This window comes from Panicum virgatum, chromosome 1K, assembly GCF_016808335.1.
Source record: "Panicum virgatum strain AP13 chromosome 1K, P.virgatum_v5, whole genome shotgun sequence".
In the NCBI taxonomy this organism is placed as follows: Eukaryota; Viridiplantae; Streptophyta; class Magnoliopsida; order Poales; family Poaceae; genus Panicum; species Panicum virgatum.
In genome coordinates this window covers 51,906,957-52,019,985 of record NC_053136.1, presented here as the reverse complement: position 1 = coordinate 52,019,985, position 113,029 = coordinate 51,906,957, and the positions used below count along the sequence as shown (strand labels likewise).

Sequence of the window (113,029 nt, the reverse complement as noted above, 5' to 3'; positions counted from 1 at the left end):
CCACCACTTTCGACAAAAGTACCCTGAAGCAAGTCGAACCCCCTTTGGTAGTTCCGCCATGAACCTCTAGCCACCATGACTACAAGATCATGCTAAGTGATCTATCTCAATAATAGATCTAGGATGAAGCAAACCCAAAGAGAAGAACGAAATCGAAAGAGAGAACATGGTCGCTAATAGATTCGGAAGACATGATTATCATTACTTACATAATAGATTTCTTTGGATCATCACCGCCATGTGCACACCATCGATGAATCCAACTAGCTCATGAACTCCGCCACGGCACAACCACGCAGGGAGGCCACGGTGGCTAGGGTCGGCCTAAGCCATCTCCTAGACAACTTCGAAGACTTGCGGCGGCCGTCGTCTCTCTCCGGTCTTGGCCCTAGGTTTTCGTCGAGTTCTGGGTGGATGGATGCCCCGAGTTGAATAAGGTGCGAGCTATTTATAAGCCGAGGAAGCCACCGGTTGAAGGGGAGGCCAAACCGCCTCGAAAACGGGCTGGGCCGGCCGGCCCCATGGGCCTAGGCCGGCCGGCCTACCCCCTTTCGGGCTCGCCTCGGTCTCATCTTTTGCGTGTAGACTCTTCGCGTCTTCTAGAGTTTATGTCCTTCATGATTGCACCCCTTTGGACGTCGTTATCTTGGAGATATCTTCGAGGAAAGGATGGGATAGAGAATCCTTCCTTAAATCTTCATTTGTTTTGCTTAATCCCGAAGTATCTTGATCTCATCTTCGTGGGCTCGGTCCTTTGGGCTCTTCTTGGAGGATGGATGTGCGTGAATGGGATTCGAATCAACATGAGCTTTGGTCCTTCCTTTGGGATTTGGCCTTCATCTTTTCCCGTGTCAGCGCTCGATCACGGGCCTCGTCATTTCATGCTCCAAAATAGGCCAAAAACCTGCAAAAATGAAGTTTCTCCAAAATATATGTGCAAGTGTGAAAATGACCAATAATTAGGCCGGGGTTAGGACGGTTAGTGATTTTGATATTAAATTCATGCCATTATCAAAGATAAACAAGGGATAAAAGGGGTACTTAAGGAGCGCCAACAGTACGTAGCTGCGACGACCAAAGTGGTTAGCGCGGTGGTCGTTGTCGAAAGACAAGAGGAGGGCCATGCTCTGCCTATCCAACGGCCGGTGTACTATATCAGCGAGGTGTTGTCTGAAACCAATACACGCTATTCGCAGATTCAGAAGCTGCTATTCGCAGTTGTTTTGGCCCGACGCAAGCTGCACCACTACTTCGAGGCTCATCCCGTCACCATGGTCTCGTCTTTCCCTCTGGGAGAGATAGTACGCAACAGGGAAGCCGAGGGTAGAATTGCCAAATGGTCCGTGGAGCTGATGGGAGAAACTCTCACCAACGCCCCCGCAAAGCGATCAAGTCCCAAGTCTTGGCTGACTTCGTGGCTGAGTGGACGGACACTCAGCTAGCCCCACCACAAATCGAGGCTGAATGCTAGACCGTGTACTTCAACGGGTCGGTGATGAAAACAGGCGCCGACGCTGGCCTCCTCTTCCTCTCACCCCTCGGAGATCACATGCGATACGTAATACGCTTGCACTTCCCTGCGTCTAACAATATGGCGGAGTACGAGGCCCTCCCCAGTGGCCTCCGCATCGCCATCGAGCTTGGCATCAAACGCCTCGACGTACGCGTTGACTCTCGACTCGTCATCGACCAAGCGATGAAGGAGTCTAGCTGCCACGACCCGAAGATGGAGGCATACTGCAAAGCAGTACGCCGCCTCGAAGACAAGTTCGACGTCCTAGAACTCAATCATGTCCTGCGCAAGTACAACGAGGATGCCGACGAACTAGCCAAGATCGCGTTAGGGCGAACCACCGCCCCCCCGAACATCTTCGCTCGCGACATCACCAAGCCCTCCATCGAATTTGAGGATCCGGTGGAGCCAGGCCCCTCGAACGCCGGGCCATACAGCGGGAACTCCCCGGTGGACGAGGCCGAGCCCATGGGCATTGACTTCGAGACCTCCTCCACGGACGAGGCCGAAGCAATGGATATCGATGAGGCCCCCACTTCGCAAGATTGGCGCACCCAGTACCTTGACTAGATGATTCGAGGGATCCTAACCTCGGGCGGCGCTCAGGCGCGGCGCCTCACTAGGCGGGCCAAGTCCCTCACCCTAATCGACGATGAGCTGTACAAGCGCAGTCCCTCGGGCGTCTTGCAGCGATGCATCCCCATCCCCGAGGGCAAGGAGCTGATCCGTGACATCCACGCTGGCACCTGCGGTCATCACGCCGCGCCACGAACCCTCGCAGGTAACGCGTTTCGACAAGGTTTTTACTGGCCCACCGCGGTCGCCGACGCCACCGACGTCGTGCAGACCTGCGAGGGTTGCCAGTTCTACGCTCGAAAGATGCACCTCTCGGCCCACGCTCTGTAGACCATCCCCATCATGTGGCCGTTTGCCGTGTGGGGGATGGACCTCGTCGGCCCGCTGTAGAAGGCGCCCGGGGGCTTCACCCACTTGTTGGTGGCAGTTGACAAATTCTCCAAGTGGGTCGAGGCTCGACCCATCGGCAAGATTAGATCCTAGCAAGCCGTTCTGTTCTTTACTGACATTGTCCTCAGGTTCGGGGTCCCAAACTCGATCATCACCGACAACGGCACCCAGTTCACAGGCAAGAAGTTCTTGGCGTTCTGCGACAACTACCACATACGTGTGGACTGGTCGGTTGTGGCGCACCCACAGACGAACGGGCAAGTGGAGCGTGCTAATGGCATGATCCTCCAAGGACTGAAACCAAGGATCTTCAACAAGCTGAACAAGTTTGGCCGGAGGTAGCTCACAGAGCTACCCTCGGTTATGTGGAGCTTGAGGACGACCCCAAGTAGAGCCACGGGCTTTACCCTGTTCTTCCTTGTCTATGGCGCCGAGGCCATACTCCCCACGGACCTGGAATACGGGTCACCAAGGCTCAAGGCCTATCAAGAGCAGCAGAACCAGCGAGCCCGCGAAGACTCGCTGGATCAAGTGGACGAGGCTCGAGACGTGGCGCTCCTACACTCTGCGCACTACCAGCAGTCTTTGCGAAGATATCAAGTAAGAGAGTTCGGCGCCGAGACCTGAACAAAGGGGACTTGGTGCTGAGGCTTCGACAGGACAACAGGGGCCGCCACAAGCTCTCACCACCGTGGGAAGGCCCATACATCATCGCCGAAGTGCTCAAGCTCGGCACGTACAAACTGGCGAACGAAAACGGCGAAGTCTTCACCAATGCTTGGAACATACAACAGCTACGTCGCTTCTATCCTTAGAGTTCCGAGCTATTTGTACATTGTTTGTACTCGCATTTTCGATTTCCCGAAACAATAAAGGAGTATGCTTTACTTATTTATTTTTTGGGAACCTTCCGGACCCTCGGGGGCTCGGATGCATACGAACACTGAGGTACGCCTGGCTTTACCCTCGGCAAAGCCAAGCCTCCCTCGGGGGCTACTACGGGGAGAACCCCCGAACGTCCCAAAAAACCGCCAATGTTTTCTCAAAAAATTTCCGTCTCTAAGTTTCTCGTACACTTGGAAAAAACGGACGCGAGACATAAGCAACTACGGTACAGGGCCAGCCGAGTCGTGGGGCCGCCTACGCCTCCGGGATACGGCACCCCCCTCACCACCCCACGCCTAAGTCGCCTATGAACGCGAAATTCCTCGCAGAAGTTTACCAAAGTCGCACACGAGAACACGAAAGTAGAGTAAAGAAAACGAGGGCTCGAATGCACAAGGCCTCGATGGGCCACACTGTCGATTTACGATAACGAATTTCTTAATTCACAAGTACAATCACGACAAGTACTAATTCATTACATGGGCTCCGAGGCCCAGTCTCCCTACAGGTTATCATCCCCCCTTTGCGGGTCTGCAACAACGTCGAATTCGGCTATCGAGGGATGTCAGCTTCGAGCTTCTCGGCCAGGACTGTGGCAAACTCCTCGGCGGCTGCGTCGGCGTCGTCCATGATGGCCAATGCGGCGTCTGCATTGGCATCGTTGGGAACGACGTACCCCGACGACACTCTCTCAAGGTCCATGATATAGTGCGTCGAGGCCACGGCGAGGGCTCGCAGGACGCCAAGGCGGAAGGTGCTATTGGCGTGCTCGGCGATCTGGCCACCTAGCACTCGCAGGCGGCTGATCACCGAGCTACCAGACATGGCGCCCTCCCCTTCGAGCTCCTGGCACACGCTCACAGCGGTCCGCTCCAGGTCAGCGTACTCTGCCTGCGCCGCCACGAGCGTGGTGTTGACCGCCTCCTTCACCGCAGTCTTGTCTGCCACTCTCTGCCTCAGCTCTAATCAAAGGAACCAAGATAAGCTGCGAAAAATTAGAACCCAAAAACAACGAAATTTCAAGCACACACCTGCGATATTTTTCTGCGCCTCCTCCTGCTGGACTCGGGCGGCCTCCTCGAGTGAAGATAAGGAGTTCTCCTTCTCCTTGAGGGCGGCCTCCGCATTCCAGATGGCCACCTCCTTTCCCTCAAGGGCTTTGCCCTTCTCCTCGAGGGTCCCGGTGAGCGTGGCGACGGTCGCCTTCTCGCGCTGGAGCTCAGCCTCCTTGCCTTGGAGCTCGGCCTCCTTGCGCTGGAGCTCGGCTTCCTTCTGCTCAAGCACCGTCCTAGTGCGCTGCAGCTCGGCGGTTTGCGCCTCGGCTTCCTGAGCCTTCTGCTCCGCTGCGGCCCTCTAGACGTCACGCTCACTGGTGGTCCGCGCCAGCTCCTCCTCTAGCGTCTGCTGACGCGCCCCCAGATCCGTCATCTTGGTGTTGGCATCGATGTTCTGGAGCACCAAGCCGGCGTTGTGCTGCCCAAGCCAGCACACCTGAGAGTACAGCCGGGTCATCTCGGCGCTCTTTTTGCGCGAGATGTCCCTCAGCCGCTGCAAGTGGAAAGGCGTGGGTAAAACACACGAAATCAAGGCCAAATACGAACAATTTTCGGGAGGGAGCCGCTTACCTGACTGATCTGGTAATCCGTCGTCCTATGGAGCTCCAGGACGCGATTGAGGTGGTTCAGAATCTGAGAGCCTGCCTCGATCTGCGCATACCAGACGGCCTCCTCCTCCTGCTCGTTGTGGAGAAACTCCGGGGGGACCCCGGTCTGGATGATTGTCCCGTGACGGGGGCCCTCGGACGTCCCCGCGTCGAGCACCTCCTCGTAGGCCGACGTAAACTCGGCGATCTTGTCGGCGGTGCTTGCCGCAGCAGCGGGGTCGATGTCCCTAGAGGCCCCGAACTCCTCGCTGCTATCTGGCAGCTGCACCACCGGCACTACATTTTCCGGCGCCGCCTGCGCCGTCGTCGCCGCAATGACACCCTCGTCCCGGGCCTCCGCAGGCACCGAGACGCGGGTTTCCTCCACCACCGGTGCCCTCGGCGCCGACTCCTCCTCCGCGACGCCCTCGACCCCAGCCCTCGGGGCTCGGGGACGAGGGTTTCCATCTCTGTTTGGCTAGCGGGGTGCTCCTGCATGTCCCCACCAGCTCCTTCCTCGGCGACCGGCCGGGCGGCGTTATCCGCGTCGCTCCTACCGGCTTCGACTCCGACGTCCGGCCGAGTGGCGTCATCTGCGCCACCCAGGCCGGCCTCCCTCACGGCGTCAGCCTGAGCGGCTGCTTCAATGCCACTCCGACCGGCATCGCACCCATTCCCCGGCGCTCGAGCCTGTTGGGCCGCTTGGGCCCCTCGAGTCATCGCCTCCCGCAGCTTCGCGGCCTCCGCCACAATACCTACGATGGGTGGGGGCTGCGGCGCTGAGTGCGGCATGGCGCGCGCCCCGGTCTTGAAGGCTTTGGCCGGCGCGAGCGGGGCTGCATCCTTAGCGACGGCCTCGGAACTAGAAATCGGGGAAGAAAGGCTGAGGTCAGCAGGATTGGGGGATCGATTAAATTAACGCAAAGAACAAAACCAAAACCAATTACCCGGACCGGGCGCTCATACTGCGTTTGCCCGTGCCACTCCTTTGGGCCCGCGGCACACTGACGCCCTTCGACGACTGATCCGAGGGTGTCGTCCTCGGATCAGTCTGATGCCTCGAGGCCGTCTGCGCGTGCGTCTCCGCGCTCGCCGCGGACCCGTCGCCACCCATCGACATCGCGGGCGTGGGGATCCCCTCACCCGTCTCCGGCTGGGGCGAACTCCGCTCTGTCGCGGGCGTAGACGATCTTCCGCCCGCCGCCGGCGTGGGCGACCTTCGTCCCGCCACTGGCGTGGGCGATCTCCGCTTCGCCCCCGCGAGGGGCGGGTCCACCAACAACCCCGGCGTGGGCCTCGCCTCACGTAGCGTCACTGGCGCGTCCTCGTCGCCAGCCTCTTGATAGACCGGCGGAGAATTCGCGCCTGTCGGCGCCTCGTCGTCACCCGGGAGGTTGGCCTCGGCGTCCGAGGTTTCCTCCTCCTCATCCGTGGACTCGAGCGTAGCTGCCACGGCTTCCCCTCCACGCGTGTGATTTTGCACGCCTTGTCGTGCTTTTCTTTCCTCCTCCTCTTCCTATCGGCAGCCGTCTCCGCTGCTTCTTTCCGCTTCTTCACCGCCTTTGCGTGTAGGCGGTTGACCTCGCATTCCTCCGGGATCAGAGGCCTCGAGGGGTGGCACCTACGGCTCACCCCTTGCAAAACGCAATCAAATCAGAGTCAGGAAGCGGGGAAAGGAATAGCACAAGTCGACAATGGATCGAAATCGAGACTCACCACTGAAAGGTACCCCGGCTCGGGGCGCATCTTGATCTCCCAGAGATCGTTTGCGTCATTGGGGAACTCCGCCACCGCGTTCCTCGCCCTTCGGGCAGCGATGCCTCAGGGGAGCAGCACCATCGACGTCCTCGAGCCCGAGGCCGGGACCCCGGGGGTGAGGCCGAAGATCGGCAGGCTCCTCTCCGTGAGAGGAATCACCCTCTGCCGGTGAAAGTTCGCGATGACGGCAGCCGCCATCAACCTCTTCCTTGCCAGGTGCACCAGCGCGTCGGTGAGCACTTCGAGCCTGGCTTGATGCGCCGGGGGCGATACACCCCAGTCCCACTTCGCTGGTCTCTCCCGAAGCACCTTATTGGTGAACGCCGGGAGCATGTTGCTGAAGTTGCGCAGGTAGAACCACCCTCGAGTCCACGCGGCGTTGTTCGTCGTCATCTTGTTGGGGATGTACAGGTTCTTCCAGCTCGGGCGCAGATGGAGCATCAGGCCGCCGGCGCGCGCGAACCACTTCGGCTGGCCCCGCACGTTCTCGACGAAGAGCTCGCCGCGGAACAAGTGGACCCACAGATCCCAGTGTGCTTCAATCCCTAGGTATCCCTCGCAGACAGTGACGAAGACCGCCGCCTGCGAGATGGAATTGGGGCCGAAGTTGTGCAGCTCCGCCCCGTAGTACTCGCACAACGCCCGCATGAATCTACTGATGGGGACGCCGAATCCCCGCTCGTGGAGACGCACGAGGCTCATGACGTAGCCCTCAGGGAGATTCGGCTCGGTCTCCTCCAGCCGCGGGGAAATCCACGCCGGCCGCTCCAAGCTGATGTTCATCGGCTGTAGCGAAAATGGCCTCTCATGCCATATTTCAATATAATGTTTTGGCGATTGATGACACACGCAACACTTGAACTAATGTGTTTGCTTAGATGATATACTCAGGCTTTTAGGTTCAAGTGATGACAAAGAGAAGAGAGGCGAAGCTAGGCCCGAAGGGCCGCCCCTACGCGGGTCTCAGGGCAGCGCCCTGAAACCTAAAAGAAATCAAGTCACCGGTTGAACCGACGCCAAGCAAATTACACACGTCGGTGCATTGACTTGAGCACGTCTGGGAGTTTTAGTATCACCGGATGAACCGACGTAAGGCAAAATGTACTCATCGGTGCAATGACAGAGATGGCCTGCGGGCTAGGGTTTGGCACCGGATGAACCGACGATAGGAAGTTTGAATACGTCGGTGCAATGGCAGAAGCAGACCAAGGAAAATGCATACATCGGATGAACCGATGATGCACCGGTTAATGGCGTCGGTGCAGTTGTCCAGAGAGTTTGTTTTTCAAGGATCAGAGGACAGTTGCACTCACCGGTTAAACCGATGCTAACATTACATACACCGGTCGATTGCGTCGGTTGATTGCCCGTACACGTAACGGCTAGTTTTCAGTGGGCAGTTTAGTATCACCGGTTAAACCGACGATGGCGATTTGGGGAGCATCGGATTAACCGGTGTTAAGCACATTTCTGGCAGCTTTTCTCCAACGGCTGTATTTGCTTGTGCTGCCTATATATACCCCCAAGACCGCACCATTTGAGTGTGCTGGAGTTCAAGGAAGTATACAAGAGCTAAAGATCATCTCCAACCACCATAGAGCTTCATTCTACATCATATAGGCTTAAGCACACTTGTTAGAGTGCTTAGTGCTTGATTAGGGATTAGTTCTTGCGAGAGCTCCCTTGAGAGAAGTCTTGCTGCGGCAAGCAAACACTTGTACTCGTCGTGTGACCCTCCGACTTGGTGTGGAGTGGCAACGACACTTTGTGCGGGGAAGGAGGCCCCTACTTGGTGTTAAAGCTCCAAGATAGTGAAGACGGTGCCGTGGTGACGCTTCGAGATAGACGGTGGCGGTGACCTCGTCTTTGTGACTTGGTGTCACTTAGCCTTTGCTTGTCGGGAGCCTTGGAGGCGTGGCAAGACGGTGATCAAGCGAGGAGACTCGGTATCACACTTGTTCTTTGTGAGCAAGTGGCCGTGGACGTAGGGAGGGACTTTGGTGTCCTAACCGAACCACGTAAAATCGTGTGTCTTGGTGTCTTCACGGGAGTTTGCATATCCTCTCCCTTACCGCTTTACTTACCGCATTACGTTTCCGCATTTACTCTTTCTTGCTTACCTTTACTTTCCTAGTTAGTTTGATTAGGATTGGCTATAGGTGGCAAGTCTTTTGGGGTAAGTAGAGGGTAGCATAGATAAACCTTAGTCATAACTAGCATGTGTAGGACGTGTTAGGTTTATCTTAAGCAATTAGATTGAGCCCTAGGATAGAAAAGCGATTAGCGACCCTATTCACCCCCTCCCCCTCTAGGGTCGGACACCCCGGTGATCCTTACATCGGCAGTAGTCGGTCGGCGACCAGCTGCTCCAGAACCGCCTCTGTGGCGGTGGATTTCCCCTACGGCAACGGCTCCCGGATGTCCGACATTGCTTCGAATTACGGGGGGATGTGGGAAGGAAAGCTCTGCGGTGCCTAAGGTGCGCTCTCGCTCTCTCCTTCTTCCTCCTCTCGCACTCGACTGTGGGTTCAGGATGCATGGGAGGTGGAGAAGGCAAGAGAGGTGAAGGAAGATGGCCAGGTGAGCCCAAACAATCCCCTCTTTTCTCGCTTTTATTCACCGCGACGGGCGGATTCGCCGCCACGGCGCGAATCCCCCGCATTGAATGCGGTATATTTTGTGTTGCTGACGGATGGGCCCCATGACCGCGGAGTCTCCCACGCATGCACTCAGCAATAACTACGACGCGGTAACCGATGGGCGCGGCGTGACTGTTGCACTGTTCCATCCGTTAGCCGCCGCCCACGCCGCTTCGTCTACCCGAGGTAGTCGCCTGAAAGGGCGCGCCCGCACTGCACCACACGAACAGGGCCACGTCGCCCACAACCAGCGGAAGACCCGCGCACACGACCAGCGATTCCGCACCGCTCACGAACCATGACGGAATATTCCTTTCGGGGGATCTTCACTTTCGAGGGAACCTTGTTCCGAGGCCTTACTGATCAGGGGTTCGAAGCCTGGCCCGTCGAGGGTTCGACAGGCGCCCCAGATCGCCAGAGTCAGGGACTGCGTGGACGTGCCGTACAAGCTACCCTCGAATGCGGAATTCGAGACGCCTTACGCAGTGTTCAAGGACTGTCGAGGGTGCCTAGCAGGGGGATCCCATCGAGGGACAGCATCGAGCCCTCGGACCCTATCAAATGGGTCCGAGCCCCGCCTAGTGAACCTTCACGAGCGCTTTATGTGACGTGTCCACGGACCGCGAGCCGACCCTTATCGAACGGGGCACGGACGTCCACTTGAACTACCCGATAACAGCTCGCTGAAGCAGCCATAGCTCGCGGCCCGGGTATGGGTAGCATGGTGCACTTCACCCTCCTCCCTGCGGAAGGGCGGCGAGGGCCGTAACAAAAGTCGAGGGTTCCCCGAATGCCTTTACGCAGGCCAGGGCTCGGGGGCTCCTCGCACACCGCGGCTCAGGCCGCTCCCTCGAATGGATCGACGACCATCGATTACGAAGTTCCAAGTGTTTGACCAAAACCCCCACTCTTGACGCGCGCCTACCAGATGGTTCAGCTGGACACTGGGTCGCTGTGCCAGCACGAAAAACGCCGAGGCCAGCTGAAAGGAGTGTTGATGCCAGCTGAAAAAGACGCTGGACGGCCACCTCAGTGAAGCAACCAGGCAGGACGACGTTTATAGCCCTTAGACGAGTGCAAACACTCCTCCACGGCCTCGGGGGCTACACCCGCGGGTGCGCTGACGCGCCCCCGCGGAGGAAACTTCACACATTCGGGGACCAAAATTCCCTGCAGGGGTGGTACCCACCAATACACTTTCGGTCGTCCTATCCCCGAAGGAGAAGGAGACTACATTGATCTTTGTGAACAAAGATTACAAAGGTTTACCGGTTTAAGCTGTCGAAAAGTACAAACGAATTGCCACCTGCGTGGCAATTTTCCCTGTCTTGGGGAGGAGCGAGCGCCGATGAAGAGCACCGAGTCCTTGGCGGGCGCGACGGCCAGGCTGCTCGGGATTGCGAGGAGCAGCCCCCAGACCGCACGTTTCCAGCGGGATGCCGTCCTCGCAAGCTTTCTTCTAGCGTCTCCTCCACCGAAGACCCTGCGGGGGGTCAAGCCGACAGACAGCACCCTCCACACCATCCCCCTGAGAGCGACATTGTCGCCAGGAGGGACAATGCGAAGAACGGCCACCAAACCTAACACCAACGCCATGGTCAGGCGCCTCAACCCCCTCTGCAGGCTAAGGGACATCGCAGAAGCAATACCCCACAGGCCCAATGCTCTTCTGCTAATCCCCCTGAAGCTAAGGGATGGTGCGTACGCCCTTTCCAGCTTTCCCCCGCCGCTCGCAAGCATTCTTCTAGCATCAAAGCCTAAAAAAGCCAGGCCACCCCATCTGGGGGCCGGTCGTGAAAGGCAAAGGAAAACATTACGAGACTTAGGCGATGCTAGAAGTAAGAGCAGGGATGTTGGAGAGGAAAGGAAGTCCCACGACCCCTATTTATAGCTGCGTCGGGCGCCAAGCTTCAAGCCTGTCGAAGGGCAAAGGCTTGGACCGCCCGTGATGGCGCGGCTCCCCATGAGCGAAGGATACCCTCGGTTACCGTGCTAAGACATGACGGGACAAAGCAAAGCTGAGCCCTTGGACGCTGGGCGGTGCAGCATCGGCGTTGGCCGACTGCCCTCGAACGGCACGTCGCAAGGCGACCAGGGAAAGCAGGGCCGGGACCCTGAGCGCGGGGCAGCGCGTCAAAAGCACCGGCTGCAGAGCAGCAGGCGCCATCGTGGCCCTGGCCCGCTCAGCACGCTGACGCATCTCGTCCCCGGAACAAAACAAAAAAGGGCGCGTGCCTCGGAGTACACTCTCCACAGGCGCACTGCCCTGACCGACGAGTTGTCACATCCACCGGGCCAGCACCCGGGTGCGCCTGGTGAAAATGCAGCACCGATCAATCATGTCAAGGGGTAAATTCGCCGAAATACCCTTTGGCCGAATCCCCTGACTCAACCAAAGCCTCGGGGGCTACTGTCGGGGACCACGATTAGGGGCACCCTAATCAGGGTACTAAAATCACCCTAAAAACGCAAATACATATTAGGCAACTGAGCCCACGAAGGCCTACGGCCTCCTTCCAATCTGGAAGAAAGGAAAGGACTCAAAGAAGCCCAGCATGCAGCCCATCCGCACCCCCCTTGGACTCGCGAGGTGATCTCCGTCTCGCTCGAGGGCTCCCATCGAGACCCTCGACCGTGCCACGCGTCTCCACCTCGCTCGAGGGTAGCGAACCTACCCCCGAGCGGGGCGAATCATCTCCGTCGCGCTCGAGGCCACCCCTCGACGAAAAGGACAAACGGCCCTTCCACTCATCCGCCCGTCGTACGGAGGCATTAAATGCCAACCACTCCTCCACAGCGCCCAGGACAGACGGCGTCAGGCCGCCATTCCCCACAGTGGCTGTGACCGGAGTCCCGTCCGCCAACTCCGGTCACTGCTCCGCCATCCCGGACGCTGTGGTAACGCTGTAGGGATCTGCGACGCGGTATGAGACGTGCTCGGCACAGCTCCCGCTACTATTCTGCCAACTCCTGCTGTCCGGACTCCACCTCACCACACCAACGGCCCCGGACCCATCCCCTGGGGGTCCGGCGTCGCCACGTGTCCCCCAAGGAGGGATGCTCAGCACTAGCAACCGGAGGCCCAGACCTACCCTCTCGAGGGGGTCCGGGACCTCCACGTGACTCCCGAACCCCCTTAACGCACGCACTCGCACTCCACCCAGGGGGGGCCGGGACCGCCACGTGCCCCACTACCGATGGCGCACATATATATATATATATATATATATATATATATATATATATATATATATATATATATATATATATATATATATATATATATATATATAGTATTGCTATATGGTACCTGGGGTCCAAATAGCTATTCAGTCCCCGAGCCCACCCAACGCACCGACGGTACCTGGAGCCCAACCCATGTGCACGCGCTGCACCCGTCCGTCCGTTTTTCCTCCAGTATCCACGACTCTTGTATATTATTTTTTTCGTTTTAAATATTCACAAAAAAAAATAGATCGTGGGGGAGTCTGGGAGGTGACAGTTTATTACTTATTCTCTTCGTTTCCGTCGCACGAGCCCAGATTGCCGCCGACCCCGCCCCCTGCACGGCCTCAGCTCGCCACCGCACGACCTCAGGTCGCCACTGCCCTTGCTCCCTGGCGATGGCGGCAGCTCCGAGCACCTCGCTTGGCCGCGCTGCAGGCTCCCAGCCGGTCGAGCTAGCGGCAGCGCCGGCGGTTCTCCCATCGTCGGAGATCGGGTCGGCGTTATGGAGCGCCGGCGGCATCTCATCCACGACGCGCTGTTGTGGCCTCAAGCGGCAAACTAAGTAGGTTGTGTAGATCCGGTTAGCAGCAGGCAAGGTGGCCAGCCCGGCAGCAGGCAGGAGGCCGAACCCCCTCAGATCCCGTCGGCAGCTGGCACCACGCCCCCTTGCGAGCTTCGAGCAGATCGACAAGGTGCGCCCTTTCCTCCTTCCTAGATCGAATCCCTTCCTACCTCCGTCCAGATCCAACAGAGTTAACCTCGCCTCTGGCTGGGCCACGGACGTCGTTGGCCACTGCGGCACTGGGCGTGGTCGCCATGTCGCTCGGTGGCATGGCAGTTTCGCCTCATGGGCACCGCTTTTCTGCCGCATGCGGCATGCTTGGCTCCCTGGCAGCCTGGTAGGGTACGGCGCTTGGCTCCCTGGTAGGGTATGGCGAGCCCCTGGTGTCCGAATTCTCCCCTGACTTCGTCACTGCGAGTAGTATCCCACCGTGAATTATTGCTTGTTTCCAGTACGTGTGTTCTTCTTTTAAAATCCCAAATTCAAATCAATTTCCATTCCTTTTTATTCACATCAATGCATGACCAGCCGCGCCACACCCAGCATCAGGTGAAATGTCGATTAATTTGCATAAAAAATTGTGTCCCAATATTGATCTTTTGCGAGCTCCAGCAGTATAGTTTGTTTGTTCATTAATTTGGACTTTGAGGGAACTTTTGTTTTAGTGTTTCATCCATGCAAGTCCTAGTCCTTATAACCAAATTTACCCTAAGCAACGAAAACATCTTCTTTACAATCATAGTTAATTTTCTTTGTTTTGATCCATAATTTCTTGTGTACAAAGTTATATATGTAACCATAAATATTCATTTTAGAATTACAGCTATTGTTTCCTCTATAAGATCAACAAATCCGTATGGCTTACTATGTTATTATTAATATTAATCATGAAATTTCTGCCTCTTTTGACAGGTCAAGCAATTGGAGGCCATTAGAGGGGCGACAGAAGGGAGAGGAATGCATTAGATTTTGTTTTTCTCACAGATTGTATTATTTCTGATAAAAGAAAAGTAATATTATCTCATGAAGGTTGTTTTAGCTGCTTTAACTTGCATGTGATTTTGTGGAATAACTCAGACGGAGCCACAAAACTATATATATTAAAACTACAAAGTGTATTGCAATCTTCTCCCATGATTCATTTATGTCAAAAATGTCTTTGGTGAAAAAAAGGTTGATGATTAGAAATATGTGCTTTGACTGATTCATTTTAAATGAAAATCCGTCACAAATACAAGTCACATCTTTAAGGTTCAGTCTGAGAATTTTTCCCCTCACTAGTCACAATATAAAATCTGGGTTTCGAAGCATAAAAAAGCTACATGTTCAAACCATGGTTCCTGGGACGTCGTCTCGTCAAAAAACACTAGGCTAAAACAAACTAAAAGAACGTGACAAAAAACACACCTAAAAAAGGGAAGAAAAAGGAACTGACCACGTGAATTGGAATGGAAAAAGAAAAAAAAGAAAAAACCTGCTCGGGGAAGACCGTCTCATGCGCGTGCCTAGCTGCTGGGCTGGGCTGCTGTCGGATAGGTCTGGGTACCAAATAACCATTTGGAACCCGGGGTCTAAATAGTGGTGATATATATATATATATATATATATATATATATATATATATATATATATATATATATATATATATGCAAGATACTGGCCTGCAGGGCCCATGGAACGCCGCCACGCCACACCTAGAAGACGGTACACCCTACAGCGACGACCACGCCGCCTGCTGGGGCTGACAGGACGCCAGCGCGATCTCCGCATGGCCAAGGACGATGTCCAGGACAACTGCCACGCCCGACGTCATGCCCCACAGTATACTTCCCACAGTGCTCGACCACTGCACCCCCGCGATTCGGGGAAAAGACGGCGACTTCCACAATCCCCTGTGCATGTACACCGTCCCTCCTTGTGTCTATAAAAGGAGGAGACGGGCTTACTTTAAGGGGGTCGCGGTCAGAACCATTCGATAGTACGCAACACTCAGCACCACTAATCCTCCGATATTGGCACACGCCTTAATCAACTCATTCTCTAGCAGAGACTTGGGAGCTTCCCTCCCTCTCTCGCCTCGCCTGTACCCCCTACTACAGGCACCTCCGGTGCAAGATAATACAGTGCCCTCACACACCCCTTGCTGGACGTACGGCCCCGAGGCCGGAACCAGGATAAACCCGTGTGTTACTGTGTTGCCTCTTGCATCAACATCTGGGACGAGGAAACACGCAGCATTACTAGTTGGGTCCGGACCGCCGGGTCAGGACACCGACACCAGCACATCGACCAATGCTGCTGGGCCTCAAGCCTTAACTAACCAGTGCCCTTTTACCAGACAGTAAACCTGCTAATCAAAAGCCTCAACTAATAATCAGCCTCCCATATACCAGACTATTTACCGCGGGCACAGCTGATCCGTGGTTACCGCAGTGCCGACATAAAGTCTCTGTAATACTAGTATCACTTTTCCTCACTATTTTGTCCATCATTCCAACACACAGAGAATATTGCAGACTGCCTCTGATTGCTCTGATGCCAAAGAGCAACCTGAGGGCGTCCGCAGTGGTGGTGGAGAAATAGCTAGCTGAGCAGACGCTGAGAGAAGAAAATTTGCAACGACACGATTTACAAAGCAGGTGCTCAGACTTTCTCCAGACCATTGGTCTCACTGCTCCTCTCTATGTTTTCTCGGGTCACGTAAATCGCCTAGCGATTTCTTCGTCACTAGCTATCATTCTCTTTCCTCCTTTTATACTTCCACGTCAGATCACTGTCCTCGTCAGCAGTCAAATAGCTAGCTGAAATCGCATTTGTTGCGGACGCCCTGATAAGGCTTAGCCGGCAGCCCTACTTCTCCATGCTATTGTCAACCACAAGTTCCAACAGGGAATCTTGCAAAGTTAATAAAGCTAGGGGACAAAGGCGTGGCAGGTGAGGTGAGGGCGCATGGAAAACATAAAAACCAAAGTGAAAAGGGCGAGGCTTGGGTTAGCAAAGAGTACAGACATCCTATTCAGAAAACTCCCATTAACAATCCTGATGCCGGTGTCAATTGCGGATTTCCAAAAAGTTTAATCCTTTCCCTATCCTTTTGAGACCGCAGCGCGTTGGTAAGGCAGCCCGCTGGGGCGCCTACCGCCCGCGTTGGAGCGCAGCTCAACGCTGGGTTAGCACTGGGAACAGTGTTCCCGCGGATGCTGAGGTGTGAGTCGGGGTGTGTGTGGTGGTGTGATTACCTCAGTATGACGTATTTTGAAACTATTTGGGCAGCCTCGTCTGCATTGAGTCTGGTCAGTGTGGGCGTCTAAAATTTTATGACTCCTCAGTGCTCCTGGGTAATTTCAAAAAAGAAATGTGAGCCACTAGCATGCAGCAAAGTGTATTACGAGTATTTGCCATGTGTATGCTGGAGTAGGACAGCACAGTACAGTAGGCCCATAGCCATCTGTCCTTTTTTATCTCAGCCCTGAGTCCTTTGTTTTTCTGTTTTCCTTGCTCAAGCACTAAAAAGAAAGAAAGTCTGCAGGTCAAGTTTATTATAGATAACTCCTTTTCACCATTTGTTTCTCTGAATATTAGAGTAACAATAATATCATGGGCAAGAAAAAAACACAGCGCACTATAACAAAAATTCAGAAGAATCATTGCTGATACACTTGTTCCTCGGCACAGGACACATGCATAGCAGCAGCGGCGTGATGTCAAGTAGGCAAATCCTGATCCAGTGATCTCTCCCAAGATTAGTACAGATCATGCCCACAACGCGTCAAAACAACTTTGCCGCAGGCATCCATCCGTTCATACCTGACCATACCTCAAGCCTCAAGGTCTGTGTTCCGTAAAATGGTGGTAAAAAAAGTCACATAGGATATTGTAGCATTTTTTTCGTTTGTTTATGGTAATTATTGTTCTACCATGACCTAACTAGGCTCAAAAGATTCGTCTCGTCGTGTACATTAAAACTATGTAATTAGTTTTTTATTTAACTACATTTAATACTCTATGTATGAGACAAAAAATTTGATGTCATAGATGAATAGTGAAGTTTGGACATAGAAATTTTGCAACGGTTAGAAAATAAGCCGCACCTGCCTCCTGCTCGCATGGGAATTGGGAAAACCCCGTCAGACTCTAGCGCGCAGCGCCGAGAGGATCGCAGGCGGCGGCAGGGGCAGCGAGAGGCACAGGCCAGGGCTAAGGCTGTGTTTAGTTCCCCTGAAAAACAATGAAGTGCTAGTGAAAAAACACTATAGTATATTGTAACATTTTTCGTTTGTTCGTGATAGATATTGTCCTACCATGACCTAACTAGGCTCAAAAGATTCGTCTCGCAACGTATATCAAAACTATGCAATTAGTTTTTTTATTTACCTACATTTAGTACTTCATACATAGGTCATTTGCTACATTTAATATTTTGATGTGATGGAGATGTGATTGAAAATTTGTTTTTTATGGGGTTTTTTTTATCTAAACGGGGCCTAACTTGCCTTGCAAGAGACAATCGGCTTGGCAGGGCGCCCACCCCCACCGATCAAAAGATCCCGCTTCCTCGCATGGTTTCGGGGCAAAATCTTTGGGATCAATCAGGCGGCCAGGCGCCGTGGTCCGGCTCCGCCCCGGCCTAAAAGCGGAGTAGCTTTTAGCTGCTGGCGTGTGCCCGGCGGCCTGGCCTGGCCTTGGCCTTGGCCTGCCACTGCCACTGCATTGGCATGGCATGTGCTGCGGCATCTCTGTCAACTCTTCCTCCGCTGCTGCCGTGCTGCGTCGCTTGCGCGGCGGGCCATCGATCCGGACCGGTTGCAGAGGCCACGCAATCTTTATATCTTTGCAATCGTGATGTATTGGCTGGCTCACATGGATGACCCAGGAGGAGATACATCCAATACAAGGATCATCATGAGACAGACAGAGTTGAGTTTTTTTTCTCTCTAGAATGGCAGGGTGAAATCTCACCGACGCATGTTGATTTGCTTCATGTAAACACCAGAGTTTACATCTAGATTGTACTACTATTAGCAGTCCACTTAACATATCTGCAAGCTAGATGGAGAGGGAGGAGGAGATGAAGTAGCGATGTCGCAGACTCGGTGGTGCAGCGACATATCTGCAAGCTCAGCTCAGGAACGAACAACACACGCGCACGCGCACAGAGTAGAAAGAAAGAAAGCAAGCAGGAACAACTAATTAACTGCTGCGGTGATCTCACGATCACGGCGACGGCGGCCAGTCGAAGCCGGCGAAGCTCTCGCTGAAGCCGCCGCCGTAGAACCTGACCTCGAGGTTCTCGAGGCCCTGGCCGTCGTCCCAGATGGCCTCGTCGTCGCTGCCGACGCCGGCGTAGTAGCCGTCGCCGTCGTCCATGAACTCCCACGAGTAGATGGAGTCGTCGTCGTCGTCCGAGTAGTCGGAGCACTCCTCCCAGAAGCTGTTCTCGTAGCAGTCCTCGACGCGCGGGCCCAGCACGCGCAGCCCCGGGTGGCGCTCCCGCAGGAGCTTGTCGTCCACGGCCCAGCAGCCGCGCAGGTCCAGGAACTTGAGCTCGCGGCACTGCCCCAGGATCTCCGCCACCGCCTCCGTCGTGATCAGCATGTACCCCATCTCCAGGTGCCGGAGCTTGGGCATGCTGCACGCGATGGCGTGGGCCTCGTCGTGCTGGCACTCCTTGTCCGCCAGGTCGATCGGGTGCATCACCCGCCGGAGCCCCACCAGGGACTTGCAGTGCTTGCCGAAAGCGTCCAGGGCGCGAGCCCCGATCTTGGTGCAGCTGCTGATGTCCAGGAAGGTGACGTTGGATAGCCGGGGAGCCACAGTTTCCACGATGGAGTCGCTGATCTCGCTCCGTGGAATCTCCAGGGCGCGAAGAGCTCGAGCGCTAGTGAACCAAAAGATTGAGGAAAAATGCAAGCAGGGTCAGTGTAACTCTGATGACAATATGACACTTACAGTATGTGGACCAACTGATGAACCAGCCACTAGGCAGGCAAATAGGACTTTTAATTGTGAGAGCCTCAGTGTATTACTGTAAGCATGTGCATGCCAGTACTTGTGTTTGTACTTGAGAATCCAATAATTTGTGTTTCCCATGAACATTTTAGCTCAATTCAGAACAACAGATCTGATCCTAGTTCGCCGTGCAGGCATTTCAGAACAACACAATGAGATCAGGTGCTGCAAGTTCTGTATCTACATTTTCATGCACAAAACCCATCCATGCAGGGAACTGAAAACAGTGGTTTGAATTAGATGCTGCAATGTTACATACTCTCTCTGACTGAGAGCCGAGTTTATTTGCTCCTATATTTCAAAGGGACGGCAAAGTTTGACAAGGCGCACTACTAGCGAGCCCTATGGTAGTAATCAGCTACATTGATCAAGCCAGCCTGACTTGAATTGCAGACCAGAAATTTAAATTTGACACAGTGGTCTGCCTGTTCTCTGCAATCAATCGTCCCATCGCAGCTCACACGGCTGAGATAACTGAATGGAGATACGGATACTTACTGAACTGAATCCATCTCAAGTGTACAGTTGGTTGCATTATGAAGAGTATGGATTTGTAATCTAAATGGCAGCTTTAAAAAAAAAACTAAATGGTCCTTTGGGGAAAACAGTAATTTCACAATAATTTTGCAGAAATGTTCACTACCCACGGGAATCGCGATAGAACCAATATGAGAAGAAAACGGAAACGGAAAGGAGCAGAGAGCATCGGCAGAATTCACACTTACTGGTCTCCTATGAACGAGAGGAGCGGGTCGCAGGGCAGCCCGGAGACGCTGATGCGGCGGCACGAGCCGCCGCTGCGGCCGACGAGCAGCTCGACCATGCGGCCGATCTGCTCCGGCTTGCTCTGCTGCTGGCTCCACTCCTCGATGTCGATCTCCTGCCAGCAGTAGGGGCCGGCGACCACCCGGCCCCAGGACTTGCACACCCGCGGCAGGACGGTGAGCACCTCCTGGAGCGGCAGGTTGCGGAAGATGAGGCCCAGCGCGTCCGGCAGAAGCTCCTCCCAGCACCTGTACTCCTCCGAGTCCTCGCACTCCCCCATCACTCCCCTCCCCCTCCCTCCCCTGCAGCAAGTGAAAGGACCGGCTTTACAAGCTATCCCATCCCATTATGATTGACGAATGAATGCTTCAACTACCAAGATGAACTGCCGCAGCTAAGAATAAAAATGGAAGTGGGAGAACAGAGCTGGCAGTACTAATTCGGCCCTGTTTAGTTGAATTACTAAATGAACTTTTTACATGGTTGAGCCGTAAATCGCGAGACGATTCTAATGAGTCTACTTAATTCATGATTTGCAACAGTAATACTACAATAATCATCCGCTAATTATTAATTAATCATAGATTAATTTGTATCATTAGATTCGTCTCGCGATTTACAACCCATCTATACAAAAAGTTATACAAATAGATTTCATTTAGTACTTTAAATGACCAAGATGCCTTTGCAAAATTATTTTGCAAAATGAACTAAACAGGCCGTTCATTTCGCACGCCGTCTCCCATCAAATAAGAAACTGAGAAGAACCAGGTCAACTGAATATAGATCTTGCAAGCAGACTGAACCAACCAGAGAGAACCAAACAATTTGAAAGATCAGATAGAAGGAAGGACGATTTTCTTTGGTCCAGCAGTCTCATATATTTTCTAATCAGAACTTGGGAAACCATGGAGGAGTGCAGAGGCCTTAATTCCTTGCTCCAACCAAGAACCAAAACTTCTTCTTTTTTATTTCCATTTCTTCCTAGGGAGTGGGGGGCTGCTTACCTTGGAGATCACTCAAGAGCCAGAGCTACTAAAAGTGGCAGCCTCCAAGCAGTAAAATGGCTTGTGTTTGCTGCGAGCAAACCCAAAGAAGGCAGCCTATCCAAGAAGCAAGCGAGGGGTGATAAGATGTAAGCGTCATCCAAAAGTTGGCAAGAAAAAGAGCTTCATTAAACACTAAACCTGACTCCAATCACAGCGTACCAGGAAGAGGAAGGCACAGATCTAAAAAGAAGGCCTCTTGCAGTCGCAGGGATGAAAAAAAGGGCCGCATGCCAATTGTTGGCCATCCCACATACTATTTCACCCCATGGCCAAACAAAACAAAAGGCATGGCTCCAGATATTTGTGGGGAAGAACGCAAAAGCTTCAGCCTTTTGGGCTCAACAAAGCAAAAAGGGAAGAAGAATATAATCTTTCGCTTCCCATAATAATTTGCGAGAGAAAAAGCAAGAAACTGCGTCAGGATCCGGGGGGGGAGCTGTTTATTGCCCGTATTTACCAGATTGGTGATGTGGAGACGAAGGCCCAAATTCCAATTTGGATCTGCAGGAGGCAACACCTGAATACCTGATGGAAGGGGGACTGCCCCGGCTGGACTGGAGAGAGAATCGAGAGAGGGCGACACTGCAAGGGAGAATGGTCGGTACAAGGACCCCGACTGAAGAAGGCTGGGAGCTAGCTTCCGTGTGTGCGTGTGTTCTCGAGGAGGAGAAAAAACGAGGCACGCGCGGCGCACTGTGGATGCAGCTGCCCCCCTGCCGATAGCGCACGGCATGTGGAATTTCTTTATCTAGCCCGTGTTGTCCCTTTTTTTTTGTTTCCACAGAAATTCAGAAAGAGAATTAACGAGCCGACAGTAATGACAAGCCGATAGTAATGACAGTAGGAAACTAATGGCGAGAGTGGAATTAATCGGAGATAAAAACGACCTGTTCGGCTGGGCAACCAGCCCTGGCTGGCGAAACTGTTATGTACCGTAGTTACAGTATTTATGTGTCATAACTTTCACCAGCCTCAACCGAATCAGTCGAACCAGCCAGCAAACCGAACGGGACGGAGAAGAATCAAAAGGTTGTAACAATGTAACATGTTGACTTCATCAGAGATGAAAGGGTTAGATGCTAGCTGAAGTCGTTTTCTGTCTATCCATCATCTGATTTTATCCCTGATTTGACGGTTCAGCATGGCCAAGTTGAAGAAATTATTGGTGTAGTCGATATCGTTAGGTAGATTATTGATACCAGTAAAAACCGGCAAATGGACCCTGCTGGAAGTGCCGGTCATTAGGAGGATCTGCGAGTACATGAGAGTTAGGCCATTTTTACCCGTAAAATCTCGTAAACGTAAAAAAAACATCACATTGAATATTTTGACACATACATGAAGTACTAAATGAAGTCTATTTATAAAAAATTTTATATAGATGGGCTGTAAATCGCGAGACGGATCTAATGAGCCTACTTAATCCATGATTTGCAACCGTGATGCTACAGTAACTATCTGCTAATTATGAACATCATTAGATTCGTCTCGTGATTTACAACCCATCTGTGTAAAAAGTTTTGTAAATAAATTTTATTTAGTACTTCAAATTAGCAAGATTCTTTTGTAAAATTTTTACATATAAACAACTAAACAAGCCCTTAACAATAACAAAACAAAACGATCCTACGACTCTGAAAGACACCGGGCGAGGTCACGTCAGTGAGCAATGGGCCAACCAATGCCTTGGCATCCGCCGGATTGCCATTTCAGCCGTTTCGTTGCGTGGCGAGCACTGTGCCCCAACAGTCGATGCCTCTGTCCGTGGAGAGTTGGCACCTCCGGCGACGCGACGCCGGCGACGCGACGTGCGGCCAATGCGCAGGGTTTCCTCTTCCTCCCGTAAATAAATTAGCAACCCTTGCTTGCTTTCTTAGACTCACCCCAACAGCGCGGGGCAAAATCTTTTTTCCTCGCGCTCGACACGCATGGCGAGATGCATTCTACCTTAGAAGGAGAGAGGGGATACAAAATACATCCCCTCTCTCCTCGAATGCATCCGGCCGGAAGAGGAGGAGGCGGCGGCGGACCAGAGGAGGGCTGGGGAGTAGAGCGGTCGAAGCTTCTCCTGTGCGCCGCAGAAGCCTCCCGGCGCCCGCCGCCTCCTTCCCGATTCCCTCAAAATCCAAGCAATGGAGCGAGCGGTCGCCAAGGATTCCGCGCCGCCGGCGCTGGTTCCACCCTCCCGTACAGCCCCGCGCCGCAGCGCGGCGCCATTCACCACCTCTACCTCCCTTTGCCGCTGCTACGGGGGTCCTCCTGCTCGTCCTCCCTCGTCGAGGATCCAAACCGGGTCCGATCGATTGGGGTGAGGAGGCGGCGTCTTCACCGACGGACGCCGTCGCTGCGTGGTCGTCGAGGACGCGGGGTCGGGTGGGGCCAGGTGGAGCTTGCTCAGCAGGTCCCGCGCGGCGGCGATGGAGCGGCGGGCGGCGAGGCGGTGGAGGAGGAGCGCGAGGGAGTGGGTCGAGAGCGGGACGGCGGGGGGCGCCCCGAGGGCTAGCGACACCACCTCGTCGATGTCGGCGTCCACCGCGGCGCGGATGGCGGCGGCGAGGTCGGCGGGGGTGGAGGAGCAGGGGCGGAGCGGGGCCGTCTCCAACAAGCGCCACCGTCTCCTCCCGCACCCGCCGCTCCGCCACCGCCTCTAAGCAGGGGAAGGGAGGGCTGGCGCTCCGGCCAGATCCGAGCCCGAGCCTGGCGCGGCGGAGCAAGGGAGGCGGCAGGGCTGCGGCGGCGCGGCTCGGTGGGGGAAAGGGAGGGAGGAGGGCCGCCGGGATTCGGCCGCCGCCGGCGCCATGGACCGTCGTGGCCGGAGCTCGAGCGGGCGGGGAGGGGGTGGCGCCGGTGCCTCCACGTCAGCCGCGTGGCCGCGGTCACCGGCGGGAGGAGGGGAGGGGGCAGCGGTACCGCCACCGCGTCAGCTGCAGGGGAGGGATGGGGTGGCGACGGGAGGAGAGTGGGTGTTGCGTCCGTGCTATTGGAGACGTGATTTTTTGTGTGCGTGATGCAAACACTGTGAGCGAGGCAAACTCTGGAATGCCTATCTCGTTTTGCTTCACGTTGTTGAAGTCAGACTTACTCTACTTGCAGAGCATGGAGTCTGAACACCTGAATAACAAATTGCACGGCTTCATTCAGGACATCTTAGCACTATTGTTTAACATTTCCTGTAGCTACTAGTACCAGCTAGAGATTTGTATCTTCTTTTTTTCCTCTCGTTTTTGTTCAGAGCAAGTATTATAAGGATGACTCGGCTGGCTGAATCCAGGCCACGTAGGAAAAAGCGATGACGTGCCAGTGAGAGAAACGGAGAGAGAGAATAAGCCGCCGCTGAACTCTTCGCCCGGCTGAATCTGACACACAGCCCGTTCCCAGCCAGCTGCAGGCGATAAGCCCCGGCGCTTGGCTCCCCCAGCCTTCCACGCTCTTGATAAGCATTAAATACTAGCATGCTATAAAGCCAGCCTCTCAGCCAGCTTAATATACGCACAGACTATATCGCTTACTGTATGTGACATGGCATAAGAATTCAGCCGGTAGTCGGCTGAGTTATAATCCTTGCTCTCAGACTTGAGACCTTGTTCAATCACCACCTACCAACCTAGTCACTAGTCACGCCTAGCGCGCATGTGAAAGTGTCCGCAAGGGACGGGGACGGGCAGCGCGGCGCGGGTCGTTGATTTGCACGGGCGCGGGTGCCGGGCAGTAGGACAAGTGTGGATTCCTCTCGCTCTCGACCTCTCCTGTCGCGTGGAATCACAAGGCCCGTGGCGCCGTGCCCCTGTCGGCCGGGTGCACGCGCCTGTGGCCACCACTGCTCGCTCGCTCGTGCACCGCCCAGGCGTGCTCCTCCTTGCCGGACAAATTTAAGGTTCCCATGCACGAGCAACCTGCGAAGGGAGAGCATTCCTCGCAAGTGCGCTGTCCTCGAGTCCTAATGTCCTATACTCCTATGCGAGCAGAAATTCTTCACTCGGCTTCCATTATTGAGTTGAGCCTATATTTGTTTATCTAGAAAATTCAGACAGTGTTCAAAGTAGTAATGTGATGACTGCCATGCACGCGGCAAGAAAGACGGAAGATGCAGCTTGTTTTATGGAGACAGTGGCAGTTTGCATTGATACGCAGAGGGACTGAACAGTAGTCCATGTACGTCTACGGCAGCTATCAAGTTTCTTCGCCTAATTAGCTTGGTAGAAATGGGCTGGACATGGTGTAACGACCCGTCGGGAAAACGGATAAGATTACTCTACACGTTGAGTACACCATACCTGGAAATTAATTCTCTTGCGTTTTCGTTCTCGCTTCGCGCAAAAAAATCGATCCAGAATTAACTAGCTTCCCAGGACTCGGTATTTAAATTGGTCTGGCTCTCAATCAACTTCCAGCATGTTACAATTCCCGCGGATGAACAGTATCCGCGACGCTACAGTAACCCAAAATCGGTGCTGCAGTAACTCACAAATTTGGCCCGGCCCATCTAGCCCATGGGCTGTTACAATCCGACGTCCCCGTCGAGTACCAGACCAATCTAAATACCTGGTCACGTCCCATACGTCTAGTGCTAACAGTCTCATATACCACGCCCGTGCGTCCAGTGCCAACGGTTCCTGTGCGATGTTCGTGCCTCGCACGCGCCCGTCCACATGCCTTGGCATCTGCGCCCCCACGCGCCCGTGCTAATGCACGCGCACTTCTGCCCGCATGTGGCGTGAAACCGCGAGAGTCGGCTCTGATACCACTGTAACGACCCGGCCCGAGAGAACGGCTAATATCAACTCTACACGTTGAGTAAATCACACCTGCTAATTAATTTTCTTGCGCTTTCGTCCTCTCTTCGCGCAAAAAAATCGATCCGAAATTAACTAGCTTCCCAGGACTCGGTATTTAAATTGGTCTGGCTCTCAATCAACTTCCATGGGACAGTCCCCGCGGATGAACAGTGTCCGCGGCGCTACAGTAAACCGAACCTGTTGCTACAGTAACTCACATATTTGGCACGACCCATCTGGGCCATGGGTTGTTACACATGGAAACGAAGAAAAGAGTTTGAATTTTGTCTTTTCAAGAAAAAAGGCAGCTATGAATTTTTCGACCAGCGTCTGGTCGAATCAAGCGAGGGGAAAAAGGGAACGTCTGCTCCCGTCGTCTTTATGAACCTTGTGATGGGGATGCGCCCACGATCGTGTATTCAATGGTGGATGGATTCTACCCGCTCCGCTCCGCCCAGCCATGCCTCCCACTCCCAGGCTGCCCTCCAATCCACAGCTAGGCTGAGTGGTTCTAGAGAACCATGAGATTTCCTTACTGATGAAAACGAAATTTCTTCGACTTTTGCAGAAGTTTTTAGTTCGTTATCTTATCCAAAAAGTAATTGCTAGAAAATCTTAGAAAAAAGAAGAGTCGGATATGGTTATCATGGTCGTTCTTGAAACTATCACGCTAAATGGTAAAAGAAAAGTATCTGCTAAGTTAATTGTTATGGTTTGTAAAAAATGTTAATTGTTGTGCTAATCAAATGGTCTAAAGTAAACCAAAGAGAAATTATAGATTAAAATTGCAAAGAGAAGCAACATACCAAATTAAAACGCTCTATGTAAAGGTAGAAGATAATCAGGACAAAATATAGGAGTTGGACTTCAAATAATTTTTTGAAACTAGGATTAAAATAGAAAAGAGGAAGGTACGTATCACATATGAAAAATTGAGGGGAAAACTGGGATTGAAAAATAAATTGAGTTATTCACGTGCAGCTTCGTGTTAAGTGGGCAGCAAGGTTGTTGAGGCGGTTTCAGCCTGATGAGAACCATATATATCAACTCCAGCATACACGATTTCAGAAGGCCAACTTGTTATTACTTACTAACTGATGATTGAAAGATTTGGTCTTGCCTTTCTCTTAAAAGTTGGGCATTTCTTTATATGAACAACAGAGCCACCATGGTTAAAATTTGCTAGAATGTTAGAAGCATGTCGATACTCTCATATTGCAAAGTTACCGGAGTTCCTGTCACACTCTCACAATGCAGTAGTTTTCCCTTGATGCCACCCTTCAGGAAAAGGGTAAAGAACAATTCTAAAATGTATACGAGCGACAAAAGAGACGAATAATTCCGTGGACAGTAGTTAGTATTCAGTTCAGGGAAAAATACAAACGAAAAGGGAGAATAATGCCTCAATCTTGGCTCGTAGTATGCTGGTACGGTGCTGCTAATCATTGTGCTTCCCGTTCCCAGCCAAAGCAACAACTGCCAGTATAATAATACTGTAACAAAGCAGCTCGTTGCTCATGCCAGCCGACTCTCTCGGCTTCTTTTTCACTATTTAACTACTACTTCCATCTAATTTCGCTCAAAAATGACCAAATAAAGGTGCACATGCCATGAATGAAGAAGGGTTCATTACGTGCCTCCTCGTCCACCTTGAAATGCAGTCAGCTTTTTGGCCCATAACGCCCTTCTTGTGTCACGACCCCAAATGTAAAAACATGCTTAACATGTTAACCACATCATCATGAGCATCATTAGTGCATAATAAAGCATCTTGTGCACGTGTGTTTGGTTTTAAAATTTAATTTTGGGTACGTTTGATTTTGTGCTTGTTAAGAAAGTTCAAATTTTACTATGCAACTTGGCCTCCAAAAATTTTATTTAAATACTAGATTTCAAATGTTGATTTAAAAATATTTTTGAAAGATTTTATGACTTTTCAACCGAGGCACAAAATCCAAGGAAAATTAAAAAATAGACTCTTTGTTCTTTTTGTTGTGACCAAATTATAAAAGATTTTTGAGTGATTCTTGTTCCATTTTGTTATTGGTGATTTTATCTATCTCCAGTAAAACTTTGGTGAATTTTTGAGCTCGGAAACATTGCCGTTTTGAACTTCAAACTTGTCTCCTTTCTTTTCCTCGCCCGGGCCCACCTGTCAGCCTCCTTCCCTTCCTCTCTGTTTTGCTCCGCGCGCCGCGCGCGCACGCGTCGCTCGCCGCCGCCGGTCAACCTCGACTTCCGTGCCACGTGCCGGCCATCCTCGCGAGCGGTGCCAAACCCTCCCTCCTCTCAGCGCCTCAAGACCCCGCCCCGGCCCCGTTCCCCTCAACCCTAACCCTATCCGCTCCCCACCCGCCATGGACACCGCGGTCCGAGCTCCATCGCCGCCGCGGTTTGTCGCCGTCAGTGAGTCTCCCATCGATTCTTCATGGGGGAAGCATCTCCTACCCCTCCTCCTCCGATTCCGACGCTAACCCGACCTTCTCCCTCACCGCACAGCGCCGCCGCCGCTCGCCTTGGCCCGCCGCCGCTCGCCTCGGCCCGCCGCCGCTCGTCGCCGTTGCGCTGCCGCCTCGCCGCCGCTCCTCGCCTGCATCACCGCCGGTGAGGCTCGCCGCCACCACCTCCATCCCGTGCGCGCCTCCCCTGGCCGCTCCGGGCCCGCCTCCGACGTGCCGCCTTGCGCCGCCGCCGCGCGCGACGTGCGCGCGCGCGTGGCCGCGTCCACGCCGCGCCGCGCTCGTCGTGGGCGTGCTCACGCCCGGGTCATGGCCACCCGGCTGCCTTGACTTGGCCCGGGGGAGCCGCTGACCCGTGGGGCCCGCCTGTCAGCACCTGGGCTGGCCCTGCGGGGTGCATCTAGCAATTTCTAGCGTATTTCTTTGTGCAGCAATCTTGAAAAATTTGTAGAAATTCATGTATAGCTCCAAAAATTATGAAACTTGTTTTGTTGGATTCCTCTAATTTAGATATACTCAGGAAAAATATTTTTTTGTATGTTACTTTTATGTAGATTTATCTATAGATTTATCTTGCAAAAGTGAGTTTATTGCTTAGTTATTTGTATACTGCTCTAAAAATGTCAAACCAAATTTTGTTAGACTCCTTGTGAGATGTAGTTTTCAGTGGTATGACTCGTTCACATGTTTGCTTGCTGGTTGTTAGGGTTTATTTCGATTTCGTGCTTACTGTCCAAAAGGTGATTTAATATAGAACTTTTTGCTAGAAAGTGAGAAAATAGTGAAACCAGTTTTTTTAGCTTTGTTTTCAAGCTTAGTTTCTTTGGTAATTGTCTTGGATTTGTTTAGTTTAGTTTGCATTCATTTTCTGATTTACTTTGTTTAGAGTGGCTGAAAATTCATATATTCATGGTTATTTATAGGAAAATGCTTTTGCTGCAAAACCAATTTTCATGAGTTCTTTATAATGTTCTATGCTTGCTCAATTTAATTTGTGATTTATTCTTTCTTTATAAAGTTTATTTGCTAATTCTTGATCTAGCTTTTCTGTTCGCGTGTACGATGGTGATTGTTTGTCGTCGCGTGTGTTATGTTTGTGCATCATCGCATATGTGCCATTCATTATGCATGTCTTATCACCCTTCCATAATCTAGGGTATCACACTAATGCATGCATCTCATTTCGTGCATAGCATTTCTTGCACAATTATGGCATCATGCTAATTCAGGCATCACATTCATGCATTATAGTGACTGAACCGTCAGAGAACGAACCCGTTGAGCCTGCCGAGTCCGTCGATCCTGAACCCGGAGTCCAGTTCATGGTCGACCCCGAAGTTAACCAAGGCAAGCAGCTAAGCATATTCCTTGCACCTATTTAATCTGGTTTAGTTTAGCTATCTCACCGGGTAATGTTGGGTTATATATTATGTATGTATTGCATTCTTGTACCTATTTTTATGCATTCTCCTTCCTTGATTCGTTTATTCATATACTTGGCACTAGTTAGACAGTTAATAACTTAATCTGACTAGATGCTTAGCCCTGCTTAGAATACTCATTTTGCTTGCTAAAAAGGAATGGTTGGGAGTATCACACTTACCTGATTATCCTTGATCGCACTTGGGTATCCGGGGCAAGTGGAGTGCAGTATCGAGATTCGAGCGGAATGTTAGGGCCTAGAGAATGAAGTCACATGGGCATAGTCCGCTTGGATCGATTAAAGACCGAGTGGACGACGTCGGTTTTGAGCATCTTTCCGTGCTACCACATATCCAATATAATGGTACGGATAAGCCAATTACCTTCTTTGACTTGATCATTGATGTACAGTCCTAGATACGTGGCCAAGGGCTATGCAGAGAGGCTTAGAGGTGTCCCCGGGTGGACCTGCGAGTAGGAAAGTTTAGAGATGTCCCCGGTGGAAACTAAGTCTCTATGCGTAAGCTAGGTGTGAAGATTTCAATGATCGAGCCATGTTGGGAACGGTTGACGCGAGTACCCTCTTATCCAACTTTAGCGGGTTGGGTGAGTCGCATGGTCCTTGCGTCGTGTGGGTAAATTAGTACACCCTTGGAAGGTTATAATCAATTCGAATTGCCGCGCTCTCGGTTATGAGCAAGCTCATTATCCCATGAACTCCTCATAGAATTTCGATTGTGGTGGGAATGATTCATGTTGTAGTTATGATCAGTTATAGATTATATTACTCCCTTAATCAACTAAAAGTGTTTGGGGTTGGGCAAGATTAATTAATTTTGATAGGTGATAGTGTAGAGAGCTAATGCTTATGTATTAATTACTTAACCTTAAAGCCTTTACTTGAGCCATTGCATGATCCTTATATATCTAATCGCGTAAGTCTTGCGAGTACCCTTTGTACTCAGGTTGCTTTCTAAACCTAGTTGCAGGTGAGCCCGAAGTGGTGTTCGGCCACTTCTACCCCGCCGATCTAAATGCGGGGGAGGAGTAGGTTGTTGTGGCTGTGATGATGTCTTTGAGCAAGACATCATTATCTTAGTTATGTTTTATCGTAATCGAACTCCGTGAGAGCATGTAAATATAATAATCTTTAAGTTTTTTTATTTAGTAGATGGTTTCTGTGAGCCCAAGGTTTGTAGTGGAAATTAGCTGAACCCTCCTATATCAAACTGGTAATTTTAAGTGTGTAAAACTGCTCTTTATGGATCATCGGTAATGTACGCGCTTGTATAACGGTACGTGTGCTTAATCCTGGGCATGTGGCAAACACGTACCGGGACTACCGGGTTTGCTCTCGTTCTAGGTGATTTGTGTTGATTAAGAGCCTCTAAAGTGTGAATTAGCGCGTGGCGTGTCGAGAGACGGACACGTGCTAGCCCTCAACTTAAAGGATTAATCAATAATTTCACCTAAACCGAGTGTAAATTAGGCGGTTCTCACATCTTGAATCTTGATGCGTCCTTTGGGTCCCAACGCAACCAACCAAAGAACTTTGACACCCCCTCACACAATTATTGCGAGTTTAGCGTGCACGTACCAAAGGGTGCGTGCGTACTACGTGCCAGTACACGTTGCTACGTATGCAAGCATCGCCACTGCTGCCCCAGCGGCCCAGCAGCACTCCAGTGTCGCGCATGCGGCTGTAGCCCTGTAGCATTCCATGTCCTCGCCGGGCTGTTCCGTTGGCTCCGGTAATCATTCCCAGCTTACCATATGTAGTTTCACGATTCACTGTGGGCGCGAGTACAAACCCTTCGTCTTTACCCCCCGTCACTGCATCAGGGGGTGATCTCATCACCCGCATGTGAACAGAGGACGGGGAAGAGAACAACAGTAAGGACGCCAAGGCATGCAGCAGTTTTACTGCAGCTAGGTAATTTCCAGGAGACGCTGGGTGCCATCACTGGTTGGCATTCCCTAATCATTGAGTTCAATCTGCATGCTCGTGCTAATTACCATCGATTGATTTACTGTTTTACTGCCTCCTCGAACCCGATCCGCAGGCAGCCGTGGAGAACGTACGGGGGGCGTGTTTGGTAAACGTTTACAAAAAATGACAAACGTCCACATGGAGTACTAAACGAAGTCTATTTGTAAAAAATTTTTAGGGACGGATGTAACTTTTTGAGATGAATCTAATGACGATAATTAATCGACGATTTACTACAGTAATGCTACAGTAACCACCCTCTAATCACGCAGTCAAAGGTCTCATTAGATTCGTCTCGCGATTTACACGGGGGGTTGTGGAGGTGGTTTTGCAATTAGACTTTGTTTAATACTCTAAATTAGTGGTCAAAGGGCAAAAAAAAGTTTTTGCGAAATTTTTTACACGGGGGAACCAAACACGGCCTAGGGTTGAAAATGGGACGGGAAAATCCCGTCCCGACCGGCTCCGTTTACCGTTTAAACCGACCGTAAACCGTTTCCGCGAAAAAAATAGGAAAATGGAAAAACAAAACGGGAAAACAGGCGGGAACGGGAACGGTTGGGGTGTTTTCCCGACCGTTTTCACGGTTCCCGTTTTCAGCCGGGAAAATTCTCGCGGGAATTCCCGTATTTGTCGTAGTCGGCTGTGTTACCTGTGTTGGAAATGTGAATTGTTGTTTGCATGTGTTCCAACATGAATTGTGAATTCGTGATTCACTTTACCTATGTTTCTTAGTTATACGAGTCTTGTTTTCATATTATTTATGCGTAGTTGTAATTATTTTATCGAGTTAAATGTTTGAAGTGGTTGTATGTATTTTCCCGTTTTGAGTTATCGATTTCCGATCGTAATCGGCATGCTCCCGACCGATTGATTCCGTTCCCGATATCCCGTAATACCGATTTCGTTTTCCCATCCGATTTTTCCATTTTCGACCAAAAAATACAGTTGCGGGAACGGTTAAAGGATTTTCCCGACCGTTCTCGACCGTTTTCATCCCTAACACGGCCAATGATTCAGTGCATGAGATGCCTGTTAGCCTGTGGCCTCTCTCATTAGTCATTTATGGTTTTGTTGCGTCGCCAGGCACTGTGGTCGTCTCTCTCTCCGTGCTGCAGCGCAGCGAGAGGTTCAGCGCAGGGCGGTGCAGGCCCCTCTCCGTCTCCCATCCTCTGTGCTAGTAGTCTCTAGCCAGCCATCAACCGTCATCTTCCTCAGGGCGCGTTTAGTTCCCAAAAATTTTCACCTCCCCTTTAAACACATGTATGAAGCACTAAATATAATTAAATAACAAAACTAATTACACAGTTTGGATGTACATGATGAGACGAATCTTTTAAGCCTAATTAGTGCATGATTAGCTATAAGTGCTACAGTAACCCACATGTGCTAATGACGCGGTCAAAGGCCTCAAAAGATTGTCTCGTGGTTTCCAAGTGAGTTCTGAAATTAGTTTTTTAATTAGTGTCCGAAAAGTCCTCCTGATATCCGGTCAAAGTGCTGATTTGACCTCCAAAAATTTTTGCCGGGGGAACTAAACGCGCCCTTAGAGCTAGAGTAATAGGGCCGTGTTTTCGAGCCCAAAATTTCCTCAGAGCTAGAGTAATAGGGCCGTGTTTTCGAGCCCAAATTTTTTTTACATTGGAATTTTATTAATTTGAAGTACTAAATGAAATCTATTTATAAAACTTTTTACACAGATAGGTTGTAAATCTCGAGACGAATCTAATGATGCTAATTAATTCATGATTAATTAATAATTAGCGGATAATTACTATAATATCACTATTGCAAATCATGGATTAAGTAGGCTTATTAGATTCGTCTCGCGATTTATAGCCCATATATAAAAAAGTTTTGTAAATAGACTTCATTTAGTACTGTATGTATGTGTCAAAACATTAGATGTGATAATTTTTTTTACGTTTACGAGATTTACGGATACAAATCTAAACGGGGCCTAGAAACGCCCGCTGCTGGCTGAGAGGACGCCAGGTCACATGCAAGCACGGAGTGGTGGTAGCGGACCTCACGCAGCAATCAATGTTCTGCAGAATTTTGTAGCAACGTGGAGGTGGAGGAGAGGCTTGAGCGGCTGAACAGTGCATACACCCGCTTCAAGCCGGCGACGAGCGAGTCGCCCGCTGTCTTCTCTCTCCAACTTTCTCACTCTTCCATATAGGATGAAGCTGAGGTATTTCTACAATTTCACCCGCCAACACCGGCCTCGTTGGCTCTATTATACGAGTACTTGCTCTCATGAAGCGCAGCGCTGCGGCTTGCATCCAAGATTGGGACACTCGCTGAATGCTCGTGCAGTGGCCGGGGGGGGGGGGTAAATAAATGTGCATTCAACTGCTCTCGCCAACCCCGCAGGGCCACAGGCCGCGTGCGAGGCGAGCGATCACCACATGCACTGGCATTGCCATGGCGTCTCTGATGTGCGGCTCTAGACGCTCTCACCGTTCACTTCTCGATCGGTTCCTCCACTAGGGTTCCAGTTTCCAAGAGCCCCATCAGACTGAAGAAAGGAGAGGTCATCGCGCTCCTTTGACAAACTTGGGGGCCTTGAACAGAGCTATAGGCTCTTTTTTCTTTAGGGTGTGTTTAGTTCGCGAAAAAGTTGCCGTAGCACGTTTCGATTTTATTTGGCAACTATTGTTCAACTATAGAGTAATTAATCTCAAAAAATTCGTCTCGTCATTTACAATCAAACTATGCAATTAGTTATATTTTTTAACTATATTTAATACTCCATGCATATATCATAAGATTTGATGTGATTTGTGTAAGTGAAAAATTTTGGAAATTTGTCGCGGAACTAAACACAGGCTGAATGTGTAGCTCGGAAAGGCTGGCGTCTCTGCACTTGTAGCTAGCTACTGCATGCCCCCACAGCAACAGTGAGGAAACAAAGCACAAACCTAATAACTGCTGCCACCGCTACAACAACTGAAACCTGTGTGGAACGCGTGATGTTGCTTCTCTGACAGGTTTCACTTCCTACTACGGCTGGATTTAGTTGTGAAAACGATGTAAAAAGTATTTGCGAAAATCACAATAGTATTTTTTGTTTATATATAATAAATATTTTTTTATCATAGGCTAACTAGGCTCAAAAGATTCGTTTCGCAACGTACATCAAAACTATGCAATTAGTTTTTTTATTTAACTACATTCAGTACTCCATGCATAAATCATTTGCTATATTTAATGTTTCGATGTGATGGAAAATTTGAAAAAATTGGAGGAGTTGAGGGAACTAAACACACCCTACAATGAACTCGCTGCAGGGTTTTTGGTCTGCACTATTCTGCAAAGAATGAGCATGGACAGGAAGGTGGGGAGGAGATGGACTAATGGAGCTTGGAACATTGAGCATTAAGCAACGATTAGACGTCATACAAATTATATTAGCTGTTAAATTTTTTAAAAAAAATGCTATATATAGCTGTCGCGTTTTAGAGGCTTGCGGTGGCCCAATCCCCTGGGCAGCGGCGACATCAGCTCAGCTCACATGCACAAGGGAATCCGGCTGGAGCGGCCACTTTGTGTTTGCAGAAGAGACAAGCGGCCGCCCTGTTTAGCAATGACGCTTTACACTGTGCAATCACGCGGCAAAGACGGGCAGGCAGATCGGCACGGGAAGTCATCAGCCGGGGGAGTAAAAAAATGGTGCATGGCGACCATGAGGAGCGTTCATGGAAGCAACAGGCGGCGGTCCCAAGACTTTCCAGACGACAAACCTCTGTAGCTGGTGCACGCAAAGCATCAGTAAACTATTCAAAAGTTGCTGCAAGTAGGACCTTTTAGCCATGAAGCAAGGGCCATAAGTTTAAAGTTTCGGTACATTGTGCTGATAGAATATACGAGTAAAACAACTGAGTTATAGAGTTAGCATGATTGATTATTTTGGCCGTCTTGTCATGCTTTCTTTACTTTTCACCATGATCTCCAGCATCTCCTAAGTTACGTCCCAAGTGACGTTATTCAGTGTGTTTGTCTGGGGGCCAAGCGTTCAGAGTCTCAGACAGACTGCAAGCCACTGAGGCTCCGCTGTAGAAGCACAGATACTGCAAGTCCTCTGGTGTGTTTTAACTGCAGAATCGCATCACGTTGCCGGTTTGTAAACGCAGTTGCCGCCTTCAGATTAGCCTTTTGCAGCACGTTTGACCTTAACATCAACAGTTGCCTCCACACCATAACTGAATACATGAACTGGGCCAAGTGCACCGTTGGTTCGTGGCTTCACTTTACTGTCCAATTGTACAGTGGAGGTCCAAGGATGGCCTCCCCAGCCACCTCTCCCTCGCCCTTTGGCTGGTGATGCCGAACAGTAAGATGGAGCTTTTGTCTATGTGGGATATATTACGACACGTATAGGGGAAACATGCCCCGAAAATTCAGAGAGAGAAGCACTTCGAATTTAGCGGCGACACCAACCAGGACGATGGGGGTCAAGGCAGGTCAGGCATTGACGGGGGCAGATCGGCAAGATGCGCTCCAACTCCTCGAAACCTAGGCCCTCCAAGGACCTCTTCTCTCCGTCCCCCTCCATCAGACGGGCACGGACAGGTAGTGGCGAACGCCGGGTGAGCAGGGCGGAGATTCTCGAAGGCGGGCTGGACGGAGGATTCGCCGGGGAAGAACGCAACGCCGTGGATGATCGAGCGGCAGCCGCAGGGGACTAGCACGCGGTTGCTGCTTACAAGGGAGAGAGATGGGTGGATTGGGCTTCGTACGGGCGGCACCGTGTGTGTGTTTCGAGTTGCAGATCAAATTGGGCCTGCCATGAGTCCAAGCTGGGCTACGCAAAAACGTTGGCGTAGAACCTCCACCCTTTGATGCTACCGGCCCGTCTTGCCGAATTCTTGAAGAAATCCCTTGTTTTATCGTTCTCGTCTTCTCGGCAACGAATGGAAATCAAAATCCGATGCGATTATAGGGATGAAAATGAAGCCCTGAACCTTGATCAAGGGAATTATCCTTCAAAAACTCCAAAAAAAAGATTCCGCGTTTGGAAAACCAAAAATTAATTCCGACCTGCCGGATTCGAACCAGCGACCTAAGGATTTATCTGCGCACACTACAGTCCTCCGCTCTACCAACTGAGCTAAGGTCGGTTTGTGTCATTTGGATGAATTAAATATTTTTAATTCTCTATCAACTTACATGTCCTGAACTGAAGAGAGCCTTCCTAATTCCCTATATCTGAATAGTGATAGCGGCAGCGAAGACCTTCGGTGAACCGGAAACAGGTTCGTTTTTTCTTTTTTGAAGAAATAGAGGTTCGTTTTTTCTCACGTGGAGGCAGAGTTCTTCGTATGGCATGATGCATGACAAGGGTATTACTACGCCGAACTGCTGTTACAGTCTTACAGAGTACAGATACACCACAAGCCTTTTGTGAACCCCGATTCCGGATCCGACGGATTTGGGGAAGATAAACCGAGCATTAGATGTACAGTAATTCCATGAAGAACCGAAGAGCACTGCCATTTTTTCTTTTTCCAGTGTATGTAGTGTAGCCTTTCTGAAGCGAGCTCATGTTTTGGGCCGACGCAACTCCGGCGCACGCCGCATGCGTTTTCCCTGTCTGCCGCCCTTGTTCTTAGTTGTTCTTGCCTTCGTCCCTCTACTTGGTTATGTTTCTGATTTTATACGTGTTTTTTTGTTCTTAAACCCTGCGTGTTGTATTGTGGTTTTACTGCACAACTCGAGGCACATCGAAGAAGGTATCAACAATTTGGTCGCACATGACATGAGGGAACATGCTCGCGGATTTCCCACTTTCCTTTGCCCCGGAAACTTTATTTTTCTGAACAAGTCTTATGTTTATTCTTTCTTCTCTTGGTACAATGAACACTTACCATCTGCACGTCTTATTGTTTATGCTTGTATCTTTTTTCTCCCCTCGGTACAATGAACACTTACCATCTGCACGAACAGGTGCAGAACATGAGAACAGCACATGATTTCCACTCGTATGCTCTGACAAATTTATAAAATCGAGCAAGCATGCGGACAGGATATGCGCGAAAATATTTTCTTTTTTTTCATTGAACAAATGAAAGAATCCACCGTCATCACTACTACAAACTACAGACACGGCCGTGTGGAACACTCTCCACCGTAACACCACCCTTCAGGCCTTCACAAAAACACTAGTCACGCCACCAAAACCTACCCCAAGGTGGCACACGACGACGTGTCCGGGTCCACGAGCGCGGGGACCAGGTACCTCCTCCCGTGGGCCCCGTTGGCATTGAAGCTGGCCCCGCTGGCCTGGTCCACCAGCAGCGACCCCGTGTACCCGGGGTACGCGCCCTTGCCGTACACGCCGGCGCACGCCGTGGCGGCCTCCAGCGGAGCGTCGGCGGAGCCCTCCTGGTAGAAGCCGTTCCCGAACGGGTTGGTCACCGTGCCGACGATCATGGACGCCAGCGAGATCACCATCCCGTCGGCCCCGACGTCGCCGTTGGGGGGCGTGAGCGGCGCCGCCTGCGGGCCGTACACGGGCTGGTGGAACGGCCACGCGCACTGGCCGGGGCACTGCGTCGCCGGGTTGCCCACCCACACGTACGCGAACCGGCCGGAGCGCGACCGCGGGGACGCGCCGTGCGTGCCGCACCGGGACATGCAGAACCCGTCCACGGCGACGTCGTCGGCGGTGAGCACCACGTTGATGGCGCGGCTCGGGGCACCCCTGGCGGCGAGCTTGAGGAGGTCGCCGTCCGTGAGCCGCTTGCCGAGGGAGTAGGACGCGTCGAGGACGTGGGAGCCGACGCGCAGCGCCGGGAACCGCGCCTTGGAGCTGGCGTAGTACTTGCGCGCCGTCCCGAACCAGGTGGCGACGGACGGCTCCGGCTGCCCCGCCGCCGGGGCCGCGGACAGCGACGAGACGAAGTCGGTGATGACCGCGCGCTGCGGCGCGGAGAAGTTGCCGTACCAGATGAAGTTGACGGCGATGCGGCCCGACAGGAGCGCGCCCTTGTGGTACTTCATGGTGATGGCCGGCTCCTGCACGAGCGCGGTGAGCCGCCTCCCGGCGAGGCAGGCCTGGAACAGCAGCGCGAACGCCAGCAGCGTCGCCGCTAGAGATGCGGTGGAACAAGCCATTGGTGGTGGTGGTGGTGGCTCCAATCCAATACTAAAATTTCTAATGGAGATTGGTGTGGGTGTGTTCTTAACCGAGTGATTTCTGCTGGCTCTTCTTGCTTGGAGCTTGAGCGATGGGTTTGGTGTGGAGCGAGCGGGGGGTTTATAGAGGCCACGCGCTGGCGAAGGGCGAGACAGTGGAGCGTGGAGGTGGAGGGGCTCGGCTGGCACTGCGCGTGCCGTATGAGGAGGGGGAGAGCACTTTCTGGGCCAAAGACCCAAAGTAAAGAGGGGGGGCGTCCTTGGCTTGGCGGGGCTGCTCCGAACGGTCACTGACAGCTGGCTTTGCGTGGCGCTGCTGGATCCCAGCTGTAGCGGGGCGGCCGCTTTACCGTTTTGCCCAGGCAGTCGCCGCCTCGGATGCCCGCGCGCGCCGGCTTGAAAGCAGTGGCAAGTTGGGCATTGCGGGGGGGACTGGCAAAGTGGGGACTCCGGGAGTGGGTAAAAGCAGGTGGGCTTCTCGATGCGCTTGAAATTTTAGGCAGCGGGGGATATGAACGTTGGGGAGGGGTGGTCAGTGCTGGGCCGGGCCCGGCGGGTTCCGAACGTTGGAGGTCACTGGTTCATGGGCCCCGCTCCCCGGCTTCAAGAGCTGTGGGGGGCAGCAGTCAGCAGAGTATCCCCCGGTACTCGAACAGTTGGTGCGCACTGCTCGCGCTCAGTCCGATCCATCGCCTCGCCGCGTAACTTGCCAGCCAGGCTGCTGCTGGCCTCGGCCTGCATGGGTGGCGAGAGGACGGAAGAAGAAGCTGACCACGGAGATGGCAAGGGAGTGGGTGTGAGAAGCTGATCGATCCTACCATTCCATGTTCCCATCGACACGGCAAACGGTGGGACGGGACCCGGTCGATCCGAGATCTCCATGGCCAATGCTGGAGCGAGGTGGTCCGTCGGGTTGGGATCGTCCTTGCCATTACAGCCGTGATCCCAGCAGCCCCGGCTCTAAGGCGAGCACCAACTGCATCGTTCTCCGAACCGTACGTAACTGACCATGGATCCACACATGCACAATGCTGCGACCGGGCAGATGGTCACTGTGGGGTTAGTGGAGCTCGGCAGCTGATTTGCCAATCGGGGGAGGAGACGACGGCACGACGCGACGGCACTCGCGCGATCGGATCGGATGGGTCGATGTCGATGGGATCTCCGACGAGGCCCATCGGCGTACGGCGGCGAAGCGAGCCCGAGGTACAGCAGCCCCCACATGTCATCAGCGGGCCACCAGCGGGCCCGCGCCCGGCGCTTTCCTGCTCCGCGGACCCGCCGGTGTGGGCTCGCCTGAAGATCCGCGTACGGCCGGCGGCCAGCTGGTGGTGAAGCGGCCAGGCGCTGGCGCGCTGCGGCCCCGGGGGCGCCTAGCGCCCTCACGACGCGCTCGTGAACGGGGCTCGTTCGCTCATTGCTCGCGTGCCCACCAGCTGCTAGCTAGCGGCCGCGGCCGCCAGCCGGCCGGTCGGGCGTGGACACGCGTACACCCACACGGTACGCGGCGGACGCCGACGGGGCGATGAGTCCACACTCCACACAGAGGCCGGCGGCTGGCGGCTGGCCTTATCCGCGACGGCGTGGCTGGCGACCGTTGGATGGTGATGCGACGATGTCGAAGGGCCGAAGAGGGTCGCCGCGTTCTTGAATGTGGCGACCGGCGAGCTAGCTCCGGCCATCCATTCATGCATGAGCTTTTGATGCGTGCATAAATGTGAAGTGAAGCCATCACGCCAGTACCGATCCCCTCGTCTCTTTTTTGGCGTGTCCTGCTGCGACACTTTCTTGGCCCGTTTCTTGCGAGAGCCAGCTAGCAGACGACTTGTTCCAAGCCGAATACGGAATGTGAATGCAGTTCGGAAAATGGTGCTTCACCTTGGAAAGCCTTTTGGATTAGCCGTCGATCGTCGGTTCGTTGCGTGTTCTGGCACGAGTAACTTTTGCTGAATTGATGTGCGGCAGCTGTTAGTTCAACGGTTAAAAACTTTTAAAAAAAAGTTCAACGGTTAAGCAGGCGTTTATGGCGAATTGGCGATTCATTTGTTTGTGATCCGGGCTGAGGACGGTCTACCTGCTCCCTGTAAAATCTTCAGATGTCTAACCAGGGGAGCCCGCGGCCCACGTAGAAGCATCCGAACACACCGCAGGCCTGCTAGGGCTAGATTACTAGTAGTAGATCCGTAAATTTAGCCCAATTAATACTGTAAGGCCGCACGGCCCGTACAGGTAAGGTAATTCCGCAGCCGGCAAGCTCGTCTGTCTCTGAATAAAGTTGAAAAAAAAAACTTATGTAGTGCAGGGAATGCAGCTAATCCTGAGCAGGGAGCAGAGCTAATAGTATCAAAGAGGTTACGGGGAGTACTTATTGATTCGTGATGATTTTGAATCAAGCCGTAGCTATGCAGGAGTACTGCTTTACCCTTTAACAGCCATGACTACTGACGACGTACTGTCATTTTACAGTCAGGCACAGTCTAGCAGCAATTTAAGCCGGTGTTCGGGACACCGCAGCTCGCACTCGAAATCTATTGCTGTGTTTAGTTCCAAAATTTCTCTTTCCAAACTTCACTATTCACCTATCACGTTAAATCATTTGCCTCATGAATAGAGTATTAAATATAAGTAAATAAAAAAATAATTGTATAATTTTGATGTACACAACGAGACGAATCTTTTGAGACTAGTTAGGGCATGGTAGGACAACAATTACAAAAAAAAATGAAAAGTGCTACAGTATCCGATGTGACTCTTTTTACCAACATTTTACGGATTTAAACACAACCCTACTATTTTACTTTTGGCAACGTATCTAGTGCAAACCAAGGATCTCATGCAAACCCGTGCAAACCTACTAAACAAAGTTTCAAAAAATTCTGAAAAAAATCATGAATGTGCTTCTCATCTTAACTCATCTATATATAAAATTTCATGGTCAAATTCATCTTACTCTAGAAGTTACAAAAAAGACAAATTTTCTGACAACAATAATGGTTCAAATGCATCTCAAATTTGTCTTTTTTGTAACTTCTAGAGTAAAACGAATTTGACCATGAAATTTTATATATAGATGATGTAATCTTAGAAGCACATTCATGATTTTTTCAGAATTTTTTGAAACTTTGTTTAGTAGGTTTGCACGGGTTTGCACGAGGTCCTTAGTTTGCACTAGATATGTTCCCTTTACTTTTACCCCTGTACTCCTCCACAAGTGCAGTAACATCGTCAGTAATTTTACCATGAGTCAGGTTGGAGGAGAGTACCTGACGAACGGAGTAATGGCAACGCGTAGAGTGATGTACAAGCGGCGCTGAGCCCCCGGCGGGTACGGGTACACGCGCACGGCAGCCGGTCTTGAACAATGAACACGGCCACACCACTTCTCTGCGGACTCCGGCGCGGGGGGATGCGGCGCCAGGCTGTCACCTCGCAGGACGCTCCTAGGGCTCATAAACCCGGCTGCGCCGTGTCCCGCGCGTGTCCCCCTGTCCTCTAGCCTCTCGCCCCAGACGGCCTTATCTCGCTGGGTCATGGCCCACCACCACCATATCCTGCACAAGATCGTCGTGTGATGGTGATCCCCTCGACCTCGATCGGGGATCAGGTTAGAGCATGCTGATTAACAAATGGTTAGTGGCCGACCGTGAGTGCTAATTAATCCTACTCTGGCCTGGCTATGGCTAGCGTTGGATTGGAGTTGGTTGTTGGGTTGTCAAGAACCGGGATGGATAACCATGGGGACGAGAAGGAGACACCGCGGTCCGCGGGCCTTGGATCCTGTGCAGAATGAAGTCTCCGCTGCGCCACAGGCCGCGAACAGGCTGGCTAGCAAGAAATTGTGGCTCGTTTACTTATCTTCAAAATTTCAAAACTTTATAAGATTTCTTGTCACATCGAATGTTTTAACACATGAATGAAGTATTAAATATAGCTAAATAAAATAACTAATTACACAGTTTATCTATAATTTGCGAGACGAATCTTTTGAACCTAATTAATCCATGACAAAATAATAGTTACTAAATATAAACAAAAATGCTATAGTATTTTACACCTAAAAGTTTAGGTATCTAAACAGAGCCTTGGTCTCTTTGCACCAAGAATTCCAGCTCGTTTCAGGCTTTCAGCCATTCATCAGGCCGGAACGAGGCCGAGGCATTCTCTGCCTAGGTCTACCACCCTGCTCGTTTTCACCGATGGTTGAGGAGGCACAACTGAAATTTTATTGCGCTTCTGCTTGTTTGTCACGGTTTTTAGTTTGCAACTTTGTACTGCATTGTTGTCCGTCCAGAAAACAGGGAATGAATTTGGGTTGCCGTTACGGGTTTTATGCTAAAAGAAATCTTCAGATGTGCGCGTGTGGAATAATGGATGAGGCTTTTCCCCTCCAGAAAGCATGCATTATTCCCGGCATTTCAAGAAAGAAAAAACACCATTCGATCCATGCCATTGCACTTGCACAGCAAACCACTGCTGACTGCTGACCTAGGGTATGGACCTTCTTTTATTTGTCTGCCTTGAGATTCAGAGTGACGACCTTGGCAACAAGCTAAGGCTCCTGATCATCGCAAAACGCAACTTGATACTGAGGCCCCGTTTAGTTCGCGAAAATGTTTGAGTTTTGACATTGTAGCACTTTCGTTGTTATTTGGTAATTAATGTTCAATTATAGACTAACTAGGCTTAAAAGATTCGTCTCATGCTAATTAGTTGGATTATGTAATTAGTTATTTTTTCAACTACATTTAATGCTCCATGCATGTGTCCGAATATTCGAAGTGACGGATACTGTAGAAAAATTTTTAGGAATTAAGATTATGTTCGCTGTGCTGTGGCTGGTATGGTTTGGTGTGAAAGAAAAATATTATTGGCTGAATGCAGTGAACGAGTGTAAACAGAGCGTGGGAGCAATTTGAGGCCGATGCAACTTGGTCAACACGCCTTGTCCAGCTACTACTGCAGGGAGGAAAACAATGGCCTTGCTGCCCTCATGCATGGATGCATGGTGGCTGGCTGGCGTGGAAGCGACAACGCAATCGGCGTCGGCCTCGGGCCGAAACGCATCCAGCTGCCTCCCACCGAGTCAATTTCAGAGCTGCCACTCCGAAACCAAAACAAAGGCAGGCAAGCAGGCACTCCAGGGATGGGCGTGGAAGGCTTCACGAAACTACCGGATACTCGCGGAATTCGCAGCTATAAATACCCAATCCCATCACCCTTCGGAAATCACATAACAGCACGCCAAAACCACTCTAGCCTGCAGTACGGCTGCCACTGAACCACGATCACCGCCTCCCACTACCAGCACCAGCTAGTCCTCGCCAATTTCACCCTGAGAAATCAGAAATGGCATCGCCTCATGGTAGCGTTCGCGTTCGGCACGGCATGAGCCACGTCGCGCTCGTGCTGATCTCCGTGCTGCTCCTCAGCTCGGCACGTCTCTCCGCGGGCGCCAGCAGGAGGCTGCTGGAGCTGTACAAGCCGCCGGCCAGCGCGCGGCTCACCTACCACAACGGCGCCGTGCTGCAGGGCAGCATCCCGGTGTCCATCGTCTGGTACGGCCGGTTCACGCCGGCGCAGAAGGCCGTGGTCACCGACTTCCTCCAGTCCCTCACCGCCGCCTCGCAGGCGCCCACCCCGTCCGTCTCGCAGTGGTGGAACAACGTCAACCAGCTCTACCTGTCCAAGGCGCCGCGGAGGGGCAGCGGTGGCGCGCAGGTGGTACTCGCCGGCCAGGTCTCCGACGAGGCGTGCTCGCTGGGGAAGCGCCTCACGCTGGCGCAGCTCCCGCGGCTGGCGGCGCGGGCCGGGCCCAAGAAGGGCGGCATCGCGCTGGTGCTCACCGCGCAGGACGTGGCCGTGGAGGGGTTCTGCATGAGCCGCTGCGGCCTGCACGGCTCCGACGCCAGGGCCGGGACAGCCTACGCCTGGGTAGGCAACTCCGCCACGCAGTGCCCCGGCCAGTGCGCGTGGCCGTTCCACCAGCCCCCGTACGGGCCCCAGACGCCGGCGCTCGTGCCGCCCAGCGGCGACGTCGGCATGGACGGCATGGTGATCAACATCGCCAGCATGGTCGCGGGCACGGTGACCAACCCGTTCCGGGACGGGTTCTACCAGGGCGACAAGGACGCGCCGCTGGAGGCCGCCACCTCCTGCACCGGGGTCTACGGCAGCGGCGCGTACCCCGGGTTCGCCGGCAACCTGGCGGTGGATCGCGCGACGGGGGCGAGTTACAACGCCAATGGCGCGAGTGGAAGGAAGTACCTGCTTCCTGCGCTGTTCGACCCTGAAACATCCACGTGTTCAACTTTGGTGTAACGCCTAAGTAAACAATCCTGACAGAAACGTGTAGTAGCACCGTACATATGCGAGTGACTGGAAGTGTATACTGTAGTAAGGGTTAAATTTTTGTTTCATATGAACAATAAAAAGAATCCACTTTTGCAGTATCAATTGAGGTTTGAGCCATGCTGATGCTGCTGATTCATCTTGTCTATGTCCGCATGTATCATGCTGTGTGATGGCGGTACTGATACTCCACTTCGAAGGGATCTCTGTTTCAGAATGGGCGATGACTATGCGTGAGGTGAGCAATTCTTTTTCTCCGCGCATATTGCGCCAACATGTGCTCAGATGGCAGCTGATATCTAGAAACGTCCCCATCCAAGAAACATGGAGTAGTAGAAAGGAAGAAAAAAACACAATAATGTTTAGCAAGGAAAAAGGATTCTCTAAGCTGAGTATCGAGGGGACCTAAAAAATCCAGGATTCTCTAAGCTGATTGTCCATAATTGATCAGTTAAATGTCTGACTAGCTATCAAGTCAAATCAAATTAAATAACCTTCTTATCACTTCTAGTGATTTTTCGAAATGCAACAACCTACTTGTAGTCACGAGAATGCTTAATCAAATTAAATAACCATCTTGTTTGTATATCTTGGAAGCAGATTTCAGCAAGCCATAACAGGCTAACAGCACACCACATCGACGGATTCATCCTTTTTTGTGCAAAACCGCCGGAACTGCCCGAGGTCCCTATCCCAGCAGCTCGTCGTCACGTCCCCACTGGCCACACTGCTTCACGAGAACTTTCCTCGGTATTCTGTAGAGAAGGGTCAGACACACAGATGCCAGCAATACAGACGGCTTGGACTCCCCGATTCCCCAAAGGAGGTGGCCACTTGCCACGGATGCCATTTCTGTCCGCAAACGCGGGCGCCACATACGGCCGCCTCCGTGGGGCTCCCGGTCCCGGTGAAGGCTGCATTCCGGGGCGGGGCGTTCCGGACCGGACCTGGTCGAGGCGGGATCCGCCGACGTGGCCCGTGCACATCTAGCCTGCCTGTCCGCGATGCGACGCCCGAGCTGCCGGCTGTCGCCATGCCGAATCGCCGCTCGTCGAGCAGATTCTCCGGTGTTATTCGGCCAGGGCGGCTGGCCGCCGCAAGAGCGACACAGGCTGTGTAAATCAGGGTGTTCCCTGGCACCGAGAAGGTCGATGAGAACCTTCATGATCTTGCACATGCGGCCGTTTTGTCTGCTGAATCCGCAGCCGGGAAAGCGGAAACAAGCTCTGCCGCCGTCTGGTGATGATAATCCGCTGACCTGCACTGAATTTGTTTATGCTCTAGACTCACCCCACCTCGACAGAAGAATGTGGTGTTGAATTGGTTCTGCATTCCATCGCGGGCACCTTCAACCCTCAGCACCATGGGCCATGGCCAAGAGAGGTCCCGGCGAACAGGGAGACGGCGCCCAGGCCAAGGGTAGCCCCAATCGTCTTCTCTCCCGCTCCGAAGTCCGAACCACTTCACCGCGCGTGTCCAGGTCTAAACGGCCAGCTGGCTGCCTGCGAATGGAGGAGCCAAGGCAGAGAGAGAGGGCAGCCACTCAGCCATCAGCCCAGATACATTTCGGTCGTGGCTATGATCGGAATTAGGATGTCATGTACAAATTATTTCTTAATTATTCTCATAACCTTCTGAACTGGATTGCTACTATTAATCGTGATCCAAGCTAGAGGATAATGTAACAACTAGGACTATATATAAAAAGGGGGAAAATTCAATGTTCACTCTCGAACTATAGTAAAAATTCAGTTTTTAACCTTCAACTATAAAATAGGATAATATGGACTATCCAATTGTCAAAATCGGACAAATTTGGCCCTTATGGTGGTTTCGAATGTGGTTTTTGTATTTTCAAAAAAAATAGAAAATTCTAATTAGATCTAAAAATCAAAACTAATTAGTTTTAAATCAGAAAATATGAAAGCTAGTACCAAATTTTTTCTAAAAATGTAGCCTACCTATTATTGCTCTATTTGAATCTCAATTATTCAACAAGAATAGGCATAACTACAATAAATTAAATATTATGAACATAAAAAACTAGATATATATAACCGACAAGTATTGTGTCAATAGATATGTTAAATTTTTAGAAAAAGTTTGATATACATTCGTAATTTTTTGATTTAAAATGAATTAGTTATAGATTTTTAAGTATAAATTTGAATATCTTTAATTCTTAGAAAATGGAAAACCACATTCGAAATCATCTAGGGGATTAAATTTGTCTGGTTTTGAATAGTCTCTGTTATTTGATTTAATAAATAAATGCTGAAAATTGAATTTTGTGATACTTAAAGGTGTAAACCAAAATTTTCTTTTGAAAAAACACGGGGGCTGGTCTCCCTCGAAGCGGCGTGCACGCGTGGTGGCGCCCTGGCGAGGACCTACCACGGCGGATATGGATGGAAGACTTTTTTTTTGAACAGTGGGCAGGAGCACTGCCAAATCATATTAGAAGGAGGAGAATGCGAAATGTTACGACAGTTGTATTACATAAATAACTTGAGCACTCTCTTATCTCTAAAGGAAATAACATATATGGATGGAAGATGATCCTGGCGATCTTTCATGATGAGCGCCTCTGGTTCCTCCGAGGGACTGCGGGAGGTGTTCTTCGTGAGGGCTTGTTCAACGGAGGGAAGCTGCGGCCATGCCGCTCGCACAGATTTCCCAGCCTCTGGATTTTCCTCTTTGTAGACCGATTCCAGTGAAGGCTGCATTCCGTGGCGGGCCGTTCCGAACCTGGTCGAGGCTGGATCCGCCGACGTGGCCGAGGCACATCGCGATGCGACGCACGAGCGGCCGGCTGCCGCCACGCCGAAACGCCGCTCGCCAAACAGATTCCCCGGCCTCCTGGATTCAGCCAGGGCACCTAGCTGCCGCCGCCGCAAGAGCGACATGTACAGGTTGTGCATAGGCCTCCTAATGGGTTGAGTTGAAATGAGTTTTATGGGGTGGGTTTTGAAATGGAGTGTGTTTGGATGAGTTAAAATGTGTTGTATTAGTTAATGGGGTGGGTCGGGGCGGGTTCTATATAAATGCGGGTTGAGGTGGGTTGAAATGGATACATTTTACAAAATAGTATAACTATATATAAATGTGGGTCCCACATGAGAGCTGGACTCTGAAATTAAAACCACGTGTTTATATCAGAAAATTTTATCGAAATTGACTGAATTTTGTTGGAGATGATTCAGTACGACTGGCAGCTATTTTGTGCAAAGCAGTGTGGCTAGAACTACCTGTGGCCCCCACATGAATAGCCGGACCTTGGAATTAAAACCTCACGTTCACACTATAAAATTTTATCGAAATTGACTGAAATTTGTTGGAGATGACTCAGTACGACTGGCAGCTACTCTGTGCAAAGCAGCGTGGCTAGAACTATACATGGGCTCCACATCAAGAGCCGGACCCTAGAATTAAAATTTCGCGTTCACACTATAAAATTTTATCGAAATTGACTGAAATTTTTAGAGATGAGTCAATATAACTGACAGATACTCTGTGCAAAGTAGTGTGGCTAGACATATATGTGGTCCCCATATTAAGTGTAGAACCACTAAATTCCTCTGCATAGTAGAACCCATGGGTTTTTATGGGTTACCCGTTTATAATGGGGCGGGTTGGTTAGAGTTGAGAAATTAACTAATTGGGTTGGGTGGGGTTGGGTATCTAAATATGTTAATTTTGGGTGGGGTTGGATATGATGCGAGTTCCAACCCATTAGCAGGGCTACTTGTGCATGTCAGAAGCGGCAATTTTCGATCCACGGGCAATTTCGGCGTGTTCCCTGGCACCGATAAGATTGAGAGCCTTCCTCTCGCACATGCGGCCGTTTTGTCTGCTGAATCCGCAGCCGGGGAGGTGAATCAGAGCCTTGTCGCCAGTCTGGTCGTGGTGATCCGCTGACCTGCACTTTGTTTACGCTCTAGGCTCACCCCCAACAGCTCAGCAATATAAATGTGTGGTTCTGCGCTTCATTTGGTTCATCACCCAACATCAGAAAACTGATCAATCACACTTGTCACTACACTACACACCTCTAAATCTATCTAGCCACACTTGGAGCGTTACTCACTGCTCGCTTGCTAGCCTACAATGGCTGCCATTTGTGCAAAGTCGTTGGTGCTTGCAGTAGTAGTGGTGCTTGTGAGCACGCCGCAGCTCGCTGTGGGGGCAAGGAGGCTCATGGAGCTGTACCAACCCAACCCAGCTGACATGCTCTCCTACCACAACGGCCCAGTGCTCCACGGCGACATCGCCGTGTCCATCCTCTGGTACGGCCAGTTCACGCAGGTGCAGAAGACCATCATCTACGACTTCGTCCTCTCGCTCACCATGATGCCCCAGGCCGCCTCGCCGTCCGTTGCGCAATGGTGGAACACCATCGACCAGCAGTACCTGTCCAAGGCGGCGCGAGCCACGCCCAATGCCGCCGCCGGCGAGGCCAAGAGGACCCAGGTGCTGCTCGCCGGCCAGGTGTCCGACGACAACTGCTCCATGGGCAGGTCGCTCACCCTGGCGCAGGTCTCCGCTCTGGCCGCGAGGGCCAAGCCCAAGAAGGGCGGCGTCGCGCTGGTGTTCACGGCGCAGGACGTCACCGTGGAGGGCTTCTGCCTGAGCCAGTGCGGCCTGCACAGCTCGGACGCCCAGACCGGCACGGCGTACGTCTGGGTCGGCAACGCGGCCACGCAGTGCCCCGGCCAGTGCGCATGGCCGTTCCATCAGCCAGAGTACGGCCCACAGGGCTCGCCACTCATGCCGCCCAACGGCGACGCCGCCGTCGACGGCATGATCGTCAACCTGGCGAGCGAGTTCGCCGGCGTGGTGACCAACCCGTTCGGCGACGCGTACTACCAGGGCTCCAGGGACGCGCCGCTGGAGGCCGCCACGGCGTGCCCGGGACAATTCGGGAGCGGCTCGTACCCGGGTTACGCCGGCAACCTGAAGATTGACCAAGCGAGCGGCGCCAGCTACAACGCCAATGGAGCGCAAGGGAGAAAGTACCTGCTCCCCGCACTCTTCAACCCTTCCACGTTAGCCTGCAGCACGTTGGTGTAGCGGAAACAGATTATCATCGGCTTAGTTTAATTTGTTTGTTGAGAAGGTTGTGTATATACGTGTGTAATTCTTTCATTTTAGAGATTTGAATGTCCTTCGTAATAATAATGTTGACGGTGGATGCAACAAAGGTTGGTCCATTTCAATCAAGAGCCATTGTTTTTAAGTTAATCATGTTCTGATTGCAATCACGTTTTGATCCACAAGCTAAGGGCCTGTTCGTTTTTCTTTAGAATCGGGTGGAATGGGGTGGAATGAAGGGAAAGAAAAACGAACAGGGCCTAAGTAGGAATGGTCTGATTTATACTCTCCTAGTTTGAATTTTCATCCCGAGAACTCATTTTGAACACATAACAAGCTAGAGCGAGGGAAAATTGGATGTTGTTTTATTACTATGGGGAGTATGTGTAATTATACGGAACTAGTCTATGAACCCGTGCTTCCGCATGGGCTAGTTAGAGATATCTAATAATTATATATCTCACGATCTCTTTAACCAATTAAATATTCTAATCCAGTACTGTAAAGATACATATTTATCATTATATAATTATAATAAATGTGATAGATTTAGTTACTAACAATTTTCTTACTTTGCATCACACCTCCATATATGTTTGATATGTGTTTAATTGAACATTTTGTTTGAGTTATGTGAACAACATAAAAATTAGTATTCTTATCTCTTCTCTTATACATGATATATGGTGACAAACACCTTATGGTTAGTATATATGTTTATATAAATAATAACATAAATAATGTATTAATAATGATAGGAATAGTAATTTAGAATTTTATATTGACGCGGTTTAAGATTTTATCATAATAATATAATTTTGTTTGAGACTTGGGGTTGATTTTAACTTTTATTATCTTATCATTGGATAATATATATGAAAATTTAGGGGTTATTTCATATTATTTTATAATGGCATAAGTGGGTAATTTACATGAAGATTAGGGGGTTATTTTAGATTATTTTTTACAATGACAGAGCTGGCTAATTTAGATACATGTTTAGGGGGTTACTTTAGTCTATTTTCATAATGGCAAGGTGAGTAATTTATTAAAAAAAGATAACAGATCCAATGGCTATTATGATTAGAGTTGCCGAATTGATGGCCGGATGTTTCTGATTTTTGTGAGAATTTGTAGAATTTCTCTATTTTTCTAGACTGTCCACCTAGGATCCTAGGTGGCTTCAACTAAAGTCTTCAAAAGGAGCCTCCAATTAGTAATAGTAAGATTAGATATACCTTAGAACGAGACACACATACCTCGTTTGATTACTAATCTAGAGAACGATTTCACGTATGACCTATTCGTGCAACCAGCATATGATCCGAACAAGGACCAGGGCGCACATGGGGTAGAAAAAGAAAACTCATGTATAACAGTACTTAGCTAAATGTGCATCTTTTTCATGTAGTCTTCACACACAAAGTATTCTCCCATGATTTTGTCATAGGACATTTTGTATGGAACTGGATTTTATTGTCAAAATTACCATCCTTGACTAGCAACATCATGCAGCTGTTGGTTGAGGTTGGATATAGGGCACACACAGTCAACCATGTGTCACAAATTCAATTAGGAACTGTCGTGGTGCTGCAAACCACGGCCGGGTGGCGGAAGGCACCCGCCCTAGCCCAGAGGGTGTGTACTCGGGGGTTAGCTAGTCTTAGATCGATCTCTCTCAAGAACACGATGAACACAGCAAGATTTAGAGTGGTTCGGGCCGCCGGAGCGTAATACCCTACGTCCACTGTGTGTTGTATTGCCTTTCCACGAGAGTGAGAAGGTGCGAGAGCTTGAGTCTGTCCTGTGGAGATGGTCCTGTGCACAGCGTGCGGCTCCCTTTTATATCTCAAGGGGGCGCGTACACAGCCGTTGGATCCCCGACAGGTGGGTCCAACGATGCAGTATGACCTAACGTACTGCTCATACATTATGACGTTGCAGGCAAAGGAGATCTCTCTCTTGGATTCCCTCGCCTGCTCCCGGAGCCCTTCGTCCATCATGTCCTAGCATCGTCTTGTCAGGTCAGGCTCGTCGTAGCTAGTGGCACCGCCCGTCTCGTTGCTTAAGCGGGTGGTGTAGCTTGCGGCGTAGGCGGCATGATGGAAAAGTGCCGTGATGTCGTATCCACTTAATGCTGCAGACGGGCTATGCGCGGGCGCGGCTCAGGCGGCTGCACTGTGCTCCTTGGTAATACGCGGCGCGCAGCGGGGCCTGACAAAAGGCTGTCTTGCGCACCGCGTCGGCAGAGCACGCCTTGTCCATCGCATTAAATGCGGTAGGTGGGCGAGTCTTCCTGCGGAAGACTCGCGCACGATCCTACGTCTCCGGGACATGTGGAGGCTCCGGACCCCTACACGGTGAGGGGAGTCCGGACGGGCGCAGGAGGTCCCGGACCCCTCTGGGGGTCCGAGGCCTCGGCGGTCAGCTCGGAGCTTCCCTTCCGTGGAGACACGTGGCGTCACCGGACCCATCCTCAGGCGGGGAACGGTCCGGGGCCGTTGGCCTGGTGAGGGAAAAACCTGGCCTGTGGGGCCTGGCTACTCCGTTTTTCCCGCGCAGCTACGGATAACTACGCGGGTCCTGCCTTGCTGCAGTAAGAGTGGGTATCCCTGTTACAGGGTACCGACAGTGGCCCCCGGGCCCACCTTGGGGGAGGTACGAACCCACAAGTGGGGCCACTTCTGCAATTTGGCTCTATATAGCTTGAAGCTCCTTTCCGCAGGGGTCTTGACCGGCTTTGACCACCCTTTGGGTTGGTTGCTGCCTCATCACATCGCAACGGCTTACTGACTCACAATCCCCACGCATAATAGTGGTTCACCTAGTCATGCGCGCTCCGCTCGGCATTGTTGCGGCCGGAGTAAATGAAATATTTACCACCGGCGCAGTTCCCGAAAAGCTCGGCCACGCCTGCGATTAATGCGCGCACGTCAGTTCAGCTTCCGCCTCGCTTCACGCGCGCAGGCGGCGGTTCGGATCCCGCCTTTTCTCACCTCTGTTGGTTACCCGCTCTCCCTGACAGGTGGGCCTGGGCCCCCCTTGCCATGGAATGGGCGGTTAACACTAGGTGCGGACGTCGCTTGGGTTCCAGCGACGGTTCCGGGGCGCGCCGGTTGAGTCAGGCTTTATAATGGGGTGTACCGCATTCCGCGGTTACTTTCCCGCATTCGTCTTCTCCCTTCCAACCTTTGCGCCCCTTTGCCTTCGAGCCTCCTTTGCCCTTTGTTCCCTCGCGCCGGCTGCCTCTCATCTCCACTGAGCAATGGCATCTCTTGTTCACCCCCGCCGATACTAGACCGAGGGAGAGTTGAACACAGTGCGCCGTCCGCTGGGATGGAGCGCTCAGGAGACCGGCTGGGGGGTGCGAGCAGGCTCGGTTCCCCTTGGCAACCTCCGCGCCGGGGAGTTTGTGCTATTCATCTCGCACATCTCCACTGGCGTGGGACTGCCGATTTCTTCGTTCCTGCTGCTGCTGCTGGAAGACTTTGGCCTCCAACTTTAGCATCTGACGCCGCACTCCCTCCTCCTGACGTCCATCTTCGTGCACCTATGCGAGATGTTCGTGGGAGTTCGGCCCTGCGTCATCCTCTTCCGCTACTTCTTCATTCTGGTGAGATCCGGAAGGAGCAAGGACGAGGTGGGAGGGTACTACTTCCAGGTGAGGAGTGACCTGGCGACTCCTTACATTCCCGGCCTGGCTGGCGGGAAGTGGGAGGAGTGGCGCAGGGATTGGTTGATCGCCACCGCCGAAGCCAACGAGAGCCTTGTCCTGCCGACCGCGGGGCCCGCCTCCGATAAAGCATCCTGGAGGGCCAAGCCATCGCTGCAGCCGGAGTTCGACTCCGTGCTGGATAAGATCAGGTCACTGGCAGGGAGCGGCCTCACCTCATGGCACGTGCTCGGCGACTTCGTGAAGCGCCGGATCGCCCCCCTAAAGCAGCGGCCGCGACCGGCGTGGAGCTTCACCGGCCTCAACGATTGCAGCAGGACCCACCGCGGGGAGGGAAGCGATCTGACCCAGGAGGCCTTGGAGGTCCTGGTGCGGAACGTGACGGGAGACGCCTTCATCCCAGAGAACCTGATCCTCCCGCAGAGCATAGTCCCCCTCTGCGAGGACCCGGCGAGGGTGGCGGTGCTGGCAACCCTGCCAACTCTGGACGACGGGGGACTGGCCCCACGCCAGACCGGAGGCGATGCGAACCGCGGGCTCCGGATCTCGGGTGCATCCGGGGATCAGGCCATGCTGAGCGCTGCGCGATCCGGCGCCACCACGAAGGGGAAGCAGGCCGCGGCTAGCAACGCGGCCACAGCCGGCTCCAGCCGGGCACAAGACAGCTCCGGCGCATCGTCGGGCGACGGAGGCCGGCGCAGGCTACTCCGGGCCGACGGGACCCTGGTCTCGGAGCCCGCCGCGAAGCGCCAGAGGTCTTCTGAGGGCGCGGGCCAGGGTAGCTCCCGGGCTGCCGGCCCCCACGCATCCTCTGGGGCGACTGCACCACCACCATCGCCGCCGCGGAATTCCTCCCGCCGGCAGCAACAGCAGCAGCAGCAGGAGCAGCCGCAAAAGCAGCGGCAGGAGGCACGCGGACGGCAACAGCAGCAACAGGTGCGACCCCGGGTTGCGCCCATGCCGCAGCCGCAGGAACAGCAACAACGGGTTCAGGCCCGGGTTGCGCCCGCATCGCAGCTGCAGGGGCAACAACAGCAACAGCAACAGCAGCAGCCGCAAGAGAAGAGGCCCGGGCTCCGGGGACGCTGGGTACCCGGTACTGCTGGGTTAGTGTCATCCTGCTCTCCTCCCTTGCGCTGGTGTTCTGTTTGGTCGTTTTTCTCGTTGATGGCTTTTCTGCTTTGCTACCAGGGCTTCCCGCCCCAGCGGTTCTTCTACCACCGTTGGCACACCAGCAGGTGCCCGGGCGGCGGCGACCTCGGTATCGACAGCGACGGTGGCAGCAGGTGCGGGACCCTCAGGTACGGCGTCCTGCTGCTTACTCCGTGGCACATGATGCGATGCTGACCGTCATGCCATTTCCAGACTCTGCAGTGCTCAGTGCAGCAGCGGCGGCGGCGGTGGCACCGGTGCTGGGTGCAGCCGCACCCGACACGGTGGTGGAGGTGCTAGTGCAGGGCTCGGCCGCGCCCGACTCGATGGCAGCGGGGGCGCCCGAGCTGAGCCCGGCCGCGCCCGACTCGGCAGCAGCGGGGGCGCCGGAGCTGGGCTCGGCCGCTCCCGACTCAGCAGCAGCGGGGGCGCCGGAGCTGGGCCCGGCCGCGCCCGACTCGGCAGCAGCGGGGGCGCCGGAGCTGGGCTCGGCCGCTCCCGACTCGGCGGCAGCGGGGGCGCCGGAGCTGGGCTCGGCCGCTCCCGACTCGGCGGCAGCGGGGGCGCCGGAGCTAGGCCCGGCCGCGCCCGACTCGGCAGCAGCGGGGGCGCCGGAGCTGGGCCCGGCCGCTCCCGACTCGGCGGCGGCGGAGGCGCCGGAGACAAGTGCCGCAGCGGAAGCCCCTACCTCCAGCTCCGGTCCTGTTGCGGAGGAAGAGTTGGAGGTGGTGTTTGGCAGGCGGCTCCTGCAGCTCCAATCCCCGGAGGAGGATGCGACTCCGCTTCCTCAGGTGCTGTTGCGAGTTCGGCGTTCGATCGAGGAGGCAACCTCCTCAGCCGAGGTGGCCTTCGGGCGGGAGTGGTCTGCGCTGGAGAGCGAGCGTCAGCGCCTCTCTGACTGGCACACCCGCCTGGAGGCGCTCACGAAGGCTGAAGCCTCCCACGCCGCGGAAACTCGGTCAAAGCTCAAGGCGGACCAAGAGGCCTACCGAGTCAACCTCAAGAAGGTGTTTGACCGAGAGCTCGCGGTGTCAAACCGAGAGAAATCCTTGGCGCAGCGGGAGCAGGACTTCACCCTGGAGGTTGTTGGCTTCGCTGCTCAACGATCCGACCTGGAGGCCCACCTCGCAGCCCAGCAGTCAGAGCTGGAGACTCGCAGCGAGGACCTCGAGCTCCGGAGGCAGGAGCTCGACGTCTTCTCTGCGACTCTGCAGGGATGGCGCGAGCAACTGCAGGAGAGAGCCAGCCAGCTGGCTGCCGACGAGGCGGATCTGGAGGAGGGCCGGAAGTCCCTCGCCAAGCGGGAGGCCCACGCCACCGGCATAGAGAAGGAGCTCGGGCGCCAGCGAGAGTCGCTCAAGAAGCTGAAGGCATATGCAGAGCAGAAGGCGGCCAAGCTGGAGGAGCGGTCCCGCGAACTCGAGGAGAGGTCCCGCGAGGTGGAGGTGGCCAAGGCGGCCTTGGACATCCGGGTGCAGGAGGCTGTCCGGGAGGCGGTCCAGAAGCATCAGGAAGACCAGCGCGTCGAGGCCCAGCGGATTGCTGACTGGGCAAGCGAAGCAAGCCTGGCGCTGGTGCCACTTGGTCTGAGCCCAATCCAGGTGGCGGTGCCGCCAGCTTCGGTAGCTGACGCCCTCCCGGTGCTGAGTTCTGCTTCGGATAGGCTCCAGCGCCTGGGGCCAGTCCTTGCTGGACAGCTTGAGTCCGAGGGCCGCGAGCTGATCCGGCTGGTGGCGGAGCACATCCTGACCTGCCTCCGGAGCCATGACCCGACCATCTCGCTGGCGCCCGTGATCGATGGCCCTGTAGCGGAGACGGAGGCCGCCGCTCGGGACAGCGTGCAGGAGGTCGTTGACTTCGTCGCCGCCTACTTCAAGCGAGAGCCTGCGGACCCTTAGGCTGGGAATTGAATCTTTTTTCCTTTTGCATTATGTAACAAACATTGTATTAGTTGAAAGTTTTTGAAATAGAAGAAACTTCAACTTAGCTGTTTGTCGGTTGTTGATTTGCGGTATGCGGCACCCCGGCGCCCTGGCCCCCTGGCGGATAGGTTCTGTTGTTTGGACCTGTCTGCCACGTGAGCCGTAGAAGATACTCCGGACCTCCTTGGGCATAGGTGTCACATAGTTTGTAAGACGAGCAAGCGTCTCGTTCCCTGCGTAGCATACAGAACTACAGAGAGAAGAATCAAATTCGCTTATATGGTAGCAATGATACTGCAACTTAGCTGTTTGGCGCATGCAGAATCCATTCATGGTGTCTGGGACAAAGTGGATGCTCGGCCCCCCTGGGAGATAGACTCAGTTGTTTTGAGTCTGTCTACCATTGAAACTGGACCTTGGTCTGCATGAAAGCTTTGAAGCGGACGCTAGGACCCCCTGGTAGGTAGGCTCAATGGTTTGAGGCTGGCTACCACCCTAGAGGAGGCTTAACCTGTATACCACTTCAAATTCACAGCTTAGTAGCAGGCCCGCGGGACTCATCCCTGACCAGTGCCAGGCTGGTACAGGGTCCGGGGCTCAAGATGCGCAGGTCCAGGTTGGTCAGTGCTTGTTACAGAGTGGTGGAGTGCGTAGGCTTAGGGTCGGAACCAGGCTAAGGCGCTACGCAGGGCTCCGGACCATTCCAGGAAACAGCACGATCCTTCCGGACCTGGCTTCACCGTCCCAGACCCTTCGCAGCAGTGGGTGAGGTCACTTTGCTGTGCTCGATCCTTTGAGATACAGTGCTGGACATGCCGTGTTGGACATAGGAAGCCAGCTCTTGAGCTGAGACGAGGTCCGGGCCCCCAATTACCCGGCTCCAGGTACTTGAGCACTCGTTACAGGGTGGTGGAGAGTGCAGGCTTTTGGGTACGGAACCAGCTAAGCGGCTACACTGGGCTCCGAACCACCCCAGAAAACAAGTACCCGCTCCCCAGAGTAGGTCTCTAGGGGTCCAGACCCCTCTCCAGCAGCAAGAGGGTCCGGACCTGTACGGTAGTCCAGCAGGTCAATGCAGATCTTAGCTACAGCAACAAGAGTAGAGGTCCCGCGGGGGTTAGAAAAAAGCGAAAATTCTGAGAATCGAAATGCGTAATTTAACTTTGACACAAAGATAGAACTAGGCGAAAATCTTTCCTTTGCAATCTCGATGTACATGGCTTGCGCGATGGATGCCAGAGGCCGGGTTTATGAGGTCGGACCTCTACCGCTCTGAGCCGCGCGTTAGCCGTTGGTGCGATGGATGCCAGAGGTCGGGTTTACGAGGGTGGCCCTCAACCGCTCCGGATCGCACGCTAACTCTATCTTATTACAAAGGAAAAGTTATTTCCCTGCTCTGCCTAGGTGTAAAACTTACGCAGATGCTCTATGTTCCACGGGTTGGGCAGCGGCACTCCGTCTTCTGTGGCGAGGCGAACGCATCCGGGCCGGCATACCTCTGTAACCTTGAAAGGCCCCTCCCAGCTGGGGGAGAGTTTGTGGAGCCCCGCTCGGTTCAGGATCTGTCTGAGGACGAGGTCGCCAGCCCGGAGCTCCCTACTGTGCACGAACCGTTGATGATAGCGCCGGAGCGCCTGGTTGTAGCGTGCATTTCGGATTGCTGCTCGCCACCTTCGCTCGTCAACGAAGTCCACGTCGTTGCACCGCAGCTGCTCCTGCATGGATTCGTCAAAGGCCTGGACCCGTGGTGAGCCCAGGTGAATTTTTGGGGGAAGGCATGCTTCAGCCCCGTAGACCAGGAAGAACGGAGTCTCCCCGGTAGCTCGGCTGGGTGTGGTACGGTTGCCCCATAGTACACACGGAAGCTCGTCAACCCATTTGGCACCATGCTTTTTCAAGCAGTTGTAGGTGCGGGTCTTGAGTCCCCTGAGGATCTCTGCATTCGCTCTCTCAACCTGTCCATTGCTGCGGGGATGTGCCACGGACGCAAAGCATAGCTGGATGCCGATGTCCTCACAGTACTCTTGGAAGAGTCTGCTTTTGAATTGGGTACCGTTGTCCGCGATGATGCGGTTTGGGACGCCAAATCTGCACACAATGGACCTGAGGAATGCGACTGCTGATTTCTTAGTAATATTCACCGCAGAAGTAACTTCCGGCCACTTGGTGAACTTGTCGATGGCGACATAGAGGAACCGGTATCCGCCGACAGCCCGGGGGAAAGGCCCCAGGATATCCACACCCCACACAGCGAATGGCCATGAGGGTGGAATCATCTGCAGAGCTTGAGCTGGGGTGTGTATTTGCTTTGCATGGAACTGGCATGCTTTGCAGGACCTTACCAGCTCAGCCGCATCTTGGAGTGCTGTTGGCCAGTAGAAGCCATGCCGAAAGGCCTTGTCAACAAGCGTGCGAGAGGAGGAATGACTTCCGCACTCGCCTCCATGGATCTCCGCGAGCAGTTCGCGGCCCTCTCCCTGGGAAATGCATCGCATGAGGATTCCGTTGGCGCCACGGCGGTAGAGATCCCCTTCTACCACCGCGTAGCGTTTAGCCAATCGGACTATGCGCTCAGCGGACACATCGTCATCAGGGAGGATGTTATCCTTCAGGTAGTCCCGGATCTCGGAGATCCATGCATCGGGAGCTCCCAAAGCAGGTGGGGGTGGCTCTGTGAGAACACCAGGTTCCTCAACAGAACACACAGCCCCGGCTGGGCACCATAGGTGGAATGCTGCCGGGACCGCTAGCTTCGAGGTGCCAGCTTGATCCCCCTCACCCGGCTTGGGAGGCTGGGCGGTAGGTTTTAGCAGCCGTCTTTCAAAGACACCCTCAGGCACAGATGCCCAGGTAGATGCTCTCGCAGAGAGATCATCTGCTGCTGAGTTGTGCTCGCGGGGAACGTGTTGCAGTTCCAAGGCGTCGAAGTCCTTCTCGAGCTTCCTCACGTGTATGAGGTATGCCGCGAGCTGGGGATTGTTGCAGCTGCAATCCCCTCGGACCTGCTTGATGATTAGCTGGGAGTCCCCCTTCACCAGAAGCTGCCGGACCCCCAATGAGAGGGCTTGCGTCAGGCCGAAGATCAAAGCCTCGTATTCCGCCATGTTGTTGGTGGCCTTGAACTCAAGGTGCACCATGCACTTCAGCTGATCTCCGTTTGGGTCGATGAGGACCACACCAGCCCCGGCCCACTTCTCGCGGGCGGACCCATCAAAGAAGAGTGTCCAGTGAGGCTCGGTGAAGACTGGTGTTCTGATTTCCGGCTCCGGGGGTCCAACATTTATGACCGGACCCCCAGGGTTGCTTGGGGAAGGAGTCCACTCCGCTATGAAATCAGCCAGGATCTGGCTCTTGACCGCATGGCGTGGCTGGAAATCCAGTTGGAACTCTGCCAGCTCTGCTGCCCACTTGGCGATATTGCCTGTGGCGTTGGAGTTGTGCAGGATCACTCTTAATGGGTAAGAGGTCACTACAACAACTCGGTGTGCTTGAAAGTAGTGGTGCAGTTTCCTGGACGCAATAAATATTGCATAGATGAGCTTATGCGTCTCAAGATACCTGGCCTTTGCCTCGTGGAGGACTTCACTGACGTAGTAGACTGGCTTTTGGACGATCCGGACCCTAGTTCCTGGGTCCGGCTCGCCCTTGTCCACTACATCTGTCCCTGGGGCCCCCAGTGGTTCTGGGTTCCCACTGGGATGAGGCTCCTCCGGACCTGCCTGTGCAGGATCCGGACCTTCAAGCTGGGGTGAGGCTGACGGGCCCCCGTGTCCGGGGTCCGGCTCACCATCCTTGGCCAAGGGGACCTTGGTGCTCCCCTGGGAAGTTTGCTCCATCCTTTCGGCGACCAGCACCATGCTGACCGCCTCCGCAGATGCAGCAAGATACAGAAACAACGGCTCACCGGGTTCTGGAGCCACCAATACTGGCAGCGAGGTGAGGTGCTGCTTCAGCTCCTGGAAGGCCTGTTCAGCCTCTTCGGTCCGTGAAAATGGACCGGACCTCCTCAACAGCTTGAAGAAGGGAAGGGCCCTCTCAGCCAGCCTCGATATGAAGCGGCTAAGAGCAGCGAGAGATCCAGTAAGCTTCTGGACGTCCTTGATGCGGCCAGGAGGCCTCATTGCTTCGATCGCCTTGATCTTGGCTGGGTTTGCCTCGATGCCTCGATGTGAGACTAGGAAACCCAGCAGCTTCCCTGCTGAGACGCCGAAGATGCACTTCTCTGGGTTCAGCTTCGTGCGCGTGGCGCGAAGACGGTCGAAGACGAGGGACAGGTCCTCCACTAGTGTTGACCCTACCTTAGTCTTGACCACAATGTCATCGACATAAACCTCAACAAAGTCTCTAGTTAGATTACCGAAGGTTTTGTTCATAGCTCGTACAAACGTGGGTAAGGCATTCCTTAGACCATACGGCATGACAATGTAGCAATAAAGCCCATCTACTGTTACAAAGGCAGTATGCTTCCTATCATCTCTAGACATCTGAATCTGGTGGAAACCAGAGTATGCATCTAGGAAAGACAAAAGATCACACCCGGAGGTGGAGTCCACGATCTGATCGATACGCGGAAGAGGATAGGGGTCTCTTGGACATGCCTTGTTGAGGCTGGTGTAGTCGATGCACATCCGGAGCTTCCCGTTGGCCTTCGGGACGACGACCGGATTGGCCAACCACTCGGGATGGTGGACCTCCTCGATGAAGCCGGCATGTAGGAGCTTGTGGACTTCCTCGCGGATGAAGTTCTGCCGCTCCACGGACTGCTTCCGAGGCTTCTGGCGCACCGGCGTGGCATCGGGGAAGATCCTCAGATTGTGCTCGATCACTTCCCTGGGGATCCCGGGCATCTGTGACGGTTCCCAGGCGAACACGTCGACATTTGCCCGGAGGAAAGCGATGAGCGCGTCTTCCTATTTCTCCTCCAGGTTCCCCGCAATGCGGGTGGTCCTGGTGGAGTCTGCTCCAATCTGTACCGACTTCACGGGAACGTGGTCCGGATCAGATGGTTGGACCTTGGGAGCCTTTGCAGGCGCCCTGGGTTGTGAGGTGGACGGATCCTCCTCGGAGCGTGCAGCCTCTGCCGCCAGAGTATGCAGTCTCTCAACTGCAGCGACGGCAGCGGTGCGGTCACCCTGCACGGTGAGGACTCCGGCAGGGGAAGGCATCTTCAGGACCAAATACCCATAGTGGGCAATGGCCATGAAGCGGTAGAGTGCCGGTCGGCCAATGATGGCGTTGAACGGGAGGTTCACCTCCGCAACATCGAACATGACACTCTCTGTGCGGAAGTTCTCTTCGGTCCCGAACGTGACCGGCAATGTGATGATCCCCAGGGGGGACACCGGGTGTGGGCCCACTCCGGAGAATGGGCGAGAGGGAGTCAGCTTGGACTCTGGGATCTGCAGCTGCTTAAATGCTGCATAACTGATGACGTTGAGGCCAGCCCCACCGTCAATCAGCACGTGGTAGAGCCTCACGTTGGATATGACAGGAGCGGTGACTAAAGGTAGCACACCAGCTCCGGCCATATTCTCCGGGCAGTCGGATGGCCCGAAAGAGATGGTGGTGTTCATCCACCTCTGGTGCGGCGCCGCCCTCGGGACCCCCGGCTTCACCGAAAGGACCTCCCGGCGAAGGGTCTTCACGTCCCGCCGGGAGACAAGCTCCCAGCTCCCGCCATACATTACGTACAGCTTCTTGCGGCGGTCGCCGTTGTCGGAATCGGAGTCGTCGCCGTGATAGACGCCCTTCAGCTCTCGAGCGGGGGATCGGTACCCCAGCTCCTTCTCCCCGGCCGCGGCCCCACTGTCAGAGGCCTTCTCCTTGCCGGCCCGCTGTCGAGGAGGGGGTGAGCCATCCTTAGAGGACTGCTCACGCCGCCCGCTGACCCGTTTCGCGAGCTTTTGGATCTCGCAGCAGTCGGCGGCGCTGTGGCGAGCGGTGGGATGCACTGGGCATGAACCCCCGTTTCCACCTTGCGGGCGAGGGCGTTTGCCGTGTGTATTCTGGCCCCCAGCCGCTGCAGCCGCAGCCGGCGCCGCTGCTGGCGCTGCTGCTGCAACGACTGGTCCGCCAGAAAGCGGCTCCCCGCGACCCCGGTTCTTCTTCTTCTTCTTGCCACCGCCCTGAGCGGTAGCACTGGAGCCACCAGCCTTGGTGTCTCCGTCTTGGGGGGCTGAGTGCCATGCACGGCCCTCAGCGGCCCTGGCACACTTGTCTGCCAGGGAGAAAAGCGTAGTGACGCTTTCCACCTCGTGCGTCGCCAGCTTCTCGAGCATCTTCTCATCACGCACCCCCTGGCGGAAAGCAGTAATAATAGATGCATCTGAGATACGAGGAATGGTACCCCGTACCTTGGTGAAGCGCGAGATGAAGGCCCGAAGCGTTTCCCCGGGACTTTGCCTCACGGCGTGAAGGTGTGCCTCCACACCATGCTGCTGGTAGGCGCTGGCGAAGTTCGCTGTGAACCTCGCACAGAGCTCTTCCCAGGACTGGATTGTCCCAGGTGTGAGGTTCATGAGCCAGGTCCGGGCTGGCCCAGACAAGGCTACATGAAAGTAGCTTGCCATGACGGCGCCGTTGCCACCAGCCGCTGTGATGGCGGTAACGTACACCTGTAGGAATTCCGACGGGTTAGTAGTACCGTCGTACTTTTCCGGCAGGTGGGGGCGGAACTTGGGTGGCCACGCCACGGCGCGGAGGTGCTCCGCAAGCGCAGCACAGCCCACCCCGGCCACCGGTGCACCTGACTGAATCCGGGCGTTCACCGGAGGCCTGGGTGCCGCCGCATCCAGATCGACATTGAGGTTGCGTCCCTCAACGTTGAGACGGCGCTCTCGCGCCCTCTCGACAGCGATGCGGGCATCCTCCACCGCGCGCCGGCGGTTGAGCTCCGCCCGCAAGTCTTCTGTTCGTGCGCCCCTCACGGTAGGAGAGCGCACAGATGCCGACACACCGCCCTGACGCTGGTGGTAAGGTACCACCGCGTTGCCAGGCGGAGGTCGTTGCCCAGTCTTTGCAGAACTGGGGGAGGCCTGAGCCAGATGGAGGAGACGATCGACGTCGTCCCGCCACTGCCTCAGGGCGTCTGGCGAGGCTGCCTCAGCCGGGAGGTTGCGAAGCAACTCCCTAGCCGCTGCCAGCGCTCCGCCGCTCGCAGCCTGTGAGGGGGCCCTTGACGGGCGCCCTGACTCTTGCCGGCGCGCGGCGCGCGCCACCGCCAACGGTGCCTGCTCCCCAGGCACAGTTGCCCCTGGAGCAGGAACGCGAGAGGCATGTGGCGTGGAGGACGCCACCCCCTCCGTCATCTCCACGTCGTCCACGCGAACCATGGGGACGAAGAAGATGATGAAAAGCGACCAGCTGACGCCCCTACCTGGCGCGCCAAATGTCGTGGTGCTGCAAACCACGGCCGGGTGGCGGAAGGCACCCGCCCTAGCCCAGAGGGTGTGTACTCGGGGGTTAGCTAGTCTTAGATCGATCTCTCTCAAGAACACGATGAACACAGCAAGATTTAGAGTGGTTCGGGCCGCCGGAGCGTAATACCCTACGTCCACTGTGTGTTGTATTGCCTTTCCACGAGAGTGAGAAGGTGCGAGAGCTTGAGTCTGTCCTGTGGAGATGGTCCTGTGCACAGCGTGCGGCTCCCTTTTATATCTCAAGGGGGCGCGTACACAGCCGTTGGATCCCCGACAGGTGGGTCCAACGATGCAGTATGACCTAACGTACTGCTCATACATTATGACGTTGCAGGCAAAGGAGATCTCTCTCTTGGATTCCCTCGCCTGCTCCCGGAGCCCTTCGTCCATCATGTCCTAGCATCGTCTTGTCAGGTCAGGCTCGTCGTAGCTAGTGGCACCGCCCGTCTCGTTGCTTAAGCGGGTGGTGTAGCTTGCGGCGTAGGCGGCATGATGGAAAAGTGCCGTGATGTCGTATCCACTTAATGCTGCAGACGGGCTATGCGCGGGCGCGGCTCAGGCGGCTGCACTGTGCTCCTTGGTAATACGCGGCGCGCAGCGGGGCCTGACAAAAGGCTGTCTTGCGCACCGCGTCGGCAGAGCACGCCTTGTCCATCGCATTAAATGCGGTAGGTGGGCGAGTCTTCCTGCGGAAGACTCGCGCACGATCCTACGTCTCCGGGACATGTGGAGGCTCCGGACCCCTACACGGTGAGGGGAGTCCGGACGGGCGCAGGAGGTCCCGGACCCCTCTGGGGGTCCGAGGCCTCGGCGGTCAGCTCGGAGCTTCCCTTCCGTGGAGACACGTGGCGTCACCGGACCCATCCTCAGGCGGGGAACGGTCCGGGGCCGTTGGCCTGGTGAGGGAAAAACCTGGCCTGTGGGGCCTGGCTACTCCGTCTTTCCCGCGCAGCTACGGATAACTACGCGGGTCCTGCCTTGCTGCAGTAAGAGTGGGTATCCCTGTTACAGGGTACCGACAAGAACTGTGTGAGTTTCCTTTTCTTGATTGCCATGGCTATCGTAGAATCCTATACCTACTATACCTGGTTGAAAATCAAGTAAGATGTATCTTGAGTCCAGCTTACTAATTTGGGCCGGTTAGTGATCACAGTCAACTACTGGTACATGAAGTTCGGACCTGTTCTGGAGATGATTGCGTACCGGATCGACTACATACTTTAGCCTGTCATAGGACTAGGGAGGATCAGCAATGCTCGCATGGTCGGATGCTACTTTCACCAGGAAGGCAGAGTGGCCTCTAAGTAGCGTGCTCTGAAATCACGCGAGGGGGCGCACCGCCGGGGCGCGGCAGCCGAATCAAACCCGTGCCTCCCTTGCTGCCCAGCCCATAGCCGGCGACGCCGCGGGACGGTGCCGAGACCGCACGGGCGCCATACTGCTGCGGTTGCCCGGCGCGCACGGGACTCCGCCGCACTCCATCCCTCCCCCCACTCCCGCTTGTGTCCTCCGCACGCATGCCTCTCTCTCCCTCCAGCTAGCGGCGCGTTCGCGACTGGCCGGCGCGGCGCTCCGGCCGCCAAACAATTCCGCCGACGCGTCTCCTCGGCGCGCGCGAGGCGCCTCGAACCGCACGAGCGGACAGCCTGTGCCACTGCCCGTCCCTTGGGGCGCTGGCACGCCTCGCCGTAACTTGGCAGGGAAAAAAAAGATTCACCCTTGCCCTTCTCCAGCTCGCCGCTCACGCGCCTGGCGCCTTCGTCGAAGGCAGGCGAATCACTTGGCACCTGACCGAATTGCGCTACTACAGCTGCTGTCGATCTCACGTGACCTAAGATTTTCGTCAACGAGTACACAATTAAACAAGGTTCATATTAATCCCGGGGGAAAACGAGCAGCAAATCCAAGGATTCAGGATCGGATTAGCAGTCCTGGAATTTTTGCAGGGTTGGAAGAAAATCGACTGGATAATAATTTAGGATTACGGAATGCATCCGCCCAGGCTGGCCTGTCCCTCCAAAGCCCAGCACGGCAGGCGCCCAAATGCTGCTCGGCGGCTCGCGCGGCCGCGACAAGGAGCCCGTAAACAGACGGCACGGTCCACTACGTTGCATGATTCGCACACGGCGCGCGCGTGTGTGCTCGCGTTGCAGCCACGTGTCCGGTAAAAGTCTCCGGCGTGCTCGCGATCCTGCGCTGCGCCACCGGGACCTGGTCAGACCGGTCAGGCGCTCGATCCCCGTTTCATAGAAAGATCAGGGGCTCGATCGCACGCCACAATCCAGCAGTCAGAGCAACATGCATGCACGGACGTATCGAATTCGAGTATGGTCGTGGGTCAACCAAGTCTTCGCTCGATCTAGGAGTACACAACAATCCGTCTCGATCTCGCCCGTGCATTGATCGGCCGTCAACTCCCTAGCTCGTGATCTCGCAAAATCCGACGAGCACATGGCGCGACACCTACAACGAGCACTGCCCCCACAACCATGCGCGCGCCGCCGGCGGCCGGCGCCGCGGTTACCGCAGCAGCATCGAGCTGCGGTTTGGCCGGCGTAACCGTGCAGCTCCCCTACTACCCCGCGGCCGCGCCACACCACACCACACCAGCACGCCGGCCGGAACACGCCCAGTTCTGACCCGCTGCGCTGCGCTGCGCTGCCCCTGCTCTTGGGAACCTTCCGCGGCCACATGCGCCGGACAGCTGTTGCCCGTGGACACGCCGCGGGAGGGCGCGGGGTCAAATCCTCATCCCATCCGCCCGCGCAGGGCTGCAGGGCAACAGGGGGGAACAAGGCGCGCGGCAGTCTGAATCGCAGTGTCTCTGGGGCCGTGCCCGGAATCAACTGGACAGCGCGGCGCGCACGGTGAGCGACACACGGTGGCGTGCGCGGGGCGCGCCGCGCCTCGTTGCCTCCCCACGGTCCCCCTTCCCGCCGCCCGCCGCGCCAATCTCTGCACCAGATGTAGGCAGCACGAAGGGTGGCGAAGAACCGTCCGCGAAGTCTCTCGTTCTTCTTCTTCCGCGGGCACGGGCGCAGGGCCTATAAATAGCTAGGCCGGGGAGCCTTCCACTCCATCACAATTCACAGCAGCACACTTGCGCAAAAAGGTCGGTCACCTAGCATTGAGCTCACATCGCACCTCACAACTTTCCGGGCGCAATTTAGCGAGTCGTTTTCAGCAATGGTTTCTCGTGTGCTGGTAGTGGCGGTGGTACTGATGAGCCTGGCGCAGCTCTCCGCGGGGAGCAGGAGGCTGATGGAGCTGTACATCCCTCCGGCGAGCGACCAGCTGACGTACCACCACGGCACCGTGCTCAGCGGCGGCATCCCGGTGTCCGTCCTCTGGTACGGCAAGTTCACGCCGGCGCAGAGGTCCATCGTCTCCGACTTCCTCCTGTCGCTCACCACCGCGCCGGGCGCGGCCACGCCGTCGGCCGGGCAGTGGTGGGGCACCATCGACCAGCTCTACCTGTCGAGCGCCGCCACGAACGGCGCCGCGCCGGCGCGCGTGCTCCTCGACGCGCAGGTGTCCGACGAGGCTTGCTCGCTGGGGAGGTCGCTCACGCTGGCGCAGGTCGAGCAGCTCGCGGCGCGCGCCGGCGGGAAGAAGGGCGGCATCTCGCTGGTCCTCACCGACGAGGACGTGGCCGTGGAGGGGTTCTGCAGCAGCCGGTGCGGCAAGCACGGGTCCGCCGCCCCGGGCAACTCCGCCTACATCTGGGTGGGCAACTCCGCGAAGCAGTGCCCCGGGCAGTGCGCGTGGCCGTTCGCGCAGCCGCAGTACGGGCCGCAGGCCAAGCCCCTGGTGGCGCCCAACGGCGACTTCGGGATGGACGGCCTGGTGATGGTCCTCGCCACCATGGTGGCCGGCACCGTGACCAACCCCTACGGCGACGCGTTCTACCAGGGCCCCAGGGAGGCGCCGCTGGAGGCGTGCACCGCGTGCCCGGGCGTCTACGGGAGCGGCGCCTACCCGGGCTTCCCCGGGAAGCTTCTCGTCGACGAGACCACCGGGGCCAGCTACAACGCCAACGGCACCAACGGGAGGAAGTACCTGCTCCCGGCCTTGTACAACCCGGAGACGTCCACCTGCAGCACGCTGGTGTAGTCGTGTCGAGTCCGTAGTGATGTAGCCTGTACCAGACACTGCCCTGTTTTCTGTACGCCTGACCAAATATGTACATATACGAGTTTGAACTTGGGAAGAAATGAAATTACTTTGTTCGTTTAAATTGTTTTATTCGTGGGCCTATACTTTCTCCCAAAAAAATTGAAAAAAATCGAGAATCCTGTCATACGGCCCATTAAAACTCGGAGATCCAAATCCATCCGGATTCGATGCCGGATCGGTTTCCGTTTTTTCCTCTTCTACAGTTCCAAGAGGGCGAATCGCGGGCAATTTCCGATCCGACGTCGAATCCGCCGGATCCTCTCCGCCTCCGGTGGCCTCGCCGGCGCCGGAGGTTGGGGGATCCGCGGATTGGGCGGCCGGTGTATATACCCGATGCTACTAGTAGGCTTTGTAGGTTAGGGTTAGGTTTACCCGTGTCGACTGTTCGGCCCGAGTTCGTCTTCTTCTGCTGCTGCTCCTCCGGCGGGCGATGGTGAAGATGCAACGAGGAGGCTTCCATGGCTGCCTCCTTGGACATCTCTGTCGGATTCCCAGTCTTCATTGGAGACGGTGGCGAGAGGAGTCGGTGTCCTGGTGGCGTGTGCTTGGTGGAGGAGGCACGATCACCGTGGAATAAGCTTCTCCTGGCCGTCTTCCACCTCGCCGTCAACCGCTCCGGTGCTGACGGGAGGCCTGTGGAGTTGCGATTCGCCGGATCTAGAGGTTCCAGTGTTCGGCGATGTTCTGCTCCCTTCCTCGTCGTCGTTGAAGCTGCTGTCGGCGATGACTTTGGGAGGTATGTTTGCCAACTTAGGGAAAAACTGGGTTGGATTTTGTCTACCACTTGTTTTAGTGGTTTCATTCCCCTTCGGGGTTCGTCGTCGTCCGGTGTGCTGGAGATCCTGGTAGCGATTAAGGCGCCAGATTCCTTGTGCTCCGGCGATGTGGTGGCCAGTGGCCATCTAATTCGGCTTGTGCGTTCATCGGTAACAAAGTGTGTCGATGTTTTCGATATGCTGCTCGAAGTGCCAACAAAAACTTGTGATCCATCGTCGAGAAGGATGTCGGCTTCAAGCTCCAGACTCGACGTATTTCTTCGATGCGTCGTGTGGCTGCTCCGACCATCAGTGACGGGGGCGACCAGGAGGACGATCTTGCTAGGATTGTGTTGTATTTTTTTACTTTCTTCAAGGGTGTCCTTGCAAGATTTGGAATGTAAACTTTATGATATATCTATGAATATAAGCCCGGTTTCTCCAAAAAAAAAAGAGGATCTGGCCTGGCGATCTGCAGGAACCGCCCTGTCAGATCTGGGCCGCCGCACGGCAGCGCCCACACAACGACGGGCGCTGCCAGCCGGCTACTAGTCACCAAACTCCCCACCGCGGTACGCGAGTGACAGCGGACGATGCATCAGTCTTACTGTTTCAGCAGGTATCTTAGTCTCGAGTTATAGTTCTTAATCTACCCTTACCAATTTTAATCACATCTAAATTTGTGCATCAAAAAATTTATCCAAAAATATACCATCATGTAAAGTTTGAGGTGGAACAAAAATTTATGCATTAAGAAACAAAAAAGAAAAACTTGCTTGCAGTTCAGCTGTTCATCTCACACCTATAGCTGGCTGCTATTCATTTGATGATTTCTCTTTTTTATTTCTCATTGCAAAAATTTTACTTGCATCTCAGATTTTGTATTATGGTAGATTCTTGCATGCTTTGTCCATTCATATTTTTTTGGACTTTTAGATGCACAAATTTAAGTGTGGTTAAAGTTGATAACACGGTGTACCGAACTCGCTGGTAACACCAGAGATGTTCTCTATAGACATCAATTGGGTGATCGGATTCATAACGGTTTAGGCGTAGAGGAGGTTGAAGCATCAAAGGTAAGCATCACATTAAAATGACATTTGTTGCTCTATATGTCGCTAATCAGCATGTACTAGATAATGGAACTTACATACCACATTAAACGTTTGAACTCTATATTTTTGCAGCTCCCTAAACTTTTGAGACGCCTAAACATGATGTCCTATACGATGTAAGCTAGCAAAATCCCCCATGACAAATCCAAAACCCTTTGGAGGCACGATTTCTTAGCATATTTCTTGGTTGATCAACTGGCCCGTTTCATTTTACCCCGCCGTACTTTGGTCACAACACTCCCGTCGTGTGCCTCAAACAGAATTCAGGATACCCTCGAATTTATTTCCTGGTGGGTCAAAGACGCCAAATTAGGGCGAGGCGTATGTTGACTGCTGCGTATCTACTTTTCAGTACTGCATCCAATGGTCTGCGTATTTACCAGTGTCGTTTTGACGCCTGAGGTCTTAAAAGAATCATCTTGCATAAAGCTCGGTAGACATCGACCCGTCGAAACAAAAAAGTTTACTTCAAAAAAAAAGAAACAAAAAAGTTGAGAAGATTTCTGCACTGCAGCATCCTTTGCTCAGCTTTCCCCAGCGCCGCGTCTCAAACGGCCTTCTCCGCCGAAGCGTCCCATCCATTTCCACTGCCATCTCGCAATCAGCAACACTTTGCTTGCCTATTCATCCAGGTCCGGAGGTCCAAGCTTTCCCAGCTGCAGAGCCAGCCTACCCTGCTACGCCCTCTGCTCATTTGAACAGGCGTAGAAGCGCCCGGTCTTGATCGCCGTCGGGCCTGGGCAGATTCCGCCACCGCGAATTGAATCCGCTTGCCCCGTCTGAACGGGGCGAATTCAGGCCGTGTTTAGTTCCATGTGCAAATTTTTTTCATTAGAATTTTGTTAATTTGAAGTATTAAATGAAGTCTATTTATAAATTTTTTTCACAGATAGGATGTAAATCGCGAGACGAATCTAATGATGCTTATTAAAACATGATTAATTAATAATTAGCGGATGGTAATGTAGCATCACTGTTGCTAATTATGAATTAAGTAGGCTCATTAGATTCGTCTCGCGATTTACAGACCATCCATGCAAAAAGTTTTGTAATTGTAAATAGACTCCATGCATGTGTCGAAACTTTTGATGTGACATTTTTTTGTGTTTACGAAATTTATGGGGTGTGATTTAAACATGGCCTCAATGAACAATAAACAGTAGTGAGCACAGTGTCAGGGGGGCCGCAGTAATGGCGTTCCATGCTCGCAGCATCCGAGCATCCCGTCGATCGCCGTTATGGCCGCTCCGGCTACCGGGGTTGCGCCGCTGCCGCCGAGCCGGACGACGAACAGCGCACACCACCACATGCCATGGCGTTGGCTGGGCACTGCTGCAGCTTCAAAACCTCTGCATTTGAACGCGGCATGGTTTGCTGCGACTCGACGTCCTGGCCTTTTTGACCTGCCGGCCGATGCGTCAAGGCGTGAACAGTGAAGAAGAAACTGGCGCTAGGCAAGTGCTGGTGGACAAGTACGTATGGAAGGCCAGCGGGGATGTTTGGTAGTTCGACGGCTGCTGGAATGAAGTTCATTTTTGCTACCGGAATAATTTCTGATTCGCTTATTTCTCTGCGGGCTTTTCAGTTTTCACCCTGCGGTCCTCCCCGCCCGCTGCTGCCACGGGATCGGGGCTGTGTTTAGATCCGCGAAAGTCGGGTGAAAAAGGTCACATCGAATGCTGAAGTGTACTGTAGTATTTTTGTTTGTTTGTGATAAATATTGTTCTACCATAGGCTAACTAGGCTCAAAAGATTCGTCTCACAACGTACATCAAAACTATGCAATTAGTTTTTTTATTTACCTACATCTAGTAATCCATGCATAAATCATTTGTTATATTTAATGTTTCGATGTGATGGAAAGTTTGAAAATTTTGTGGGAAGCGAACACAACCGGATCTACCCGGCCTGCCGTAGTGCCGTGCTACTGGCTGGCCTACGCCGCTACGCGAGGAACAAGGCTGGCCACGAGTGTTTGACCAATCTACTGATGGCCGAGACCGTCGGGCCGGTGGTTCGACGTTTCTGTTGCTATCGTCGTACGGTACGGTGGTTGTTGCGAGTAAAGGAGATTCTGAACCTGGGGTCCTTTCTTTCTGAATGTGTCTCGATGGCCACCATTGATGTCCTGATGCTTGAACTATCACACAGGACTAGCCTTGTGTTGTTTGGCTGGAAACTGCTTGCTGAAGGACGGGTTGCTCTCAGCGACTCAGATGCATCATGCATGAGGTCGCCCAGACTACTTCGGCTCGATTGGCCGATTGGGAGCTTGGACCATCCATGGCATCCTAGGAGATCTACTCCCCATCCTATACGCGCCTCCTTCTGCCCTAGCTAGCTGCCTCAGCTAGTGCAGCCAGCACTGGTCCATTGGCACTCATCAACTTCGTACAGCCGCCGAGTCCCTTGCTGCTTGGCCATCACCAACTGAGCATCCCGATCCCGTGAGGCGGCATTGTTCACTTGCATAGCTGATCCATTCAATGCAATCAATTCATTCATTCATTGCGTGACACGACAGTCGGTCAAAGTGTCGAGCCCGGCCATGTCCCCGGAACGATAGCGACTGTCGTGGCGCCCCCTCGGTTTACTACTCCTCGAAAGCGACTGCATCCTTCCTCATCAGAGCCGAGGGATAGAGGAGATGGCGCGGTAGAACGCCGCTAGTGTGCATGTGAAAACCAAACCAAATAGTGATAGGCTTACAAGGTGAGGTGGTCACCACCGGCAGCCGGTGTCCTTGCTGCGCCCTCCGTCCTGCCGTGGCGTCCCCCGGCCCGTTTGTACATATACGCCCATGCCACGGTCGTCCCGTTCCTCTGCTCTCCCTCCCCCTCGCACCATTCTCCATAGGCCACTGTGGCCAGCAGCTTCTCCAGTGCTCCTCTGGCACCATCACTGCTCATCTCTCCATAGCAACACCTCCTAGTTTTCCGGCAGCATCTCCCTGAGCTTTACTACGTTGTTTGATGGAAGAGCCTACACGAGACACAAGCTAGCTCTCTCCCTTCAATAATCTTGCTAGCTCCAAGAAGATCTTGCCTGCTTCCCTTTGCCGCGGCCTCCATCGACCTGCCCATACATCTATACATTCCTGGCTGTAAGAGATGGTCTCATGGCCGTGAGCTCACCTCGCCGGGCACTCCTCGCCGCCGTGTTCCTTGGCTTCCTCCTCGGCGCCGCGACCAGCATCCGCACGGCGACGTTTTCCTCTTCTCAGGTACGAGACCATCAGCGCCGCCGCCTCGTGTTCTGTTTGTGCGCGTTCGCGCATCCTCCTTTCTACCGTCCGTCTCTGACACGTGGGCTCTGCTTGCAGAACCTTGCGGAGGACAAGTCGCGGCTGGGGTCGACGCCGCCGAGCTGCCGCAACCGGTGCAGCGCGTGCAACCCCTGCACGCCCGTCCAGGTGACGACCGTGCCGGGGCTCGGCGGCGGCGCCCGCGTCACCGACGACACGGTGGCCGGCTTCTCGCGCTACTCCAACTACAAGCCGCTGGGGTGGAAATGCCGCTGCGACGGCCGCCTCTACGACCCCTAGCGTGCCGGTGTCGCTTCTCTTCTCCATGGCGCCGTGCAGTTCGTGCGTACTACTCTGCTTGCTCCGATGGAGATTCTGGTCTGCTCTCGGTTAGCTAGCTAGCTCATCTGCTCTGCTCCCCCAGATTCTTCTTCTCGGACGTGTCGTCTGTTCTTGCGGCCTCGCCGTCGCAGCTTGTACTGCCCGTAGCAGTAGTTTTTTTTTTTTTTTTTGCTCTCCGCTGAAGCAATTTACTCGCGTGTAAAGAGTGATTGGGAGCAGTAAATTCCAGCACTGCAACTGCTAGTGGCTGCCCTGGTAAAATGGCAGGATGAAGGAGGCAGGCCTGCATGGCAGCATGTGACGCGCCTCTGACAACGGCCCTGGCAGCCTGAATCTACCGCTGGATCGCAGCGCCGATCCGATTAGCCGCCGCCGTCGACGCTCGACGGGGGCCCCGCGCCGGCTGATTGCGCTTGGAGCCTTGCGTGACGTGTGATGTGGCGTCCGAACCTGATGATGATGGTGGTGGTAGCAATGCGATTTTTAAGTAATCTGACGCTGCCGTTTAGTTAATGCGGCCATCATCGCCTCTGGGGGTGGTCTGTACGGCTCTGATGGCTCGCCATGTGTTGGTTTACTGAGGTGTCTCCCTCGTGCTCGTATGGTGTGGGGCGCCATGGAGGTAGCAGCAGCAGGCAGCTGCATGGGGGCGTTGCTCTTGTCGGGATCGCGAGCCCTGCGGGATGTCGCTGTGTGCGCGGGATCGCCCGGCTCTGGATCCCGGTAGGGACGACGCAGGGGACCCTGACATTTTTTGTTTCAAATTCCGGGGCTGCTCGCTAATGATTCATGGCAGCGAGTAGTTGGGATCGGAAATTTAATTTGATGCGTTTTTTGTGACTTAATTTGATGCGTTTAATGAATTAATCAATGCCTGATTATTCTGCGGGGACATGTTTTATGTTTGTCTACCGTAAAATTCGGCCCGTTCGAATACAAGAAACAAAACAAAGATGGGCTGGGCCTTTCTACCTTGCTAGCGTTGGGCCTGCGGGGCGACTTCGGCCTTTCACTTGTCAGTCCACCGACATGGCACACAGCCCAGAACCTGCCACGGACTGGGCCTCTGTTCGCATGTTCATTCTGTTTTTTTTGTTTTTTCTAGATTTTTTTTTCATTGCCAAATTTTGTATGAGCACGCACACCTCAACAAGCAAAAATAAGACTATATGGCACTACATAAGTATAATAAAATATCAAGATATTTCCTTACTTTTGTAATTGTATGGAAGGTTAACTGCTAACGGTCGGCCTCAGAATGTTTGAGTATAGTACTCATGTTGTACACACACTCACGCGGCCACGCCAGAACTAGACAAATTGCAACTTGCAAGCAAGTAATTTTCCAATCGAACCAACCAATCCTCCACCAATAAAAAGCGAAAATTAAAAGGAGTAGGAGTAGGTGCCTGAAAACCTCACATCTTTATCAAGTCACTTCACCTCTAGTACCATCTTCAGCTCTTGACATCTCTTGGCACCATCCGTTAGCCGTGTCTTTCATCCCGATTCAGTGCATGCAGATACAGTGGACCAAGCGAAATGTTCAGCAATATACCAGTACAAAACGGAGAGGCTTGTACATTATTGGTTTACACTACCACGCTAACAGTGATTTGTCTGTTACCCCCGAACAAATTAAAATGAACATAACTACTAGACCCTGGCACACCAGCCGAACACGGGTGAGAGTAGGCAGCAGATGTGGGGAGCCTGCTGCTGTCTAGTTCTTGGGCAGGAGCACGTCGCGGACCAGCTCGTCCAAGTTGCGGTGAGACGCCCCCCCGGGCTTGGCCGCCTCGATCGCTTTGTCCCGCCACTCCCGGGCCTTCCTCCTCATCTCCTTCCCCTGCTCCCCCTCCATGAGCTCCGTGATGAGGCCCGCCACGGCGTCGCGGCGGACGTTGGCGTCGATCTCCATGCCGACGCCCCACTCGTTGCACTGGTACCGGCAGTTGGTCTGCTGGTCGGCGAAGAAGGGCCAGCTGATGACGGGGACGCCGCCGCACATGGCCTCTAGGGTGGAGTTCCAGCCGCTGTGCGTGAGGAACGCGCCGACGGCCGGGTGGTCCAGCACCTCCTGCTGCGGGCACCAGCTCGCCATGAGCCCGCGGTCGGCCGTGGCGGCGAGGAACTCCGGCGGCAGCACGGCGCTGTCGCCCTTGACGAGGTCGCGGCGGATGATCCACAGGAACTGGCGGCCGCTGTTGGCCAGCCCCCACGCGAACTCCACCAGCTGCTCGTTGGTCATGACGGTGATGCTGCCGAAGTTGACGTAGACGACGGCGCCGGGCTCCCTGCCGTCGAGCCACCGCAGGCACTCCGCCTGCTCCTTCCAGAGGCTGAGGCTGATGGAGGAGCGCGGGGTGGGCGGGTCCTCGCGCGCCAGCAGCGGGAGCGGGCCCAGCGTGTAGACCTTGCGCGCCAGGCCCAGCGACTCCATGGCCGCCACCGCCTCGCCCTCGAGCTCGCCGAAGGTGTTGACGATCACCGCCGACGCGCCCGCCGAGCGCCCCGTCTCCTTGAGGACGTAGTGCACCATGAACTCGTCCGGGTCCGTCGTGCGGATGAAGCTCGGGAAGTCCCGGAACCTCATGCTCCGCAGCCCCGGGACGTCGTCCACCGCCGTGTCCAGGAACCCGTTCGTCAGCTGCTCGGCATCTGCGCGCAACAGGACAAGTTGCCAAGGTCAGAAACGGTTGCTCGCTCGCTCGCTCACTGAAGCGTGGACGGGTGTGCAATAATGGAACGTGACGTGCGCGCGGCGGCGGCAGAAAAGTTTGACGCGCTGTGCATCAGTGCATGTGGAGTCAAGGAGATTGATCGATTGGTTGATTGATTTACCTTTGAGTGGGGCGAGGCCCCGGCTCATGAGGAGGCGGTAGTGTTGGTAGCCGAGGAAGCTGATGGTGCTGGCCGTCCAGAGCTGGACGTAGGGGAGGCCGAGCTCCTTGGCGGCGTCGATGGAGAAGCCCATGACGACGTCGGAGACGACGCAGGTGACGGGCGGGTGGGCGGGGTCGTCGTTGAGCTCCGCGAGGAGGCGGCGGAAGGGGCCGAGGCAGGTCTCAGTGGTGGACTTGCAGAGCGAGGGGATGTCCTGCGTGACGTCGTCGTCCTCCGAGGGGGGCAGGCCGTCCGGGATGGTGGCGAAGCGGAAGCCCGGGACGCCGGCCACGGCGGCGGCGCCGCGGGTCCGGACGAGGCGGGCGTGGTTGTACTCGGTGTTGACGAAGGTGACGTGGAAGCCCCGGGCGTGGAGCAGCTTGGCCACGTTGAGCATCGGGGTGATGTGGCCCTGCGCCGGGTACGGCAGGCACACGGCGTGCGGCCTGCTGTCGCCCTGCGCGCCGCCGCCGAGGGAGCCCATGGTGATCGGTGATCTGCGGTGCGGGTGCTGGCTCGGGCTTGGATCCGCTCTAGCTTAGCTAGCTAGAGCTGCGGCTTTGCCCGGCACACTGGAGCTTGGGTTCTTGCTGATGATTTTGCTGGTGGGGGTTGGGTCAGCATGGGCGGGGCAATTTATAGGCGCCGATGGAGGATTATAGCATTACGGAATCTGGTGGAGGTTGGCCGTCGGCGTCTCGCGATTGGGATATCTTCCGTTCCGGCGCCTATGGTCCGAAGAACGTAGCAGCCGGGTATCATATTATTAAAAAGAAAAGAAAAGGATAGGCAGCAGCGGGTCGTCATCTGTTGCGGAACCCGTGTGATGTCGCCAGGTCGGTACGCGCGCAACGGCGCACGGGCGCGGTAGGCCGGCTCGCCGTCGGCGCCACGATCCGGGAGGTTCGCCCATGTGCGCGGCGTGCGAGCGAGACGCGTCTCGCCGGCCGGGTCGCCGGGAGGCGCGCCATGCCACGCCGCGCTGCCTAAATCGGCGGGAGTACCTTCTGGCGCGAGCCGCGAGGTCGGCGCACGCGGGGTGCTGGGTGCGCCAGCCCAGGCCAGGCGCGCGCGCGCGGCGCTCCGGTCATCGTCACGTCTCTCGTCATCTCGGGAGAGCATGAGCCGTACGTTGACCGGGCAAGCTGCTCTATTGAGCGTTCGCGATTCAATAAAATTTGATTAGTAGTCGGATCTCGATTCAAACTTGCACGGTGTGCTTTGCGTACGTGCTGAGGATAGATTCTCAATTATTGCTACGGAGCTTTAATTTCGTGAAGCGAAATTGCATGCAGCCTCTTGAGGGCAATCTGCAAATTTCACTTGTAGAGTCTAAGTTTTCTATTTATTGACTTTTACTGATGTGGTAATATATTTATTGAAGAGAGAGGAAGAGAAATTAAGACTCTAAGTCTTCACACAAATCAAAGATAAATATGAAAGAGACAAATAGATCATATAAACCAAAATAACACATTTTATATTAGGAAGTATAATTTCTTTTGTGATAAGGTGTTTGAGTCTTAAACTCTACGAGTAGAGTTTGTTTTGGAATTGCCCTACAACTTTTTCTTGGTTCATTGATACTTGTACTCACTAGTGCCGTCATGTCTGACAACCTTTCGTGGCTGGCCAATTTATTTCTTTGACCTGTTTAGTTTCCACTCCATAAACTCCGTAAACTTAAAAAAATATCACATCGAATGTTTCGACACATGCATGAAATACTAAATGAAGTCTATTTACAATTTTTTTTTCATAGATGGGCTGTAAATCGCGAGACGAATCTAATGAGCCTACTTAATCCATGATTTGTAATAGTGATGCTACAGTAACCATCCGCTAATTATTGATTAATTATGGATTAATTAGCATCATTAGATTCGTCTCGCGATTTACAACCCATCTGTAAAAAAATTTTGTAAATAGACTTCATTTAGTACTTCAAATTAAAAAGATTTTGTCGCCAATTTTTTTTGCGTTTCATCTAAACACACAATTTGTCCTATAATATTCAGTTATAGGCTAGGAGATCCAGGCACCTAGGGCGCGTGGTCAACAAACAGGAGTCATAAGAGGAAGGGCAATATGATTCGCCTGCTGCCCGCGTCAAGGACGGCTGATAGTGGTGGCCCCATTGCCATTCAATGCGTCGCAGGCAGCAACCAGCCGCGCAGACTCTCCGCCCGCATAAGCGGGAGTTTTGCGCCGGCTTCCTTCTCTCATGCTTAGCCTGTGTTTAGATGCAAAAATCAAAATTCCAAATTTTTTCCGGCATCTGCATGAAGACTTAAATCTAGACGAAATAAAAAACGCATTGCGACTGCTGTCTGTAAATAGCGAGACGAATCTAATGAACCTAATTAGGCTGTAATTAGATGCTAAATTGCTACAGTAATGCTACAGTAAATAACCTCTAATGACGGATTAATTAGGCTCATTAGATTCGTCTTGCGATTTACAGACGAATTCTGTAATTATTTTTGTAATTAGTCTATATTTAGTACTTCAAATGTAGAAAGATGCATTTTCAAAATTTTTACATCGCGCAACTAAACGGGGCCTTAGCCAGCTGTTAGTTCTTTATAATCACTCTGCCCTGGAGCTGGTGGCTGGTGTTGGAATATTGTGTGAGAAAAATACTGTTGGCTAGCTGGTGGCTGGAGGCTGGTGCTGGAGCGGTGTAAGAGAAAAACACTATTAAGCTGGAGGCCAGCGGATTAAAATAATTTTTAGCTAGCGATTAAAATAATTTTTTTATTATTAAACAGTGCAAAACAGTTTTAGCTAGCCATTGTTTCGCCGCTAGCTGCTGCCGAGGAGCTGAGAGGGGATCGTGGGAATCCAGAACCGCATGCACTCGATTTTTCTTTTTTCTATTGTTTTTCATCTGACGATTTCTCCTGTGCCAGCGGTTGCTGCTGGAGGAGATCTAACAGTAACTCCAACAGATTGATTTTTCTCTTTTTCTTTTCTATTTTTTCTTAATATAGGAGATTGATGTTAAAAAAATCTACTCCAGCAGATTAATTTGTCATCACCTTTTTCTCTTTATTTTTTCTCCCTAACAATTTTTCTCTAATCCCCAATAAAAAGGGAAGACACTACATCTCCCTTTCCATATAGAAAGGGGAAAATCAATCTGCTGGAGCACTTCTTTCATATATGTTGAAATTGAGAAAAGAGATTTCTCTATATGGTGAGAAAGGAGAAAGGGAAAAATCAATCTGCTTCAACAGATTGATCTTCCCCTTTTTCCTTTTCACTTTTTCTCAATATTGGGGATTGATGTTGAAAAAATTTACTCCAGCAGATTGATTTTTCATCTCTCTTTCCCTTTTATTTTTTCTCAATTCTCAATAATTTCTCTCCAATTCCCAATAGAAAGGGAAGACATGGCATCTCCCTTTCCATATAGAAAGGAGGGAAAATCAATCTGCTGGAACACTTCTTCCATATATATTGAAATTGAAAAAAAGAATTTCCCTATATAGTGAGAAAAAAAGAGAAAAATCAATCTATTCGAGTTGCTCTAGGAGCACCCACATGCAACGTCAGCTATAAAGAACAGTATAAATGATTCATCTAACAAAGTATCTGTCTGCTTGAATGCCTCGTCTTGTCCCCTTAGTCAGGCCCTGTTTAGTTCTTTTTGCATGAGAATCTTGTCAATTTGAAGTACTAAATGAAGTCTATTTATAAAATTTTTTGCACAAATGGGTTGTAAATCGCGAGACGAATCTAATGATGCTAAATAATCCTTGATTAACCAATAATTAGCGGATGGTTACTATAGCATCACTGTTGCAAATCATTGATTAAGTAGGCTCATTAGATTCGTCTCGCGATTTACAGCCCAACCATGTAAAAAGTTTTATAAATAGACTTCATTTAGTACTTCAAATTAGAAAGATTCCTTTTCACTTTTTTGTGTTTACAGCTTTTTTGCGTTTACGGGGTGGGAACTAAACAGGGCAATCCCTTTCTCCTCATCAAGTGGAAGCGTAGTGGTGGGGTCCGCTCATGTGGAACGACGTCCTCCCTCCGTCCACTTATGATAAATATATTTTTATACGACACAATAATTAAAGGACACCAAGTGTGCTTATTAATTAAATAAATGCAATATATACTTTTTGTTGGCCCTCCAATGATTTAATTGGAAACTTTTCATTACTAGTGTTATTTATTGTTACAACTATACTAATGACAAATATAACTATCATTTTTAAACATTTGAATTTTTGAAATATATCTATCAAAACTAAATGAAGGGAGTACATCTAGAAGCGATTTCTCTCTCTTCTCAGTTTTTTATTCTCAAATATGGACATGACTCTGCTGTAGAGAGCTGATAACGGGCCGTCTGTGGGTGCTCTACGACAGTTCATTACTCAGATGTTACATGTATCTTGTCACTTGTTCCACTTTGTAACTGTTGCATGTCATAATCTCATAGGCTGATCAAGATATGCTTGTTCCACGCGATGTTATTTATTATTACAATTCTACGGATAAGTGCATCCACATCACTTAGGGTGTGTCTAGTTGATGAAAAGGTTTGAATTTTGGTAATGTAGCACATTTTCGTTATTTTTTAAGAAATAATATTTAATTATGGACTAATTAGATTTAAAAAATTCATCTCGTGCTAATCAGTTAAACTATTAGTTATTTTTTCAACTGCATTTAATGCTCCATGTATATGTCCGAAGATTTGATGTAACGGGCACTACAGAAAATTTTTTGGAAACTAAACAGGGCCTTAACCATTTTTCTTTTATCAGGACTACTTCGTGAAAGCAGCGATGTCCGCATATTATTTCGGCCTTTTTCCTTTTGAAATGATCCACATATCATTTCCAGATCCGCTCTCACAAACACAGCTATGTTTGGCAAATACAACGGGACAGATCTGTCACATGCGCACGGATCGCGCGCGTCTGCCGCCATGCCGCGGATCAGGAAACTGGCTGCTGGGGGCCTCCGTATTGAAGGCCGTGTCTCCGGTCTCCACACACACACCAAATCTCTTGCATATCTCTACGCGGTTGTTTATGCCGTAAGATCAAGGGTCAGTTGGATCCATGCCACTCCAATTTGTTGAAATTGGATCTCATGTTGAAAATCATGCCATTGAGTGGCATGATTTTCAACATGACACCCAATTTCACGGAGTTGTGGTGGCATGAATCGAATTTTCCCTAAGATCAAATTGGTCCATCCACTTAAACATTTTTAAAAGGTGGTTACTTTGTGAAATTAAGCGATGTGGTTCTTTTTTCTCAAATACGAAGGAGAGCCGCGCATCATCGTGTCAAGAACTACGCAGATTCTAAAAGATATACTGCAGTTTGATGGAGCGGGACAGATCTAGCACAGACCACGTGTGCCTTGCATTGCATGCGTTGTGCGTGGATTGTGACTGGATCGGTAAACTGGCTGTGCCTCTGAAGGCTGCGTTGTGCACACCGAAAGCTTTTACAGAGGTGATCAGACTGATCACCTAGGTTAGGTTAGGTAAAAGTTACCGAGTCACGCTCCACGGGGACACATGGAAGTAGTAGGTAGTTCGTTCGCGTTCAATGCCTCGTTCCCACTGATCGGGGGCAAAGGTGCGCCGCGCTGTTCAGCCGGCGATCCGGAAATCGATCTCAGCTGCTTGTTTTCCGGCCCGGTCGACGCACGGCGTGGAGATAAAAAAAAAAGGGGGGGGGGGGGGGGGGGCGCCACGTCGATGATCGATCTCATTCTCACCCGGCAAGGCGGCATGGCCGGAGATATCTGTCCGCCTGTTGCTCGCGGTCACCGTTTCCCTTTGTCTGGAGCACTAGTGTTCCATCGGTCGATTCTTTTTCAACGTGGACAGATCTCGCTTGTCTCTAGCTAGCTAATGGCAGCAACCAGCAACTTGTGGATTGGATAGGATATTTGGATGGACCATCAAAGCAGAAGCCCCCGACGCGTAGTGATTGGCTGGGCGCGAGTGCAAGCTGACGAGCCCCCCCCCCCCCCCCCCCCCCCCCCACACACACACACATTCATCGAGCGGTCGCGCGCGAGGGGCTCCATCGATCTTCTCCGGCAGCGGTGAAAGTGATCAGCCGCTAGCTGTTTCGTCTCGGCTCTCGTGGGTCGTCCATGACACTTTGCGCGCTACAGCTGTGTTTAGTTCCTCCAATGTTTCCAAAGTTTCCATCACATCGAAATATTAAATATAGTAAATGACGCATGCATGAAACACTAAATGTGGATAAACAAAATAACTTATTGCACAATTTGGATGTATGTTGCGAGATAATCTTTTGAGCCTAGTTAGCTCATAGTAGGACAATATTTACCACATACAAACAAAAAGTGCTACAATGCTTTTCAGCTTTACTTTTCGCAAAATTTTTGCACAGCCACACTGTCGCATTGGGTCTTTTCCTTGCAATCTTATCTCTTCGACTCTTCCTCTGTTGCTCCGAAAGTCTCGACGCTGCTGCCGTGGTCCGTGGATTCATCAGGTCGACGAGCATGACGCCGTTTCTTACGTCAAAGCTCGCCGTGATGACAACAGCAAGCGATTGCGGCGATCTTCTGGCTGCTGAATTTTGGGGTCAAACAAAACTCAAAGACGCTGAGCGGCCAGCTGGTCGACGACGTGATTATACTATATATTAGCTCTCTCCTTTTGACCGTTCTACATGTTATGATGTGAAGTCAACGGGAAGGTGGGGGAGGGGCCACGCCAGCAGGAGCCCGCCCGCCGGGAGCGAGCTGGCCACCCTCCATCTCCATCAGAGGAGGCCTCAATCGTGAGTACACCAGCCCAAGAAACAGGGAGGCGTAGCCGCCGTGGGCCCATGCTTCTGTCTTGTTGCGGATAGAGAGAACTCAAATACTCCATCTGTTCCAAATTATAAGACATCCTAAGAATTTTGGAGAGTCAAAATAATTTCAAGTTTGATCAAAATTATAGAGAGAAATATAAAAATTTATAATATCAAATTGATGTACTATAAAAATATAACTAATAAAGAATCTAATAATATTTAGTTTATATAATAAATGTTATTATTCTATTATATAAATTTGGTCAAAGATAAATTTTTTTGACTCTCCAAGATTGTTGGAATGTCCTATAATTTAGAACGGAGGGAGTATCATTTCGCCAGGATAAGTCGAACACCTTTGCACGTAACAGTTATAAGAGGTGTGCCGTGCACATCTAGATCTCTAAGAGCATCTCCAACAATGCCCAATACATGCTCCCAAAATCCGGTTTTGGAAACTAACAAGAAAAACCCGGCTCCAACAAACTCAGTTCCCAATTTTCCCGCATGCCCAAAAACGACGGTCTCTCGAGCCAGATTTCCGCCACCAGTGGCGCACTCCCAATCGCGAAAATTAACGTAGGAAGTACTCCCGCCTCGTGGCCATGCCCATGCGCGCCAATTTTTGTGGCACGGCGCTCCTGCAAAAGACAGCCATGGCCGCCGGCCGGCCGCAGACGCTGTCCCTGCCTCCGTCCGCCGGGTCCATGCCCGGCCCAACCATGCCCGGCCCAACAACGGCTTCGTCAACCTTGCCGCAACTCATTTTCAACTGATGTTCATGCGATCAGTTCACCTGCACTTTCTCCCGTTTATTTGTACTCTCCCACTATGTGTTCCTCAACGAACCGTTTACCTGCACCATTGTGTCTGCCTAATTAATTAGTTCAGCTATGGACCTATATATGGTGCATGCTCTTTTCAGAGATAGAGAAAGATTTCTAATCATACTATGTTTGCCGTTCTTGATGAAATTGTTATGGAATCTCAAATCAACAATGTGCGGAAGTGTCAAATTGTTTTACATGAAGCGTAGCATCAATTTCTCGCGTTCTTGCTGATGCCGCACGGTTGAATGCGAGATCTGCTACGGCCAGTCTTCAGGGAGCATGCCAGCCCCTCTCCGGCAGAGCGTTCGCATGCCAAACTCGCTAGTATACCCTGGTAGATCAGGACTGGAGCCCTACACTATCAACTGCGAGGAGTTGCAGGCCGCCGGCGAGCAGGCTCAGCGTCGGTATGTGCCAAACATAGCAGCTTGTCCAGCGGTGGCCGCTATCTCGAAAGGAACGTGGGATGACGTGACATATTTTGAAGTTTATGGGAACAAAAATAGGACTACTGTTGGAGAAAGACATATTTTCTATACCTAAAACCTTTTAGGAAGTGCTCAATATGAGATTATTGGGAGTAAATATATTGGGCACTCTTGGAGATGCTCTAAGAAATCTGTTGTCATCAGGTCTCTAGCTTAGGACCATGGCTTGGACTTTTGGAACGAGAAAGATATGCTGCATGCGATTATATATTGAGCTGATGGATCGGAACCTGCAATCTTCTCTGGTTAGGCGCTAATGTAGCCGGCTACTATCAATAGTGCTGCGCCGTGCCAAAAAATTCAGGAGTACTCCTTTCATATTGTAAAGAAAGTAATTTTGAATTTATCTTTCAAACATTTTAAACTTTGATTATAAATAATTTTTTAAAATTGGATTTGAAAATATAAAAATGATATAAGTAAATTCATAGTTTCATAAATATATATGTTGACTATATTTTATAAAAATTTTTATAGTAAAAAGTTAGTGATCAAAGTTGTTTTTGGAGATCGTGTCGATCTCCTTAACGACTTCTTTACAATATGGAGGATGTACGTTAAAGCACAAACTAATGTACAGTAGATGCTTCCAAACCGGCATTGGATAGGAAATTAGGAAGTGTCCAAATCTTTTAAGGACTGAAACCTGGTCGCGCTCGCGGCTAGGGACAGCGTCCACATCAGCCAAAAAAAACAGCAGCCGTCAGATCACGCGCGAATGGTAGAGATTGTCTACTAGAGATCTGGCTATTTTGCAAAAGACTGCCTAGACTTCATGGAAATCAACCCGCCATCCAAAGACCTCTCTTAGAAATTGTTTCAAAAAACCCCCTAGACTTCATCGAAATATGACCCACCATCCACCGGCCTCTCTCACAGGAAAGTTTTCATAAAACCCCCCGAACTTTGTTAAAATATGACCTGCTATCCACCAGCCTCTCTCACGCAACTTTTTAGAAAACCCATGTACCTATCATGAAATTATAAATTCATTCTGGCATATTGTAAAATGCAAACAAAAATGTAGAAAAATAGGAAAAAATGAATTAGCTTTTGTTGGATAAGAGGTATCCTATAAAAGTATTAAATCTAAGCAATGTCAATTCTGTCCTTACCAAAAAATTAAAATGTGCATAAAATCATGTCAACTTTTAAGTTAGTATGCATAAAAATCGTGTCAACTTTAAAGTTAGGATACATAAAAGGCACCATAACATGCAGATCCACACACGCAAACTCACACAGCCATGACACGACGATGAAGGCCATAAGTATTCCAGCCATGGAACCCACAACACCTAATCAACTCTATTTCTACTGCATGAACCTATGAGCGAGGCTGTGGAGAATAAAATGGATTGAAGTACACTGACTGAAACGACAATTTCTTTTCAATTAACTCACAACTAAATGGACGGATCGTGATCAATCAAGAGCAAAGTATGATATGACAATAAATATATCTAATCTAATAGTATATTTTTAACTTTTTCCTCCCACATGTCGAAAGCCAAGATAAGCCGTCCACCACGAACAATAAGTCAATTACACACAGACAACTAAAACATTCAGCTCTTATAATGATAAAATAGAGGCATACATTATACCTTTCTTTTTAATAAATATTGCACACTACATTGCCTACTAAATGTTAATACACATTCCTAACATTTAGATTGTCACAAATTTTGTTATAAATATATTAAATATTTAATAATACAACAACAAATAAAAAGGAGGGCCACTTTTGCGCGGCAGCGCCGCGCATTGTTCTAGTCGCACTGAACTGCCGACACAAGTGAAAAGAGAGACATTTCTTTCATCGCCATGGAGATGGGTTGGGCCTAAATGGATATAGACAAGGCCCTCGGTTCAATTCTACTGGGCTCCAATTATCTGTTGAGCAGGAAAGAAGCACATTGAGCCGCGATAGGTCCAAACCAGCGTTTTTTTTTGGGCCGCATCCAGAAGAACGCCTTGCCTTTCTCCGGCTTGCCGCTTGCATAATCGTGCCAACAACTTTCAGCAGAAGTGCAAAACCATCCTGTGATTCTGTCGCGCTGGAAAAGGTTCACAACACAATGTAACCCCACACCTGTACCCCAGTGATCCGCATCGGGGAACTACTGATGAATCATCCTAACAAGAAACATGTACCGCCAGCCCACCACCCTACGCCGTGGTCGTGTCACTTTTGGTCTCCGCTAGACCACTTTATGGGACACGTGACCGAACAATAATTTATGGGACACGTGACCGAACAATAATGAGCCTTACCATTTCTTACTTATTTTACTCCGAGTGCACAACCCAGTTCAGAAACGCCGGCCGCCGTCTAGGTGGACAAACACAACCGGCCATCACAGTCACGCGCGACCTGCTCTGCCACGGCGCTTTCGGAGTTCAGCGTGGAGGAACATCACTTCCGGATCATCTGCGCCTGCGAACGGTCGCCCCTCCGGGCTCCCAGCCTCCCAGGCGCCGTCGCCCGGCGTAGCTCCAGGCGGCCGGGTACCGGGACCGGCAGCGATGAGCCCCAAGGAGGCGGCACAGCGGCCGCACGCCGTGCTCATCCCGCAGCCGGCGCAGGGCCACGTCACGCCGATGCTGCACCTCGCCCAGGCGCTGCACGCCAGGGGGTTCCACATCACCTACGTCAACTCCGAGTACAACCACCGCCGCCTGCTCCGGTCCCGCGGCCCGGCGTCGCTCGCCGGCGCCGCCGGCTTCCGCTTCGAGGCCGTGCCGGACGGCCTGCCGCCGTCCGACAACGACGACGTCACGCAGGACATCGCCGCGCTCTGCCTCTCCACCACCCAGCACAGCGCCGCGCCGTTCAGGGACCTGCTGGCGAGGCTCAACGCCACGCCGGGGGGCCCGCCTGTCAGCTGCGTCGTAGCCGACGGCGTGATGAGCTTCGCGCAGAGGGTCGCCGAGGAGATGGGGATCCTGGCTTTTGTCTTCTGGACCACGAGCGCGTGCGGCTTCATGGGGTACCTCCACTTCGCCGAGCTCATCAAACGAGGCTACGTGCCACTGAAAGGTACCAAGCATCGACATCAATTTTTGAAAAATTCAGCTAAGAATTGCACTGAATCGAGTCCGGATCCGAAACCAACAATTTGTCAAGATTAAATAGCCCCATACTGAAGAATGGAATTCGCTGTTTTTTTTCCTCTGCACATTGCTAGACGAAAGTGACCTGACAAATGGTTACCTGGACACTGTAATCGACTGGATCCCCGGCATGCCGGGCATCCGTCTGAAGGACATCCCCAGCTTCATCAGAACGACGGACCGGGACGACGTGATGCTCAACTTCGACGGCGGCGAGGCGCAGAACGCGCGCCGGGCCCGCGGGGTCATCCTCAACACGTACGACGCGCTAGAGCAGGGCGTGGTGGACGCGCTGCGCCGCGAGTTCCCGCGCGTGTACACCGTCGGCCCGCTCGCCGCGTTCGCGAACGCCGCGCGGGGAGGCGAGCTGGACGCGATCGGCGGGAACCTCTGGAAGGAGGACACGAGCTGCCTCCGGTGGCTCGACACGCAGCCGTCGGGCTCCGTCGTGTACGTCAACTTCGGCAGCATCACGGTGATGTCCCCCGCTCAGCTCTCCGAGTTCGCGTGGGGCCTGGCGGGCTCCGGCAGGCCGTTCCTGTGGGTCATCAGGCCGGACCTCGTCTCCGGCGAGAACGCCATGCTGCCGGAGGAGTTCGTCACGGACACAAAGGAAAGGGGTGTTCTGGCGAGCTGGTGCCCGCAGGAGCTGGTCCTCTCGCACCCCTCCGTAGGGCTGTTCCTGACTCACTGCGGGTGGAACTCCACGCTGGAGAGCATATGCGCCGGCGTGCCGATGCTCTGATGGCCCTTCTTCGCCGAGCAACCGACGAACTGCCGGTACGTGTGCGCCAAGTGGGAGATTGGGATGGAGATCGACAGCGACGTGAGGAGGGAGGAGGTGGCGCGGCTTGTGCGCGAGGTCATGGACGGCGAGACCGGCAAGGCGATGAGTGTGAAGGCGATGGTGTGGAAGGAGAAAGCTCGAGAAGCGGTGGAGGACGGTGGATCCTCGAGGAAAAACATGGAACGCCTCGTCGAATTCTTGCTCGCAGCGAATGAAGATGTTTCAACCTGAATTCGCTAGTACAGATAAAATGGGCTGTGATGATCTTAATGTGTTAGGATCTGGACCCTTTTGATTTGAAGTGAAAGATTTTATGACTCGACTCAACTATGAATAACTGGTGTTCATGTCAATCTATCTGAAAACCCTCTTCTTTTGCGCCCCCTCCTCACTCCTCAAAGAAGTCTGGAAAGCCTCCTGTCGGTGTCCCGACCTGGGGGCCTGGATCCCAACTAGTAAATGCTGCGTGTTTCCTCGTCCCAGATGATGATGCAAGAGGCAATCACAGTAACGCACAGTTTTATCCTGGTTCCGGCCGCGGGGCCGTACGTCCAGCAAAGGGGGTGTGCGAGGGCACTGTATTATCTTGCACCCGGGGTGCTTATAGTAGGGGATACAAGCGAGGCGAGAGAGGGAAGGGAGCTCCCAAGTCTCTGCTAGGAGTGGAGTCGGTTGAGATGAGTGATCAGTAGTGCTGAGAGTTCTCTTGGGAGATAGAAACCAGAGAGACCAGCAGACTAGAGTCTCGCGTCCAGATGAGTCCAGCCCCGCTTAAAGGGGTCCGCCTCCTCCTTTTATAGTCACAAGGAGGGGGCGGCGTACACGAGTGTAGGGCGCGGAAGTTGTCGTTTTCCCCCGAATCGCGGGTACAGTGGTCGAACACTGTAGGAAGTACACTGTGGGAAGGCGGCGCGCGTTGCTGTTGTCCTGAATTTCGTCCTTGGTCCCGCGGGGACGGCGCCGGTCGTCCTGCAGTGCCTTGGCGGTAGTAATGGCGCGAGTCGGCCCCGGACCCCCCGTCGGAGTGCGGGTGTGCACACTAGAAGGTCCGGGGGACACGTGACGTCGCCGGACCCCTTCCTCAGTGGGGGGCGGCTCCGGAAGGTCGGCGGGAGTTGTACCGAGCCTGTCTTGTCCCGCGTCGCAGGTCCCAAGGCGCTGCTACAGCGTCCGGGATGGTGGAGTGATGACCAGGGTCAGCGGATGGGACCCCAGTCACATCTACTGTGGGAGTGGCGGTCTGACGCCGCCCGTCCTTTGAGCCGTGGCGGAGTGGCTGGCCTTTAATGCCTTCGTACGGCGGGCGGTTGGGCGGCGGGGCCGTTTGTCCCTTGTGCCGAGAGACGGCCTCGAGCGAGGCGGAGATGAGTTACCCGCTCGAGGGTAGATCCGCTACCCTCGAGCGAGGCGGAAGTGTGTTGCGCGGTCGAGGGTCCCCGGGGGGCCCTTGAGCGAGGCGGAGAATGAATCACCCGCTCGAGGGTAGGTTCGCTACCCTCGAGCGAGGCGGAGATTGTCCAGCGGGCCCGGGAGGGACCCTCGAGCGAGGCGGAGATCGTTCCGCGGGTTCGAGGGGGATGTGAATGGGCCGCGTGCAGGGCTTTATTGAGTCTTTTCCTTTCTTCCGGATTGGAAGGAGGCTGTGGGCCTAGTTGACTTAACAGGTGTTTGTGTTTTTAAAAACGGTCTTAGTACCCCGATTATGGTGTCCCTAATTGTGGCACCTGACACCTCCCATTCTGCGCCATGAGAAATCATGGGTGGATCCTGCTAGCACGGTTAGGATGCCGGAACTGGCACCTGTACCGGCAGATAGCCGCCGACGGCTGCACTCCACTGGATGAAAAACCTCTCCAAGTCCTTGGTTATTACAATCCTTTCGCAGGTTAGGTTTTTCCTTGCTTTGAATCTGAGATACCGTCTGATTTTCTCGAGATCCCGTCAGATTTCGTCTATGCGATGTTGATGATCGATCTCTCTTCCTGTTCTACATGCTTATGCTTCTGAGTTCGAATTTTTATGTTATCCCTTTGTCTGCAGGAGGAAGCACATGAACCAAATTGATTGCGGACCTTGAGTAGTAAGTTTACTATGATATTTATGTTTCCGGTTCAGTGTTTTGGTATACAGTGGGCCATATAGGGTAGTTATCTTGATAGCCATTTTAAATGGTGAGTAGGATTTGAACCCCAAATTTGTGTTTGCCTTCAGATTGATGGTAAGGTTTGTTTATAAGGTGAAGAAGATTTTCTGAGTGCTAGATAATTGTAGATATTGTTTGCAAAACCATGTGACACCTACATCTGGCTATCTCTAAGGGAAGATTTTTGTTTAACGCAATTCAGTAAAGATTAAGGTCAATTAAGATGTATGGATCATTTGCTCTGCTTGTTATCTTTGAACATAGAGATTGAGGTAGCAGTTTTTTTTGTTACCGTCAGCTATTCTTCTTTTATTGAATCATTTTCAAAGAGAACGTTGTGATGTTTTCCTTTCCAACATTGGAAACAATAACAATGTCCAACTATTTTCTGTCTTAGACGACGGATATCATTCGAGACACAGCCATCAGATACTTGTTGATGTGTTTTCATGAGTGCGGCAATGTTCTTAAGGCGTCACCTAGGTGACGAATAGGCGTCCCCTCGCCTTACCAGGATGACTATGGCATCCACCTCAGGCTCGAGACATCCGCAATGATGGTGAGTGGGACAGATTCTAGAACCAGACAGTTACCACTTACCAGCAAAGTATTTATTGTTGAGGACTGGGAGTCAAACATTGATCAACCTTGCACTACGATTATGGAATAAAAGGTTTCTGTAAAGCGAAGTTGATGCCTCCTTTCATGATCGACAAAATGGACAGTTTGGAAAGGCAACAATCTCACTCATAATTTGGAGAGACGATAATGTTATATGTGCAGAGGTCTAAAGGACGTGGAGTGTCGCTCAATACATGTAGCTGAAGCCTATGTGGTGCTAGCCTTGTTTTTCAAGTGCCTTGAAATGAGTATTGGGCGCCTAGTTCTCTAGACAGACAACACATATATCCATGGCTCTATCATTGGGTCATACATAGTGAATCAAGGCAACGATGAGGAGTGTTGAAAATATGAGAAGCTTCTAGAAGATTAGAGAGTATGCATGAACTATGGTTGCCATGTTTCATGGTAAAATGTGAAATACTCTAAAACTAGATATTTGTATGGTTAGATTAGCATATGGAAAATTCTAGAATTGGATAGTTTGTAGAAAGTGTGTAGAAAATGGACACATGGCAAAACCATTGGTGTCCTATAAATAGGGGTGCTCTGCTCACTCTTGATATACCATGGCACAAGAGGTCTCAAGTAGGAGATGACAAGATTGTCATATAAGATATGAGCCAATAGAAATGTTTTCAATGAGCTTATAATTTTCTCAATTTTAGCAAATTGGCTGTCTATATTTTACTTTTAGCAGTATGCTTCTAGGTGCCAGTGGCATTGTTTATATAAAATATAAGCTATTTAATATTTAACTAAAGTTTCTTCATTAATATAGTTTTTTTACCTATCCTTTTGCAACAGTAAAACATCTTACTCTGCCACAACTAGGCGTAGATCTGACTGTTATGTGAGTCTTGCTAATTAGCGCGCGCTCACTAGAAGAGAAACCAACAATCGGTTTCCGACAGCTTTACACTTTTATTTTTCGAAAATAAAATATTTTCTTTCCACACGCTCATGCTAGCAACACCTTCTTTACTCTCACAATTGCTTCCATTCGCTCACGTGCTCGCGCGGCCCGCGAGGTCCCAACAATGATCAGCGTGCTCATCTGCCGCCAAACCTATGATATACTAGTAGTAACTAGGAGTAGTAGTACGCAAGAAGAAATAATAAAATAAGAAATATATACATAATTATATATAAAACACTTATGGAAAATGAGCAAAACTTATTAATAAAAGGAAAGATTATAAATATAATTTTTCCTATACAAAATTTATATGCATAACTCATGCGAAAGAAACAATAAGAGCTATAAAAGTAAAGGATAAGTTATGCAAATAATCTATACACTAGGTTCATGTCCGTGCGTTGCTATGGGCGATAAAAAATAATTTCATAATAATAAATATAGCACAAGAAACATATAATATTTTGATCTTTATTAATATCCACACACAATCATATACATACATAATATGTTATAGTTTTCAAATTTGGTGGATTCAACTACATCAGGATATCCAATGCCACATAACTCACTTTCAAATATTTTTTTCCATGTGATGCGGTTAATATATTTCTAAACACTTAGAGGAATATTTTCCGATATGCATTTCCAGCAAACGTCAAAACATTGATCACAAACTTCTGCCTCGGTGCTCGGCCATCCTGTATTCCCATGTCAGTTCGTTGCTAATGGTGAACCCAAATTCCCTCCGAAAGCAACAATTTTCATCATATGAAATATAGCAACTGAGGAATACAAATCAGCTCCATAAGCATCAATCTTTAAGTATATATGTTCTCCCAATGCTAGCATCAGAAAAGCATAAATTAAAACAGGCATGTTCTGTAATCCTTGTTCACTACAATAAGGTAAATGAAGACTTCATTGCCAAATAGAGTATCAGAAAACCTAGTCTAATATATAGAGAATAAATTTTTCATTTTATCATGTACAAATAAATGTCCACATGCTAAGATTATATTATATGAACAAACATTACAAAAATTTGAACACGGTTTGAATTATTTATTACATGAAAGCACTGCTTTCTTACAATGAGTAAATTCACTTGAGAACTTTGCAAATTCAGAAATTATGTAAAAAGAAACAGAAACGACATCGCTATTTTGGAGAATACCACAAGAATCTCGACTGCTCCAAACTTACATAATGTGGTCTAGCAATTTGAAAGTGTTTAGCAACGTGACAAATGCTGAACTCAACTAATAAAAATTTCCAGTGTCATGTTAGTCTCCAACAGCCAGATGTTTTAGCATGATTCATCATTTAAAAGGAGCAATGCTATATGACTCACCTTGGCCTATTAAATGGAGAAGGGAAGGAATGCCTTGGCAACCTGATCATCCATCAGACCAAATCGAGAAGAAGGTAAACCCAAAATTTTTTGGTACAAAATATACCTGAAGATGATATTACAAGGTTCTCTAAACACCAAGTGAAGATTATGCCATTCTAGCATGTGTCCTGTTAATTTTAGATAACATGTTAAAAGAAAAATAACTATCATATGATATCCAAAAATAACTGCGAAGGCCATAAAAAAAAAGCAAATGCTTCAGTTCATGGAGCTCATGGACAGAGGCTACGTGCCACTCAAAGGTAATTAAAGGAAGGCCATGTATATATGAGCAGGTTTGTTCATTCATTCCCTCATGCATGATTTGGCACCTGCCTCGCATGTGTGTGCATGCTCGCACCTCGCAGATGAGAGCTACCTGACCAACGGGTACCTGGACACGGTGCTCGACTGGGTGCCCGGGATGCCGGGCATCCGGCTGCGGGACTTCCCCAGCTTCATCCGCACCACGGACCCGGACGACTTATGGTCCACTTCGACGGCGGCGAGGCCCAGAACGCGCGCCACGCGCAGGGGATCATCGTCAAGACGTTCGACGAGCTGGAGCAGGACGTCGTCGACGCGCTGCGCCGCATCTTCCCGCGCGTGTACACCGTCGGCCCGCTCGTCACGCCCGTCAAGACCTTGGCCCGCCCCGATGCGGCCGCGATCGGCGGCAACCTCTGGAAGGAGGACACGAGCTGCCTCCCGTGGCTGGACGCCCGGAGGCCCGGCTCCGTCGTGTACGTCAACTTCGGCAGCATCACGGTCATGACGCCGGCCCAGCTCGCCGAGTTCGCCTGGGGTTTGGCGAGCTGCGGCCGGCCGTTCCTGTGGGTCATCCGGCCGGACCTCGTCGCCGGCGAGAAGGCTGTGCTGCCGGAGGAGTTCTTCGCCGAGACCAAAGAGAGAGGGCTCTTCCTGAGCTGGTGCCCGCAGGAAGAGGCCCTGTCGCATCCGTCCACCGGGCTGTTCCTGACGCACTCCGGCTGGAACTCGACGCTCGAGAGCATATGCGCCGGCGTGCCGATGATCTGCTGGCCCTTCTTCGCCGAGCAGACGACCAACTGCCGATACGCCTGCGCCAAGTGGGACATTGGGCTGGAGATTGACAGCAATGCCACAAGGGAGGAGGTGGCGCGACTCATCAAGGAAGCCATGGATGGCGAGAAAGGCAAAGACATGAAAGCGAAAGCAACAATGTGGAAGAACAAGGCCGTGGCGGCAACGGAGGAAGGCGGGACCTCCAAAGTTAACATTGACCGTTTGGTCGGGTTCCTGCTCGAAGGAAGTGTTTCTACAACTGCAAGCTGATTATCTAAACTGTTGTAATATACTCCACAATGTTATTAGTCGGCATATGGATATTGTTCGTTTCAGATTGGATGTGCATGTTTGCTTGTCAGTATTTTCAGGTAGGCCTGTAGCTTCACATGTCATACTACAGAACGAATTGTGAATCATTATGTTCTTCTATGAACAAATAGAGCAGTAGAATTCTGTGTCTGCCTCACGGTCAAAGGATTGCAAGTTAGTTCCTCACGAACTATGCATATTTCATGACTAATTGCACGGCAGTACTTCGGACAGTAACATGCTACTGGAACTTATTCTGGCGAATTTCTGAATTTTGAACTTTAAATTCAGTTGGCCATACAATGGATTCAGCGAAGAAATGCATTGCAAGAATTCGAAAAGAATCAGAAACAATGAAAGAACAAATCTTTGGATGCTTTTTCAGTCAAGATGTATCATGGACTCTGTCAGGCCACCAATAGTCTGCAGCAGTTTGACATCAGATCGTTTTGCCAGGATTTTCAGCAAGTCAGTTTGATGTGTTTGGATCTGAATTTGACGTTTGAGGCCCTGAAGCTTCCTGGTTGTTTGTGCTTGTAGCTGCATCAGAAGAGGTTGGCGGAGCTGGTTGAGACCCTGTAGGATATGCGAGTAGTAAGATATCAGTTTCGCTGGAAAAAAGTGATGATGTGTAAGTTTTTTCTTTGGTGCAGTAACTTAGGTTGATGCATCCAATTGTAAAAAACTGGCATATAATTTTCTGATGCTAAGATTTCATAGTAACCGATACCTTTCGAGTGTTGAATATGTGGACGGTTTAGAATTATTAAACTAGAATGACTTTGTCCTCTGCGTTTCAGCACCAAAGCTAACTGACAAAACAAAATTGTCAAAAGCTGGCATATAATTTTCTGATGCTAAGATTTCATAGTAACCGATACCTTTCAGAGTGTTGAATATGTGGACGGTTTAGAATTATTAAACTAGAATGACTTTGTCCTCTGCGTTTCAGCACCAAAGCTAACTGACAAAACAAAGAATGGGAGTTGCATACCGGATGCATTATCAGATTCCCTTGATACTGCATGAGGAGGAAGCTGGAGTCTGAAATTAGGCGGAAGTGAAGGCCCTGGTGGGAAAGAACCCTCCATCTGTGCTGTTGTCTGCTGAATGAATGGTGGCCGTGCAGCAGGTTGCTGCATCGGCGAGAAGCTAGTCCTTGGACTCGGGGCACCAGGCACGTACCCCATCCCCATGTATTGGTAGGGTGGTCCTGAAGGAGAGGTTGAACCATACATCTGCAGATAGTACTGCTGCACCACTTGAGGATTGTACAATGCCTGCTTATCAGTTTTCAGTTAGAGAGCCAGGTTGTGCTAGTGCTTGATTCTGCTACAAAATATAGCATGAAGTCTAATAGTAAACAAAGGCATTATCATGCAACCAACGCCAAGTTTCATTACAGAAAATTGTTGGTACTCAAAGGAGGAGGAAATTTCAAAATGCCGAATTCATAGTTTCTGACAACGGGCGGTAACAGTGCAGTTTATCCTATTTTTTATAGGGTACTATTGCCAGTTATTGAAGATGTATGTAACAAGGAACAACTAGCATGCATGTGACGGGAGTAAAAACAACAGAAATGACATCGAAGGAGAGGAAATGCAATGGTGGTTGGATTGCTTGCCTGTTGGTATGGATAATCAGGTGGGTACCAGTACCTGCAAAAGTTTGCAGAACATCTTCAGTGCGTTATAAAAGATGGATAGTGATTGAGCTGAGCCTGAGGCCCATCATTGTCTCTCACTCCCAGAGACATATGTACCAACCATCATGGCTGTAAAGCCCAAAATTATCTCAGGCACTATTATATGTCGAGCTAAAATAAGGAGCACATCATACAGTCACTCCCCCCCCCCCCCCCCCCCCCCCGCTTTCCGGTCCTTGCATCGTACTAGTAGAGTACTTCGTTTAATAGTTCATTTGGAAAAGTTGCTTGCTGTTCAATGCTTGCAACAACCTAAAAACATCTAACCAGCTAGCAGCATCGAAGAATACTAATCTTACAAACAAAAAAAATGCCAGGTAGGGGGCCTCTAAAATAAACATAAAATTAGAAAAATATCACCCTTGCAAATCCCAAGGCTACTAGTATAGTAACTTGCATAAGAGCAAAGACAGAATCTATGAAGTATGAAAATGGTCATGAAATCCTACTGCCAATGGATTGGTACGGAGGAGCACAGATTTGCAAATATCAGTGAAGCCAAGCGGAGGCAAGAGATGAATGCAGGCATTTAACTCGCAGCAAACCAACAAAGTGAAGAGAGTGTTTGCAGGGCGGGCAACAGCAGCCCATGGTGGCCTGCTGTCTGGCGTCTGGGGTAGAGAAAGAAAAAGAGGAGAGGCGCGCGGGACGGGACCACCAGCGTTGAATGCCCATGCTCCAGCTGCTGTATCCCTCCCATCGGCCCAAATTTAATGGGCCTATCCCAGGGCCCAGCAGAAGAGGAGGCATGGGGACACGTGGGCCCATCTGCGCCGCTTGGCAACTGAACCCACCTGTCCAGTTGAGGAAACGATAACTGAAAGCCGCGCTCCGAAAGGAACATGATCCCCCGATTCCGTGAAAGTGAAACGCACGCAGCAGTCAGGTACCCAGCTCGGTAAATGGAACATCAAAACACAGACCAACGACTTTCCGCTGTTCTCCTCCCACAAAAGAGCAGCTCAAATGGCTTGCTTTACCATCACAACTCCTCATCTATTTGCCTCCAAAGGTCAGTTCAGCATGCAAAGTCTCTGAACCGAAACCCTCTGCCTAGAACACCAAAGTTCCTATTTTCAAAAAGAACACCAAAGTTCATGCCGTGAAACTGCACGGCTCTTAGAAATTCCAAACCTCCCCAAAGGCAGCCACTACTGCGACATGGGCCATGTTTGGATGGTGGGGTAAAGGAGTAAAAGGGGTAAATTTGCCTTCCATTTACCCCTAAAAATCCAAACATGTAGGGTAAATGTGTCTCTTTACCCATTTGCCCCCTCTTTACCCCTTAGAGGGTGTCAAATTAGGGTAAAATTGGGTACATGAGAGACATTGATTGCTATTTTCAACTACTTTTATCCTCATTTTACCCCTAAATCCAAACATCACATGGGGTAAATTAGTTAGAGGCAAATGTGAGGTGTAAAACATTTACCTTTGGGTAAATCTTTACCCCTAAAATCCAAACAGGGCCATGGACTTGTCACGACCTAACAGTAACGCCGGGCTTCTCCGGATCAGAACAAGAAGCGAGAAGGAGAGCACAATGACAGGGCACTGAAATGGACATGTGCCGCCGCTGTCAATTGATAAATTCAGAGTTGCAGCGTGCTCGGATCCCACGATGACGGTGATGCTCGTATCACCCGCGCATCATCGCGAGCTGAGCAGAGAGCGCTCAGCTGAGCCGTGCAGCGATTTTTCAAGGCAGGACAGCTGAAACGTTATGGGCGGCGACAGGGGCACTCACCCGTACTGGGGGTGGTAGAACACCGGGGCGGGGCCGTGCGGCGGGGCCATCTGCGACGGCAACCTGTAGGGCGCGACAAGCGGCGGCTGATCCTGCGCGGGGGTCCCGCGGCCTCCTCCTCTACCTGCAGAGAAACGGCGGCGGCAATGGCACGTTAAACATCACAGGCTGCAGAGGAAACAAATGAGCACCAAAATAAATAATACACCGGGCAGTACAGCGCAGAGCAGAGCAGGGCAGCAGGCGTATGCACGTGTACACAGGGGGAGCATTGCTTGCGACTTGCGGGAACAGTTGCGTGGCCTGTGCGAGGGAGGTCTCACCATGTGCACCTGCGCTGGGCTGGGGTTTGACTGACTAGCCAGACGGGCTCTGGTTTTCTTTCAGGGAATGATGGCTTAGCAAACCAATTAGCCTTTGTTCTGGGAGAAAAGATGGCATTGCTTCAAAAATAATGGATCAATTCTGTATCTGAAGATCTGTATTTGTTCTGGGAATAATAGAAGAGGTTTCTTTAAGTGAACATTGCGTATATTAGCACAGTGCCGAATGGTTCTGCGCTGTCTGTCCTAGCTAGCCAGCACTTGAACCAACTCCAATCTGGTGCTGCATTATTGTGTTTGTGCTGTAATGCACCGAACAATTTTGCAGAAATAGTATGAAGGTTGCTCTATTGCGAAAAGGGGAAAAACAAAAAGACTACACCATTATACAATATACAGCTTATTTGAAATCTGCCATAACAATTGTATCACATCGTAAAGGGAAACAAAGATGAAAACACTGCGGTTTGAAAATCCTAGCTAGATGATGCGGCATATATTGAGAGGCTCCTATTGGTATGAAGGAGAATGCAAGGAAAGCAAATCTACTCTAAGAAACAGATCGGATGAGAGGACGAGAAGCAAAAGCTGCATCTCAACCCAACCCTTTCCACGCACAGAATCAATGCAAGCATCTATTCCTCCAGTGGTTGACACTCAACTGGGTCAAAGTCTGGGAGACTACAGGAAAGGCCAGTACTAGTAGTAGTATATGCTGCCGAACATTTTGCAAAGCCATGCACCGGTCTTCACCGGAAAAGAGAGGCGGCTGGATTCCCGATTCTCCAGCGATAATCTCCAACCCTTTACACCTCACTTTCGCTGGGACGACGCAGAACACCAGCAGCTGCGTGCTGGCGGTCAATGCAACTTGGCCTTTCTGTGCAGGCAGAGGAGGAAAAATAGTACCAGCCCCACCCCCACTCGGCGTCCCATAAACGCTGCCACTCTGCCAAAATGCTACCGGTATCGATCTTGCACACGATGCAGCTAGCAATTCACCCAAATGCCTAGACCAAGCTAGGGTCTCTTTGGAACAAAGAATTGGAGGTGATAAAAAATCCCCAAGCAGAGTGGAGTAGCACTCAGATTTCAATCAAACAATTTCAAGTCTGACTAAATTTATATAAAAGTTACTAATATGTATATTTCAAATACATTTTGTATGAGAGTATATTACATGATTGATCTAATCATACCTATTTTGTAATAAATATTAATATTATTTTTTATAAATTTAGTTAAATTTAAAATCACTCAACTCCTCGGAAAATAAATGTTGCTATTTTTGCATAAATGTAGTCAACCTTAAAATTATTTGACTCATAGAATAAAGGCCCGTTTAGTTTCCAAAAATTTTCTTGTGCTACAGTAACTTCGAACATTTAACCACTAATTAGAAGTGTTAAATGTGGATAACTGACAAAACCCATTCCACATCCCCCGGGCAAAATCGCGAGACGAATCTAAAGAACCTAATTATGCAATGATTAGATAATGTCGTGCTACAGTAACCACTCTCTAATGACAGATTAATTAAGCTTAATAGATTCGTCTCGCGATTTCCCGTCCATCCGTGTAATTAGATTTACAATTAGATCATGTTTAGCCCTCCTAATCTTCGGTTGAAAATTGCTACAGTAACGTTCCCCAAAAAATTTTGGGAACTAAACGCGCCCAAAAGCTGCTGCATTCTTTTAGGATGGACTATGGAGGGAGTAGACCAGGTAGCGTGCATGGGTGCAGCCACTGCAAGGCCAGCCTGGGAGGCCAGGGCAAACAAGCACAGCCATGAGATGGTATGGGAGATGAGACCATGACGACTTGGGCCATGGTTGATTAGTGCCCTGCTGCCTTCCCCGGCGCAATGCGGATATTGTAGTGGCCGTCCTGGCTCCCGTGTGCTGGCGCCCCGTGTTTCACCAGCTGGGGGCTGGGCTGCGCTGGGCCCCACCCATCTTCTGCCAATAATCTCCTTCCCCCAACCCCCAGGGGGGAGATTAGGAGGAACACGGTGCCCTAATCAAGCTTATCCGGCAAATCGATCGCGTACGGCCGCCGGCGCTAATGATGCCCCGGTTATTACTGCCATGCACATGCGCGTGCCTTGCGAGCGCAAGGGAAAAAGTAGAGGAGAAGAGAGGGGGAAAAAAAGAGGGTTTGGTTCCTCGGGTCGCTCACCTCTCGCCTGCGCGGGCCGCGGCGGGCCGAACGCCGCAATGTTGCAGTTGGCGCGCCGCCCGGCGATCACCGGGTTCGGGTTCTGCACCGCCCGCGCCGCCGAGTCCGGGTCCCGGAAGATCACCTGCGGAGAAAGAGAGCACACGGGACCGATCTGAGACCAAGCACGCATGCAGAGCGCACGCGGCGGCGCCCGATCGGTCGGGAAGCAAGATGGACGGACGGGGTGGGGGAGAAGCGCGAGCGGAGGGGGGCGCCGTCGACTTACGAAGCCGTAGCCCTTGGAGCGGCCGGTCTCGCGATCGGTGATGACGACGGCCTCGAGTATCTCGCCGTAGGCCTCGAAGTGCTGGCGCAGCCCCTCGGACGGCGTCTCCCACGCCAGGCCCCCCACGAACACCTTGGTCAGCGTCGTGTCGCCGAACCGCGACCGGTGGTGGTGGTACGGGCCGCCGGACCCGGACCCCCCGCCTGCGCCTCCGCCGCCGGGGGGCGCGTGGCCGGGGGACCCGCCGGCGCCGGAGGACGACGCGTGGGACGCCATCTTACGTTGACGCTGCACGCTCGCTCGCAAGTATCTACAGCCGTCCGCGTCTCGCGTCTCCTCCCCTCGGCTCGCTCTCGACTACTACTAGCCCCCCTGATCGATCTTGTTCTGGGTCCTCGGGGGGCGAAGGAAAGGCCGGGAGAGGAAACTAAACCTACACGGACTCTGCTAGTGGTTTCGGCCGGGCCGGATTGCTTCCCCGAGAGACCTGACCTCCTGCGCCTGCTCCCTCCCCTTTGGCTCCCTGCTATACCTCTCCCCTTCCATAACCTCCCGGCCTCTCTACCTCAGGAGAGAGCAGCAAGAGCGAAGGATTATGTTAAGAAGAGGAAGGAGGGGAGGGGGGAGAGGGGAGGGATGGCAAGCAAGGCCGCCAGCCAGCCCAGCCGAGGAGGGGAGCGAGGGGGGCCGTGGCTGCGCGCTGCGCTGGAAGAGAGGGTTCGGGCGTGGGATGACAGCTGCATGACCCTTTCTAGTCTCGTACTCTCGTTTCCAAGGGACTATAAGGCACCTGCAGCCCGCCAGCCTCCTTGTTCTCCATGCCATTTCTTTATGATCCTTCTCCCCTTCTCGCACAGTCGCACCGCGCCCGGGCGATGTGCCTGCTGCCGCCACCTTCCCCCACTTGGGTGGGCGGGCGGGGGGGAAGGCGTCCCCCCCTGTCGCTGTCGCGCGCCTCGGGCGACCACCCCGAGCCCAGGGCCAACGCCGCGCGGGAACGTAACCAACGGCGACGCCGTGGCATCGGCAGGCAGGGGCCGCCGCGCTGGAGCCGTCGCCGAGCTGGTGGCGTCGGCGGCTGGACAAGCTAACGTTGAGCCTAGCCTAGCCGCTAGTAGGTGCGCCTAGTTGGCATGGTTGTTTGCTACTACTAGTCGCGGAGTTGCTTCCTTGCCCGCATCGGCCACCCGGGCGGGGCTCTGCCTTGCTTTGCTTTGCTTTGGGCATCGATGTGATCAGGTGTGGACCGGCGGACACACGCTACCGGCTACCCATCTAGCCAGAGCGAGACAGAGGATGGAACATGGAAGGAACGAGGTCGTCTCCACTGCACAGCGTCACGCCGTCGCCATTATAGCTCGCTAATGACGTGATTAATCGAGGGAATTCCCGTTCGAGAGCGTTGCCGACTCCATGCTACGTAGTAGTAAACGGTTCTGTGAGGGAAAATGGTTGTTTTTTTTACGAAAAAACTCATTAAAGAACAGTGGAATCAGAATTAGCACGAGCAGCAGATTGCATGAAAGCGAGCAGGGTCAGTTTCTTTCGAGTTGACCATGATGGAGATGGTCTCTTTTTTTTTCCCATCGGTTTCGGCAGGGATGGGAAATAAATGCGGTTCTCCGTTATCCACAAGGTTGGGGTAGTGAGTCACCGGCCACGTCAGCATGGAAGCCCCGTGCTGGCCTAGAACGCACTCGAAATTTTTTAAGGGCGTGTTGGCCTTGACCTCTCGCTCGAGCTCTCGATCGGCTGTGGCGTGCAAGTTAGTGGCCTGCGGTCCGATCCGCCCGGCGTTGGTTCGGCGCCTTCTTTTGTCCTCTTAGCTCGGGACAAGTCTGTCAGGCTTCGGAGCCAAGTTCACTGAATTGTTATCTTCGGTAACTGACTGGATGTTTCCATGACAGTGCGAGCTTAGTTGCTTGCCACTATTGCATTGTACTCCTACGTACGCGGCATCCCCTGTTCCGGAGGCAACGGAGCTAGCGGCTGTTACTACCACCCAAAAGCCCTGAAACCGAAACGCGGAACCCTTGGGCCGCAGGCGATGCGGCCGGGAGCACCAGAACACGCAACTGGTAGACAGCGACGGGCCGGGCATGCACACGCCCCCGTCGACCTTTCCGCTGCTCTCACCAACCCGTCCTCTAACCGATCCAGACGGGTCGGGCTCGCAGAATACTCACTCCCACCATGGAGCCTCAACCTCGCACCGTCGCCAATTCCATCCATCCCCGCGCTGGGATGACATTGTTTAGTTTTAATCTCGATCCCTTTTCCCCTGCGCCGATCGATCGGCCATTAGCAACCGGGCGACCGAGGCAGAATGGCTAATCCGCCCGTCGCTGTCGGCCGTCAGAGGAAGGGTCCACTAAATCCCCCGGCGAGCGCCGGCATTGGCTGGCCGCCGGTCGATCGGTTTCTTTAACGGCAAGCAACGGGGAGCGAGGCGAGCGGCGCCGGTGCGGACAGGGACGACGCGAGCAAAAGCCCAAACGCGAGGGACGACAGGGCCGACCTGTGACGACGGAACCGCTAAAAGTGTAATGGCAGTCATTTGAACACATCAGTCACATTCGTTTAATGGCTTAATTTGGCGATTCTTTCTCAACCCACGCCTGATCGAAATAACACCGGTAGTCTCACGCGAAGGTGGACGCAGATGGTACAGGCACAACCCATATTTAAAAATATACAAGAGTGACATACGATAACAACAAAGAATTTTACAAACCGAGTTCGAAATACATAATATTATACGGGTGTATCTGACTTTTATACAAAGTTTGATAAATATGGAATCTACCCACTACAATTTATAAGAACGGAAATGAATTCCACACTCAGCCCACGAGTGTGCAATTCCAACACTCCAAGCTACGCGCCTGGGTCCTCGACGTTCCACCCCTCCGCATCCAATCCAACGAACTTGGCGCAACACGGACAGAAGTCAACGTGTCCGGGTCCTGAAAATATTTTTCCAACAAACCCTGAGTATACTAATACTCAACAAGGCTTACCCGACCCGTGGGTATAACTTAGCCCACATATATAGACATGCAAAGTATTTGGCTGGTGGTTATTTTGCAGAAAAAGCGACTAAAGTAATTCCTTACTTTCATTATTTTAGCTCCATATTATATTTAGGTAAATCATCTACTATTAGCACCTCTAAATCAATCATAACAATCATTGAGTGTTAATCTGAAAATAACATATCCATATATCATTCATATTCCATAGGATCTTGCTACGATGTGGTGCTGCGATCAAGGTGCTCATAACCGAGAGCGACCGACGGCGAATCGATCCGATTTAACCTTGCAAGGAGACCAAATCAACACGGCACGCATTTGCCCCGTCGGACTATACATGCCAACCATTCTCCTCCCCGATTCAAACTACAGAACCGTCCCACATACATATAGTCAGCCGGGCTCAACGAGAGACCACCAAAAATAAATACATACATCCTCATTTCTCCGCGACTACCCAACTCGCCCTAAGGGGTGGTGATGAAGTTATGTACTTTCGACGGGAGGCAGTAATAGGCTTACCGGTTTCGACTACCTCCTACTCCCGGCATGCGGTTAGTACAATTCAAGCTCAATCAGCAGGGCCAGACAAATGAACGGTCATTAACCGACACAGACGGTTCTACACTTTTCTCGTCCGGTCTCAAGTTCCATTCCTTCTCATTCTCAATTTCAATGACTCCACGTATGGGAATAGAATATATCCTATATCTCGCGAGTAACAGGAAATTACTCGACTTCTACCGAGTCCTATTTAGCATGGCAAAGCTATCGACCTACGCATGCTAGTATAAAACTCCTGGAACCTAGGAATTGTGCAACTAAGGTTTCATTCAACTCCTATAAACTCAATGCACATATACTTAATTAGATATATTGCATAATTTAAATTATGGGTTATGCACCGGGGCTTGCCTTCGGGCTGTTGCCCAGAGCTAGGGTCAACTGGGTCTTGGGCCGAGTCCTTGTGAACCTCCTGCTTGGCTTGCTCCGGCTGCTCCTGGGGCTCCGCAATCACCTCGTACACAACCTACTCTACGGTGGCTGCTACACGTATGCATATGATATGAGAAATGCAATTATGACTTGTAATGATAAATTAGTCATTGATTTAGTATAAGTACTAATAATCTACATAAAAATACACCCATACTAGTTGACAATATTTCCAGAGACCCGGAATATCCGGACCACTATCCGGAGTGTCCGGACCCCCAAGTCTGGAGTTTCCGGGCCTATACCCGGAGTTTCCCCCGGAGTATCCCAAACCCGGAGTATCCGGGATTATACCCGGAGTTTCTCCCGGAGTGTTCAAAACCTGGAGTATCCGGGCTTATACCCGGAGTCTCCGGACTTGACAGTATTTTCGCCCCCAAAAATTGAAATCTTGATTTTTGGCAAAACCACCTCACCAAATTTGAAACTCTCTTGAATCCTAGTTGAAGGATGCATATAGAGATGATTGACCAAAGGAAATCACCTAGAACATACTAAAACAACCAAATCAGCGAGCCCTAACTTCTAGTACCTTGAGCTAGTTCCTCTTGCAAGAATACTCGAAAACGATGTCGCCCCAAGGTGGAATACTTGTAGAAGATGATCCCCCACGCCGAGTGAAGCTCCCTTGGCATCGGAATTAAGTTGAAATGAAAGATTTCGGAATCTAAAGCTTAGGGGAGAGGGAGAGCTCGTGAGGGAGGTGAGGGAGAGAGGTAACGGGAGAGAGTGAGAGTGAGGGAGAGAGAGTGATATTTTCTATTTAAACGATTGTGGAGTCCAGATGACCAAATTATGAAAATAGAAACTCCACGCCCGGAGTATCCGCGTTAATGGCCGGAGTATCCGGGTGTTACACGACCCGCGTTGCGCCGAGCCGAGCCTCTTTGTTTGTTGGAGTGCACGACCCGTCGAAGGCCACCCGACGGATCATCAGCTGTATTGCTTTGCCTGCTCCGGTTCTCGGTTATGTGTGGCGAGTGAATCTTGTTAGCTGGTGGGTGGCTGGTCGATCGGGGGCGGCGAGCGAGTGTCGTGCGGGCGCCATCAGCCAATCCAGCCATCCAGTTCCACTGTTCCAGCCGATGGCGGCTTTGTTTATCGCTGCCGCGTCGGGTTGTTAGTCGCTGCGCACCTGGCGTCTCTTCCCGCCAGCACGAGCGGCTCCCTTTGTTTGGTGTCAACTCGCGCGGCATCCAGCTATTCCGATTTCCGACCAGCCAGCCGGCGCGAGGCTCGCCGCGGCCGGTACGCCACGCGCAAGCTCCCGTGTCTGTTCCGCGGCGAGCCGGCAGAGGCAGTTGCTTGCTGCTGCCCGGGCCGGGCGACGACGGGAGCGGCTCCGGTGGCTGGCAGCTGGCGGGACGCGGCGTGCGTACGAGCACCGAGAAATAAGTACCCGGCCCGAATCGTGGTCCGTCCGTAGCCGCCGGCGACTTGTGTTCTTGTGGATGGATATCATTGCTGCTGTGTGGGGTTGGGGTGGCCCTGTTGTTCTCTCCAGCATCAGGATTCAGGGATCGTGTCGAGCTGTCGATCTTGGCTGCGGCCTTGCAGTACTGGGCTGCACACGTACGGCGCGAGTGCTGCTGCTGCGTACGGCCAACAGGAAAGGTATTGCGATCACACCAGAGCAGCAGAGCTTACAGTACAAGATACGGAGTATCTATCTCTTCATGGAGAACGTGTTGCGTGGAGAACGAAGGCGCCGCGCAGAGATGGCTGTACTGCGCCGGTAATTTCACAGGTGTCTCGTTTGTACGGGGTTCACTTGCATTGTGGTGGAAAATTTTGCCTCGGCCTGTCCAGATGCTGACTCGTGGAATGGTCAACGCAAAGCCTGCAGCTTAACTGGACGGTCCAACCACGCAGGCCTTGGGCTCATCGCGGGGCGGTGGGCTAACTCAGAATCCATATGATCCATTTTCGGCCCGGGGACGGCGGGGGGCGCCGAGATGATTTTTTGGGCCTGGCATTAGGAGAAGAAGGTGTGTTTTCAGTGAGACCGGCCTACCGCATGTTGGTGAGTAATAGAGAGAGAACTGCAGTATGGCGAGATGGTCGATAGGGGAAGTCAGACTTCAAATCAGAAGAAAAAGAATGGACTTCTCTATGGCAGGTTCAAGTACCTTCCAAGATCAAAATATTATTGTGGCGATTGGCTCGGCAATCGATTCCTTTTGGTGATGTCCTACATCATAGGAAAATGGCAGCGAGAAGTTCATGTGCTATCTGTGGTATGGAGGATTCATGGAGACACTCTTTGCTGGAATGTAATTTAGCAAAATGTGTTTGGGCGTTGGATAAAGAAGACATCACAGGAGTTCGTAGGGTGTTTGCAGGAGCAGGATGCTACAGTATGGCTTGCACAAACCTTCTCTTCACTGCCCCAGAGAGGATCTTGTCCGTGTGACAATCAAAATGTGGGCAATCTGGTATGCAAGAAGAAAGGCAATTTATGAGGGCATTTTTCAGAGTCCTTTATCTACAAACAATTTTGTGGAACGCTTTATTAGCGATCTCAACCTGACGAAGCCGAAGCAGCGGGCAGCATAGCGTGTTCATGACCACCCTAGGTGGATCTCCCTACCGCCGGGTTTCGTCAAGATCAATGTGGATGCAGCCTTGTCAAAAAACTCAAAGTCGGTTGCAGTGGCTGCTGTAGCCAGGGATAGTTCTGGCTGTTATTTGGGAGCATCAACCTTGGTTTTTGCTGGCATGTCTGATCCAGAAATATTGGAGGTTTTGGCTTGCAGGGAGGGTCTTGCTTTGGCAAATGATCTCCTAATCCAGCAGGCTAGAGTGGCGAGTGACTGCCTTAATGCAGTTAGGAGCATTCAGACAGGAGGAATGGGCACCTATAGCCATATCACCCATGTTGTGGTTTGTGGAGACCCACAGCCGGGTGGCGTAGTGCACCCGACTAATCCCAGAAGGTGAGTACTCGGGGAAGCGCTAAGCGATTCGGCAGATCTACCTAGGGAGCAAGAACACAAGAACACTCGAGAATTTAGAGTGGTTCGGGCCGCCGGAGCGCAATACCCTACATCCACTGTGAGTTGTATTGCTCTTATATATGAATGAATCTATCCTCTGCCCAGACTAGGTACTGGCCTCTGCCGGGATTTCTTCGGCTTGACCTTTCTCTAACGGGCGTCTCCCTTTTATAGCCCAAGGGGACGCGTACACAGGCGTTGAGACCCCGACAGGTGGGTCCAACGCGGATGTATAGTATACTGCGCAGAAGGCATTAATGGTGCTACAGTGGTTGAGAATCTCTCCCCGGATACGCTTCATCGCCCTGTGGACTCTCTGACCGAGGAGTGGATTCACCTGTCCCGTCGGCGAGGCGCCCGTTGAGGTAGGGTAGGTTGCGGCGTAGACTGTTGGGTCTAGCGCGTAGGCGTCATGATGGGCGAAGGCGAGCCGTCGTGTCCAACTGGCGTAGCAGACTGACATGCGTGGCGTGGGCGGCGTCAGCGGCTGCACTGTGTGCCTTGGTAACGCGCGATCAACAGTGCAGCTTGGCAAAAGTCGCATCGGGCTCTGCTGTGGCAGAGCGCACTTACGTCTCCCGTATTGAATGCGGTAGGTGGGCGAGTCTTCTCGAGGAAGCTTCGCGGCCGCATGCGTGCCTGCGCCTGCGGTCACGTGGCGGCTCCGGACCTGCCCCAGGCGGGGTGTCTGTTCCCTCCCCTCTGAGGGGTCCGGATAGTATATGGGGGTCCGGGACCCCGTGGGAGGTCCGGGGCCCCCGGCTGTTTTGGCTGAGCGCTCCCTTCTCCGAGACACGCGGCGTCACCGGACCCTTCCCTAGCAAGGAATGGGTCTGGGGCCGCTGACCGAGTGAGAAGGGCTTCGGACCGCGGGGGTCCGGCTGCTCAGGCCGTCAGCGCGTAGTCAAAGATAACTACGAGGCTCTCGTCTAGACACAACAAGAGGGGTTACCTAGTCCAGAGGTACCGACAACCCAGGAAATCAAGGCGAGAGTGAAAGATTTTCTGAATATTGAGTTCGTCCATGATCGAAGAGAATCCAATACCGAAGCGCAACTTGGCAAAGTGTGCCATTTATGATTCCCCTGGCCGCCATGTGTGGCTTGTAACTCCGCCTATGGGTATTTGTGCTCAGCACGTTTTAGCATCTTAACGAAGTTCGCTACCCCTAAAAAAATGTGTGCGCGTGCGCCCCACCAGCATGCTTGGGCTTTAAACGATCATATACTCTTGTTTAGATGGAACTTGATAAACATGATTTTGTTCACCATTAGCTCCGGTAGCAAAGCACTCGTCATTCGTCAATCGTGGCTCCTTCGAATGAGTTTCTGTAACCCCCAAAGCTCTCCTAAAGATTAAGATCTTCCTTCGTTTTGGCATAAAGTTCTGGCCCTGTTCTGGGCACAACGTTACCAATAGGAGAACAAAAAGGAGAAAGTTCAAGAAAAAAAAATAAAGCGGGCTTGTTACCCATTACCACCGGGCGCTACTGGGGTCACGCGGGTGACCCCAGCAGACATATCATCCACTACAAAATTTATATTGTTGGGTCTAAACTGGCCCAACAAACTGGTCCATAATCTTGTTTCAAAATATTTTTTTAATTGTTCTAGTAATACAAAAAAAAATTCGGGAATAAAAAAATGTTTCAAAAAAAATAGTTATTGAGCCTTATGCGATGGTTTATCTGTCAGTAGCCCGAGCGACTCCTAACAGTTGCCTTACCACCTCTAGGCTTCACTATCGTTTCCAGAGTATAACAAGCCCGCTTTATTTTTTTCCAATGGTATCTTCGCAACTCAATATGGTCCTTAAATTTTTTTAGTTCAAAATAGTATAAAATTAGATCCCACTCTTTTTAGAAGCCGCTCTTAAATTTTCTAGTTCAAAATCTATAGCCCTTTACCACCCCTAAGTGAAAGAGATATTCATCAGATATAAATATTTATGAATAAGCTTTGTGCTTTGACTTTGCAATCTCTTATCGTGAACTTTTGTCTTATAAGCTTTTGCTCTCGTGATAACTACAAGCACTGGTTTTCCATTGTAACAATAGATAGTTGTATACATTACTCATACCTTTGTATATAGGGAAATTTGTCTACAAGACACTCTCAAAACGTGATTTTGTGCGCTGCATACTCCACTCTTTGAAATAGTCTGCAGCACACCTTGAATTTGTATCTTTGTGCGCTGCACATTGCCGCCCTTAAATAATTCTTTTTCAATTTATGAGTGAGAGAAGGTCGAGTAAAATGACCAAAATACCCCATGAGCATCTCCTCACCCTATCCATTCCCCCCGCCCCCGGCGCCCGTGACGGAGCGCATCCGCCGCCCCCCCCCCCGGCCGTCTCACGACGGCGGCGCCCTGCGGTGAGCGCGTCCGCCGCCCCTCCGTCCGCGTGGCGAGCGCAGGGACGGCCCGGCGCCCATCCGTCCCCTCCCCTGCTCCGAGCTCGTCGTGGCCGGGCTCCATTTCCGGGCGAGCGGGGCGGAGGCAGCCATGGCAAGTCGCCGTCACCGTCGGGGCGGAGCGCGGCCATGGGCGCGCGGGCGGAACGTCGCGGGGGCGTGGGCGGCCCTGCGCTCCTCCTCCGGCCTTTTCCGGCGCCCCTCCTCCGGAGCGCGGCCACGACGCGCGCGGGCTGGCGCCTGCCCCTGCCTCCTGCGGCGGAGCCTCCCCGTTGGAGCTCGCAGAGCTCGCCCTTACGCCCGCGGCATGCGGCGCCGGCCAGGGCGCGGCGGGGCGGCCTCCACCCGCGGCCTGTGGCGCCCAGGCCCGTGGTGCGCCCAGGCCATGGCGCGGCGGCGTGCGGGGCGGGAGCCGCGGCGGCGCGGGGTGGCCGGGCTGGCGTGCTGCTCCTCCCTCGCCGGCCGAGGGCCTCCATGGCGTCGAGCTCCCCCTCCCCTACCCGGCTCGCGTCCCGGCGCGGCTGGCAGGAGAGGGCGCTCGTGCAGGCGGCGTGGGGGCCAGGCACGGCGGTGCCCAAGCGCGGCTCCGCTCGTGCCCGAGCTCGCCGCCGTCGCCTCCCTCTCCTGCACGCGGCCCGGCCTGGAGCTCGTCGCAGCTCGGCTCCGCCGGCCATGCCGCCCGCCGGCTCTGGCCCTCCTCCGGCCGCCCCTCCCAGGCTCCCTCCGCCGGCGTGGTTGCTCAAGCTCGGGAGCAGCTGCTTCCTTCCTCGCACCGGCGCTCCCTCCAGATCCGGCGTGCGGGGCTGCGGCCGGACGGAGCAGGCGGCGTGCGGTCGGGCGAAGCAGGCGGCCGCCGGCGCGTGCAATCGGGGGAAGAAGAAGACGCCCCTAACTGCCCTTCATGGTAGACGCGAGGAGGGGAGAGGAAGAGGATGACAGGTGGGCCCAGGGGCAAAATAGTCTATTTACATCTTCATTCAGCTGAAAATGATTATTATAATTGCTATGATGTGTTGTAGACCAAATCAAACATTCGCGGTGTGTTAGGGACAATATTCAATTTTGTGATGTGTTGCACACAAAATCACACTTTCACACTGTCTTGTAGACAAATTTCCCTTGTATATAATAAAAAAATCGTTCCTTCAGTTGTCGGTCACGTAAACTAGAAATACGCTTACCAAGTTGTTTTACGTCCACCAAAAGGCTACCTCTTCCGCTCTTCGGCTCTTCGCCTCTTCCCTTCCGACTTCCCCCCACTCCCGTTGCTTCCGCGGTTCCGCCCTAGCCCCTAGGCCCAGCCCTGAACGCCCCAAATTCCCCAAATCCCCCGGCCCCCGCTCCCACCCGCCGAGCTCGCCGTCAACCCTCCTCACAGGACCCAATGGAGGAAGGCAGCGACGCACAACCGCCGCCCCCACCCCACGCCGAAGCCACGGAGCAACCACCCCCCGTCCCAATGGACCAAGACGGGAGCCGGGAAGCAACCGCAGAACCCATGGAGGACGGAGAAACCGCCGCCGCAGATGCGTCCGAGGTCGCGGATCCCATGGAGGACGGGGAAACGGCAGGAGACTCCGCGGCGGCCGCGGAGCCCATGGAGGACGACGCGCCCACGTCCTCGCCGACCCCGTCGGCGCCGTCCGCCACCGCGGCCGTCGACGACTCCACCATCGCGCGGAAGCGCCGCCGCCGGAAGAAGCAGTTCCCTGGTATGATTCCCACGGCCGGCGTCCGCGTCCTCCGCGGATCCTCCTCCTCCTCTGCCCACACGGCGGCGCATCTGACCGGCGTCCCGCGCCGCCGGGGGCGGCCCCCGACATCCTCTTCTCTCCGCCTCGCCCGGGAGCTCGACTCCGAGGCCCTCATCGCTCTCGCCGCGGGGTTCCCCGCGGACTCCCTCTCCGAGGACGAGATCGTTGCCGCTGTGCTCCCACGCATTGGCGGCGCCGAGCAGGCCAA

General features: G+C 52.5%; 10 protein-coding genes, 1 long non-coding RNA gene, 1 other non-coding gene and 1 pseudogene across 18 annotated transcripts in view; 7 read left to right on the top strand and 6 right to left on the bottom strand.

Annotated features, from left to right (window-relative positions):
- Positions 1 to 18,115: 18,115 nt before the first annotated feature.
- On the bottom strand, positions 18,116 to 21,737 carry LOC120642341 (F-box protein FBW2-like). Of its 4 annotated transcripts, none has more exons than XM_039918802.1 (4): positions 21,176 to 21,737; positions 20,975 to 21,070; positions 19,928 to 20,269; positions 18,116 to 19,071 (listed from the first exon to the last, which is right to left on the bottom strand). In XM_039918802.1, the coding sequence occupies exons 3-4, from the start codon at positions 20,245 to 20,247 to the stop codon at positions 18,408 to 18,410; spliced, it is 984 nt and encodes a 327-aa protein (XP_039774736.1). In that variant the 5' UTR covers positions 20,248 to 20,269; positions 20,975 to 21,070; positions 21,176 to 21,737; the 3' UTR covers positions 18,116 to 18,407. The 4 variants fall into 4 exon arrangements, with proteins under 4 accessions (XP_039774736.1, XP_039774751.1, XP_039774745.1 ...); XM_039918817.1 differs by having other exon boundaries at positions 21,474 to 21,613; XM_039918811.1 differs by having other exon boundaries at positions 20,975 to 21,716.
- A 14,962-nt stretch (positions 21,738 to 36,699) lies between these two features.
- On the bottom strand, positions 36,700 to 36,785 carry TRNAY-GUA. Its single transcript is given in 2 exon segments — positions 36,700 to 36,735; positions 36,749 to 36,785. It is a non-coding gene; the product is annotated as a tRNA-Tyr (tRNA).
- A 909-nt stretch (positions 36,786 to 37,694) lies between these two features.
- On the bottom strand, positions 37,695 to 39,011 carry LOC120642332 (protein PHOSPHATE-INDUCED 1 homolog). Its single transcript, XM_039918792.1, has one exon. It carries the CDS (start codon positions 38,779 to 38,781, stop codon positions 37,846 to 37,848), a length of 936 nt encoding a protein of 311 aa, XP_039774726.1. The 5' UTR covers positions 38,782 to 39,011; the 3' UTR covers positions 37,695 to 37,845.
- A 4,913-nt stretch (positions 39,012 to 43,924) lies between these two features.
- LOC120642322 (protein PHOSPHATE-INDUCED 1 homolog) lies at positions 43,925 to 45,255 on the top strand. Its single transcript, XM_039918784.1, has one exon. The coding sequence runs from the start codon at positions 44,149 to 44,151 to the stop codon at positions 45,118 to 45,120; it is 972 nt and encodes a 323-aa protein (XP_039774718.1). The 5' UTR covers positions 43,925 to 44,148; the 3' UTR covers positions 45,121 to 45,255.
- Positions 45,256 to 49,172: 3,917 nt separating this feature from the next.
- LOC120657742 (protein PHOSPHATE-INDUCED 1 homolog) lies at positions 49,173 to 50,370 on the top strand. Its single transcript, XM_039936171.1, has one exon. The coding sequence runs from the start codon at positions 49,258 to 49,260 to the stop codon at positions 50,218 to 50,220; it is 963 nt and encodes a 320-aa protein (XP_039792105.1). The 5' UTR covers positions 49,173 to 49,257; the 3' UTR covers positions 50,221 to 50,370.
- Positions 50,371 to 67,353: 16,983 nt separating this feature from the next.
- LOC120642311 (protein EXORDIUM-like) lies at positions 67,354 to 68,651 on the top strand. Its single transcript, XM_039918774.1, has one exon. It carries the CDS (start codon positions 67,593 to 67,595, stop codon positions 68,517 to 68,519), a length of 927 nt encoding a protein of 308 aa, XP_039774708.1. The 5' UTR covers positions 67,354 to 67,592; the 3' UTR covers positions 68,520 to 68,651.
- Positions 68,652 to 73,131: 4,480 nt separating this feature from the next.
- Positions 73,132 to 74,883, top strand: LOC120642302 (EPIDERMAL PATTERNING FACTOR-like protein 1). Its single transcript, XM_039918765.1, has 2 exons — positions 73,132 to 73,675; positions 73,775 to 74,883. Exons 1-2 carry the CDS (start codon positions 73,571 to 73,573, stop codon positions 73,994 to 73,996), a joined length of 327 nt encoding a protein of 108 aa, XP_039774699.1. The 5' UTR covers positions 73,132 to 73,570; the 3' UTR covers positions 73,997 to 74,883.
- Positions 74,884 to 75,440: 557 nt separating this feature from the next.
- On the bottom strand, positions 75,441 to 77,577 carry LOC120642292 (7-deoxyloganetin glucosyltransferase-like). Its single transcript, XM_039918754.1, has 2 exons — positions 76,883 to 77,577; positions 75,441 to 76,699 (listed from the first exon to the last, which is right to left on the bottom strand). Exons 1-2 carry the CDS (start codon positions 77,406 to 77,408, stop codon positions 75,762 to 75,764), a joined length of 1,464 nt encoding a protein of 487 aa, XP_039774688.1. The 5' UTR covers positions 77,409 to 77,577; the 3' UTR covers positions 75,441 to 75,761.
- Positions 77,578 to 87,382: 9,805 nt separating this feature from the next.
- Positions 87,383 to 89,321, top strand: LOC120642283 (7-deoxyloganetin glucosyltransferase-like). The gene is made up of 2 exons (XM_039918744.1): positions 87,383 to 88,103; positions 88,252 to 89,321. The coding sequence occupies exons 1-2, from the start codon at positions 87,590 to 87,592 to the stop codon at positions 88,920 to 88,922; spliced, it is 1,185 nt and encodes a 394-aa protein (XP_039774678.1). The 5' UTR covers positions 87,383 to 87,589; the 3' UTR covers positions 88,923 to 89,321.
- Positions 89,322 to 92,897: 3,576 nt separating this feature from the next.
- Positions 92,898 to 94,139, bottom strand: LOC120642276. The gene is made up of 2 exons (XR_005662551.1): positions 94,002 to 94,139; positions 92,898 to 93,492 (listed from the first exon to the last, which is right to left on the bottom strand). It is a non-coding gene; the product is annotated as an uncharacterized LOC120642276 (long non-coding RNA).
- Positions 93,490 to 95,540, top strand: LOC120642253 (annotated as a pseudogene).
- A 38-nt stretch (positions 95,541 to 95,578) lies between these two features.
- LOC120642262 (RNA-binding protein 38-like) lies at positions 95,579 to 102,395 on the bottom strand. Of its 2 annotated transcripts, XR_005662550.1 has the most exons (7): positions 101,627 to 102,395; positions 101,359 to 101,482; positions 98,855 to 98,978; positions 97,027 to 97,060; positions 96,394 to 96,679; positions 96,130 to 96,363; positions 95,831 to 95,975 (listed from the first exon to the last, which is right to left on the bottom strand). XR_005662550.1 is itself a non-coding variant. In XM_039918724.1 (6 exons), exons 1-6 carry the CDS (start codon positions 101,900 to 101,902, stop codon positions 95,869 to 95,871), a joined length of 951 nt encoding a protein of 316 aa, XP_039774658.1. In that variant the 5' UTR covers positions 101,903 to 102,386; the 3' UTR covers positions 95,579 to 95,868. The 2 variants fall into 2 exon arrangements, 1 of the variants encoding a protein (XP_039774658.1); XM_039918724.1 differs by lacking the exon at positions 96,130 to 96,363 and having other exon boundaries at positions 95,579 to 95,975; positions 101,627 to 102,386.
- A 9,907-nt stretch (positions 102,396 to 112,302) lies between these two features.
- LOC120642231 (lysine-specific histone demethylase 1 homolog 1-like) overlaps positions 112,303 to 113,029 on the top strand; it is a 4,640-nt gene continuing 3,913 nt past the window's right edge. For 2 of the 3 annotated variants that reach the window (XM_039918703.1, XM_039918709.1), the window contains exon 1: positions 112,303 to 113,029. This exon is cut by the window's right edge and continues 1,985 nt beyond it. In XM_039918703.1, the coding sequence (XP_039774637.1) occupies positions 112,452 to 113,029 (578 nt within the window). In that variant the 5' untranslated portion in view covers positions 112,303 to 112,451. The other variant, XM_039918698.1, reaches the window with a different exon arrangement.

Bases quoted from the DNA above. Each gene is read 5' to 3' on its own strand.
- LOC120642292 (XM_039918754.1), bottom strand. From the start codon at position 77,408: ATGGGCTCCCTCGGCGGCGGCGCGCAGGGCGACAGCAGGCCGCACGCC. The intron at 76,700-76,882 runs GTAAATCAATCA...TGTTGCGCGCAG, and splicing joins GGGCCTCGCCCCACTCAAAG to ATGCCGAGCAGCTGACGAAC.
- LOC120657742 (XM_039936171.1), top strand. From the start codon at position 49,258: ATGGCTGCCATTTGTGCAAAGTCGTTGGTGCTTGCAGTAGTAGTGGTG.
- LOC120642302 (XM_039918765.1), top strand. From the start codon at position 73,571: ATGGCCGTGAGCTCACCTCGCCGGGCACTCCTCGCCGCCGTGTTCCTT. The intron at 73,676-73,774 runs GTACGAGACCAT...CTCTGCTTGCAG, and splicing joins CGACGTTTTCCTCTTCTCAG to AACCTTGCGGAGGACAAGTC.
- LOC120642311 (XM_039918774.1), top strand. From the start codon at position 67,593: ATGGTTTCTCGTGTGCTGGTAGTGGCGGTGGTACTGATGAGCCTGGCG.
- LOC120642283 (XM_039918744.1), top strand. From the start codon at position 87,590: ATGAGCCCCAAGGAGGCGGCACAGCGGCCGCACGCCGTGCTCATCCCG. The intron at 88,104-88,251 runs GTACCAAGCATC...GCACATTGCTAG, and splicing joins AGGCTACGTGCCACTGAAAG to ACGAAAGTGACCTGACAAAT.
- LOC120642341 (XM_039918802.1), bottom strand. From the start codon at position 20,247: ATGGGGGAGTGCGAGGACTCGGAGGAGTACAGGTGCTGGGAGGAGCTT. The intron at 19,072-19,927 runs GTAAGTGTGAAT...TTGGTTCACTAG, and splicing joins CTCTCGTTCATAGGAGACCA to CGCTCGAGCTCTTCGCGCCC.
- LOC120642262 (XM_039918724.1), bottom strand. From the start codon at position 101,902: ATGGCGTCCCACGCGTCGTCCTCCGGCGCCGGCGGGTCCCCCGGCCAC. The intron at 98,979-101,358 runs GTGAGCGACCCG...GTTTCTCTGCAG, and splicing joins GCGGCCCGCGCAGGCGAGAG to GTAGAGGAGGAGGCCGCGGG. The intron at 96,680-97,026 runs GCAAGCAATCCA...ACTGATAAGCAG, and splicing joins CTGATTATCCATACCAACAG to GCATTGTACAATCCTCAAGT.
- LOC120642332 (XM_039918792.1), bottom strand. From the start codon at position 38,781: ATGGCTTGTTCCACCGCATCTCTAGCGGCGACGCTGCTGGCGTTCGCG.
- LOC120642322 (XM_039918784.1), top strand. From the start codon at position 44,149: ATGGCATCGCCTCATGGTAGCGTTCGCGTTCGGCACGGCATGAGCCAC.